Below are 122,326 nucleotides of genomic sequence, written 5' to 3'. Positions count from 1 at the left end.
AGGCGTTGAGGAAGATGAGGGGGATGTATAAGCACGGAAAATGGCGGGAAGGGGGTGGGGGTGGGGAATCAAGGAGCTAGGCGCACATAAGCCAACTTGTTTGCTTCTTTGACTCAGCCCAGCGCCTAATCCCCACAGTCCACCCTACCTTCTTTCTGAGAGCGCTCCCAAATCCTTTTCTGTGTGGCCTCACTCTGTACCCAGTGGGGGGGGTGGGGGTGGGTCCAGGGGCCTGGCTGCTAGCAATGGCAGAAGGGAACTCTGGTCACAGGGACCCAGCGGTTGGAGACACCAAGTGTCTAGGGCCAGCTACTGGTGGGAGCACTGGCTGCGCGGGCAAGTTGCTCTTGAGCTTGAAGCTGGACTAGTTCATGAGCAAGAGGAGATACAGAGCTGGAAAGGCCCAAGGTCTGTGCCAACCACTGGGTAAGTAGTTTGACATCCAGCCACGGATTTTAGTTGAACTTACTTCCCTTGCTAATATTTAAGGCACTGGGAGAAGGCTGGGATGTGCCACTGCTTTCTAGCAGCCTCCAGCTCGACATTCCTTGTGCCTAAGGCGTGCCAGGGCACTCGCACCCTCCCTAGGGCTGCTTTCCCCTTTCCATTATGAAGCAGGAGGCAGGGAACTGCTGGGCTGCTGCAGCACATGGCTCCGCTCCCTCTGACCCCTCTCTCCCTCTGCCTTCCCGGCACATCACCATGTGGCACGTGGTGATCGGGGCCACCCGGTTGCCTCAGCTGGGCCCTGAGGCCCAAGTGTGCAATATCAAGCAGCTACTGGTTCACGAGCACTACAGTAACATCACGCAGAGGAACGACATCGCCCTGCTGGAACCGGACCGGGCAATGCCCTCTAGCCTCCAGGGACCTAGCCCCGCTCAGCAAACGCAACGCACGGGACTGGCTCCTGCTTTCCTCCCGTGACTGCCCTGCACTCCAGCATGGGAGCAAGGCTCCACCATACAGCTCTAGAAGGTAGACTGAGGAGATGAGGCTGATACAGGATTTACCAAAGCCATGGATGTCGTGGTTTAACCCCAGCTGGCAACTAAGCACCACCCAGCCACTCGCTCACTCCCCCCGGGTGGGATGGGGGAGAGAATTGGAAGGGTAAAAGTGAGAAAACTCGCAGCTTGAGATAAAGACAGTTCAATAGGTGAAGCAAAAGCTGCGCAGGCAAGCAAAGCAAAACAAGGAATTCGTTCACTACTTCCCACCGGCAGGCAGGTGTTCAGCCATCTCCAGGAAAGCAGGGCTCCATCACGCGTAACGGCTACTTGGGAAGACAAATGCCATCACCCCGCACGTCCCCCCCTTCCTTCTTCTTCCCCCAGCTTTCTATGCTGAGCATGACGTCCTATGGTATGGAATATCCCTTTGGTCAGTTGGGGTCAGCTGTCCCAGCTGTGTCGCCTCCCAACTTTTTGTGCACCCCCAGCCTACTCGCTGGTGGGGCGGTGTGAGAAGCAGAAAAGCCCTTGACTCTGTGTAAGCACTGCTTAGCAGTACCTAAAACATCCCTGCTTTATCAACACTGTTTCCAGCACAAATCCAAAACACAGCCCCATACTAGCTACTAAGAAGAAAACTAACGCTACCCCAGCCAAAACCAGCACAATGGAGAATGGCGTGTGGTGCTGAGAGCGGGAGCATCCTTCTCTGGCTAGAGCCTAAAATTGCGTGTCCTTGGCCACGCGTACCAGGGGCCACAACTGCCCTTGTCGGTGTTGGCCCAGAACAGCAACGTAACTCATAGACAGCAAGGACAGGAAGCCTGCCAGAGGCTGTTGCTGTGGCTGACGTAGCCAGGATGGCCTGTGCTGCGTCTGCGTTTCACGGGGCTTTGTGCCGGAAGGCTGACACTGCTTGGGTACGCCTGCCTTAGTTGGCTTGCACATCACTGCTTGCCTGCCACGGCTATAACCAGATTGGCTCTTCAATGCCCAGACATGTGCCTACTGCCTGGAGCAGTTCTGTTCTCTGGCGTATGCTTTTTGGGAAGGAGCTGGTGGCAAACGGCTGCAGGGAGCAGGGTGGCAGTGAACTTCCCAAAGAGGCTATGATGCCCCACTTGGTTTTTTCCTGCCAGCTGTTAGCAGGCAGTGCTCGGAGGCAGGCGCTGCTGCCTGCCACGGGGCCTGCACGCCTTCATCCCACAAGCACAGCATTCAGTGCTGGGTGGGGGGGGAGCGACTGTCGGGGGCGTCCGATGCCAGCTTCTGCCTCCCCTCCTGCTTGGAACCCCCCCATGTTGCCCCCCCTGCCCCGAGAGGCCACCACGCCCAGCACCCGGAACCAGCGACTCTGTGACATCAGCCCCGGGACCAAGGGCACCGCGGGCAACGCGAGTACTGCGGGCACTACGTCGTTTGCCGCGCTGGTGGCGACGAGCTCTCCGTGCTTGCAGCTGCCACGTGTTGCTGGCAGCGATGAATTTGCTCCGCCTCCTCGTCCTGCTGGCCCTGTGCGGGCCTGCGCACGGCACGTGGGACACCTGTGGGTAAGTAAGTGGCCCAAGGCTCCGGCAGGGAGCTTGGGCAACCCTTATGGGCTTCGCTGGAGGGTGCCCGCTTGTCCCCCGTGGCCACGCCACAGCTTCCTGAACCCCACCTGGGAACTTCAGTTCCTTGCCAGCACCCACGCTGCTGGCACAACTGGCCTGCGGGGATAAAACAGAAACGGGGGCGGATGCACGCACACCCCACGGGCTTCCCTGGCCTTGCTGTCCACGCAACGCCTTGTGGAGAGGGAAGACAGCTGACTCGTAGCCTGAAGAGCAGCAAGCCCTCCAGCAGGACAGTAATGAGGAGTTTCTGTTTCCAGAGGGACCTGCGGGCTCCGGCCCATGGCTTCTCAGCACGGCGTGTCGCGCATCGTGGGTGGCACAGATGCCCAGCCAGGGGCCTGGCCCTGGATCGTCAGCATCCAGGATCCCTGGAAAACAGGCACGGGGCATACATGCGGAGGGTCCCTCATCAGCCCACAGTGGGTCCTCACAGCAGCCCACTGCTTCATTGAGGCCAGGTAAGGGGAGGACCAGGGAACGCGGATATCCCCACAACACTAGCAGGTGCCCTGTCCGCAGCACCGCGTGCTACTGCCATCCCGTCTCCTTGCAGTCCGCCCAGTGCCTGGGTACTGCAGAGCCCAGCTGAGAGACTGCTCAGGAGAAGGCTGGGCTTGTGCCACTGCTTCCTAGCAGCCTCCAGCTCAACACTCCTTGTGCCTAAGGCGTGCCAGGGCACTCGCCCCCTCCCTAGCGCTGCTTGCCTCTCTCCCTTGCGGAGCAGAAGGCAGGGAACTGCTGGGCTGCTGCAGCACATGGCTCCGCTCCCTCTGACCCCTCTCTCCCTCTGCCTTCCAGGCACATCACCATGTGGCGCGTGGTGGTCGGGGCCACCCGGTTGACTCAGCTGGGCCCTGAGGCCCAAGTGCGCCATATCAAGCGGCTACTGGTTCACGAGCACTACAGTAACATCACGCAGAGGAACGACATCGCCCTGCTGGAACTGGACCAGCCTGTGCAGTGCAGCTACTCCATCCAGCTTGCCTGTGTGCCCGACGCCTCGCTGAGAGTGTCAGAGCTGACAACCTGCTACGCCAGCGGCTGGGGTTCCACGACTGCAAGATGTGAGTTCCCAAAAAGTACTCGTGTCCTGAGCGCAAGCTTGGCACGCAGGGGAGACGGGTTGGGCTTCCTGAGAGCAGAGGCGAAAGCCAGAGTCAGGCTGCGGGGACGCATGCCTCTAGAGAGATGGGCCTGAGCCATTCCCCAAAGGGAGGCACAAGGGGACCACCGGTACAGTGCCTTCAAGGTGCAAAGCCAAGCCCTAGGGAAGGGCTTCACCCACACAGGGGAGGAGAAATGGCAACGAGCTGCCTGGTGTTAATTCCTCTCTGTGCTCGCAGCTGGAGGATCAACTGATGTCCTGCAGGAGGCCAAGGTCCGCCTCATTGATGTCAACCTCTGTAACAGCAGCGGGTGGTACAGAGGGGCCATCCACACCCACAACCTGTGTGCTGGCTACGCGCAGGGTGGCATCGACACCTGCCAGGTAGGAGCGTGCTACGAGTCAAGCCCCAGCAGCACAGGCAGCCCTCTCACAACCGTCCCACGCAGACCCCAGCGCGTGCTTTGCCTGGCAAGTCACCCTCCCACCGCTGGGTCCCCACCGCTGCTGGGGCTCACCTCCCCTTCCCCACCTGCAGCTCCTTGCCCAGTGCCCCCCTTGCCCCAGAGGCCTGCGACTCTGCCCACAAAGCCCATCCAGTGCTCTTGGCAGCACGCAGCTCCACATCCCAAGCCTGGAGCATGTGCGTTCCACACGTGAAGAAGGATCGCTGTGCAGAGAGGAGAGCGAGCCCTACCTTACAGGCCCACCACCCCCTCCCACACAAGCTCCTGTAGGCCCCGGCACCTGAGCGGGGCCTTTCTGTGCCGCAGAGCACAGCTCTGGCAGGTGCTGTGAGAGAGAAGGAGCCAGCCGTAGTGCTGACGGAGGCCACCCAACAACACCTTTGTCCTCTCTCCTCCGCTGCAGGGCGACAGCGGTGGTCCTCTCGTCTGCAAAGATAACAATGCAGACTACTTCTGGCTCGTTGGAGTCACCAGCTGGGGGAAAGGCTGCGCGAGAGCAAGACAGCCCGGAGTCTACACCTCCACGCAGCACTTTTACGACTGGATCCTGGCACAGATGGGACTGCGCCCAGCAGTATCGGCTACTCCAACGCCACAGCCAGGCTTCACCTCAAGCCCCTTTCAGAGGCCGAGACCCATACCAACTCAGTTGGGCACGTTTACACCCTGCCCATTTCCAGTCCAGAGGCTGGTGCAATTCTTTACTCGGGTGCAGGAGCTCCTGCAGTTCCTAAGGGGGACAAAGGCCTGAGCAGCAGGATGGACAGGATCCAGTGCAGCCGGCAGCGTACCACCGCCATTTCCTTGGCAGTGCTGAAGGGCTGAAGCTGACTCAGTTCTTCCAATAAAATTGCCAATTTTCACAGCTAACCGTGCTTCAGTCCGATTCAGTCTCCTGGGCAAGGCAAGGACTTCCACGCCCGGCGCCTGCAAAACGAGGCCGCAGGCAGTCAAGTAGGGCACAAAGGGAAAGAGCCACTCAAAAGGGCTGAAACCGGGCCTGGTCAGAGAGGAGGGTGCTCAGAGCCAGCGTGAGATGGAGAAGACTGGCACACTGTGGCTAGAACGAGGATAGGGAAAAAATGATGGGACATGCAGACAACTTTGGGGGTGTGCATTAAGGCACACAAGCTGCCGACTAGGGCCTGGCGTAAGCCTTAGCTCACTGAACGGCCTGTGCGAAACTCCTGAGCATGACAAGAGAAATTGCTGACCGTAGCGAACAGACTGAGCAGCTGACAGGAGTTACAGTGCCATGAGGAAGAGCCAGATTTCACGGGTAGTTGAGGGGGATTGATGGGAGAGGTGGCCCCACTTCACAGATAATTGAAGGGAGAGTTGGGCTCATTTTGGGGAGAGGAATCTGGCAGGGCCAGCAGTACCCAGGAAACCCCATCAGTAATGCCGTGGAAGTCCAAGGTGACCTAGCTAAGAGCACCTGCAACACCAAATCCGTTCACAGATGTAGCAAACCTGGGAGCAAGGGGGGAAAAAGAAGCAAGGGGCTAGGTCCCTTGTTTGGGAGGAGACAAGGGCAGAGAAAGAGGCGTTGAGGAAGATGAGGGGGATGTATAAGCACGGAAAATGGCGGGAAGGGGGTGGGGGTGGGGAATCAAGGAGCTAGGCGCACATAAGCCAACTTGTTTGCTTCTTTGACTCAGCCCAGCGCCTAATCCCCACAGTCCACCCTACCTTCTTTCTGAGAGCGCTCCCAAATCCTTTTCTGTGTGGCCTCACTCTGTACCCAGTGGGGGGGGTGGGGGTGGGTCCAGGGGCCTGGCTGCTAGCAATGGCAGAAGGGAACTCTGGTCACAGGGACCCAGCGGTTGGAGACACCAAGTGTCTAGGGCCAGCTACTGGTGGGAGCACTGGCTGCGCGGGCAAGTTGCTCTTGAGCTTGAAGCTGGACTAGTTCATGAGCAAGAGGAGATACAGAGCTGGAAAGGCCCAAGGTCTGTGCCAACCACTGGGTAAGTAGTTTGACATCCAGCCACGGATTTTAGTTGAACTTACTTCCCTTGCTAATATTTAAGGCACTGGGAGAAGGCTGGGATGTGCCACTGCTTTCTAGCAGCCTCCAGCTCGACATTCCTTGTGCCTAAGGCGTGCCAGGGCACTCGCACCCTCCCTAGGGCTGCTTTCCCCTTTCCATTATGAAGCAGGAGGCAGGGAACTGCTGGGCTGCTGCAGCACATGGCTCCGCTCCCTCTGACCCCTCTCTCCCTCTGCCTTCCCGGCACATCACCATGTGGCACGTGGTGATCGGGGCCACCCGGTTGCCTCAGCTGGGCCCTGAGGCCCAAGTGTGCAATATCAAGCAGCTACTGGTTCACAAGCACTACAGTAATATCACGCAGAGGAACGACATCGCCCTGCTGGAACCGGACCGGGCAATGCCCTCTAGCCTCCAGGGACCTAGCCCCGCTCAGCAAACGCAACGCACGGGACTGGCTCCTGCTTTCCTCCCGTGACTGCCCTGCACTCCAGCATGGGAGCAAGGCTCCACCATACAGCTCTAGAAGGTAGACTGAGGAGATGAGGCTGATACAGGATTTACCAAAGCCATGGATGTCGTGGTTTAACCCCAGCTGGCAACTAAGCACCACCCAGCCACTCGCTCACTCCCCCCGGGTGGGATGGGGGAGAGAATTGGAAGGGTAAAAGTGAGAAAACTCGCAGCTTGAGATAAAGACAGTTCAATAGGTGAAGCAAAAGCTGTGCAGGCAAGCAAAGCAAAACAAGGAATTCGTTCACTACTTCCCACCGGCAGGCAGGTGTTCAGCCATCTCCAGGAAAGCAGGGCTCCATCACGCGTAACGGCTACTTGGGAAGACAAATGCCATCACCCCGCACGTCCCCCCCTTCCTTCTTCTTCCCCCAGCTTTCTATGCTGAGCATGACGTCCTATGGTATGGAATATCCCTTTGGTCAGTTGGGGTCAGCTGTCCCAGCTGTGTCGCCTGCCAACTTTTTGTGCACCCCCAGCCTACTCGCTGGTGGGGCGGTGTGAGAAGCAGAAAAGCCCTTGACTCTGTGTAAGCACTGCTTAGCAGTACCTAAAACATCCCTGCTTTATCAACACTGTTTCCAGCACAAATCCAAAACACAGCCCCATACTAGCTACTAAGAAGAAAACTAACGCTACCCCAGCCAAAACCAGCACAATGGAGAATGGCGTGTGGTGCTGAGAGCGGGAGCATCCTTCTCTGGCTAGAGCCTAAAATTGCGTGTCCTTGGCCACGCGTACCAGGGGCCACAACTGCCCTTGTCGGTGTTGGCCCAGAACAGCAACGTAACTCATAGACAGCAAGGACAGGAAGCCTGCCAGAGGCTGTTGCTGTGGCTGACGTAGCCAGGATGGCCTGTGCTGCGTCTGCGTTTCACGGGGCTTTGTGCCGGAAGGCTGACACTGCTTGGGTACGCCTGCCTTAGTTGGCTTGCACATCACTGCTTGCCTGCCACGGCTATAACCAGATTGGCTCTTCAATGCCCAGACATGTGCCTACTGCCTGGAGCAGTTCTGTTCTCTGGCGTATGCTTTTTGGGAAGGAGCTGGTGGCAAACGGCTGCAGGGAGCAGGGTGGCAGTGAACTTCCCAAAGAGGCTATGATGCCCCACTTGGTTTTTTCCTGCCAGCTGTTAGCAGGCAGTGCTCGGAGGCAGGCGCTGCTGCCTGCCACGGGGCCTGCACGCCTTCATCCCACAAGCACAGCATTCAGTGCTGGGTGGGGGGGGAGCGACTGTCGGGGGCGTCCGATGCCAGCTTCTGCCTCCCCTCCTGCTTGGAACCCCCCCATGTTGCCCCCCCTGCCCCGAGAGGCCACCACGCCCAGCACCCGGAACCAGCGACTCTGTGACATCAGCCCCGGGACCAAGGGCACCGCGGGCAACGCGAGTACTGCGGGCACTACGTCGTTTGCCGCGCTGGTGGCGACGAGCTCTCCGTGCTTGCAGCTGCCACGTGTTGCTGGCAGCGATGAATTTGCTCCGCCTCCTCGTCCTGCTGGCCCTGTGCGGGCCTGCGCACGGCACGTGGGACACCTGTGGGTAAGTAAGTGGCCCAAGGCTCCGGCAGGGAGCTTGGGCAACCCTTATGGGCTTCACTGGAGGGTGCCCGCTTGTCCCCCGTGGCCACGCCACAGCTTCCTGAACCCCACCTGGGAACTTCAGTTCCTTGCCAGCACCCACGCTGCTGGCACAACTGGCCTGCGGGGATAAAACAGAAACGGGGGCGGATGCACGCACACCCCACGGGCTTCCCTGGCCTTGCTGTCCACGCAACGCCTTGTGGAGAGGGAAGACAGCTGACTCGTAGCCTGAAGAGCAGCAAGCCCTCCAGCAGGACAGTAATGAGGAGTTTCTGTTTCCAGAGGGACCTGCGGGCTCCGGCCCATGGCTTCTCAGCACGGCGTGTCGCGCATCGTGGGTGGCACAGATGCCCAGCCAGGGGCCTGGCCCTGGATCGTCAGCATCCAGGATCCCTGGAAAACAGGCACGGGGCATACATGCGGAGGGTCCCTCATCAGCCCACAGTGGGTCCTCACAGCAGCCCACTGCTTCATTGAGGCCAGGTAAGGGGAGGACCAGGGAACGCGGATATCCCCACAACACTAGCAGGTGCCCTGTCCGCAGCACCGCGTGCTACTGCCATCCCGTCTCCTTGCAGTCCGCCCAGTGCCTGGGTACTGCAGAGCCCAGCTGAGAGACTGCTCAGGAGAAGGCTGGGCTTGTGCCACTGCTTCCTAGCAGCCTCCAGCTCAACACTCCTTGTGCCTAAGGCGTGCCAGGGCACTCGCCCCCTCCCTAGCGCTGCTTGCCTCTCTCCCTTGCGGAGCAGAAGGCAGGGAACTGCTGGGCTGCTGCAGCACATGGCTCCGCTCCCTCTGACCCCTCTCTCCCTCTGCCTTCCAGGCACATCACCATGTGGCGCGTGGTGGTCGGGGCCACCCGGTTGACTCAGCTGGGCCCTGAGGCCCAAGTGCGCCATATCAAGCGGCTACTGGTTCACGAGCACTACAGTAACATCACGCAGAGGAACGACATCGCCCTGCTGGAACTGGACCAGCCTGTGCAGTGCAGCTACTCCATCCAGCTTGCCTGTGTGCCCGACGCCTCGCTGAGAGTGTCAGAGCTGACAACCTGCTACGCCAGCGGCTGGGGTTCCACGACTGCAAGATGTGAGTTCCCAAAAAGTACTCGTGTCCTGAGCGCAAGCTTGGCACGCAGGGGAGACGGGTTGGGCTTCCTGAGAGCAGAGGCGAAAGCCAGAGTCAGGCTGCGGGGACGCATGCCTCTAGAGAGATGGGCCTGAGCCATTCCCCAAAGGGAGGCACAAGGGGACCACCGGTACAGTGCCTTCAAGGTGCAAAGCCAAGCCCTAGGGAAGGGCTTCACCCACACAGGGGAGGAGAAATGGCAACGAGCTGCCTGGTGTTAATTCCTCTCTGTGCTCGCAGCTGGAGGATCAACTGATGTCCTGCAGGAGGCCAAGGTCCGCCTCATTGATGTCAACCTCTGTAACAGCAGCGGGTGGTACAGAGGGGCCATCCACACCCACAACCTGTGTGCTGGCTACGCGCAGGGTGGCATCGACACCTGCCAGGTAGGAGCGTGCTACGAGTCAAGCCCCAGCAGCACAGGCAGCCCTCTCACAACCGTCCCACGCAGACCCCAGCGCGTGCTTTGCCTGGCAAGTCACCCTCCCACCGCTGGGTCCCCACCGCTGCTGGGGCTCACCTCCCCTTCCCCACCTGCAGCTCCTTGCCCAGTGCCCCCCTTGCCCCAGAGGCCTGCGACTCTGCCCACAAAGCCCATCCAGTGCTCTTGGCAGCACGCAGCTCCACATCCCAAGCCTGGAGCATGTGCGTTCCACACGTGAAGAAGGATCGCTGTGCAGAGAGGAGAGAGAGCCCTACCTTACAGGCCCACGACCCCCTCCCACACAAGCTCCTGTAGGCTCCGGCACCTGAGCGGGGCCTTTCTGTGCCGCAGAGCACAGCTCTGGCAGGTGCTGTGAGAGAGAAGGAGCCAGCCGTAGTGCTGACGGAGGCCACCCAACAACACCTTTGTCCTCTCTCCTCCGCTGCAGGGCGACAGCGGTGGTCCTCTCGTCTGCAAAGATAACAATGCAGACTACTTCTGGCTCGTTGGAGTCACCAGCTGGGGGAAAGGCTGCGCGAGAGCAAGACGGCCCGGAGTCTACACCTCCACGCAGCACTTTTACGACTGGATCCTGGCACAGATGGGACTGCGCCCAGCAGTATCGGCTACTCCAACGCCACAGCCAGGCTTCACCTCAAGCCCCTTTCAGAGGCCGAGACCCATACCAACTCAGTTGGGCACGTTTACACCCTGCCCATTTCCAGTCCAGAGGCTGGTGCAATTCTTTACTCGGGTGCAGGAGCTCCTGCAGTTCCTAAGGGGGACAAAGGCCTGAGCAGCAGGATGGACAGGATCCAGTGCAGCCGGCAGCGTACCACTGGTAACTTTGCAACAACAGTTACGGTATATTGCCTGTAATTGCAGTAGTACCTCTTTCCATGCATGTACATCACTGGAAATGGGTTCAGTTCAACACAAAGCTGAAAAAGAGCTCAAATATAGCTGATGACTGTATTTTTGCACACGTGTAACAAACAGACTCTGGGAAAAACCTGTAACTGTGGCTCTGTGGTTGAAATGAAATTGGGCTGAACTTTTACATAAATAAGGAGACATAGTCTTGTTGCTACATTCTGTCTCTTCTTTTCAAAGACCTCGTCGACGTTCCTTAATTGCTGAATACCATCTTGCTAACCTGACTGAAAGTAGTGTAGCCGTTGGTGCTGATGAGCTTGGCCAGCTCTTCAGTCTGAATCCAGGACCCGTCGCAGGACTTTGGGAGGTAAGATAACATTTTGTTTCAATACTTTATTATGACTTGAAGAAACAGATTCTTTTGCCTTGTAGTTTGGGATTTTGAGAGTTTTTTAGGGTTTGGGGTTTGGTTTTTTTCATCTTCCTTTTTTTCTCTGAGTTTTGAAAGATCTTGTCTAAACTAACAACAAGGAAATACAGGTAGGGACAGCTAGTTGATGATTTATTGTATTCTAAAGAGCTGTCGCAGGAGTATCTGTACTTTTAAAAAAGAAAAATCCACCTCTAATTCAAAGAACCATTATGTGTCATAGTGTATTAGATACTGTACTCGTCTTACTTCTGTGTTCAACTGTATTTATTTTGCAGTTTTCACATGCCAGAGTTTGACATCCTAAAGATATTTTAAATTGAATGGTTTGAGGAGAGACGTGTTTCTTCCCCTGACTCATGCCTTGCCCTGTCCCCATCACTCAAAGTGATGAATTCCCACAAGGCAACTTTGCTAGTGGTTTCCTTTAATCTACATCACCGGGTAGTCGTATCCTGCTCCCGCAGTAGGAATGCTGTAAATTGAGCCCTTTTGGGGATACTCAATTCTTGGTATTCAGTGTCTAAGTTAAGGGGTTAGTCTCTGCAGGCTGTGCGTAGAGATGAATGTCTTCAGAGAGCAATGCAGAACATCTGAAGTAGACTTCTACTCTAAAGGAATCTGCGTCATTGCACTGGATACCCAGAGCCCTAGGTGTCTGCCTGAAGTCGCATACGGTTGGATGCTATGGAAGCCTGCCTCGGGTGCTCTGCTCTTGGACTGAATTCGGAGGTGGCAGCTCTTTCTTCCTCTCCCAGCCACGTTACTGACATAGACTTGTATTATTTGGCCCTGGCAAGGAACTACCCTCAGGGAACCTGTGAACAGTTGCTGTGAGCTGTGTCTCGTTTCCATCGGGAAACTCTTGCTACCTCAAATGTGCACAATCAGCAGAGGAGTTGTTTAAAACCACAGAAGGGATATTTGTTTCACTCTTCCTTAAAGGTGTCCATTTCCTAGAAAACTGGAGCCTGGCTGACCTGCGTGAGCCTATTATGGGTTGCCTCAATCTCTGAAAAGCTCTGATCAGTGAAGAGCCGTTTCTTTCGTATCTTCAAAAGTTTAGTAGAACGGTATCCCTGCGTTGGTGTCCCTATGGTCATGCTAGCGCGTTACCCCTTCCCGTGCTTGGAAAGAGAACTCTTTCAGCATCTGGAAATGGTTCCGCCATCATGAAGTTCCACAAAGTTGTTAAGCACTGAGTGCCTCACTCCAGTATATTTTTCCTGCTTACTTTTCTGAACAGCTGTTCTTATTCTCTCTGTGGGCAGAGTAACATTAGACAGTTAACTGTAGACGGGTGTAATAATGTTAAAAATTTTTGAATGTCCTTCTGAGGTAGAGCAGTCTCAGACTTCATTAGTCTGCTACCAGCTTTCCTTTTAGGTGTCATTTCTTTGATTCTCTTGATGTACAGTAGTTAAATACAGGTTGTCTAAATCACTTGAGAACAGTCTCACCGTAGCGAACCACTGGTAACGTTGCAACAACAGTTACGGTATATTGCCTGTAATTGCAGTAGTACCTCTTTCCATGCATGTACATCCCTGGAAATGTGTTCAGTTCACCACAAAGCTGAAAAAGAGCTCAAATACAGCTGATGACTGTATTTTTGCACACGTGTAACAAACAGACTGTGGGAAAAACCTGTAACTGTGGTTTCTAAAGACTTTGTTGGAAGATCTTGGCTTCAGCGTGTTCACCACTTTCCTGAGCTTTCTAGAAAGAAATCTGGCCTGTGTTGAGTTAAAACATTTTAGTATAAGATGGGCAGATGACTGGAGCCATGTGAATTTGGCACTTCTTTGGGCAGTCAAGCTTTTCAGTTGGGTGCCAAATGTTCTCCGCTTCAAATAAAGCGGACATTGCTGCAAGCTGGCATTGGGCTGCTTTTGGCTGCAGGATAATCTTTTGCCAATTGTGTGTCAGAAGTTTCTCTCAAAAATTGTACATACTGAAAATCGAAACCTTCACGATGGGCAGCTGTTCTGCATTCAGAGAATATCAGCTTCTGCTGGCCGGTGGCTTACTGTTTGCCAAAGCTGTTTCATACAGAAAGAATCCAGTTGGTGTTTTTTACAGGGTCTGATGATTTCTGTGACCGTAACCTTCCCCAAGCACAAACACTCGGTATGCTGTGGGGGTATCCTGTGAATGGCTCTTGAAGCAGGTCTCAGGAGCTACTAGCCTTTTCTTTGAAGCCCTTACACAGCTCTCTTCTGCCTTCTCTTCCTGACCTTAAACAACAAGTCCATTCACCCTGTGATTAATCCTTCTTCAGAGACCATGTTTTCCAAAAGCCTCATCCTTCTTAGTCGTATTCTCCAGGTGCCTCTGATAGGCATGTATCTCTTTGGAACGGTGATCCTCAGAAACGGACACTGTGTCAGCAGAGACCCCAGCCCAGGCATGACTCGGGGAGCAGTATTCCATCAGCCCTCAGTGATTTGATCGAGACTAACCTCCGTTAGCCTGCTTATGGGAACACCAGGTGCGAGGGTGTGGAGGCTTTCTGGAGTCCACATCCAGGTACCTGCCCTTGACAAGCTGTTCCGCTGTCAGAGAAGGAAACTGATTTGTTGCTCTTTTTGCACAGCCCCCTCTTTGTTGTCATTTTTTGTTGTGGTTGCCTGAATACACCCAAACTATTGGATCATTTCTTTTTTCAAGTATTTTTTTTGGGTGGGAATGGAAATTTAACTCACGAGTTGAAATAACATGATTTCATTTTCCAATGAAATTAATGACTTTTCAATTTGTTTTCATTTTTCTTTGCTCCTCCTCCCGCTTCTTATCAATTCTTCACCATCCTGCCGTGACAAACCGTGTTGCTCTGGGGACACGGTTGAACCCTGCGGGGCCAGTGGGGCTGGTGCACATTCTTGGACCACAGACGCACTTTCCTTTTCAGAAACCGGACGGAGTGCGTTCAGCACGAGCGTTTGTTTTCATGATTCCTGCAGCTTTTATTGTGCCTGTTCTCGTCTGTGTTTAGTGAGGGCCAGTTATCAAAGTGGGGTCCCTCTCCCTTTGTGGTGGTCAGGCAAGAAACAAATGCCTGACGTCAGAGACAGTCAGTCATAAGTCAGATGAGCTCAGAGTTGAGTGCCCAGCCTCACTGCTGTCTTCATAAGGCACCTCCAGCAGTCAGGAGGAGGGGAGAGAGGCGGGTGGTGCAGTTCGTGTCTTCCTGCTGCGATGCTGATGCCCTAAACCCCTCCGCCACGGAGCCAGACCTGCGTCTCTCTCTCTCAGGAGGCTGCAAGTTTGAACCAGCCCCACCCAGCTCTTCCAGGTCCAATAGGTTCCATTTTAGCAAGATGCAGCCCAAGTTATGGTTGCGCCCTCAAAAGAAGAGAATACCCATGATTTCCACTTTGTTGTTCAGGCTTTCCCAGTTTGGCAGAAGCCCTTCTGGTCACCCTTCCCTGCCAACCCGTGCCTGGAGTAACTACTGGACAAACTGCCATGAAGTCACCCTGTTAAATTGGGCCCTGAGGAAAGGCCCTGCTCTTTGCGGCAACCCCTTGGACAGCCGGGGTTTGCTCCCGGGTTTTCCTCAGGGCTGTTCTATGCTCGGCACTGCCAAAGGGCACGTCTGCACTGGGAAAGATCAAAACCGGGGAAATACCAGAATGTGAGAGCTTTCCAGAGCTGTTTCTGGAAGAACTGAATTATGCACGTTATGCACGAAGCTGAAGCAAACCCATCAGTGGGAATTTCGAGGAGTATTTTCCCTGTGTCAGTGCTCAAGGACTCAGAGTAGTTACTGAAACAGTGAAATGCTGAGCTTTGCTATTGGGCTTGTAATGGGCGGAACTCAAAGTCCTCAAAGGGACTCAGGCGAGGGGCCGTTAGGGCCGGGCAGGCCTTGCCTGCCCTACCCTGTCAGGCTTTGCCCCCGGGGCCAGTCCCTGGGGCAGGCTCTGCCTTGGGTGCCGCTTTCTGCCCCCTCTCCCTGCTGCCGCCATTGCTGCCGGCGGGCGCTGCCTGGCTGAGGGCGCTGGTGGGCTGCTCTCTCCTCTGGCCGGGGCTGTCGGCGCCCCCCTTCTTCCCGCGGAGCTCCCTCCCCTCCCCTCCCCTCTCCTCTCCCCAGCAGCGGGAGCACGCGCGGCTTCGGGCAGCTTCGGGCCGTGAGGGCCGGCGCAGGCGAGGGGGGGCGTTAAGGGCAATGGCCGCCGCCGCGGGGCGCTTGTGTGGAGCTGCCGGTGGGCCGGGGCGGCGGGAGCGGCACTGCCGTGAGGAGGAGGAAGGAGGCGTTTTCGGGGAGGACGGCCTGGGGAGCGGAGACCTTGTCCCGGGGTGTTGGCGAGGGGAGAAAGGCGCTTTCCTCCAGGGAGCAGGCGGTGGGCAGCCCGCCGAGAGGGGCGGAGCCTGTGCCCGGTCCTGCCGTGAGGGCCGGCGCTCCAACAGGCACCAAGTGTGCTCCAGGCTCTGGAACATGGGTGTGGGCAGCCTGAGGTCCCAGCAGTTGAGAGGCTGAGCACTGGAGTCGGAGGCTGGGGAGGGAGCTGGTGCTGCCTGTTTCCACCTCACCAGAGATGATTCCGGAGCCCCGTCCCCCCTTGGCATTTGGAAACGAACCGAGTTGGTTATGGCTTTAGTACTGACCCAAGGGGCAGGTTAAGACGCAAGCACCTTCAGAACCTTTCCTTCACCCGGAATTATTTGTGTGGAATAAATGAAGCCTTGGCCCATTGCACTGAGCTACAGCTGGGGGGCTGGGGAGGGCAGAAACCAGCCAAGGGCATTGTGCTCAGGGAGCTCCCGTCATCCTGTGCTGGATATGGGGAGGAGGGGTCTGGCTTGAGAAATACCCATGGCCATGTACATCACCGCCAAGCCAAGCAGGAGCTGCTGGAGCAGGCTTAATTCTAGCAGTGCCCAGCTTTGTGAAGCTTGACTGAAAAGGTGGTGTGGAGTCATCTCTTCAGAGCAGTGTCATGAGCGTGTCTTTGCTGGTGGTGTGGGTGCCAGTTGCCCTTCCATCCCTGCTGCTCACAACAGGGGGAGGAGGGGACTCGCTTTCAGAGAGGCCCCGCTGCCCTCACGCTTGAGAAAGTCTTGTAGGGTCTAGTTTCAAGTGCGCTGGCTTGCACATTGTTTTCCCTGCTAAGTGCAGAATTTGCTGCGTTCTGGTGTTTGGCAACCCAGAAGTGAGTCGCTCTGTGTTATTGTTCTTCTGTATCACAGTGTAGTAATGCTGCTCGTCTCTTGCAGGATCTTCTGACAAGCTTGAAACTAAGGTGAGGCGACTAGAGCAGACTGGTCACCAAGTCGGCTTCTCTGCCATACAGGGCAGGGATGCGCTCTTAGATGTCTTTGAAGCTTGATGGTAAGAAACACAAGTTGCAAAGAAAGAGTATTCTGGAGGTGAGAAGTTGAATGGAAGCAAAACCTGGTAGAAAGGAATGCCTTGTTTAGCTGACACCTAGTCCAGATTTCACGAGCTAGTGTAGCGGTAGCTCGTGTTCCCACTCGTGCTTAGTGATGGTGCGGGATGCTTTGACCCGACTGAAAGCCACGTGTAGCCTGTTCTGCCTTCTCCTAGCTTTTCCTGTATGCGTATCCTCCAAGTACCGGTACCTGACAGCTCTCCTCTGTCTGTCTGACAGGTCCGCTTGCACCCAGCCACACGAAATGGGGACGTTTAGCAGCAGCACCTCAGGTTATTCTAGAATAGCCTTTGCTTTGAAATGCATTACTTCTTGCTAGAAAGTGGGAAAAGGCCAAGGCCAAACCACCTTCCACTTGATGTATTTCATAAAAATTCATCTCTGTTCTTAGATCAGCCTGTTCTGTCCAAGGCTTATTGCATTCCTGAAGGGCAATCTCCTTGGTTCCTTCCTCTCTGCCTTCCCAAGGGGAATTCACTTAGTAGGGTGGAGGGATTCCCCTTTCTGCTTGGGAAAGACGGTGTCATAGCTGGCACTTGTGGTAGCATCTTGCATTTGGGAAAAGCAAGCAAGGAACACTTGTTCCCTGTGGGGAGGCCAGTAGCAAGGTTTCTAGTTGTTGTGGACCCTTGCAGAGTAATATCGCTCCTGAGCCATCCTGAGATAGCTGTCGTGGGTCAACATGCTTTCCCTTTGCTCTATGCGGTTCTCTGTGCTTGAAGCGTAGTCCTGCCCGCAGTTATATTTAAATGGGGATGTTTTTATGGATGCTATTTCTGTAAAAGTACTGATAGTTTATAAGTCTGTAAATACTGATACCTGTATGGAGATTTCTATTATCTAGCTATAAAGACTTTTCTATTTAGCCCGAAGGGGGATGTCTCTGTATCAGATACCGCCCAAGAGTCTGACCAGTTCATTGAGTTACTGGGTGCCCTCCACAACAGGGTGAAAGCAAGTTTAGCTGAATGTGGTTTCTTCTTCCTCCCCAGGGAGAGAAAGGTGGGGGGAGGAACTTGAGCTGAACATGGCCAGCTTTCCCCAGGAGGAACTCTGCTGTGTCTTCTCATGTGCCTGCCAGCCCTGTGCTTTCTAGAACTGTTTTACTTGCCCCCGTGTGGCCTCAGATGGCTTCAGATGGGAAGACCTAGCCTTTAAACTCTGCCTTCGTTTCTGTTGCCTGGCTGCAGTGGCTTTAGTGCGCCCTAGGCTTGCTGTGCTTTGGTTCTCTAGAAGCGATGGAAGGCAAGGGTTGCTGTCTTCAGCAGCTCCCCGGGTGTTCTAGGAGCAAGTATAGTGCTCTGCAAACGCTTTTGTAGAGCTCTTAACATGAGCAGTTGCTGGTGATGAATTTGGGGAATACTGGAGTGACATGAGAGATGGCTGGGGATTCGTAGACTGGGGTAGGTCGGGGGGGTCCTCCCGCTGCCATGTGGTCTGATTTCCTGCTCAGAGCAGGTCCAGTCAGATCATATTGCTCCGTGCTGCGTGCAGTCCTGTTTGGGGTATCTCCAAGGAGGGAGATTGAGCATCGTCTCTGGCAACTTGTTCCAGTGCTTGGGCACCCTCGTGGTGAGCACCTTTCCCTGTCTTGAGTCAGAATCCCACCCAGAAACACCCCCACACCCCCCCTGCCCACACATCCCTGCCCCAGGTAGCATCTTTTCTAGCTTTTCCCCTGTCCTTTGCCAGTTAAGTTGCCTTCCTGTTGAGCAGTGGCTTGTGTTTCCCTTAGGCTTCCTTCTGCTTCCAGAAGCCCTTCCTGTTGTCTTTCCTCTCTTCCTAGTTTGTCTCCAGCTAAGCTGTGGCTTTCCACAGTCCATCCCTGCATGCTTGCACAGTGTCTCTCTGTTCGTCCTGGGTATCCCATCTCTGCCTGCGCCTTGGGTGTTCTTCCTTTTTGGTGTTTGAGCTGGGTCAGGAGTTTCCTGTCTGTCAGTGCTGGCCTTCTGCTACTTGTGACCAACTCTGTGTCTTGGCATGGGCCCTTCTGGTGTCTGGGGAGGTGGGGGCTGTTGTCCTTGAAGTTCAACCCGTTGCCCTGCTCCCCTTTGCCCTCCAGGCCGGTCTCCTGTTGGCTCCTGCCTAGAAACTCTTCAGGAAGCAGCAGTCTGCTCTGCTGAAGTCCAGCATTGTGATTCTGCTGGTTTGCTCGCTTCTCTCTGGTTTTTAAATTCTACAACCGAATGGTGGCTGCAGCCCAGCGTGCCCTTGAACTTTGCATCCTTGATCAGTTTTTTCCATGTCTGTGGACAAGGAGTCCAGCGGAGGGTGGAGACGGGTGCCCCGTCATTCTGCTTTCACACACGGGGTGTGGGATGATGTTGCTCCATGCTGCTGTCCCCTGGACACCTCCTCACTGCCCCCGGCACCCTGCCTGCAGAGTCTGAGAAGCCTATGCTGGTGTATGTGGTTGCAGTTCCTCCCTGGGTTAGGCAGCCTGTTACAAATCTGTAATATAAAAACTCATCTACACAGTGTATGTAGGTGAGCAGGCACTTCTTTATTGCAGCACTGGATGCACAGGGGATCGCTCCACCTAGTGTGCGTGTTTAGTTTCTCTGCTACAGAAGTTGTATACAATCAAAGTAGACATAGTCATCATATTTCCCAGAAACAGTTAACATATTCATATAGTTTCCGAGAACTCATTAGTATATGCAAATGCTTGTGATGCATGCGCCTTCAGGTACACAGGTGGTCGTCTAAGGTCCTCTGGTGGTCGTCCATATTCTTCCTCATGGTGTCCTCTAGTTGAACCCCATCTTTGCGCATGCTCAGCTTGGTTGCAAAATTCCATTCTTGGAATCTTCTTAAGTTTTCCTCGGTTTACTGACCAGGCCTGCAACTTATAATTCTCTTGACAGGCAAATTCTACCTATTCGCAATGCTACATTATTCAACGGTTAGTTTATGATTGAATCACAGATAAATCATACCTGGTTGCCTTCATACAGAATATGTAACTTAATTTTTTAGTAATCGCTCTCTGGATTATACTATTCTATCAATATCCATACTTAAATTAATCAATGGTTATTTCTATTAATATTTATTGATTGGCATTCTTGATATTTGAATCAAGATGGGAAAGGTAAGGAATTTTCCAAGCAGCATCACTGGTGCATATCAGGTCACATTGTCACAGGACTCAAAGAAGACTTTTCTATTCGATTCTTCATCGTTCCATCTCGTTACTATTAGTTCCTTAGAACAGAATAGCAACTCCCTGGTGAGGTTCCTATGGTATCTTGTTTCTAACTTAAGAATCCTAACTTATGCATTTGTATTTTATTATTTTATTTATTAATCAAATTTAAACTTTCTATATGATCATATTGTGATTATTTTTTTAAAAATCAGAGTATTTACAACAATTGCCCCCTTTGAAAGTTTTGAAAATTATTTCAGTACTTTCATTTTAATCGGTTAAGTAGATTATGTGCATCAAGTATAGATGCCAAACGAGTTAATCGATTCATCATCCTCCAATTTATAATATATTCTTGATAAAACAAGACTGATTAAAAATCAATATCAGGAGAACAACGATAGGGTGGCATAACTTATTTAGGATGCCTGTAGCAGTAGGTGACCACCCGAAAAGAGTGTCCCACCATTTATGTTCTGCATCCTTTTCCACCCTCCCTAAAACACGGTGTATTTCTTCCACACTGTGATGAACAGTTATTAAAGTTCCTTGTCCGTTTTCCTTGACCTTTTTCAAAATTTTGATTAAATCCTGGTGGTGTAGCAATTGTTTCACTAAAGTGAGATTCAATCCAATGGGTGTAGGCAGCAGTTCCTGAATTAATGCATAATTAGATTGCAAGAGCTGGTGAGGTGTGACTGGAGTCAAATAAGAGAAAAAATCACGTCCCATGATTTCAGTGAAATTACAAACACAAAAATCTGAGTGATTCCTAGGATCTATAACTACATCATCTATGGATATAAAATCACAAGCTGTTCTCAAACATACACAGCCCTTACCAATATATATATAAGCACTGTTTCAGGGTTTTCGTCAGGGCGAGTCTCAAAATGACAAACATCTTGTTCAGTATCTAAACAGATATCCTGACCTCTGATTGCATTACCTTCACAGATGAAGCCTTGTTGTTCCCGTACAACAACCCTTGTTCAAAATCTACAGTTTGTCATTTCTGTCCTATTTTTTTGGCCCATACTTGATGCTCAAATGGAGAGAGTATGGTTCCATTGTGATTCAATCCTAATGCCATAACAGGGTAAGTCGAATATATTGAAGCGTTGTGTATAGTTCATACAAAAGTTGTGGCTGTACTTGTGACGGGATCGTAGGTAAAGTTTACCAAATTCCACCAGGACTGGAGTTTTTTCTCTAAATTAGTGGCACTATCCCAAATTATTTTCCGAACTTCAGTGGGGAGAGTGCCTTCTTCACCCTCTCTTATGATTGAAGCAGCTACTGATTGCGCCCACAGTTGAGCCTGGATAGAACTGGGAGCCAAAGATAGGTTATCTTGGACCACACCGAGTCCATCTACAATCATTTCCTGGTCGTCTCCATTCACCTTTTCCCATTTTGGTAATATGTTTGACAACAGCCACTGATTAGTTTCTAAAGCCAATAGGGAAGATTGCAAAGGCTGTTGCAATTTAGCCAGTTCACTAGTTGTAGTAGCCAGTTTGTCTCCCGATGTATTTTGCTAATTTGCCTTTTTAATGTCTGATTCATTCTTTTTGTTTTTCCACTTGATTAAGGCCTCCAGAGGGTACGTAAATTTCAGGTAATTCCCAGAATTTTACTAGTATTTTGTATTATTTCTGTAATAAAATGTGGGCCTCTATCAGAAGATATCCCAACAGGTACTCCAAATCTTGGAATTATTTTCTGTAACAACCATTTAATGATTTTCTTTGCTTGATTGGTCTGACAAGGAAAAGTTTTAGGCCATCCTGTAAAAGTATGAATCCCCACCAGAATGTATCGATACCCTTTTTGTCTGGGTAATTCTGAAAAATCAATTTGCCAATAATCTCCCAAGTTGTACTCCCGATTTCAAGGTTCCCACTGGAACTCTTCTCTTTACCACCGGATTGTTTGGCAAACAAATCTCACACTTGGCAGACATTATTTTAGCCATTTCTAACATTTTTGTAGATGCCACATATCTCTTTAAAAAGGTGACTAATGCTTCTGGACCCCAATGGCACTCTTTATGTTTTGTTTGTAATATTTCTCTCATCGGAAGTGGGGGAATTACTAGCTGTCCCTGAACTGTGACCCACCATCCTGCAAAATTCCTTTTTGCATCTAATAACTTCCCTAGTTTCTCATCTTCCGAATATTGAGGTTTCTCTTTTGGCAATGTAATGTTCTTTGCAGGAATTAATGCCATTTGTAAGGCATTCCTTTTTGCTATTCCTTTAGCTGTTCTATCAGCTAATTGTTCCCTATAGCTTCTTTCCTATTTCCTGATTGGTGTGCTTTACAGTGCATGATTGCCACTTTGATCGGTCTCTGGACTGCTTGTAACAATTCCAGTATTTCCTCTTTGTATTTGATGTTTGCCCCTTTGAGAGGATAATAGTCCTCTTTCTTTCCATAATATCCCATGGACACGTACTACACCAAAAGCATCCTTTGAGTCAGTCCAACTATTTACTCTCTTTCCTTCACTCAGTTCTAACGCCTTCGTCAAGGCTATCAGCTCTGCCTTTTGCACTGAGGTATTGCTGGGCAAAGCATATGCTAGCAGAGACTCTCTTGCCTGCTCAGTCAAGGAAGCCCTGTCCCTGGGCCAGCAGTCCTTATTCCTTGTGCTCCTCAAAGAAGGGTCCTGTGGTCATAGGAGCCAAAGTCCTGACTGTGCCACCAGCCCCATGGTGCTAAGCAGCAGGATGTGTTTGCTCCTCCTTGAGCCTTCCTGAGGACAGCCCTGCCAGGGTGACGGGCTCTTCCCCCTGGATGTTGTGGGGATGAGGGCCTGATGAGCTTCATCAGCCTCCCTGGAGCAGCATGGCCCTGAGCGCCCAGTGTGCTGCAGCCACTTGAGACTTCAGGTCAGGGTGGCAGAAGGATGCCTCTCCCTAGCTGCAGGAGGAGGGCTCTGATAACTGACAGCCCCCTTGCAGCCTTGCCTTGCCTCACCCTTCTGCCTGTGCTCTACAAAGAGGGCATCACCTGTGTAGGGGCAGGAGCCCCCCACCTTCCCCTGCCTCTCTGGGTCTGTTGTGCAGATGAGCAGTGCATGTTCTAAGTACAGAGACGTCTCTACTCCATAAACAGCCTCTATTCCCCATACAGGCAGAGCGCCCCGTACTTACTACCAGTGTACACCAAGTGTTTGCTCTGCAAAGAGAAAAGCCTCACCTCCCCTGTTTGTGTGCTTCTGTAGGCAGAGCGTGCCTGATGTACAGAGACGCTCCCCCTCCACCCCCAGCCTCCCCAGATTTCCTATGCGGGTGGGTGGGCAAGCCCTGCCTCACCTGGCCCGTCTGTGCTCCGTAACCGGCATACGGTCTGTGTCCTGACAGGGCAGTGGAGTGCGGTGCTCTCCATGTGTATTCTCCGTACAGCCATTTTTACAGTCTGTATGGTGAGAGAAAGCTATTGCCCCACCTCACCCTTCTGTTGGTTTCTGTCCTCTATACAGCCAGTGTACACTGTATAAGCAGACCAAAAAGCCCTGCCTTGGCAGTATCTAGTCTATGACTAGACATGCTTTGCCTGCATACAGTCTATCTACAGACAAAATGCAGTCTGTATGTGGAGAGAAAAGCCTCCCTGTCTCTTTTCTGATAGGCAGAGTATAGCCTGATAGACACTGCATACTGAGCAAGCAAGCCTGGCTTTGCCTGTCCATGCGTAGTGGTGAGGAAGACAGTATGTAGTCTGTATAGCAACAGAAAAGCTTCCCCTTGTTGCAGGTATGTTGCGTGTACGCAGATGGTTGGTATTCGATGTCGAGGTAGGTGAGGCACTGCTTTTCTATGTACGTGTATTACATTTAGCCCATATGGTCTCTGTGCGGACAGAAAAGCCTCTCATCACCTTGTGTGCGTATATTCCATGTATGCGTAAAGTATGTGTATCCATGTGTTCCAAGTCAGGACAGCATACGCTCCACACACAGAGAGAAATGCCCTTCCTCCGTTGGCCTTGAAAATGGCTGTGTTCCATGTAGAGACAGTATTGACTCCACATAAAGACATCAACATTCATACTGGACATAAAGCGTAGCTTCCCCTCACCTGTCTGTCTGCTTTGTGCAGTCCGTATGCAACTGACACACTGTACGTCTATTCCGCACGTTCTATGTGTGTGTTCTGTGCAGAGAGTGCATCTACGGAGAGAAAAACATGGTTGTGCTTCCTGTGTCTGTATACTTTTTTTATGTGTAGATACTCTGTCTTCTGAATAGAGAGAGGAAAAAAGTATAGTGAGATGAGGTCAGCTGAGGCTTCTCTTCCTGCAGATAGTGTATCATGTCTGTGGATGTTCTGTATAGACCGGGCGGGGGTGGGGGGGGGGTGTTATCTATGTTGACGAAAGACATGTATTTGGATGTATCTCCTCTCCGTATATATTCTGTTTATACTTGCTGCATGTTTTCTGTGTATATTCTATGCGTATGGAGGTACCTAGATGGTGTCCTAGCTGTGTGTATTTTACATGCAGGCAGAAGTTGCCTCGCTTGGGCAATGCAGGACTTGTTCCCTATGTAGAATATATGCAATGTACAGACAATGTAAACGAAATGAAGCAAGCTTCAGCTAAGCAAGGTGAGGCTATTTTGTTTCCCTGTAAAACACATACTGTCTTGTTTATGCCCCGTTCACAGATGCAAAACCCTCAGCCAGACTCTTCTGAGTGTAGGCAGGTAACATACTGTCAAGTTCTAGTCAAGCTATAGATGGCAAGCAGGGACATAGTCCAAACCCTTTTGTCCATCCGCCGAGGCTCTGCTGTCTGCATGTCTTCTAGCTTCAGCCTGGGGAGCTCGGCTGAGCCTTCTGCATTGCCACAGACGTGGACTTTGTGCTGCTTGGGTAGCAGGTGAACAGCGAGGGCGAGGTGAGAGTGACCAGAGGAGCAGAGAGGTGGCTCCCAGGTGAACTGGGAGCTCTGCAGGTGGTCATTTGAAGGGGCTGAGGGGAATGTTTTGGGGGCCACCTTGTATCTCAGCGAGAAAGGGCCGCCTGTGGGTTGCGGGTTTCCTCAAAGGCAGAGAAGTGGGTTGTGCCCCTGTGGAGGTGCCACCTGTGAAGGGTGAAAGCTCTCTAGGAAGCATGAAGAGCAGTTGGCCACAGAATGGGCTAATCCCTGTGCAATAAATAGCAGGGGTCTGGGAAGAGGTGTGGCATTTGTGTCCCCATCAGGTGCAGTCTGGCTCTGCGCAGGCAGCCTTTCCGTTGTGGAAATGTGTAGCGTGGCTCTCTGGCACAGCAAAAGGAGGGAGAAATGAGGAATTTCCCAGGAACCCCTAGGAGATGAAGAACTGGGATGCATTCAAGGACTTTGAGAGGACTTGCTAGGAATGACTGTCTTTAGGAGATTGGCAGGAACATTGTAGAGTTGTTGGCTAGGAGTTTCCGAAAGGGAATAAAAATACCTATTCCACTGCTGTTTTCTAGGATTGCCCCCAATCTAGGATTGCCCACACTAGTTTTGAAGCATGTGAGGAGCACATCACCATATGGCTCTGGAGGAGTGCTTTACTGCACCGTGGGGCTTTTCTCGCAGTCCTGCACTGTGTGGCTTTTTTGGAGCTTTCTGTCGGGGGCTTTTTGGGAGCGCTTCACCATGGGGCTTTTTGGGAGCGCTCCATCACTTGGGTGTTTTGGAGCTCTGCACCCCGGGGCTTTTTTGGAATGCTTCACCATTTTGGTTTTTTGGAAGCCCTTTATGGTTTCACTATTTTCTGGAATGCTACAGGACCCGGCATTTCTGGAGTGCATCACCGCGCCACCCCAGAGGAGTGCTTCACCATTTGGTTTTTCTGGGAGTCTGTCACTGTTTGGCTTTTTGGGAGCCCTCTTTGCGGGGCTTTTTTGGTTTGCTTCACCAGTTGGATATTTTGGAGCGCTTAACCCCGGTGCTTTTTAAGAGTGCTCCATCGCGGGCTTTTTCAGGGTCCTCCCTCGTAGTGGTGTTTGGAGCTCTCCACCCTGGGGCTTTTTGGGAGCAGTCCAACCCGGTGTTTTTTTGGAGCTCTGCACCCTGTGGCTTGTTTAGAGGGTTTCACCATTTTGTATTTTGGGAACCCTTTACAGTTTTGCTATTATATGGAATAGGACGAGACCTGGCATTTTTTGGAGTGCTTCACCGCGCTGTCCTGGAGGACTGCATCACCATTTGTTTTTTTGGGTGTCCTTCACAGTTTGGGGCTTTTTGGATTCCTAAACAATTTGGGTTTTTTTGGGGGGGAGCCCTGCACACTGGGGCTTTTTTCAAGGGCTTCAGCATTTTATTTTTTTCTGGGGGGGAGCCCTTTACAGTTTTGCTATTTTTTGAAATTTTCCCAAACCCGGGATTTTTGGAGTGCTTCACCTCCCTGTGCTGCCCCGGAGGAGTGCATCCCCATTTGGTGTTTTGGGAGCTGTTCAGCATTTGGTATTCTTTTGGGGAGTCCTGCACCCTCTGTGTGTCTGGGGGCTCTGCACCCTGGGGCTTGTTTGGAGTGCTTCACAGTTTTGTTTTTTGGCGGCCTTTTGCGGTTTTGGTATTTTTTGGAATATTGCAAAACCCAAGATTTCTGAAGGCCTTCACAACGCCGCCCTGGAGGAGTGCCTCACCATTTGGTTTTTCAGAGCCATTCCCAGTTAGTATTTTCTGGAGGAGTCTTGCAGCGTTTGGTGTTCTTTTGGAGGGAGTAGTGTACCATTTTAAGGTTATTTTGGGGGAAATTCTGCACAGTTTGGTGGGTTTTTTGGGAGTCCTGCAACCTGGGGCTTTTTTGGAGCTCTCCAAGCCGGTCCTTTTTGGAGCTCTGCCCCCTGAGGCTTGTTTGGAGGACTTGACCATTTTGGGTTTTGGAGCCTTCTATGGTTTTGCTATGTTTTGGAATATTACAAAACCCGGGATGTTTGGAGTGCCTCACCGCGCCACCCGGCAGGAGTGCCTGACGATTTGTTTTTTGGGAATCATTCACTTATCTTTCTGGGGGAGTCCTGCAGCGTTTGGTGTTTTTCTGGGGGACTCCTGCACCCTTTGGGGGCAGTTTCTGAACTGTTTGGTGTATTTTGTGGAGTCCTGCACCCTGGGTCTGTTTTGAAGCTCTCCAACCCGGTACTTTTTTGGGACTCTGCACCATGGGGCTTGTTTGAAGGGTTCACTGTTTTGTTTTCTGGAGCCCTTTAGGGCTTTGCTGGTTTTTGGAACATTACAAAAGCCGGGATTTCTGGAGTGCCTCAGCCTGCTGCCCCGCAGGAGTGCCTCACCATTTTGGGTTTTGGGAGCTGGTCACCGTTACCTTTTTGGGGGATTCCTGCATCTTTTTTTTGGTGGGACTCCTGCAGTGTTTGGTATTGTTTTGGGAGCACTCCACCCTGGTGGGTTTTCGGAGCTCTTCACCCTTGGGCATTGTGGAATTATTGCTGGAGGTGACTTAGAAATTAAATCTATATTTGCATTTTTAGGAAAGGTACAGCACTGAAGAAACTTTTGGGGTGGAGTGTGGTGGTCATGCAAGAGTTCCATCCCGCAGAAGTTCCCGAGGCAACCTTAGGTGTTGGCAATGCCAGGGGAGCTTGGTGTGCTGACTCTAAGAGAAACTGTACAGAGGGTGGAGCACAGTAGAGACAGCGCGGCCCGGCTCTGTGATAAGACAGGAACTGGAAGGTGCTATGGAACAACGAGATGGAGACTCCCCCTGCTAACTAGGATAGGTACCTGGTCAAAGACAATGCTGTTGTACAAAGATACAATAACCTATTTAGTGCGTGTAATGGTGTGTAGCGGAGTGCCTGGGAATGGGCCGACAGTCTCTCACCTTTTGACAAAATACTCATTATAATCTCATTGTAATACTAAAAACCACACCTCCATCCCAAAGCTACCCACCTCCAAGGTGCAACCACCCCTCACTGAGCCTGCGCTCTGAATTTTTCTTGGTCTCTACCTTTAAAAGCAAAGCGAGAAACTTTTACACCAATTGCAACAAAGACAAATAGGACTAGAGTCACTCAAGCTCCACCTGTAAAGTAAGAATAGTATAAAAGCTTAAGAGAGGAGGGATGTTAGGGAAGATACCATCGCAGACCTGCTCTAACATCTGGGATCAGTCGACGGGCTGAACCTCTCTTCCCCCCCAGAGGGATGCCTTTGAGTAAGATGTGGACACTTGGCTATACCAAGTGTCCCCCCCCCGGGAGATTTGGCAACCTCTGTAGAGTTGTTTTGTGATTTAATGCGCTTGTAGCCGGCTATAATTCTCATATTAACACTTGGCTATACCACGTGTTTCCCCGGGAGATTGATAGAGTTGTTTTGTGATCTAGCGCGCTTGTAGCCAGGCTGTATTACTCATATTCATACTATTTGTACCACCTTTGTGGGCAGTAGTTCTATCACCGGCAATCCAAAAGAACTTGTGTATCTGTCACTTTAATAAACTACACTATTTGTTAACCTAGCCGTAAGAGTTCTCATTGAACGCAGTTAAATTCCTTAAGGGTGGCCGTGCTAGTTCATGCAACGTGGCTAGACTGAAAGTGTATGGAGTTACAAGTGCATCCGTAATCGTTAAGCTTCTATCTATCTATCTATCTATGAGTGTGTGTGTGTGTATATATATATGTTTATATAGAACACGACCGGACTTGTAATACAGGAAATGGGTATCACTCAGAATCTAAGCCTAGCCGCCCCCAGCCCCTCTGATATCTGAGGACAAGCTGGAACGCACGGGGGTTTATTTTCTGCCAAATTGCTCAGTCCTTTTAACGTGACAGGCATGTTTTCAGTGGTTCACCATTTTGGTTTTTGGAGCCCTTTATGGCTTTGCTATTTTTGGGAATATTACAAAACGGGGGATTCTTGGAGTGCTTCACTGTTCCACCCCAGAGGAGGGCAAACCGTTTATTTTTTGTTTTCCTGGTAAGTCTTGCACCATGTAGGGTTTTTTTTGGGGGGGGACTCATGCACCGTTTGCGTGTTTTTCTGGGGAGTCATGCATCCTTTGGGTTTTTTGGGAGTCTCCAACCCGGCACTTTTTTTGAGCTCTGCACCCTGGGGCTTGTTTGGAGGGCTTCACCATTTTGTGTTTTGGAGGCCTTCATGGTTTTTCTATTCTTTGGAATATTACAAAACACGGGATTTTTTTGAGGCCTTCACACCACTGCTCCGGGGGAGTGCATCACCATTTGGATTTTTGGGAGCCGTTCACCACTAATTTTTTGGGGGGGAGTCCTGCACCTTTGGGTGTTTTTTTAGGGGGGAGTCCTGCACCGTTGGGTGTTTCTTTGGGGAATCGTGCAGTGTTTGGTGTAGTTTTGGAAGGAGTACTGCACTGTTTGGAGTTTTTTTTGGGAGAGATTCTGCAGTGTTTGTTGCTTTTTTTAGGAATACTGCACCCTGGGGCTTTTTAGAAGCTCTGCAGCCTGGTACTTACTTGGAACTCAGCACCCTGGGGCTTGTTGGAGGGCTTCACCATTCTGTTGTTTGGAGCCCTTTATGGCTTTGCTATTTTCTGGAATATTACAAAACCCGGGATCCTTGGAGTGCTTCACTGTGCTGCCCCAGAGGAGTGCAAACCGTTTAGGGCTTTTTTTTTCTGGCGACTCTTGCACCATTTGGATTTTTTGGGAGGGACTCCTGCAACATTTGGGGTTCTTTTCAGGGAGTCCTGCATCATTTGGGGTTACCCAAATTTACCCAATTTTGCACCGTTAGGTGTTTTTTTGCGGGAGTCCTGCACTGTTGGGTGTTTTTTGGGGGGAGTCCTGCACCGTTTGGTGGTGTTTTGGAAGGCGTCCCTGCACCACTTGGGGTTTTTTTGGGGGGAGGTTCTGCAGTGTGTGTTTGGTATTTTCGGGAGTCCGGCATCCTGGGCCTTGTTTGGAGCTCTGCAGCCTGGTACTTTTTTGGAAATTAGCACCCTGGGGCTTGCTGGAGGGCTTCACGATCTTGCTTTTTGGGAGCTCTTTATGGTTTTGCTAGGATTTCTGGAGTGCATCCCCGCAGGAGTGCCTCACCATTGTGGCTTTTGGGAGCTTGTCGCCATTACCTTTTGGGGGGAATCCTGTACCATTCTTTTTTTTGTGTGTGTGTGATTTCTGCAGTGTTTGGTATTATTTTGGGAGCGCTCCATGCTGGTGGGCTTTCGGAGCTCTTCACCCTGGGCTTGTTTGCAGTGGTTCACCATTTTTTTTATAGGAGCCCTTTATGGCAGTCACGCCCTCCGTAGCGCTGCTTTCCCCTTTCCATTATGAAGCAGGAGGGAGGGGACTGCTGGGCTGCTGCAGCACATGGCTCCGCTCCCTCTGACCCCTCTCTCCCTCTGCCTTCCAGGCACATCACCATGTGGCACGTGGTGGTCGGGGCCACCCGGTTGACTCAGCTGGGCCCTGAGGCCCAAGTGCACACTATCAAGCGGCTGCTGGTTCACGAGCACTACAGTAACATCACGCAGAGGAACGACATCGCCCTGCTGGAACTGGACCAGCCTGTGCAGTGCAGCTACTCCATCCAGCTTGCCTGTGTGCCCGACGCCTCGCTGAGAGTGTCAGAGCTGACAACCTGCTACGCCAGCGGCTGGGGTTCCACGACTGCAAGATGTGAGTTCCCAAAAAGTACTCGTGTCCTGAGCGCAAGCTTGGCACGCAGGGGAGACGGGTTGGGCTTCCTGAGAGCAGAGGCGAAAGCCAGAGTCAGGCTGCGGGGACGCATGCCTCTAGAGAGATGGGCCTGAGCCATTCCCCAAAGGGAGGCACAAGGGGACCACCGGTACAGTGCCTTCTAGGTGCAAAGCCAAGCCCTAGGGAAGGGCTTCACCCAGACAGGGGAGGAGAAATGGCAACGAGCTGCCTGGTGTTAATTCCTCTCTGTGCTCACAGCTGGAGGGTCAACTGATGTCCTGCAGGAGGCCAAGGTCCGCCTCATTGATGTCAACCTCTGTAACAGCAGCGGGTGGTACAGAGGGGCCATCCACACCCACAACCTGTGTGCTGGCTACGCGCAGGGTGGCATCGACACCTGCCAGGTAGGAGCGTGCTACGAGTCAAGCCCCAGCAGCACAGGCAGCCCTCTCACAACCGTCCCACGCAGACCCCAGCGCGTGCTTTGCCTGGCAAGTCACCCTCCCACCGCTGGGTCCCCACCGCTGCTGGGGCTCACCTCCCCTTCCCCACCTGCAGCTCCTTGCCCAGTGCCCCCCTTGCCCCAGAGGCCTGCGACTCTGCCCACAAAGCCCATCCAGTGCTCTTGGCAGCACGCAGCTCCACATCCCAAGCCTGGAGCATGTGCGTTCCACACGTGAAGAAGGATCGCTGTGCAGAGAGGAGAGAGAGCCCTACCTTACAGGCCCACCACCCCCTCCCACACAAGCTCCTGTAGGCCCCGGCACCTGAGCGGGGCCTTTCTGTGCCGCAGAGCACAGCTCTGGCAGGTGCTGTGAGAGAGAAGGAGCCAGCCGTAGTGCTGACGGAGGCCACCCAACAACACCTTTGTCCTCTCTCCTTTGCTGCAGGGCGACAGCGGTGGTCCTCTCGTCTGCAAAGATAACAAGACAGACTACCTCTGGCTCGTTAGAATCACCAGCTGGGAGAAAGGCTGTTCCAGAGAATGGCAGAGGGAAGCCCCCGCACCTATCATGAGCTTTGAAACTGTCATTCTTCAAGCCAATGCTCTCTAGCCTGCATGGACCTAGCCATGCTTAGCAAATGCAATGCACGGGACTGGCTCCTGCTTTCCTCCCATGACTGCCCTGCAGTCCAGCATGGGAGCAAGGCTCCACCATACAGCTCTAGAAGGTCGACTGATGAGATGAGGCTGACACAGGATTTACCAAAGCCATGGAGAATGGCATGTGGGGCTGAGAGCAGGAGCATCCTTCTCTGGCTAGAGCCAAAAATTGTGTGTCCTTGGCCACACGTACCAGGGGCCACAACTGCCCTTGTCGGTGTTGGCCCAGAACAGCAACGTAACTCATAGACAGCAAGTACAGGAAGCCTGCCAGAGGCTGTTGCTGTGGCTGACGTAGCCAGGATGGCCTGTGCTGCGTCTGCGTTTCACTGGGCTTTGTGCCGGAAGGCTGACACTGCTTGGGTACGCCTGCCTTAGTTGGCTTGCACATCACTGCTTGCCTGCCGCGGCTATAACCAGATTGGCTCTTCAATGCCCAGACATGTGCCTACTGCCTGGAGCAGTTCTGTTCTCTGGCGTATGCTTTTTGGGAAGGAGCTGCTGGCAAACGGCTGCAGGGAGCAGGGTGGCAGTGAACTTCCCAAAGAGGCTATGATGCCCCACTTGGTTTTTTCCTGCCAGCTGTTAGCAGGCAGTGCTCGGAGGCAGGCGCTGCTGCCTGCCACGGGGCCTGCATGCCTTCATCCCCCAAGCACAGCATGTGCCGTGGGGAGGGTCTGTCGGGGGCGTCCGATCCCAGCTTCTGCCTCCCCTCTTGCTTGGAGGCCACCACGCCCAGCACCCGGAACCAGTGACTCTGTGACATCAGCCCCGGAACCAAGGGCAACATGGGCAACGTGAGTACAGCGGGCACTACGTCGTTTGCCGCACTGGTGGCAACGAGCTCTCTGTGCTTGCAGCTGCCACGTGTTGCTGGCAGTGATGAATTTGCTCCCCCTCCTTGTCCTGCTGGCCCTGTGCGGGCCTGCGCACGGCACGTGGGACACCTGTGGGTAAGTGGCCTGAGGCTCTGACTGGGAACTTGGGCAACCCTTATGGGGTTCACTGGAGAGTGCCCGCTTGTCCCCCGTGGCCACGCCACAGCTTCCTGAACCCCATCTGGGAACCTCAGTTCCTTCCAACACCCATGCTGCTGGCACAACTGGCCTGCGGGGATAAAACAGAAATGGGGGGGCGGAGGCACGCACGCCCCACGAGGTTCCCTGGCCTTGCTGTCCACACAACGCCTTGTGGAGAGGGAAGACAGCTGACTCGTAGCCTGAAGAGCAGCAAGCCCTCGAGCAGGACAGTAATGAGGAGTTTCTGTTTCCAGAGGGACCTGTGTGCTCCGGCCCATGGCTTCTCAGCACGGCGTGTCGCGCGTCATGGGTGGCACAGATGCCCAGCCAGGGGCCTGGCCCTGGATCATCGGCATCCAGGATCCCTGAAAAACGGGCACGGGGCATACATGCGGAGGGTCCCTCATCAGCCCACAGTGGGTCCTCACGGCAGCCCACTGCTTCATTGAGGCCAGATGAGGACCAGGCAACGCGGATATCCCCGCAGCACTAGTAGGTGCCCTGTGCAAGGCACCATGTGCTATTCCCGTCACGTTCCCTTGCAGCACGGCCTGTGCCTGGGCACTCTAGGGCCCAGCTGACACATTGCTCAGGAGAAGGCTGGGCCTGTGCCACTGCTTCCTAGCAGCCTCCAAGTGCACGCAAGTGCTAAAACTGACAGTTCTTCCAATAAAACTGCCAATTTTCACAGCTAACCATGCTTCAGTCTGATTCAGTCTCCCGTGCGAGGCAAGGACTTCCACGCCCGGCGCCTGCAAAACGAGGCCGCAGGCAGTCAAGTAGGGCACAAAGGGAAAGAGCCACTCAAAAGGGCTGAAACCGGGCCTGGTCGGAAAGGAGGGTTCTCAGAGCCAGCGTGCGATGGAGAAGACTGGCACACTGTGGCTAGAACGAGGACAGGGAAAAAAATGATGGGACATGCAGACGACTTTGGGGGTGTGCATTAAGGCACACAAGCTGCCGACTAGGGCCTGGCGTAAGCCTTAGCTCACTGAACGGCCTGTGCGAAACTCCTGAGCGTGACAAGAGAAATTGCTGACCGTAGCGAACAGACTGAGCAGCTGACAGGAGTTACAGTGCCATGAGGAAGAGCCAGATTTCACGGGTAGTTGAGGGGGATTGATGGGAGAGGTGGCCCCACTTCACAGATAATTGAAGGGAGAGTTGGGCTCATTTTGGGGAGAGGAATCTGGCAGGGCCAGCAGTACCCAGGAAACCCCATTAGTAATGCCGTGGAAGTCCAAGGTGACCTAGCTAAGAGCACCTGCAACACCAAATCCGTTCACAGATGTAGCAAACCTGGGAGCAAGGGGGGAAAAAGAAGCAAGGGACTAGGTCCCTTGTTTGGGAGGAGACAAGGGCAGAGAAAGAGGCGTTGAGGAAGATGAGGGGGATGTATAAGCACGGAAAATGGCGGGAAGGGGGTGGGGGTGGGGAATCAAGGAGCTAGGTGCACATAAGCCAACTTGTTTGCTTCTTTGACTCAGCCCAGCGCCTAATCCCCACAGTCCGCCCTACCTTCTTTCTGAGAGCGCTCCCAAATCCTTTTCTGTGTGGCCTCACTCTGTACCCAGTGGGGGGGTGGGGGGTGGGTCCAGGGGCCTGGCTGCTAGCAATGGCAGAAGGGAACTCTGGTCACAGGGACCCAGCGGTCGGAGACACCAAGTGTCTAGGGCCAGCTACTGGTGGGAGCACTGGCTGCGCGGGCAAGTTGCTCTTGAGCTTGAAGCTGGACTAGTTCATGAGCAAGAGGAGATACAGAGCTGGAAAGACCCAAGGTCTGTGCCAACCACTAGGTAAGTAGTTTGACATCCAGCCACGGATTTTAGTGGAAGTTACTTCCCTTGCTAATATTTAAAGCACTGGGAGAAGGCTGGGCTTGTGCCACCGCTTCCTAGCAGCCTCCTGTGGAATTTGGATAATGAGGTGGGCTTCCTGGGCACAAAGAGCTGTTAAGACTGCCCTTGCTATCTCTTGTGCGACCCGGGGGAGTGGAGACTCACCCAGCTAACACAGGATGCAGATAAGGAGGGGGTCCTGTGGAGGCAGGACAGCCCTGCTTATGGTCAGCAAAGACAGTAAGATAACAAGAATGTGAGAGGTCCTTTGTTTCTTTGAAAAGGTTTCGTGTCCGATAACTGACCTTTGCCTCATTACCGATGAAATGCATATTACAACTCACACTCCTGCATATGCTAATGAAGATTATAGAGGTCATGCTAAACATATATGACTATAGCACTCGTCTCTCCACCCAAATCATGCTACACGTCACATATGGGGTGGGGGGGGGGGAACCTCGTTGTTTTGTGGATAAAAGACAGAGAAAATGATTGTTAAGGTGGGAGAGAAGAACCTCAATACCTGACGGACCAGTCCACGGGCTGTGTTCTCTTCCTCCACCCCAGGCAGGGACGCCTCTCTGGGTAAGCGCTGCGCCTCTCACCTCTGGGTGACAGTTATCCCCGGGTTCTTGTATTACTGTCAAGTCTGCTAGCAATATTACCCTTAATTAGTAGCACTGTTGTAGTTAGTGAATTTATCAACGGCAATCTCGAATCTGTTTCTGTCACTTTCAATAAAATAACTCATTTCAATTTTTGTGCATCTGCTCAGTGCAAGTCCTCTTGCTGGGGCTCTGATAAATGGGTCAGTGAAAGTCCTGGGACTCTGACAGACAAATTTCGAAACTGCATTCCTTTAACGTGACACCATAAGTCTCAATCTCCCTTTACTTAGGTTCCACCACTTAGACAGAAGGTGGTGGCATTTTTCACTTTTCTAACTGGGCCTTGTCACACATTCTCCAATTTATCCCATCTTCTTACAACCTGGTGTCGCATTAAAGGGCAAGGCGTTTTGGAAGAAAATAAACCCCCGTGCGTTCCAGCTTGTCCTCAGGTATCAGAGGGGCTGGGGGCAGCTAGGCTTAGATTCTGGGTGATGCCCTACTCTCTGTGTTACAAATCCTGTCACGTTCAATGTGTTGAACTCTCACGGTTACGGATACACTCGTAACACCATACACTTTCAATCTAGTCGCGTTCCATGAACTAGCACGGCCACACTTAAGGGATTTGGTGGCATTCAGTGAGAACTGTCACGGCTAGATTAACGAATAGTGCAGTTTATTGAAGCAACAGATACACAAGTTCTTTTGGGCTGCCGGTGATAAAATTACTGCCTGCAAAGCATGTGCAAATATCAAGAATATGAGCACTATAGCCTGGCGACAAACGTGTTAAGTTATAAAGCAACTCTATAGAGACTTCTAAGTTGCCCGGGGAAGCACTCGGTGTAACCAAGTGTTCGAACCTTACCCAAAGGCGTCCCTGTGGGGGGGAAGAGAGGCTCTGATCCCAGGTGTCAGAGACGGTCTGCGATGGTATCTTCCCTGGCATCCCTCCTCTCTTAAGCCATTTTTATATTATCTGTCCTTACAGGTGGAGCTTGAGTGACTCTAGTCATACATACCTCTCTTGCAATTGGTGTAAAAGTTTCTCGTTCTGCTTTTAAAGGTATAGACTGAGAAAAATCCAGAGCGCAAGCTCAGCGAGGGGTGGTCGCACCTTGGAGGTGGGTAGCTTTGGGATGGAGGTGTGGTGTTTTGGTATTATAATGAGATTATAATGAGCAAAGTTCACCCAAAGATAGTATTTTGACAAAAAATGACAGACTGTTGGCTCGGGGTGGTAAATATGCAGCTCAGGGTAGGAAATATGCGGCTTGTCAGTTCCATAGTACCTTCCAGTTCCCGTCTTATCCCAGAGCCTGGCGGCGGTGTCTCCACTCCACTCCACCCTCCGTGCAGTTTCTCTTAGAGTCAGCACACCAAACTCCCCTGGTGTTGCCAACATCCAAGGTTGCCTAGGGAGCTTCTGTGGGATGGATTCCTTGCACATTCGCCACACTCACCCTGAAGATGTCTTCAGTGCTGTACCTTCAATATAAATTTAATTTCTAAGTTACCTCCAGCAATTATTCCACATAATCCACCCCGTGACTATAGTCACTCAAGCTTCACAATATTTAGAAGGAAGTGGGAATGTCACATGTGTTCTTGTGGTGAGGATTATCAAGTATGTATGCATCTTGTGGGGATACTAGGTGAGCTAAGCGTTTCATCAGAATCCAGAGTTTAACATAGAGAATGAGCATCACAATAAAGCACAATATAGTGAGTATTAATAAAACAACAACAGGGTGAAGTATTTTGTGGAGGATTCCTGTGGCAGTTGGCGACCATCCAAAGAGAGTGTCCCACCATTCATGTTCTCCGTCTCTTTTAACTCTTTCCAACACTCGGTGCATCTCCTCTGCATCGTGATGGACAGTAATTAGAGTCTTTTGTCCATTTTCTTGAACCTGCTTCAACAGCTGCTTCAGATCCTCACGTTGTTGGAGTTTCTTCACTAATGTAAGATTCATTCTGATAGGAGCAGACAGTAGATCTTGAAATAAGGCATAGCTGGATTGGAGCAATTGATGAGTTGTGACAGGAGCTGAATAATTGAAGTCACATCCTCTGATGTTAGGAAAGTCACAAACACAAAGGTTAGAGCGATCGCTTGTCTCTATAGTCGTGTCATCTGCAAGTATAGAATTGCAAAGGGTTCTCATACAAACACATCCATTTCCAACATAGATACAGATAGTTTCCAGGGTTTCACCAGGATGTATCTCAAAATGACAAATGTTTGGTTCTGTGTCGAGACAAATGTCTTGGGCTTTGATGGTATTACTTTCACAAACGAACCCTTGTTGTGCTCGCACAGTACATGCATCATCATCAACAGTTTGCCATTTACTTCCATTCTGCTGGGCCCATACTCTGTGCTCTATAGGATAGAGTATAGGTCCATGTTGATGCACTCCCAGTGCAACGATTGGGTCTATGGTATATACCGAAGCATTGTACATGGATCAAACAAAAGCCGTGGCTTTACTGTCAGTGGGGTCATAAGTGAAATTAACCAAGTACCGCCAGGTTTGGAATTTCTTTTCGAATTCAATTGCATCATCCCAAATTATCTTCTGAATTTCAGTAGGTAAGGTGCTGTCCTCACCTTCCCGTATAATTGCAGCTGCCATTGATGGCATCCACAGCTGTGCTTGGATACAACTAGGGGCCAGAGAAACATTATTTTGGGCCACATCAAGTGCATCTGTAATTCACTGGTGGTCCTTCTCGTTTACCTCTCCCCACTGAGGCAATATATCCAATAAGAGCCATTGGTTAGTTCCCAGAGCTGAAAGAGAAGATCGTAAAGGGTGTTTCCATTTATTTAGATCACTGGTTACTGTGGCTGGTTTACTGGCAAGTACCTCAGCATCTATGCTGTTTAGGACTCCCAGTCCTGTTCCCAAGACACCAGTCACATCTCTCTTTGGTCGTTTTGGAGAGATGAGAGTCCATCCACATAACCATGCTGACCATCCTGCATGAGATGTACTCGGGAATGGTAGGTTTAATTGCAGGGACATTAGTCTGCATTGCTAATTCCACACGTTTGAGGGAATATGACAGATTAAGCAACGCTTGTTGTTGACCGGTATTTTTAATTATGTAAGGACCGGTGTTGAAGATGTAAGGAGTTAGACTAATAGGAGGCCAAGTTGGTACATTTTCAGAGGTTTCTGGGGACAGCGGTTTCTTATCCTTTGCAAGTGGCACAGATGTTGCTGCATCAATCATAAATTCAAATAATAATTCTGTGCCTCTGTAGCCCCAAATACAGCATACAATTATAGGTTTGGTGAAGGTGAAATTATACCAGCAAGCTGAATTTGGTTCGGTTATTTTGTAACACTCAGTATTAAGAGTTTTCCGGTCTGGAAGAGTCAGCATAAATGTTTTTAATTTTAATTCATTAATTAATTAATTTAGTTTTAGTTTTAATTTAAGTCATTAATTGTGTTTTAAGATTATCTTCAGTGGTCCTTTAATTCATCTGTTCACGCGCAGTTCATTCAGGATCCCTGTGAACACAGGAAAACAAAAGCGTGCTCGGTCGTATTCGACCGGCAGGGTTAAAAGAGGGCGAGATCCACCAGGTGTTAATCTGGTGTACCTTTCCTGATTTGTTATATGCCGTGCTGTCAGGTGGAACAGGAATCTCTGCTAGGACCTTAGCCAAAGCGTTGTGAGCAGTAGCGGGGGGAATGTCTGGAACAGTTAAAGGTGCAGTATCAGCATTTAACTGCTGATAATCTGCTGTAAAACGCCACTGCCCGCTTGGTTTCTTTACTGGCCACACCAGTGAATTGTAAGAGGAATGAGTCCTTTCAATGATGCCTCTTTTCTCCAATTCCGTCACCACCCCGTCAATCCCTGTAAGGGCTGTTGCTGGCAACGAATATTGCCGAACATTGGTGATTTTAGAGGGGGGTAAGGGTATAGATATTTCTGACAGGCTCGATTTTATTGTGCCTGATTCCTTATCAGGTTTGAACCTCCCATTGGATTTAGGGGTTTGGGTGTGTACTTGGCGAACTCGCCGAGCATCATGCGGGGGCTTTCCGCTGGACAAACTGAGCCAGTCCATTCGACGTCTGTACCTATCTATTTCTTGTACACATTTGCTCCAGGTGGGTATGGGGGTGTGCCAACCTTGACTATGACCGTGATCAGCATCTGTGCGAGCAGCTTGTAAGCCATCTTGAGAATTTGCTACACACATCTTGAGACAATCAGGGAGACCGTGAAGAAGAGGGGTTAATCGTGCCGGCTTGATAGGCACTAGCAATTGCAATTGGTGTAAAAGTTTCTCGTTCTGCTTTTGAAGATATAGACTGAGAAAAATCCAGAGCACAAGCTCAGCGAGGGGTGGTCGCACCTGGGAGGTGGGTAGCTTTGGGATGGAGGTGTGGTGTTTTGGTATTATAATGAGATTATAATGAGCAAAGTTCACCCAAAGATAGTATTTTGACAAAAAGTGATAGATTGTTGGCTCAATAGGCGGCTTAGGGTAGGAAATATGCGGCTTGTCAGTTCCATAGTACCTTCCAGTTCCCGTCTTATCCCAGAGCCTGGCGGCGGTGTCTCCACTCCACTCCACCCTCCGTGCAGTTTCTCTTAGAGTCAGCACACCAAACTCCCCTGGTGTTGCCAACATCCAAGGTTGCCTAGGGAGCTTCTGTGGGATGGATTCCTTGCATATTCGCCACACAGCACCCTTCAGTGCTGTACCTTCAATATAAATTTAATTTCTAAGTTACCTCCAGCAATTATTCCACAAGTGGTAGTGATGTTTTACAGGAATAATATATGGAAGTGGTAAGAAAATCTAACTACTTCAAAAGAGGGGATTGATACCAAAGATTTAAACAATTTAGCTGTAAGACAAACCCTTTTGGATAAACCTTATCAGAAAGGGAAGTTACCAAACCTTAAACTGTGATCATCTATGCCCTAACTACATTGCTGGATTGATATAATGATAACACCAGAACACAGACTGAACTCATGTCTCAACTACTGTAAAGGTCCTGGATCTACTATGCATGAGTTAACCAACTCCTCTGTCAGAGTTTGACAACAAGAAGAAGAGAACCATTTCAACAGGACTCTTAAGGCTGTGTTATTGTGTAATCGGGTTAAAATTGAAATATTATCTATTTCTGTTTCTTTTCTAGGCTGTAAGAAGATGGGATAGATTTGAGAATGTGTGAAAAGGCCTAATTAGAAAAGTGACAAATGCCACCACCTGCTGTCTAAGTTGTGGAACCTAAGTAAAGGGAGATTGAGGCTTATGGGAATTAAAAAGTATATCCAGAAGTCTCAAAGGGGGGAAATGTTAGAGAACATCTTGAAACACAAGGTCAAAAACAAGTGAATGGAAAGAATGGAAAGAATGGAAAGAAGATACTTCCTAACGAATACACCTGGTATTTAGACATATTATCCTTATCCTAGTAGGTTCTATTTTCCTATAGACACAAGTGTTCTTATGAAGACATTCTTGTGGATTTGCCTCTGATGTTAATTGTGGTAGCTACCTGGGTTTCGTTGTTTTTTTTTTTTTTTTTTTTTAGAAGGGGCTTGAGCCTAAAAGAGCATAACTACATAGGAGTCGAGGGGCCCCCTGGTTTTAGTGGTCTGCACTGCACAGTGGATCCATAGTTGTATTTAGAGCAGCAGTTGTTTGTAGTATTGAAAGAGAAAATGAAGTCAAAACAGTTGATGCCAAACATTTTAGGTCTCAGCCAAGGGGTTAGTAAGGTGTCTGGTCCGGATCAATAGGATGCTTTCCTGTTACTTTTACGGCTCTTGCTGGAGGTAGAGATTTGTGGCTTCACTGTCTCATTGCCCCATGTGCTTTATGATCCTTTCACAATCCCCCTGAGGAACCTGACTTCCAGTTATTGCACTCAAGTTTCATGTTGCTGAGTTCTTAGTCCCTACGCTTTCTATCTTTCCCTATCGTTGGGACGCTTAGTGCTGGTGTCCTTTGGCTTGCTAGTTCTTAGCAGGTCCCACGTACCGTGTCAGAGATTCTGCATGCTATGCTTGATCAAACAATGTAAGTCAAGACAATACAAAATTTGTACATATACTGCAAATAATTAATATAGTCCTGCAGCAGAAATAAGTTAGGCAAATCCAGATTTTTTTTTTTAAAAGGGTTACCGATTCTGCTGATTGCTGAACACAGATCTTGAGACTTCTCAATGGAAGCCTGATATCAGAAAGCACTATGAACAATGTTGGAGTTGGGAGGGAGAAACTGTGAGTCAGCCAGGATCTCCAGTGCAAAGAAAAAGGCACTAGAAAATCTTTGGTCTGTAAGTCGGGGAAGAAGAAATTGAGAGAATATGCCACTTCAATCCTGCATCTTGTTATGAAGTTTGTAAAACAGGAAGGGGAAGAAGGCACTTGCTGAGTGACCTGTAGCATCTGGCCAGAAATTAAACATCCCCGGGGGTTTGCTAAAATCGCCTCTCGGTAACTTCACCAAGCTCTTTCAAACTCTTCTAAAATATTTTGCCCTGTATCTCTCTCTCAGGTTTTCCATATGCTTTGTGCCCTACAAAATAACTATCCTGTAGTGCTGTCTCTGCCGTTCGGTATTTTTGCAGAAGGCGCTCGCTAGTCGGGCGCTGCCCGTAGCTACGGCGTGCCGGTGAGACCGGCGAGAGCGGGTTGTTTGTAACAGCCCGACACACTCGGACAGGCTTGGGCAGCTGCGCGCAGCTGAAGGGCGCTGCTTGTCTTCTCTCACTACCAAACCTGATTATTTGAAGTTCACGGGAGAAAGTTGTAAGTGTTTAACGACAAAAGCAGGGGTGAAATACTGTTGGGTTGTGTCTTGCAAACAAGTTGAGACAACAAGTGTTGATGTGTAGTCCAAACCGGAGTTTCTCTTCTGATGGAGAGAGCCGCTGCAAATCTCTGGATTTTAAGTCTTTAGCATTTCCCCTCCTTCTCACACCTGGTTTTGAGATTCTCTTTTATCTTTAATTGTATCCCTTTGGCCTAGTCTTCCCATGCCCTGGATTGTTCCCTTTTCACCCCTCCTGCCTTTGCTCTTACAGTGCTCAGGGTGAAAAAACACTTACTTTAAAAAAAGTGTGAAATGTATTTCTCCGTCTGGAATAGCTGTAATCGTAATTTAATCCAATTACGTTGGCTAAACATATTAGCTGGACGTTTTTGTTAACAGACGACCTTTTTAAAATCTGTGTCCTTGGATGGCGGAGCCGCTGCCGCGGGGAGCGGAGCAGAGGTGTTGTGCGCCGTGAGAAGCTGCCACCCATGGGCTGCCCGGAGCCCGGTGCCTGCGCTGGTTAGAAGGATGCAGTTAGTTCAGTTTTGCTCTGTCACCGAGGAATTAGTGCCTTGCCCCTTCGCACAAAATAAAGAGAAGAGTGGCTTGAGCACTCTGTACATGCTATTACACCGAGGGCTTGTACACGTTTCATGTGCTTTAACTTGCCTTTTAATAAGTTTGAGGTTTGCAAACGGAGTCCAGTACAAAGATGTTAGCGAGCTATCCATAAATAACGCATATAAATTAATTTATTTAGAGCCTTCTCTTGGTCACAGACCCTAAGTAAAACACACAAGCTAAATCCACAATATGGAAATATCTGTCTACAACTCCATGGCGGAATGTATTATTTTATCTTGGCTCACTGAGGAGCTGAATATGATCCAACCCTTTGGGGCAAGTCTAAAGAGCAAGCAAATAAAATACTCTGAATTATTCTACCTAATTGAATAAACAACATTCTTGGGAAACAGTTATTTGGCTAAACTTCATTAGACATAAAACTTCTTTTTCTTCTTTTTCCTGTGTCTTCCCAGGTAATGTCCTTCCTATTGTTAGGATAACAAGTATCCCCAGGTTTAGTTTCAGTAACCCGAGTAGCACGGCAGGGTATAGAATTGTTTCCAAAGATAGTAGATTGTGTTTCTGTCTAGGAACAAAATTCATATTGGTGGTGGTTTTGGTTGCAGTTTGTGTGTTGCACAGTTTAACAGTGTCATCCATGATTTTTATTATTCAAGGTGTACACAGCTTTCCATTGAGCTGAATGCAACATTTAGCTGATTTTCAGGCATCATCTTTCTGATACTACTTTTGCTCTGCCTTGCTTTTATGTAGGCAGCTTTAATGCAAACGTGCTAGTTAATATGAAATAAATGCAGTGGTTGTGCTTTCAATGAGGACAAGAATTCTTGACGAGCAGAGGAGAACAGTTGTCCAATGCTGCTCTTGATGTAACGTCTCGTATGTCGTTGATGGAAAGCTTACAGTAATGGAAGTTACTCGTCCTCTCAAAGCCATCCTTTCAAGTTACATTTGTCACAGAATCACAGAATCACAGAATCACTAAGGTTGGAAAAGACCTGTAAGATCATCAAGTCCAATCATAAAAAAAAAAAAAACACCAAACCACCCACAAACCACAAAATACACCACAACCCACACCAAAACAACCCACCCACACCACACAGCACCATGCCCATCAAGCCACATCCCACAATGCCACAATGCCATTTTCCTTCCCCTTGCACTTATACTACCTGTGCCCAAACTTCAATGGACGTAAGGAGTTTTTCAGAAGAAATGTAGGTTTCCGGGTGCATACCTGTGTGCTTGAGCGTTTGTCTTTGGTTTTCTTAACCGAAACGTTCTCAACTCAAGTGGAGGTAGACATTTTTCATATGTATTTGAAAAGGTCCAGACTGGACTGAAGCGGGTCATACAACTGTCACTCAGCTTTTCAAATTAAAAAAAAATGCTAAATTTTCCAAACAAAACCATCAACCTAGCCTCTGAGAGTGAAACATTGAAGCCTGCCTTTGGGTTCCCATAAATATTCAGATTCCCTTGTGATGAATATGGGGTATGAACCTGTACTGATACAGAACTGTGCTGCGAAAAGTTCACTGCTGTCCGCCTTTCCTGTAACCCCAATATTGTGTTTGGTGAAGCGAAATACACTTCTTAACAACCCATCAATTAAAAAAAAATTACTATTTGTTTGGGTTATTTTTTAACAGGCGAAACGAAGGCTGGAGCTAGGAGAAAGTGGCCACCAGTATCTGGCTGAAGGACTAAAGACTCCAAAGGGGAAAGGAAGAGCTGCGACAAGAAGTCCAGATAGTCCAACAAGTAAGGGAACTGGTAACACGCTGTATGGCACAGAGTTTTTGATTTTACTAGCTTGAGATCAGTGTGAACCAGCACGACAGGCTGCGTTACCTAGCTAAAGACGCGTGTTTATTACTGTCCTCGCCCGGATGTGTGTGCAACATCCTCGCCCCCGCAGCCAGCAGCACGCAACGGGTTTGCGGCGTGCGTCGATCGGTTGGTGCAGAGCCGCTGAGAGGCCGCAGAGGCTCCTGGCTGCCAGGTCTGTCCCTCCGCCCGCCGGGCAGCCTGCAGCCTCGCCATCCAGGGCCTCCTCTTCACCCAAGGACACGAAGCGGGGGATGCTTAGGAGAGGTAGATGCTGAGGAATCAAGATACTGCGACGGGCTCAAACGCACAGTTATTAGGCAGGGCTAATCGGGCCAGCCGCCTCCTTCGTCGCTGGAGTTACAGCAGCTGATGGGCAGGGCTTATTCCCCCCGGCAGGGATTTGCAAAGAGCGGTAGCTGTGCCCCAGCAGCATTGCACGCTGCCTGCTTTTTGTGAGCTGCCTTCTCTCCCTGCGGTACGACTAGATTATTACTGCCGCTGCTTAGTTGCTGCAAGTCTTCATTTTTGCACGCCTGCGTTGCCTCGGGCAGTAGGTTTCTTGCAACAGGCGCTGGGGGTGTAGCCTTGCCATCTTGTTTGGGGGATTTCAGCAGGAGAGTTAGGCTTGCAGAGGGAGGGGAATGGGGAAAGAGGAGGACTGGGGCAGCAGTGGTAGTGATGGGAGAGCAAGAGGTGTGGAGGGGTACTTGTCCCTCCTCACCAGTCTAAGTCTTGTTTCTGCTGAGGCAGATGGGAAAAGTGAAATTAGCTGAAGAGACGAACTTAATGCGGACAAGTTAAACAAGCACAGTTGTCTTCATTAAACTAAACTTCGTTAAGCTAAATGAAGTCCGTTTTAAATCGAAGTGCGTTCTCGCAGAAGTTCAGTACCATTCGGTGCATAGGATGCTGCTGCAGTGTTGCTAAGGCCGTACAGAGAACCCCCTTGCTGCATGACCAGGAGCACATCCCCGTTTAGCTGGGGGTCAAGTAGCGTCTTGCCCTTCTCACTCTGACCCTCTCATTCTTTTCCAAACCCCAAATTAAAACAAACAAACAAAAATCATGCTGGTCTAAATCCAGAATGTCGCCTAACTGATACGAATTTTCCTCCAGTTCCCCATGCAGACAAGCCCTGAAGCTACCAAAGAATGAGATACAGCAGGTTCTCTTTGCAAAGAGGCAATGAATTGGTTTTCACTGAAAAGCCATCATATCCTTCAAAATGTTTCAGGGTAGCCTAAAGGTTCACTTTCGGGTAGGATTTCAGTTTTGACTGACTTCTGCAATCAAGTGGGGGACCTGAACCTTAAAAACATGAAAATGACCACCAGATCAGCCTAAGATCCATCCTGCGTAATACTTGAAGCAAATGAAAGGTTTGAGATGTACCAGCCCAGCAGACTTCTAATAATGGCTGGCTCATTTCCCTTGACACAAAGTCCTCAAACATTTAGAATTAGAAATTATTCTCATCTCCATATTTAAACTCTTAAAAGCTCATCTATTGCTACATTTGTGCGTGAAAAGAGCGCGTTGTCTAGTAAGATCCAAGCCGTTTGCTGACTTCTAATTTAAAAGAAGTGGATACCCTTGCCCAGTTTGAGCATTGTTTGGTTATGGGGAAATGATGATTATAAATTGTGTCTTGCGTCAATCTCCTCTAATTCACTTGAGTTTTCTGTACGCCGTGCCGTGGAGTCTGGCGCTGATGGAATCTGTCGTTGTGTTCACCCACTGAAGTACACCCAAGTCCTGCTTAATTGCATGTGAAACACTTGTCTTACAAGAGGGGAAAATCAAACCCTGATGAAAGCTGGCTATCAGCCTGATGGAGGAGAGTCATAGGGGAATTTTTGGTATTGCTGCCAGAATAAATAGATACTAAAAATACTCTTAAGAATTCACATAGTGAAAACCTAAGTAGAATATTGCATATATGTATCCATCAGACTAATGGAAAGATTTGCATTTAAAAAAATGTATGTATTTGCTCATGTACCTGTGACTTTTGGAAAAGTGCAGCTTGAAATGCAAATAAATACCCAGTGGTAAGTTGTGTCTTAATGCAGAGGTTTGAGAGATTTCTGTGGTAAAAATGAAAGAAATATCTGTAATATGTATCCTTTCATTTCTGGATGCTGCTTTCGGAACCAAAATGAGAGAACTGATTTATCTGTTTTGGTTTTTTTTCTCTTTTCTTGCCAAGCTCCAAAATCTCCTTCAGAAAAGACTTGGTATGATACATCACTTGCCCTTCTAACAAAGAAGTTCATTCAGTTGCTGAGCCAATCTCCTGATGGGGTCTTAGATTTGAACAGAGCGGCAGAGGTCCTCAAGGTGCAAAAAAGGAGGATTTACGATATCACCAATGGACTGGAAGGCATCCATCTCATTAAGAAAAAATCCAAAACCAACATACAATGGATGTGAGTATTCATTATCCTTTTCCTTTCCTGCTGGCTGATTTCACTGTCACAGAGCAGCAGTATTTTTCTTCTCCCACCTTCCATTCTAACACTTTGCTCCAAGCAATCATCCAAAACGCCTTCTATCAGGATAAAGCTTTCTTTTTCTGTTAGACAGGTTTTCAGTGTATAAACAGCATTTGTCAGGGAAACTAGAAAGCAGCATTTTGTCTGAATACTGCATTAAGTCATTTGCTTTTGCAAGCGGCGTAAGTTCTAGGTACACATCTCTACCTACTGCCATCCTCAGTCTTTTTCAGGGTGTGGTTAGAGGAGAGGTGAGTTAGAAGCAAGATTTTGGAAGAGCTTAGAAATATTTGGCTTTTCCCTCTTGGTGGTAGTTCCAAAATGTGTTGGCATGATAAAAAGATGCTTTTTCTGGGAAGCGTAGTTGATGTTGACTCACTATGGGCAGGTTTAGGGAGAAGGAGATGAGGACTTGATCTGCACTGTAAAAGGCTGCCTCTTCCCTTTGCCATAGCACAGGGTCAAGTTTTACAAATGCTGAAAGGGCGTCTTCCCCCTCTGTATCCGTAGGGGCTGCCGTCTGTCGGAGGACGGTGGCATGCTGGCCCAGTGTCAAGGCCTCACGAAGGAGGTGACCGAACTGACTCAGGAAGAGAAGAAACTGGATGAGCTGATCCAAAGCTGCACCCTGGACCTCAAGCTGCTAACAGAGGACTCGGGGAATCAGAGATATCCTTTTTTTCGAAACCTCAGCGGTGGTCAGTCTTGCTGTGCTCTGTAACACAAAGAGAATTCCACTAAGTAATATGATATGAAACATCAGAAATTTCCAGAAGTTGGATAATGGGTTTTAATGTAGTTCTATATAAAAGTTACTTAAGCCACTTGCACCTGTAATGCTTCTGGAATGTCAAAAACAAAAAAATGGAGAAAAAGGTGGTGTATGAAGGAGCCCATTAACATCCATGGTCACATAGAGCAGAACCAAGAATTTAGCTGATTAATGAGTGACAACATCCAAAACCTGTGCTCTTTCGATTCTTTTGAGCCCAGAGCAAACCCCATTTTTATGTGTGCAGAAATTATAAAGGCATGCAGACAAAGTCTTTGCTAAGGTAACGAAGACTTGTGTGTGTGTGTACTCCTTACTTAATATTTTTTTTTATTTTTACATTAAACTGCTGCGTATATAAATTCCAGACACAGAGAGGAAAATAAAGTTGGGAGTCAGTTTAGTCTGAAACTTGCAACAAATTTTTAGATTCCTCTGGTTAGAGAAGCTATAGTGGAATATCATAGATAAAGGTTTTATGAGCTCTCAAAATGTCTATTTCAGACTTAATTATTTAATGGAATAGCAATGCTCAATTGCATAAGGTTCATAAGGTTTCTGGTATTTTGGCTGCTAATACCCCTTGTAAGTAACCAGTTCTCATTTTCACTAGATTTCCCACCTGCTGGCAACAGAAGAGAGCATTTTATTAAATGCTGAAAATGCTGAAAACTTTTATTACTTTTAATGGTCAGTAGTTTTTAAAGAGCATCTAATAAGGTGGACTTATTCTCTGTTTTGAAGGATAGGAAATAACTACAGGAGCATCAGTAAAAAGTAATGTGAACAATGTAAATACTGTCTTTTGGTTGTGCTTGCATCTCAAAATGTGTATGAAAGCAAGACCACCGAGTGGCATAGGGAGTAGGGTCAGCACTGCCTTCATCCACAAGAGATTTAGAGCAAAGCAAAACCGAGCATTATACTTCTCTGTTTTTCTAGCGCTGTTTGCGGTGGTAGAGATCCCTGCCCTGCAGTTGATGGCTCCCTTGGGGATGGGCGAGGAGGGATCAGCATTAGCAGCGTCTTGGCCTCGTGCTTTTGGATGTAGGAGAGCGTATTCCCCAAATCCTTCTGTGGCTCTAAGGTTACTGATAATACTAGTGGTTATTGAGGAAGGAATGTGGATGTGTGACACCTGGGGACGAATCTGAGCGCATCCCAGTATGGTCGTTCGCTCACCTCACTGAGGTCTGACGTGAGGTGACCTGCTGAAGACTCAGGGAGCTGGGAAGCCTCTTCCTTTGCTCCATCTCTGAAGGCGAAGTTTCTGCTTTTGAAAATGTTTTTCTTTTCCCTTGTGATTAGATAGTGCCAAAACAGCGTTTCTGCCCTGGCTGTGTGCTTCCTCCTCCTCCTTCTAAATAGAATCAGACAGTAACTGATCGCTACCTTGAATGTTTTGGGATATGCCCAGCTTTGAGCTACAGCAATGAAGATATTGTCGTTCTATTTGAAAACCATGCAACCCTTTCCGTTGTTCATACAGTGGCAGCCACTGTTGCTGTAATTTGTACTCTGCCTTTGCAAACCTTAGTAAACCTTACTAAAGGAGTGGTAGAAGCCTCAGTAAAAGCCATTTGCCTGAGAGCTGACCTGTTGTTTAGCCCCCTGACCTGTTGCTTTGCGTTTGGTCCAAGTCAGGTGTGAGAGGCTTGCCAATGTGACACCCATCTACAAGAAGGGCCGGAAGGAGGATCCGGGGAGCTACAGGCCTGTCAGCGTGACCTCGGTGCCGGGGAAGATTATGGAGACGTTCATCCTGAGGGCGCTCACAGGGCACGTGCAGGACAAGCAAGGGATCAGGCCCAGCCAGCACGGGTTCATGAGAGGCAGGTCCTGCTTGGCCAACCTGCTCTCCTTCTATGACCAGGTGACCCGCCTCGTGGATGAGGGAAAGGCTGTCGATGTTGTCTACCTGGACTTCAGTAAAGCCTTTGACACTGTCTCCCACAGTATTCTCCTGGAGAAGCAGGCAAGTCATGGCTCAGACAGGTGCACTCTTCGCTGGGTAAAAAACTGGCTGGATGGCCAAGCCCAGAATGTCGTGGTGAATGGAGCGAAATCCAGTTGGCAGCTGGTCACAAGCGGAGTGCCCCAGGGCTCAGTTTTGGGACCGGTCTTGTTTAATATCTTTATCGATGATCTGGACGAGGGGATTGAGTGCTCCCTCAGCAAGTTTGCAGACGACACCAAGTTGGGCGGGAGTGTTGATCTGCCTGAGGGTAGGAAGGCTTTGCAGAGGGATCTGGACAGGCTGGATTGATGGGCCGAGGCCAATTGTATGAAGTTCAACAAGGCCAAGTGACAGGTCCTGCACTTGGGTCACAACAACCCCATGCAATGCTCCAGGTTTGGGGACGAGTGGCTGGAAAGCTGCCCTGCAGAAAAGGACCTGGGGGTGTCGATCGACAGCCGGCTGAAGATGAGCCAGCAGTGTGCCCAGATGGCCACGAAGGCCAACACCATCCTGGCCTGTATCAGAAACAGTGGGGCCAGCAGGAGTAGGGAGGTGATCGTGCCCCTGGACTCGGCGCTGGTGAGGCCGCACCTCGAATGCTGTGTTCAGTTTTGGGCCCCTCACTACAAGAAGGATATTGAGGTGCTGGAGCATGTCCAGAGAATGGCGACGAAGCTGGTGAGCGGTCTGGAGCACAAGTCTTGTGAGGAGCGGCTGAGGGAGTTGAGGTTGTTCAGCCTGGAGAAGAGGAGGCTCAGGGGAGACCTTATCGCTCTTTAAAAACTACCTGAAAGGGAGTTGCAGTGAGGTGGGTGTTGGTCTCTTCGCCCAAGTGACTAGCGACAGGACAAGAGGAAATGGCCACAAGTTGCACCAGCGGAGGTTTAGATTGGATATTAGGAAAACTTTCTTTCCTGAGAGAGTGGGGAAGCACTGGAACAGGCTGCCCAGGGAGGTGGTGGAGTCACCATCACTGGAGGGGTTCAAGGAACGTGTGGACATGGCATTGCGGGACATGGTTTAGTGGGCATGGTGGTGTTGGGGTGATGGTTGGACTTGATGATCTTACAGGTCTTTTCCAACCTTAGTGATTCTGTGATTTTGTGATTCTGTGAGATGTATTGGCGTTTTGAGCTTGGGCAGTTTGTCTCACTGTATGGTAACAGCAGACATTTACCAAAATTGTTCACATTTACACCCCCCGAAGGTAGAATAATAAATTAGGCTCTTTATTTCTATGGCATAAATACTGTGCTAGATACCTCACGGATGACAAAACCAAAGACCTGGAAGCGCTTGCCTGTGATCGCGGCCGTTTCACAGTTTGCGACCAAAAGCTCTGTGACACCTCGGTTACGCAGGTCAGTAAGTGAGGCACCACCGTGCCAAAACCCACCAAAACGCTCACGTTGATTTGGACAAATTCATGTTGAACAGCAGAATGTTCAGATTCATTCCGTGCTTATGCAGAAACCAACTTTCTGCACTGTCAAGTTGTTCAAAGTAGTTGTTTAAGTAGTTTTTTGAAATAATTTCATATAATACAAATGAATAAATAAATATCTGAATATATAAATGTTTAACAAAAAAGCCTCAAATGAAAATGGACATTATCATTTTATCGATGACTTCAAAAATATATTGTGTATGCGCATCTGTAAATTCCTTTACATTTTTTCTGTGATTTCCAGTTCTCTGCCATTTCACAGCAAGCGTGTAAAAAAATTTTGCTTCGCACAGTCTGCGAGTAATTGCGGGTTGTTGAGCTTTAGCTTAAGTAGCTTTACGTGTGTAAAGGAGAAGAGAGAGGACTCGGCATGGAGAATCCCTTTTGTCACTCAGTAGTGGCCCCAGCTGTTAGATCAAAGGGAAATTCTCACACCGTTTCACTGCAATTGTGATTCCAGTGTAGAGAACAGAAAACTTTGGGCTGAAAGCAACGTAGCCATGAGAAAATGGAAGAATAATTGAAAGAATTATGCCTCTTCTAATAGTCTGAATATATTATCAACTGGGTTGGAAAATTCCTTAACCGTGATTACATTAGCTTATGTGACGTATCAAGATACTCGAAAAATTAGTGGCCTTAAAGACCAAACTGTTATAGTTGTGAAAGCTCCTCCAGAAACAAGACTTGAAGTGCCTGACCCAGTGGAGGTAAGGAGAACCTGGCTTTTCCTGCCAGGTTATAGATCATTTTTCTATAGATGGAGCAAGTGTGTTGAGTCTTACTGTGGTAACTGATGCCCAGGTTGGATTATAATTGGCATACAGTCCTATATTCATCCATCTTATGAACTTTGGAAGTGTTTTTTTTTTTAAAAGGAAGGGGAATCTTAAAAACCGTTTTATACAAAGCGATCATTATTCATTCCTTTTCCCTCAATTCCAGCGTTCCTTCAGAGGAATCCACACTATTTACAGGTTATTCTCTTTTGCCATACTTTATGTAAAGAGCAGCTCTTCCTTGACAGTTGAAATTTCCTGTTTGCAACCATGTAAAATCTCTCTCTTAAGAGACTCAGCTCTTCTTTTTTTTTTTTTTGCTTTGTGTAGTTTTAGTTATAAAATTCATGGCCAACTCAGTGCCTTAAGCGTCTTGATGACTCATATTATTGATATCCTAATTTATTGAGACATATGTTTTCATGTAGGATTTTCTTTTCTGAAGTGTTAGTTATTGTAGAAACGTGTGTTTTACTCCTAGAATCCATTCTTGCCCTTCCTTCTTCCATCATCATCTTTGCTTCATTGACACTGATTTTACACATCTGTGTAAAACATTGTACATTCTGCTAGTGCACTTTTTGTTTGCTAGCGTGAAGTCTGTAGGGGATGGGGATTTCCTTTCCCATTTTATGAAAAGTACTTCTGTTTCTGAAGCTGTCTGTGTTCATCCCAAGTGGCAAGCGATAGGACAAGAGGAAATGGCCACAAGTTGCACCAGGGGAGGTTTAGATTGGATATTAGGAAAACTTTCTTTCCTGAGAGAGTGGGGAAGCACTGGAACAGGCTGCCCAGGGAGGTGGTGGAGTCACCATCACTGGAGGGGTTCAAGGAACGTGTGGACGTGGCATTGCGGGACATGGTTTAGTGGGCATGGTGGTGTTGGGGTGATGGTTGGACTTGATGATCTTACAGGTCTTTTCCAACCTTAGTGATTCTGTGATCTGTGTCCCTTTTCTGTTGCCCCTTGCTACTCAAGCCACAGCCTCTCTCTCTCTGAGTGCCAGCTTTTGTATATGAGATGTCTGGCTCTCATTCTTTCATCCTCACTCTGTTTCTTTTCCTTACCTCAGGCAGATGTCTAGGGTAGCTCAGCTGCTTCTCCCTTCCCTTAGCTGATGTCACAGTCGCAGAAAAAAATGCTTCAGGTGGCTTTTCTTTGAAGATATCCTCAGGGAGTAGCTTTACTTTTCTTCATTCCTCTCATGGTTTATGAACCACATGGTTCAGCTGCTCCTGGGATTTTCTCTCTTGGGGGCAAAAGTGCGCTGCTTTACAATTCCCGGTTGTTATGACAGACCCGAGTCTGTTGTGCAAAGGCGAATAATTTGCACGAGCCACTGCTTTAGAGATTCAAAAATGTACCTGATTTCTTCTCTCAGGGAGCAATGAGACATAGGGCTAAACCCCAGAAAGCCCCGTGCTGCCTTCATACCTCTGTGTTACTCCTGCATCCCTACCGCTGGGCTGGTTCCACCGCACCCAGGGCCGGCTGCTGCCGGGCGGGCAGGACCAGACTCCGGATTCCCTGTCGCTTCTTTCCCTAAGATTATTCTCTACTTGCTTAGGCCCATTACGGTTTCCATCCTTTTTTTCCCCTGCCTTTGTCCTTCATTTCCCCTTTGAACCTAGGTGCAGGTTTCGGAAGAATAAATCATTTTGCTGCAGTGAGGAAGGGATGTCTTTTATCAGTATCCATAAATCTATACTGTTATCGTTGCTTGCTTTCCTGTTTCTTTCCTCTAGGCATTACGCTTTGATTTTTTAATTCAGTGAAAACAGGCGGGTAGAGGGAGATGCACACAATCATTAAAACTAGCGCCTAGACCTCCCTTATCCCCTATACCCAACTTCCTCATTTAATTTTCAGCTTCAGGCAGTACAAGTCCTATTTCTTTCTCTCATTTGCAGTTACATCTCAGTGTCTTTTTTTGCACACCTCAGTCACTCAACAGTACCTTCCCCAACTCCTGCTCTTCCCATCTCCTTTTTTCTAACTATCTATAGCGTTGCCCTGAGTACTCTTCACTCTTTTCTGTGCCCTGGGGTATCCCTGTTCGGTTGTTGCTCTCTGTATTTGTAAATGCTGTCTCCTACGCTGTGTAACTGTCAGAACGCAAATAACACGAGGAATTTTTTGTCAAAGGGCACAATAAAATGTGTTTGAAAGAAGTCTGCAAAGAGGTATATCATGCCCGTACTCCTGCTTTTTAAAACTATTAATGTAATACAGCTGGAGCAGGTTTATTTTTAACTGGAGTCGTTTATCATTTTCTTTCATAAGACCACGAGCAACTTTGCAGGTTTTCTGTCTATATATGTCATCTTCTTGTACTGCATCAGTGTGTGAAAGTTAAGAAAAAAATATTTCTTGAGATTAATTAGGAGTTCCTGTTATTCAGAAACACCATCAAAATTAGAGCTGCTGCCTTGAGGGGGCAGAAAGACTTACATCAACAAGTTTGGGTGAAGAAAATGGCATCTTTTTTCTTCTTTTGTTATTTGAAAAACTTCCCTGATAAACAGGGGGACTTACATACACCTACTTGAGATCAGTGGGAATTAGTGCTGAAGGTTTTCGGATGAGCGAGAAGGATGTTTTGGCATTGTTTAAAAGCAGAAACATTTACACAAATACATCCAATAATGTTGTTATGAATAGTAACAAAACCTGTGACTTGCATCCCATAGTCCCATGACATCAGAGCACTCCAGGTTATTATGGTTGTAGGAAAATGTTAGGAGTTCAATCCTTCATACCTCTCTGGTTATGATACAACACATAAAACGGTGGGCTTCTGCGGTGTCTGTCCTACAGACAGGGGGAAAAGCTTTTATGTTCTCTCCAGTCTACAAGAGACATCAGCCAAGCCTTTCACATCTTCAAAAAAATCCATGGGGGATTTCAGGTTCTTTTGATTTGTAAACGATGTATTCCACCACTCGCACCCCAACAAGAATTTACTCAGTGTCGTCAATGTTCTGTTGTGTTCATTGGTGTAACACCTTACTGAGGTTTCTTTTGTTAGCAGCATGCATTGATACGTTTCTCTAGTACTCAAGGACCTATTGAAGTTTACCTGTGCCCAGAGGAAAACGATGCCCTCAGTCCAATGAAAGCCTATAGTCCGGACCACAACGGAAATATTTCCAAAACCATTTCCAAAGGTAAAAATATTTCTTTGTGATACTAACGGCCTTCCTTCGTGCTCTCATTCAAGATTTCATTTTAAACTTCAGATATCCAGCTCTGATTTTTTGGCTTTATTTTTCTAGGAAGCGAAAAGCTAAGGTATCCGTTTTCCACTCTGCCTGTCTGGTTGAGAGAGGGGGAAATATGTTTAAACAACTGATGCAGAAGAAAAATAAGTTTCATATTTGCATATCCGATGGAACTATGGGAACTAAGTTTGTGCAAGACTGAAGAAACAAACAGTTTTGTTCCTTTTGCATTTTCAAGACGGGAGCGGCAACGATTCGCCTCAACGCCAGAGGCAGAAATCTCTGTGTAAGGGTACATGCAGCTACGCAGTGTCACTGATGACATCTGTTGCCCAGACAGTTTTCACTTTGACTATGAGTTGTACCGAAAAATGGGCATCTCTCACTACGCTTAATTTGGTTTTTTTCCCCCAGTAGTTGTTTGAACCTTGTAAAATAATTTTGTAGTAGAAAAGTCAGAGGGGATAGCAACACGCCTATTTTTGAGCAGCCCTTTGTAACATGTCAAAAACAAGCTAGAAATTATATGGAGGCCATTTTTTGTTGAAATGATCCTTTATGAAAGGCCCTTTACACAGTGGTTACTTTGTTTGATCAGTGTCTAGTATTTCTAATGAGATTAAACAGGTCTTCTTTATTTTTTTCTCTCCCTCCTCTTCCAGAAGCGGCTTCTGCTAACTCAGGACAAGGTGACTGCTCAGTAAATATGGCAACAATCTCTCCGTTGGCTTCTCCAGCCAACCTTCTCCAGCAGACCGAGGACCAAATTCCCCCAAACTTTGAAGGACCCTTTGTGAATTTGCTGCCTCCTCTGCTTCAGGAAGATTATTTGCTGAGCCTTGGGGATGAAGAAGGCATCAGTGACCTCTTTGATGCTTACGATTTAGAGAAGCTTCCTTCATTGGTGGATGAATTTCTAACAGCTGATTGTCTTAAATGCTGTCCGTATCTAAATCGTGGTTTTAACGGAATGAACAAACCTGCCATCATTCCGAGTTGTCCCCTACTTACTGTCAAATAGCATTATTAAATAAACTAGGCTCTCGAACAGTGCTGATCTTTTAATTAAGTACTCCCTGAAATACTATAAAGAACAAGGGAAGGCTTTTACAGCAAGGCCTTCTCCTTGCCCCTGAGCTCCAGTGCCTTGTGAGTCAGCAAGCGCAAGCAGGCGACCGTAAATGTTTTGTCTTCACACTCCCCCAGTCTCTGCTTCCCCTGACAAGGGGGCTTACGGAGGAGGGCTCAATGAACTGGTTTAGTCCTAAATAACAATTTTATAATAGTATTTCAGGCCGTGCCTTCTGCAGAGAATGCATGTCTTTTGAGTGTCACAGCATGGATTGTACCTGCAGTGAACGTAAAGATGAAGTAATGCAAAAGCGTGAAATGGGATTCTTCAGCTCCTTGTGGGAATGTTTAAATTGCTGTCATAATGCTCATTTTGAGCTCTGTATATGTCTCATTCTGAGGTCAAATACTTATGTCCTTAAAAGCTTTTAATGAAAAAATACACTGTAAATGTAGTGTATATTGCAGATATTGAAAAGTATAAAGTTCTGCCACTGCTCGTAGTAATCACAGATTTTTAAAAATGCTTGTGTGTGTGCGTGAAAGTAGATTTTGTTGGTTGTTTCTTTAAACTGGAACGAAGATGCACAGTTCAATTTTACTGCCCCCAGTGTGCATTAGAACTGGTACATAAATTTTTGTGGTACTAAGTGGGGCTTTGTGTTAAGTGCCTACTAGAGATGCACTGTGGGTTTTTCCCTCTATGGAAAACACGTATGCCAAGCTTTGTTTGTTCAATAGATCATATTTATCTCAGTGGGTTAGCTTCCTCTGCTTACAGCTTTTTCTAATTCTCTTCGCCAGCAAAATGGAACTAATTTTTTTCCAAAGTATCTAACTGCAAGTACCACATCAACTGAATTGCATTTATTTTTTGAAGATCTTTGGTACTATAGTATAGTACCAATATTTATTTTTTGAACGTGAGAGGAATTCTAAGAAGTCTTAAATAATTTGTTTTTTTGCGTGTAAAATACGTTGCCGTGTTCTGGGCTAAATTAATGTAATGTTGATTAGATGATGCCCATATAATGCTTTTGTTTCCATTACTGTTCTGCTTGTCTGACACACTCAGAAAATTAGTACTATTTGTACTGTAGTAGAATATTGTGTATGCAGGTTTTCTGGTACCGTTGAGTTGCTGCTATGAAAGCTCACACATGAAAAGGCAAGCAGTCCCAGTACTAATAAGAAAACTGTATGACTGTGTGAGTTTTGGAATGTAACAAATGTATGAAGGGCAACACATAAAGAACTGTAAAACAGTGTTAAGTGTGTGTTTGTATGTACAAATGTGGGCATAGATCATTCAGCAGTGGTATTTAAGTTGACGTATGTTCTCAACTCACACTTCAGTTACCTAGCAGTTTTGTACAATAGAATTAATTTGTAAACACTGCCAGAATATCTTCTAGCTGGTTTGTAATTTTTTAAGAGTTTTTTTAGATGTGGATGTGTAAATAAAATTGCAGTATTTAAAGTTTTTGTCTTGTGGAAGAGGAAAGTTAAAAGCTGTGTGAGCATGAAGATTTGCGAGACAAAGGGGCACTTCTGCGGGGGAAGAGAAAACAAAGACTTAACGCAGACCATCTTTTTTTTGTACAAATTAAACAGTTGCCCCAATGTGCGGGGGCAAAATACTAATCTAATTTAGCTTTGCTTTGTATGCTAGTTTAAAAAAAACCCTCTGTAAAATACTGTAAAAAAAAAAACAACAACCAAAAAAAGCTTTTATGGTGAGTTTTGTAAGTAGATTTATTAAAGTATGACCTGTTCCCTAGCTGTGATCTCACCACTTCAAATGGATGTAATTTGAATAAATTTTGTATGGTAATGAATCAATAAAAAGGATTTTTTAAAGAGTTTAGATTTGTATACAGCTCTTTCTTCTTACTCTTGGTGCCTATCATGCTGCTTCTTGGAACCCAGCTGGTACTATTTTCATTATCAGTGCTCACACTCCTTTGACACCAGGTATGTTTCAATCCCTTTTTTTTATTATGCTAACAAGAAGTTCAGCATTTTTTTTAAGCCAGAGTGAAACAAGAATAAAAGACACGTGGAAAGAGACATAGTAGGAGATCCAGAGGTTGGGATAACACAGGTTTATTTTTATTTATCCCCCCACATGAATTATGAACAGACTTCTTGCAAACTTCATAGAAATTGGGTTATTCTAGGATTAAATGACATGAAAGCGATCGTTGAGGAACTCGTTAACCTTCCTACTGATAATTCTCCAGAAGTCTCCTAATAGGAGCCTTGAAAAGAACGAGTTCTGGTTACCTGAGTCATCTCCAGCAGTCTCTTGCACCAGACATGCATTTACAAACTTGTACTCCCTTTCTGGTCTTGGTGCTGCCACCATTCTAGATGCATGGCCATCAACTAGTAAAAGAAAAAAAAAAACTATCAGGATAATAAAATCACAGTAATATGGTTGTTTGCTTAAATGTTACGCTTCTGAGCAAGTTGTATCTGTCTTGCACCTTCTACGCACACAAGGAGAAGGCTACTACTTCATCCCTTTATGCACTTGTCCCTACTCTGACTTCTGCACCCAGCAGTACCGAAAGGAAGGTTAGAGAAGATCCTCTGTTCTTCTACATTTCCAATAAAGAGTAACGGAGGGCTAGAGGACTGTGCTCTCCCTTTGAAGCAGAGACAGCAATAAATGTCCTCTTTCTCTCCTGGCTGTCATAGCTCCCTGGCCTGTTTGCAGTTTCTCTGTTCCACAGCTGCCATAAGCACTTTTTTATTCGCCCTTAGAATCTGCTACTGATTGCCACTTCTCCTGTCGTTTTCTCTCTGCTTTCTGTAGCTGCTTTGTAAACTTGGGATGTGCTGAGTTGCAGGAGGAAAAAACCAGCCCGTTCAACTACTTAGTTCTGCTCCCCTGAGCTAGCGCAGTGTACCTCAACATTATTCAGCGTACAAATATTACTTTCAGGGAGGCTTTATTGGGGCCCGTATGCGCTGCATTCCTTGGCTGCCAGCAGATGGAAAGGAATTCTGAGAAATCGGGCAAAACTGGCCTGAATGATAGGCAGCTACATGCTCCTTTACACACAGGAGAGGAGTTTAAAAAAAAAAAAAGGGGGGGGGGTGGTGGTGTTCCTGCCCTTGAACCTACAGTGAGAACTTGTCCACCTACAAATGACAGACACCATCACTTTCTATTCTTTTTTGACTTATACCTGAAAGAGTCAGTTACACCACTGTCTTGATGCAGACATGGACATTTTTGTTGCAGAAAGAAAGTACGAAAGATATGTAAGGTACTTTTTCTGGCATGAGACATCGCTACATGTTTAGAAGCACCAAATTTAGCAGTATACGCTGATTTTTTCCTGTGTGTAACACAGTTAATGCACCATGCCATTGGTGTTCCTGGAGCCAACAATTCTCAAGGTTAAGTGAACCAAGAGCAGCTATAGCAAAGTCATGGAGTGGTAGTAACTAAAGCATAAACAAATAGAATTCATCTCCCCATTTTCCTTTCCTTGCTGAGGCAAAAGCTGCCTGGATATTACTCTACAGCTGAGCAAAGATCAACAGAATGCTTTGCCTTTGTTACGTTCAGGAGCTTCTTTACCCACTTTTTTCTTTCTAAAACTTGACAGGGAGAAAGTGGCACAGCTAACAGAAAAAAACGGGTTGCTCTCAATTCTGAAGGGCGCTGAATGGTGCTGACAAACGACCAGCCAAATTCTCCTAAATTGCAGGAATAGAAGAAGGAATCCAGTTTCTTCTATCTTGGAATCAGGACTCTCCTAAGAGGAATCTTAGGATTCCCCATTTTTTTCCTGCATGCCTTCCCACTTACTTTTCCACCCAGAACTGCATGTTAGTCATCTGAGAAGAAGGTTGGCATGGAAAAATTGGGCCCTCACTTCCCTGGCTGTTTCCCTTCCCTAAGGACAGTGGTTGAGATGCTCTAAAACAACTAAGGATGTTCTCTTCTACTTACCATGAGCTAAAACTGAGGTTTGTATTTTATTTTCCTAGTAGTTTTTGTATTTTCCAACTCCTGCAAAAACCTGGAATGACTTAAAACGGTGTCTCCGAGCCTACCACCCCTCTTCAGCAGGAAGTACGGTATGCCGGCAACTTGGAAAGCATGTATTCTAAAGCTCTTCTTTGGACATTCAAGGAACTGGAGCATGTATATTGCCTGTCTATAGAAGGCCAGTACTGGAACTTGTATTGCCAGCTGCTGTCTCTTCAAGAGCAGTTTTCCCAGGTGGGTACAGAGAAGCTTTCTTCCTGCGGTCGAGAGATGGTAGGGAATCATCTGCTTCCCTTGCTACCTGCTGCACTACCAGCAGTCTGTGTGCAGCTTGATGTATTACGAATATGCTACAAAGCAATTCAGATTTGTGAGCTTCAAAAGCACTTAAAGGGTGTCTTCCATGTTGTGGCCACATCCTAGGACTGAATAGGACTGTGCTGGCACAAGGGCTGCTTGACATTATGAATTCTTGGCAGCGGGACAAAGTAAGGACTCCGCCGGATCATGCTGAAACTGATCAGCACGGCCTGTTTATGTCACTAGGTATGGGACTCACAGGTTATTCCTGCCTGGGAGCTGCTCTTGGAGCTCACTGCCTCCCCTTCACGAGTGGTGTTTTGTCAGTCTCGGCCATCGGGAGATTTTTGGATACGTCTAGCAGGCTATCTGTGCTTTGCTTTTTTGAGTCAACCATAAAACAGCACTGATGTCAGCCCAGTTTTGTTTAACCAGAGCGGTAACACTTGGCTAGTCGAGATAACTGTGGGGTAGTGCAGTGCCGTGCTCCCAGAACAGAGAAGTTGAATTCAAAGACTGCATATGAAATACCTAGAAAACTGAAAAGGAGAAGGAAGGGACTCGCTAACCTTATCAGGAAGCAGTTATAATACTGATTGTCGTTACTGACATACCAAGGACTACTTACCCCGTACTATGAAGGAGGCTGTCTAGAGCAGATCAATGCAGCTACTGATGTTAAGATGGTCTCCTCCATTTTCTTCTGGGCTAAAAATGCTGCAAAAATAATGAATTACACATCACTCGGTCTCACTGAGAGTACCTCTGGAAAGTACTTGTGTGCTTAAACAAAGACCAATCACAAAGGCAAATGTATCTTAAGCTGTAAGGACGACTCTATCATGAGGCCAGGGTGATATTAATAGTGCTCAGTCCTGCCTAGAACGATTTGTTCTTAAAGATTGATTTAAATTAAGTAGTTGTTACTTTCTGTCCCAGTTTTTCCTCTTCAAATCTCTGTTACTTTGTTCTCATTGTTATCCCTTTTTTGCCTGTGAACATTGTCAGGGAAGTGTGACATAAAGTGAGACCCAGTTTTGAAGAAAAAGGAGAGGGAGGGGAAGCGATATCACAGGTAGAAGTTGCCAAGTTTTACCTGCTGGCACACTGATAGGCCTAGCATGGAATACGCTCAGGGCGTTCATTCACTCTTCCTCCAGTTCGAGGGAGACCATCATCTGCTATCTGGAGAATAGAATCATGATTCCAAAGGCTCCTTCTAAAGAGAGAAACTTCATGTTTGAAACACAATTACAAGAAATGATGACTTTTACACCCCAAAGCAGGCTACCCCAAAATAAAATAACTATGTTAAATGTGAAATGTGTTCATCTAATTCGTGTCAATATGGAACAATGCTAGGGCCGCATGATGAAATGTGACTTTCTGTCCTACATACCCTTGTTAACCATAAGCCTAAGAAACACAGAGTGGTTAATGTATATAGTTCTTGTATCTTGCAAGGGTTGCCTGACAAATATTCCAAAACTGGTTTTGTTGCTAACCGCATAGTATTAAGCAAAAGAAGTCTATAGGGCGTGTGGAATTTGGATAATGAGGTGGGACTCCTGTGCTCAAATAGCTGTTAAGACTGCCCTTGCTATCTCTTGTGCGACCCGGGGGAGTGGAGACTCACCCAGCTAACACAGGGTGCAGATAAAGAGGGGGTCCTGTGGAGGCAGGACAGCCCTGCTTATGGTCAGCAAAGACAGTAAAACAACAGGAATGTGAGAGGTCCTTTGTTTCTTTGAAAAGGTTTCGTGTCCGATAACTGACCTTTGCCTCATTACCTGTGAAATGCATATTACAACTCACACCCTGCATATGCTAATGAAGATTATAGAGGTCATGCTAAACATATATGACTATAGCACTCGTCTCTCCACCCAAATCATGCTACACATCACATGGAGGGGGGGGGGGGGGGGGGGAACCTAATTCATTTACAAAGACCAACCTTTCCTATGAATATGTAGCAGCAGGAGAAATACAAACCGAAAACAAGAACTGTACGGTGTGCGTCTTGGTGGAGCAGAGACTCCCGGCGCACCCAGCGCTGTTTGATTGCCTCTATTCGTTTAATAAATTCTAAACTTTAATTGCAATCCTATTTGGGGTTGAGTCATTTATCACATTAAAGATGCAGTATCAATAATCTTTTTAGGTTAACTGTGTATATAAAAAAAAAGCAATAGCATTATGCTTGCCCTCTAGAACACGCTGATCAAGAAGGAAGCAGTACCTTTAACAATCTGTCTGCTCAGAGCCCTGGCTTTACCCATCCACAGCCAGACTCATGGCTTCCAAAACATTAATCAGAGAAGTTGCTACTAGCCCTATATTGGCGGGAAACAATGCCAGAAACTTTAGCCATCTAATATTAAATCCTTGGACCAACATCTTCCAGACTGACTGAACAGAAAAGCTGCTACCAGCATTGTATTTTGAGGAAATGAGCGATTAAAAAGAAAAGGGCTGTGGGCATGGCAGGCATCAATAGCTCGTCATTACGCGGAAACTTCCGAATCCAAGTGCTTTAACTGGCTTTTACTGCCGGACCTAGTTTTCACTCAAAACGGAGGTGAGTCTCCAAGGATGCGGAGAAACGAAGCGCGGAGGACGCGTGGCCTTGGCGCTCGGCAGATGCCCCGGCGCCGGTGATCTGCGCTGCAAACCCAGCCACGGCGCAGCGCCGGAGGACACCCCATGGCAGCGCCGGAGGACACCCCCTCTCCAGCTCCACGACTTCCCCTTCCCCCTCGCCACAGCTGACGCTCCCAGCACGGCGGCCCGGCGCCGCGGCCACGGGAGCAGCCGTGAGGGCTCCTACGGCCCTAGCGCCCGCCGCGCCCTCCCCCGCCCCGCTCCGGCCAGGCCTCAGCTCTGCTCTTCCCCCACGTACGGCACTCCACCGGCGAAAGGAGCGGGAGCGCCGGCCCGGCGGACAAACCCCTCGGCGGTCGCGCAGCGGGACGGGCAGGCCCGCGCTGCCGCGCCGCTGCCGCTGCCCACCCCGCCGGGCGGCGCAGCCGCGCTCTCTCTCGCGAGGCTGCGTCCCAGAGCGCGTGCACCGGTTTGGCCGCTGCCGACCGCCGTCGCGGCGCTGCTGCGCGCGCGCGGGGGCTTGAGGCGGGGCGCGGCGGCCGCGATGGCGGAGCCCTGCTGAGGGCGTGCGGGGCCCGGCGGGGTGAGAGCCGGGGCTCCCCGTTGAGGCCTTCTACCCCCTTTTCTACCCCCTTTTCTCCCCCCCCGCTTCTCCCTCCCCCCTCCCCCCTCCTCCTCTCCTCCCTTCTCCCCCCCCTCCTCCCCCCCCTCCCCTTTACTCCCTCCCCCTCCCCCTCCCCCCTCTTCCTCCCCCTTCCCCTCCCCCCTCCACCTCGTGGGTCTCTGTCCACCAGTTCTGCTCGTTCCTGCCATGTCTTTTTGTTCTTTTTTTTCCCCAGGATTATTCTCCAAGAGGATTTAGACCTTGCTTCAAAAGGTATGACTTTTCTTTTGGCTGTATTCGTTCTTTTGGGGGCCACGGAAATAAACTAAGCTTCTTTGTTTTGCAGCTGCTCCATTATAGCAGGTATTTTTCTGGAAGAGAGAAAAAACAACAAATCAAAACTTTTTCCTTCCCTGTATTGAGTTGATAACTTTACCTATTTGTACACACTGTTCGTGGTATAAAGTATATAATCATATTTTGATGTAAAAAATCAGAACATTTGCAACAGTATAAAGTAGTGTAAGAGATGTCGCCTCCCCCCCACCCCCCCCAATATTCTTTATTGCTAGACTTTCCACAGCTTTTTATTTTGGTTCATCCTTTGTGGCCTTTTTAGAGATCCTGGGATTTTTCATCTAGAAGAATGCTAAACGCTTCTATGTCTTTGTCAGATGCATCCTCTTTGTGACATCATCATATTCCTTTTTAAGTTAAATGTTATAAAAGTTATATGAAGTTTTATTTTGAAGTGTACTTTGCAAGATTGACTGAAGGACTCCCACTGGGGAAAATGCACAGGTGTTTAACTTCTTATGTCCTTGAGTAATTCAGTTTGTACAAAATACTTTGAGGTGTTGCCAGTAGCCTGAGATTTCTGTTCCTGAAATCTGGTTTTAAAGAAATTAAAGCCTTGTTTCTTTTGTTCTTCACTGCCAGTTAGGAAAGTGTTGTGTTTTCCCTGTAAACTCTGTGAAATGCCCCTGTGTGATTTCCTTAGTAAACTGTTGAGACATGTACAAAACCAAGTGTCCAATGCTAAATCAGACATTATTCTGATGAAGAACTACACACAGCCCAGTGTGAGGCGTGTAATTAATGCATAGCTTTTTTTTTTTACAGGCTCCTTTAGTAAATAACTTTTTTTTCCTTTCCTGAAAACTGATCTGGATCTTGAGATCTGCTGGGAGCTATAGATGCATGTATATTTACTTTCTTGTGGAAAATATAAATAGATTTTAATGATTTTCTCGTGTATTATATGAGCCAGAGGATAATTAGCTATTTGATGTTAGCTAGGTGTAGTTGTTTAACACCTTGTACCTGAGGACAGGAGTTTTTCTTTTGCTGTCCTAATGAATGAAGTAATTCAGATGAAAGTCCTGTGGGATCAGGAATTCTAGGAATAGTTTGGTTTCTTTTCAAAAGGACTATGAAGACATTGAAATACTGTGCACCTGTTTTCAGCACACAAATAAAAGAGCCAGAAGAACCTCTGAAGGAGGCGCTTGAATGCTGTGTCTTTCATTCTTCTGTGATGTGAGTGGAAGCGTATCTATCGCATAACATGAACTCATTATTCCACTGTGCTGCCTGACATGGTTAAGAATACTTGTATCTTGGATATGTCACGTCAGAGGAGCTGCAGGGTTTTTGAATTAGAAGGTGGCAAGGTACAGATTATTAAAAAAAAAACAAACAACCCTCTCTATGGTTTGTGGCTTTCTCCCTGCCTGTGTTTGAGATCTCGGGGGAAGAGGGCCTGAGGAAATATCTCTGGATAGTTGATTGTTTTTTATGTGCTCACCTTCCCTCATCTATATGATCTATCGCAGGTATGTGTAGAAATACATCGGACTTTTCTTTATGAGAACATATGCAGTAGATACTAGGCCTTGGCTTTGTATTCAAATGCTTGCTAATATCAGTCTTCTCTAATGCTTCTTGAAGATGCCTGCTGCCTGTGAACCAGTGCTTGAAGCTATTGAAGATACTGTGTCAGCAGAAGATTTGAAGCCACGTGATCGGCAGTTTGTAAGAAAGAACGTTTTTCCAAAAGTGCGACAACGCAATTCACAAAAAAATACTCAGGCAGACGATGATCCCCCAAGTGACAGGTAAATTCTTCCATCAACCCTATCTTGTTGCTTTGCTCATATCTTGTGTGCACTGTCAGCTTCTAAAAATAAGGTGGAAGTTCTCATTATCTCATAGTGTAAAATTTGAATACAAGATAAAAATGAGTAAAATAGTGTTTATAAAATGTAGTGATAATGAACAATAAATCCTGAGCAGATTTCTTGTCCTAGACAAACTTTCTCTAGAAATCAGTTATGACTGAGATATTGATTAATGGAGTAATCAGACTGGAAAAATGGTTCCTGTTACTTCAGCTTGTATGTGTAAAACATTCCTGAAAAATTGTCTGCTTCACCTTAATTACCTAAATAGAAGCTGAGCTCTTCAAAATGCAGTCCTGGAGTAGCCTTGTGCCATCTGGAATGAGAAATAAGAATAAAATCCTGAGACTCACGAAAGGCTTGAGGCTGGAAGGGACCTCTGGAGGTCATCTTCTGCAAAGCCCCTGCTGAAGCAGGGCCACCTACAGCCAGGTGGCCAGGACTGTGCCTAGCTAGTTTTTGAATATCTCTAAAGAGGGAGATTCCACCACCTCCTTGGGCAACCTGTGCCAGCGCTCAGTCAGCCTCACAGTCAAAAAGTGTTTCGTGATGTTCAGAGGGACCCTGTGTTTCAGTTTGTGCCCGTTGCCTCCTGGCCTGTCACTGGGCACCGCTGAAAAGAGCCTGTGTCTGTCCTCTTTGGACCCTCCCTTCAGGTATTTAATATCCATTGATGAGCTTCCCCCGAGCCTTTCTCTTGCAGGCTGAACAGTGCCAGCTCTCTCAGCCTCTCCTCTTAGGAGAGATGCTCCAGTCCCTTAACCATCTTCATGGCCCTTTGTTGGACTGTCTCTCTTGTGGGTGCATCCCATCAGGGCCCAGGGACATACCTATGTCCAGTTTGCTGAAGTATTCCCTGACCTGACCCTCTTCCACCAAGGGTACATCTTCCTTGCTTCAGTCTTTCCACCTGGCTTCTGGAACCTGGGATTTCCAAAGGCTGTACTTGTTGTTTGTACATCCTCCTGCAAGTGACATAGTGAGACTTCTTTTGAACTTACTGTTTTATTTCAGTGGAAATCGTATGCAGTAACTATGGAACGTATCTTTTGTGTTTTTCCTTCTTGTGATTCCCCTAAGAGCAGAATCAACTTTCTGCTGCAGTGGAATTGATCAAAGTATAAATGAACTCAGTTATCGATTCTAGTTTCTACTGCATTTCAGAGATCTGGATTTTGGTTGGTGCCACCCCCTGCTCCCCCTCCCCCCCGCCCTTAATTTTGAGCTGGTGGATGAAATTCCCCTGCATTACAAAGGTGGAAATAAAGTATGTCTGGAATGTGCAGGAAATTCGATTTTGGTTTCTCATTAGTGTTCAGAAGAGATTTTTATAAGCATAACAGTCCACCTTTATGTGAAGCCCCATTCTGCCAGGAGTGTGTGTATAGCCGAACCGGTGGCTTATAGATACTTGACACTAGCACTCCATTCTCCGAAGTATTCAGGAGAATACTGTATGTTATTTAACAGGCTGTATTTTAGTGTTTTTGACTCAAGAATGCACATTGAATGTACGTTGTTTAGACAGTAGGAATGCTAAATACATTGTACATGTGCAACACGTGTTGCACATGTCTAATGATCATTAATGTGCCATTAACAATTTTTTGTTTCTAGCTAGGGGAAGTAGCTTTAAAAAAAGAAGCGTGGGGGAGGATAAAAAAAAAAGATGTGGGCAGGGCAAAGGATGGTGTTGCAGGATGTCTGTTGTTCTTGTACTGGCATCTTTAGCTCATTGGCACAGTTATCCCAGGATTGTCAGTGAGAGCTTCTTGCAGAATTTTTTGTTGGTTCTTAAACCATTGTGTGTGCCAGCTCCATGGTGCACATCTGCCATGCTGCTTCTGTAGCCCAGAAAGGTTGGGATATGAGCTTTCAGATGTTAGTGTGGCTGGTGGCAGGCTTAAGTTAAGAATTTATAAAGGTGCCTTGTATGGAGGGAACTCCGGTCAATGAGTGCCATAATATCAAAAGGCTGCAGTTTAGCTCTACCTGTTTGCTGGTGGCCTCATTTCAGTGCAGTCACTTGAAGATCCCTTGTTAAATGATCATTTTCAGAAAGTGAGTTGTTTGGTTTGTTTTTTTTCAATACAACTGCCGCGTACTGAATCTCTTCTTATCCTACAGCTCTTGTACATTCTCCATTCTAAAACTCTTTTCTTGCCACTTGTGGTGGCTTGACCCTGGCCAACAACTGAGCAGCCACCCAGCCACTTGCTCAGCCCTCCTCTCAGTAGGCTGAGGGAGCTAACTGGAAGAGCAAAAGCGAGAAAACTTGTGGGTTGGGGTAAAGACAGTTTAAGTGAAGGCAAGAGTAAGGATAAACTTCAAGGGATGCAAAAGCAATTGCTCACCACCTCCCACAAGCAGACTGATGCCCAATCAGTCTCAGAACAATGGTTAGTTTGGGAGGACCAAACCGCCAGTTTTTATTGCTGAGCATGATGTCATCTGGTATGGATTATCCTTTTGGTCAGTTTGGGTCAGCTATTCTGTCCATGTTCCCTCCCAGCCTCTTGTCCATCTCCAGCCTGCTTGTGGCAGGGTGGAGCACGGTGGGCAACAGGAGGTTTTGATGCTGTGCAAGCACTGTTCCACAATAGCTAAACCACAGCTGCGTTATCAACACTGTTTTAGTCATAAATACAAAACACAGCATCATACAGGTAGCTGTGGAGAAAGTTAACTCTATCCCAGCCAGATCTATTACCCGCTCCACTAAACTCACATAATTATAATGTTTTTCCCTGCCTGTTTTGGAGTCGTTACTGTTTGTGTTGCTTATTTTATAGTTGAAGAATTACAATTAATTGAGTCTGTTCAGTGGCCCTGACGGGGAAGCGTGTTCCTCTTTTAACTTCTTCGTTAATTTTTACTTATCAGCGTTATTCCTGGTGCTCAGAAAGTCTGGATTCGTACATGGGGATGTTCTCACAGTCATTCAGATGGTGCATATATGGCTGGACAGCTGGCTGCATATGGATACGAAATGACAGGGAACAATATGGGACAAGTCGCATAATTCAGTTTTTTGGGGTGAATGTTCAGAGCTGTCAAGCTGTTGTTGAATGTTTTCAGTCTTAATTACACTTTTTTAAAATGCCCCTTTGATCTCTTTCTGATTTGAAGGTGAGGAGGTAAAGTGTTTTCTTGGCATTAAGGAGAATGATTACAAGATGAGTGCTTTCAGAATGGTTAGGTTTTCCTGACAGGGCAGCCATCTGATAGATGTCATGCAGTGCCTTTTGTGGGCATTTTGCTTGCTAAACTGAATTGAAAAGTTTTCGTAGGAGTGGAAGGGAAAGATCTTACTTCTTGGCAGAATCTAGCTGGTTGTCTGATTGTAGCTGGTGGAACCCAAGTGCGAGAGAGAGAGAGGAAGGAGAAGTGTTGTCACTTAGTGATGAGTGTGTTTGCTGCTGGAGCAGAGGTGAACTACTCCATGTGAATGATCCTTTGTTTTGGGAGGGATGATCAGTATGATGGAGGCGGGATGATCTAGGATTGTATCTTGTACATTTGAAAGGGCTGAAGATGCTGTTTTTCCTTTCCTTCCAAATACTTTAAAACACTGCCTGTCATCTTGTTCCACCTCCCCAACCCTAAAAAAACCCCCAAGCTTGTGGTTGTGCTGGCCACGTTTCATCTGCTTAATGAAAAATGTGTTGAAAGGAAAGCTTGTAGAAAGCTGAAAACACAGATTGATGTTGTGTTTCAGTGGAGAATTATTGTCTGAATGCTTTTGTGTAACTTACAGAAAAAGATTTTGGGATTCAGGTAGACAAGAATTGAACACGAGTCAGCAATGTATTCTTGTAGCAAAAAAAGGCAAACTGCATCCTGGGCTGTGCCAGCAAGAGTGTAGCCAGCAGGTCTGGGAGAGTGATCCTTCAGTTCTAGTGGTACCTGTGAGACAGCGTTTGGAGTGCTGTGTCCAGTGAGCCAGCTTGCGCCGGGTTTTGGGCTCCCCAAAACGAGAGAGGTTGATGTAGTGGGGCGAGTCCAACGGAGGGCCACCAAGATGGTTTGGGAGCACACGATGTATGAGGAGAGACTGGGAAGACTGGGTTTCTTCAGCCTTAGGAAGAGAAAGCTCATGGAAGATCCTAGTTGCAGATAGGAATAGCCAGTAGGAAGGTACAGAGAAAATGGAGTCAATCGCCTGTCAAAGGTGTGCAGTGAAACAAAGGACAGCAGAGTCTTGCTGTTGACAAAGTGGCAGTTAAGATTTTTCGCATCCAGTGCGTAACTTATTGCTCATGCTGTCCACCTTTCTATAGAGGAAATGCCAATATAGAAAGTTTTCCAACATTTCTCGAGTATCTCTCGTCAGTCCCTTTTTAAGAAAGCTTGTTATTTTTTTTACAGTGAGTCATCTGGGAAGTTCAGCTAGAATGTCAAGAAGGGATTTAATCTTTTTTGTACTATACAGTGAAGTAGTTACTCAGTAGGTATTGCTGACATAATCCAAATTTCAAACATTTCTTGAAATTAACATTGTTTGCGCTATGCAAAAAATAACAAAAAAAAAAAGTTTTGCAAGAGCTATTTTCTAAATCGATGCCTCTGTCTGTTGCTAGAATTCGTTAGTTTAATGTCAGACTGTTCTAAACTTGAGGAAAAGATAGAAATATTCACTAAGGTGAAAGATTGTCTGTTGTCACAGCATCTTGGACAGCTATTACCTAAATAAGTGTTTTGATTAGCCTGTTTCCTGTATGTTCCTAAGCTTTAGAGTCACCAACACTTATTGAAGAGATGCTGGAATGAAGTTCTGGTTCTTGTAAATTAAATGTGACCTTTACTTGCAGTTACTGCTTCATTATAAGGGAAATGGTCAAGCACTGTTTCTAGTGTCTTCTATCTAATTGCAAGATTGAAGAAAAAAAGAGGGTAGAAAAGACGCATCGGATAGACTTTTATTGCTAACTAGGAGTTGTAACAATGCAACCTGCCTTGTAAGTTGGCTTAGCTGAAACTGGGCATAGGTATAATGATGTGTTCTAATGATAGAAGTAAGTTTTTATGACTTGTTGCAAAAATCTTATTCTAATATTATTCCTTATCCCTGTTTATTGGGCGGATTTTCTACCCTGTTCTTGATTTGAACTCTGTTCAAGAGATGCGGAAGTCTTTTTTCTTTTCTTTTTTTCCTTGCCTTTCTTTCACCTGTTTCAAAAATGTTCTTTCTGTACAAGAACCCTTTGTTGCTTTCAAGAGTGGCTCTATCCAAAGGTGAAAACTGAGGGCTGTGCTACAGTTTTTCACAGCAAAGCCTACCTCTGTCTGGGGGGAGAGCGCAGCGTGAATCTGCAATATACAGATGTTTGTTTGGGAAGGGAATTCAGTATGTGTGCCACTTAACAGTGCTTTCTCTCCAAAAAATGGAACCGAACGTGTATAGTCAGACATAGAAGGAATTGACTTGTGAAGCGGGTAGTCATATCAGCATTTGTTGGCATCTATAGGTTTCTGGTTCTGTGGAGTGGATGGGTTTTGGCCCAAGCTTCTTGAATGTATTTTGATGGATGAAGCAGTTAAATATGCTTGGTTTTTTGTGATAACTGTTACAAATCTGTAATATAAAAACTCATCTACACAGTGTATGTAGGTGAGCAGGCACTTCTTTATTGCAGCACTGGACGCACAGGGGATCACTCCACCTAGTGTGCGTGTTTAGTTTCTCTGCTACAGAAGTTGTATACAATCAAAGTATACATAGTCATCATATTTCCAAGAAACAGTTAACATATTCATACAATTTCCGAGAACTCATTAGTATGTGTAAATGCTCGTGACGCATGCGCCTTCAGGTACACAGGTGGTTGTCTAAGGTGCTCTGGTGGTCGTCCATAGTCTTCCTCACTGCTTCAGTGAATGTCCATGAAGGAAGTAGCAGTACAAGGGGAAGGAAGGCTTTTTAAAAACCACGTACTGTAGTGTGCTATTGAGAGGCATAAAAGAGCGGGAAGTTCCCAATATCCGCTGATCCTACTTTCTAGAGCACTAATCAAACATTTTCTGTGTATGTGGTTGAGATGTTTATCAACCTTCCTGGCATATTGTAAGAATGAACTGAATAACTTTTTTTTAAATTATTTTTCTGCTAACATTATGCTCAGTGGTAGCTGAGACATGCATGTAAGAATAATTAAGTAACTCTTCTTGACATGAATGTGGTTTTCCTCTTCATTCTCTTTTTCTTTTCAGTGGAATCTGGCTGAAAATCTATTCCGGTTGTTTTCAGCCAAAAAGGACAATTTGGAAAATGAAGTCTGAACCACCAGAAACTGTTTCCTTGGGCTGTGCTGCTCTACGTGATAGAAAGCCTGGGTACTGGAAGAAAGAATACCTCTTCAAACAAATAGCTGCTGTCAAAATGAGAGTAAGGCGACTTGTTAAACCTGTAGATCCTTCTACAGGTCTTCCATGTAAAAACAAAGAAGCTATGAAGTAAGCAATGCCTTGTCACAGAAGATGTTGACTTGAGAACAATGTACAGACTATTAATGACTTGGAAAATGCTGGGGGGATAGGGAAGTAGAGCTATAAACTATGTATCATAATGGGAAGATACGATGATAGCCTATAAATGACCTAGCCTGAGAAACACAAGTAGCAGTTAGTAGAAATTTTAAATTTCTGTTGGAAGCATAGTTTAAGTTTTGTCACTTTGAGAATCTTTTTTTTTAAACACCCCTCTCCCTTCTCGATTCCTAAATAACAGAGCCTCTGGCTTGAGGTGGAGAATTGTTCTAAAGGACAAAAATGGAAAGGAACACGTAATGGAGAAGGCAAACCTGTCGATTAAGGACACATCTGTTACTGTACTTTGGTATAGTACAAATTGGCCATGCTTAGACATCCTGTCAAGCCTGAGACTGTTTGGAGTTATGCCATTGCTTCCTGACCAAAGCAGAGCTCCCAGCAAGAATGGGTGAGTGTTAATAGAGGATTTTTGAGGGGGTTTTTGTGTAACTGGTTGATAATGTGTCTGTAGGAGCTATCTGGCCTTGGTTTGACTTAACAAGTTAACTCTTTCTTAGAAAGCCTCTCTGTAATATTTCTTCCAAAGCGTGTGTCCTTTTCTTCATTGCTCGGGCTTTTTAGCAAGAGATAGGTATAATCCAGCAAGCTCTGACATGAATTTATAGGTTAATGTAGCTACTGGCATGCAAGATACAGACTGATAGGTCCTGCCTTGGCAAGCTGAATCTAAGGCATAGCTCGAAATGCGCATGAAACAAACATGTAAATCTAGGAGAATTTAATGTGAGACATTTAGAGTGGAACTGCTGATGGCTACAATGGGGTGATCTCTGTAACTAAGGTTTATTTTTTTCTGTTGGATAGGTGTGTATGTGAATAGAGGGAACTTGGTGTTTGGCTGCGTGTACAATATAAGTATATGCATATAAAAACAATAGCCCACAGCACAATGTGGGATAGCTGTTGTTTTGTAACTTAAGTGTGTACTATATTCTTCTGGCATTATATTCTGAGCAAAGATGTTTAAATTAAAAGTGTGTATTTGAGGTATGTACGTATTTGGTTGCTGTCAAGGAGTTTTCCACATGTCTCTGTCTTACGTGTCATTTTAATACATACAGTATCGGCTACATGCTGCTTACACAAACCCCGTAGCAGTAGAGCTCTGAAAAGAGAGAATTGTTGTTCACCTTTGTGAAATGTTGTTCACCTTTGTGAATTTCAGTTGTTAGGTGTTGAGATCCTGCTCGTATGCTGTAGTTGTTTAAAAGTGATTTTATGGCTGTGCATGCTGAATGCTTTCCAAACTGTTTCCATCATGTGCTGTTGGTCAGACTTCAGAGTGAAAAATGAATTGGGCTGAACTTTTACATAAATAAGGAGACATAGTCTTGTTGCTACATTCTGTCTCTTCTTTTCAAAGACCTCGTCGACGTTCCTTAATTGCTGAATACCATCTTGCTAACCTGACTGAAAGTAGTGTAGCCGTTGGTGCTGATGAGCTTGGCCAGCTCTTCAGTCTGAATCCAGCACTCTTAGTAGGACTTTGGGAGGTAAGATAACATTTTGTTTCAATACTTTATTATGACTTGAAGAAACAGATTCTTTTGCCTTGTAGTTTGGGATTTTGAGAGTTTTTTAGGGTTTGGGGTTTGGTTTTTTTCATCTTCCTTTTTTTCTCTGAGTTTTGAAAGATCTTGTCTAAACTAACAACAAGGAAATACAGGTAGGGACAGCTAGTTGATGATTTATTGTATTCTAAAGAGCTGTCGCAGGAGTATCTGTACTTTTAAAAAAGAAAAATCCACCTCTAATTCAAAGAACCATTATGTGTCATAGTGTATTAGATACTGTACTCGTCTTACTTCTGTGTTCAACTGTATTTATTTTGCAGTCTTCACATGCCAGAGTTTGACATCCTAAAGATATTTTAAATTGAATGGTTTGAGGAGAGACGTGTCTCTTCCCCTGACTCATGCCTTGCCCTGTCCCCATCACTCAAAGTGATGAATTCCCACAAGGCAACTTTGCTAGTGGTTTCCTTTAATCTACATCACCGGGTAGTCGTATCCTGCTCCCGCAGTAGGAATGCTGTAAATTGAGCCCTTTTGGGGATACTCAATTCTTGGTATTCAGTGTCTAAGTTAAGGGGTTAGTCTCTGCAGGCTGTGTGTAGAGATGAATGTCTTCAGAGAGCAATGCAGAACATCTGAAGTAGACTTCTACTCTAAAGGAATCTGCGTCATTGCACTGGATACCCAGAGCCCTAGGTGTCTGCCTGAAGTCGCATACGGTTGGATGCTATGGAAGCCTGCCTCAGGTGCTCTGCTCTTGGACTGAATTCGGAGGTGGCAGCTCTTTCTTCCTCCCCCAGCCATGTTACTGACATAGACTTGTATTATTTGGCCCTGGCAAGGAACTACCCTCAGGGAACCTGTGAACAGTTGCTGTGAGCTGTGTCTCGTTTCCATCGGGAAACTCTTGCTACCTCAAATGTGCACAATCAGCAGAGGAGTTGTTTAAAACCACAGAAGGGATATTTGTTTCACTCTTCCTTAAAGGTGTCCATTTCCTAGAAAACTGGAGCCTGGCTGACCTGCGTGAGCCTATTATGGGTTGCCTCAATCTCTGAAAAGCTCTGATCAGTGAAGAGCCGTTTCTTTCGTATCTTCAAAAGTTTAGTAGAATGGTGTCCCTGCGTTGGTGTCCCTATGGTCATGCTAGCGCGTTACCCCTTCCCGTGCTTGGAAAGAGAACTCTTTCAGCATCTGGAAATGGTTCCGCCATCATGAAGTTCCACAAAGTTGTTAAGCACTGAGTGCCTCACTCCAGTATATTTTTCCTGCTTACTTTTCTGAACAGCTGTTCTTATTCTCTCTGTGGGCAGAGTAACATTAGACAGTTAACTGTAGACGGGTGTAATAATGTTAAAAATTTTTGAATGTCCTTCTGAGTTAGAGCAGTCTCAGACTTCATTAGTCTGCTACCAGCTTTCCTTTTAGGTGTCATTTCTTTGATTCTCTTGATGTACAGTAGTTAAATACGGGTTGTCTAAATCACTTGAGAACAGTCTCACCGTAGCGAACCACTGGTAACGTTGCAACAACAGTTACGGTATATTGGCTGTAATTGCAGTAGTACCTCTTTCCATGCATGTACATCCCTGGAAATGTGTTCAGTTCACCACAAAGTTGAAAAAGAGCTCAAATACAGCTGATGACTGTATGTTTGCACACGTGTAACAAACAGACCGTGGGAAAAACCTGTAACTGTGGCTCTGTGGTTTCTAAAGACTTTGTTGGAAGATCTTGGCTTCAGCGTGTTCACCACTTCCCTGAGCTTTCTAGAAAGAAATCTGGCCTGTGTTGAGTTAAAACGTTTTAGTATAAGATGGGCAGATGACTGGAGCCATGTGAATTTGGCACTTCTTTGGGCAGTCAAGCTTTTCAGTTGGGTGCCAAATGTTCTCCGCTTCAAATAAAGTGGACATTGCTGCAAGCTGGCATTGGGCTGCTTTTGGCTGCAGGATAATCTTTTGCCAATTGTGTGTCAGAAGTTTCTCTCAAAAATTGTACATATTGAAAATCGAAACCTTCACGATGGGCAGCTGTTCTGCATTCAGAGAATATCAGCTTCTGCTGGCCGGTGGCTTACTGTTTGCCAAAGCTGTTTCATACAGAAAGAATCCAGTTGGTGTTTTTTACAGGGTTTGATGATTTCTGTGACCGTAACCTTCCCCAAGCACAAACACTCGGTATGCTGTGGGGGTATCCTGTGAATGGCTCTTGAAGCAGGTCTCAGGAGCTACTAGCCTTTTCTTTGAAAGTAGCAAGACCTTTTTATCACTGCGGGCTCCCAGTCAGATATGTAATCGCAAAAGCAAATTTACCTGCTCTTGGCACCTACAACATCTGCAGTCCGTTCTACAGCTCCACTGCCTGAGGTGTGAAGAACCACATCCCTTTGTTTCCTTTCAATCTGCCAAGTGTGAATTTCATTTCAAGTTCTCTGTTTCTTGCATGATGAGGCGCAAACCGTAATTCCTTCTTCTCTCCTTCTCTTCCCTCATGATGCCATAGATCTTTTTCCACCTGCCTCTGAATTGTCCTTCCATAACACCTCAACTGCATTTCCTTTGCTTCATTTTAAGCCCATTCCTCCTTGTCCTCAACACGGTGCATGGGGAGAAGTCAATTCCTTGTTTCTTTGCAGCATCCTTTGAGACATTTAGAGGCCCTTACACAGCTCTCTTCTGCCTTCTCTTCCTGACCTTAAACAACAAGTCCATTAAGTCCATTCACCCTGTGATTAATCCTTCTTCAGAGACCATGTTTTCCAAAAGCCTCATCCTTCTTAGTCGTATTCTCCAGGTGCCTCTGATAGGCATGTATCTCTTTGGAACGGTGATCCTCAGATACGGACACTGTGTCAGCAGAGACCCCAGCCCAGGCATGACTCTGGGAGCAGTATTCCATCAGCCCTCAGTGATTTGATCGAGACTAACCTCCGTTAGCCTGCTTATGGGAACACCAGGTGCGAGGGTGTGGAGGCTTTCTGGAGTCCACATCCAGGTACCTGCCCTTGACAAGCTGTTCCGCTGTCAGAGAAGGAAACTGATTTGTTGCTCTTTTTGCACAGCCCCCTCTTTGTTGTCATTTTTTGTTGTGGTTGCCTGAATACACCCAAACTATCATACAGAATATGTAACTTAATTTTTTAGTAATGGCTCTCTGGATTATACTATTCTATCAATATCCATACTTAAATTTATCAATGGTTATTTCTATTAATATTTATTGATTGGCATTCTTGATATTTGAATCAAGATGGGAAAGGTAAGGAATTTTCCAAGCAGCATCACTGGTGCATATCAGGTCACATTGTCACAGGACTCAAACAAGACTTTTCTATTCGATTCTTCATCGTTCCATCTCGTTACTATTAGTTCCTTAGAACAGAATAGCGACTCCCTGGTGAGGTTCCTATGGTATCTTGTTTCTAACTTAAGAATCCTAACTTATGCCTTTGTATTTTATTATTTTATTTATTAATCAAATTTAAACTTTCTATATGATCATATTGTGATTATTTTTTAAAAAATCAGAGTATTTACAACAATTCCCCCCTTTGAAAGTTTTGAAAATTATTTCAATACTTTCATTTTAATCGGTTAAGTAGATTATGTGCATCAAGTATAGATGCCAAACGAGTTAATCGATTCATCATCCTCCAGTTTATAATATATTCTTGATAAAACAAGACTGATTAAAAATCAATATCAGGAGAACAACGATAGGGTGGCATAACTTATTTAGGATGCCTGTAGCAGTAGGTGACCACCCGAAAAGAGTGTCCCACCATTTATGTTCCGCATCCTTTTCCACCCTCCCTAAAACACGGTGTATTGCTTCCGCATTGTGATGAACAGTTATTAAAGTTCTTTGTCCATTTTCCTTGACCTTTTTCAAAATTTTGATTAAATCCTGGTGTTGTAGCAATTGTTTCACTAAAGTGAGATTCAATCTAATGGGTGTAGGCAGCAGTTCCTGAATTAATGTGTAATTAGATTGCAAGAGCTGGTGAGGTGTGACTGGAGTCAAATAAGAAAAAAAATCACGTCCCATGATTTCAGTGAAATTACAAACACAAAAATCTGAGTGATTCCTAGGATCTATAACTACATCATCTACGGATATAAAATCACAAGCTGTTCTCAAACATACACAGCCCTTACCAATATATATATAAGCACTGTTTCAGGGTTTTCGTCAGGGCGAGTCTCAAAATGACAAACATTTTGTTCAGTATCTAAACAGATATCCTGACCTCTGATTGCATTACCTTCACAGATGAAGCCTTGTTGTTCTCGTACAACAACCCTTGTTGTTCAAAATCTACAGTTTGTCATTTCTGTCCTATTTTCTGGGCCCATACTTGATGCTCAAATGGATAGAGTATGGTTCCATTGTGATTCAATCCTAATGCCATAACAGGGTAAGTCGAATATATTGAAGCATTGTGTATAGTTCATACAAAAGTTGTGGCTGTACTTGTGACGGGATCGTAGGTAAAGTTTACCAAATTCCACCAGGACTGGAGTTTTTTCTCTAAATCCGTGGCACTATCCCAAATTATTTTCCGAACTTCAGTGGGGAGAGTGCCTTCTTCACCCTCTCTTATGATTGAAGCAGCTACTGATTGTGCCCACAGTTGAGCCTGGATAGAACTGGGAGCCAAAGATAGGTTATCTTGGACCACACCGAGTCCATCTTCAATCATTTCCTGGTCGTCTACATTCACCTTTTCCCACTTCGGTAATATGTTTGAAAACAGCCACTGATTAGTTTCTAAAGCCAATAGGGAAGATTGCAAAGGCTGTTGCAATTTAGCCAGTTCACTAGTTGTAGTAGCCAGTTTGTCTCCCGATGTATTTTGCTAATTTGCCTTTTTAATGTCTGATTCATTCTTTCTACTTTTCCACTTGATTGAGGCCTCCAGAGGGTATGTAAATTTCAGGTAATTCCCAGAATTTTACTAATATTTTGTATTATTTCTGTAATAAAATGTGGGCCTCTATCAGAAGATATTCCAATAGGTACTCCAAATCTTGGAATTATTTTCTGTAACAACCATTTAATGATTTTCTTTGCTTGATTGGTCTGACAAGGAAAAGCTTGAGGCCATCCTGTAAAAGTATCAATCCCCACCAGAATGTATCGATACCCTTTTTGTCTGGGTAATTCTGAAAAATCAATTTGCCAATAATCTCCAAGTTGTACTCCCAATTTCAAGGTTCCCATTGGAACTCTTCTCTTTACCACCGGATTGTTTGGCAAACAAATCTCACACTTGGCAGAAATCATTTTAGCCTTTTCTAACATTCTTGTAGACGCCACATATCTCTTTAAAAAGGTGACTAATGCTTCTGGACCCCAATGGCACTCTTTATGTTTTGTTTGTAATATTCCTCTCATTGGAAGTGGGGGAATTACTACCTGTCCCTGAACTGTGACCCACCATCCTGCAAAATTCCTTTTTGCATCTAATAACTTCCCTAGTTTCTCATCTTCCGAATATTGAGGTTTCTCTTTTGGTAATGTAATGTTCTTTGCAGGAATCAATGCCATTTGTAAGGCATTCCTTTTTGCTATTCCTTTAGCTGTTCTATCAGCTAATTGTTCCCTATAGCTTCTTTCATATTGCCTGATTGATGTGCTTTACAGTGCATGACTGCCACTTTGATCGGTCTCTGGACTGCTTGTAACAATTCCAGTATTTCCTCTTTGTATTTGATGTTTGCCCCTTTGAGAGGATAATAGTCCTCTTTCTTTCCATAATATCCCATGGACACATACTACACCAAAAGCATCCTTTGAGTCAGTCCAACTATTTACTCTCTTTCCTTCGCTCAGTTCTAACGCCTTCGTCAAGGCTATCAGCTCTGCCTTTTGCGCTGAGGTATTGCTGGGCAAAGCATATGCTAGCAGAGACTCTCTTGCCTGCTCAGTCAAGGAAGCCCTGTCCCTGGGCCAGCAGTCCTTATTCCTTGTGCTCCTCAAAGAAGGGTCCTGTGGTCATAGGAGCCAAAGTCCTGACTGTGCCACCAGCCCCATGGTGCTAAGCAGCAGGATGTGTTTGCTCCTCCTTGAGCCTTCCTGAGGACAGCCCTGCCAGGGTGACGGGCTCTTCCCCCTGGATGTTGTGGGGATGAGGGCCTGATGAGCTTCATCAGCCTCCCTGGAGCAGCATGGCCCTGAGCGCCCAGTGTGCTGCAGCCACTTGAGACTTCAGGTCAGGGTGGCAGAAGGATGCCTCTCCCTAGCTGCAGGAGGAGGGCTCTGATGACTGACAGCCCCCTTGCAGCCTTGCCTTGCCTCACCCTTCTGCCTGTGCTCTACAAAGAGGGCATCACCTGTGTAGGGGCAGGAGCCCCCCCCCTTCCCCTGCCTCTCTGGGTCTGTTGTGCAGATGAGCAGTGCATGTTCTAAGTACAGAGACGTCTCTACTCCATAAACAGCCTCTATTCCCCATACAGGCAGAGCGCCCTGTACTTACTACCAGTGTGCACCAAGTGTTTGCTCTGCAAAGAGAAAAGCCTCACCTCCCCTGTTTGTGTGCTTCTGTAGGCAGAGCGTGCCTGATGTACAGAGACGCTCCCCCTCCACCCCCAGCCTCCCCAGATTTCCTATGCGGGTGGGTGGGCAAGCCCTGCCTCACCTGGCCCGTCTCTGCTCCGTAACCGGCATACGGTCTGTGTCCTGACAGGGCAGTGGAGTGCGGTGCTCTCCATGTGTATTCTCCGTACAGCCATTTTTACAGTCTGTCTGGTGAGAGAAAGCTATTGCCCCACCTCACCCTTCTGTTGGTTTCTGTCCTCTATACAGCCAGCGTACACTGTATAAGCAGACCAAAAAGCCCTGCCTTGGCAGTACCTAGTCTATGACTAGACATGCTTTGCCTGCATACAGTCTATCTACAGACAAAATGCAGTCTGTATCTGGAGAGAAAAGCCTCCCTGTCTCTTTTCTGATAGGCAGAGTATAGCCTGATAGACACTGCATACTGAGCAAGCAAGCCTGGCTTTGCCTGTCCATGCGTAGTGGTGAGGAAGACAGTATGTAGTCTGTATAGCAACAGAAAAGCTTCCCCTTGTTGCAGGTATGTTGCGTGTACGCAGATGGTTGGTATTCGATGTCGAGGTAGGTGAGGCACTGCTTTTCTATGTACGTGTATTACATTTAGCCCATATAGTCTCTGTGCGGACAGAAAAGCCTCTCATCACCTTGTGTGCATATATTCCATGTATGCGTAAAGTATGTGTATCCATGTGCATGTCATGGATGCAGGACATGCATGGAAGTCAGGACAGCATACGCTCCACGCACAGAGAGAAATGCCCTTCCTCCGTTGCCCTTGAAAATGGCTGTGTTCCATGTAGAGACAGTATTGACTCCACATAAAGACATCAACATTCATACTGGACATAAAGCGTAGCTTCCCCTCACCTGTCTGTCTGCTTTGTGCAGTCCGTATGCAACTGACACACTGTACGTCTATTCCGCACGTTCTATGTGTGTGTTCTGTGCAGAGAGTGCATCTACGGAGAGAAAAACATGGTTGTGCTTCCTGTGTCTGTATACTTTTTTTTCTGTGTAGATACTCTGTCTTCTGAATAGAGAGAGGAAAAAAGCCTCAGTGAGATGAGGTCAGCTGAGGCTTCTCTTCCTGCAGATACTGTATCATGTCTGTGGATGTTCTGTATAGACCGGGCGGGGGTGGGGGGGTGTGTGGGTATCTATGTTGACGAAAGACATGTATTTGGATGCATCTCCTCTCCGTATATATTCTGTTTATACTTGCTGCATGTTTTCTGTGTATATTCTATGCGTATGAAGGTACCTAGATGGTGTCCTAGCTGTGTGTATTTTACATGCAGGCAGAAGTTGCCTCACTTGGGCAATGCAGGACTTGTTCCGTACGTAGAATATATGCAATGTACAGACAATGTAAGTGAAATGAAGCAAGCTTCAGCTAAGCAAGGTGAGGCTATTTTGTTTCCGTGTAAAACACATCCTGTCTTGTTTATGCCCCGTTCACAGATGCAAAACCCTCAGCCAGACTCTTCTGAGTGTAGGCAGGTAACATACTGTCAAGTTCTAGTCAAGCTATAGATGGCAAGCAGGGACATAGTCCAAACCCTTTTGTCCATCCGCGGAGGCTCTGCTGTCTGCATGTCTTCTAGCTTCAGCCTGGGGAGCTCGGCTGAGCCTTCTGCATTGCCACGGACGTGGACTTTGTGCTGCTTGGGTAGCAGGTGAACAGCGAGGGCGAGGTGAGAGTGACCAGAGGAGCAGAGAGGTGTCTCCCAGGTGAACTGGGAGCTCTGCAGGTGGTCATTTGAAGGGGCTGAGGGGAATGTTTTGGGGGCCACCTTGTATCTCAGCGAGAAAGGGCCGCCTGTGGGTTGCGGGTTTCCTCAAAGGCAGAGAAGTGGGTTGTGCCCCTGTGGAGGTGCCACCTGTGAAGGGTGAAAGCTCTCTAGGAAGCATGAAGAGCAGTTGGCCACAGAATGGGCTAATCCCTGTGCAATAAATAGCAGGGGTCTGGGAAGAGGTGTGGCATTTGTGTCCCCATCAGGTGCAGTCTGGCTCTGCGCAGGCAGCCTTTCCGTTGTGGAAATGTGTAGCGTGGCTCTCTGGCACAGCAAAAGGAGGGAGAAATGAGGAATTTCCCAGGAACCCCTAGGAGATGAAGAACTGGGATGCATTCAAGGACTTTGAGAGGACTTGCTAGGAATGACTGTCTTTAGGAGATTGGCAGGAACATTGTAGAGTTGTTGGCTAGGAATTTCCGAAAGGGAATAAAAATAGCTATTCCACTGCTGTTTTCTAGGATTGCCCACACTAGTTTTGAATCGTGTGAGGAGCACATCACCATATGGCTCTGGAGGAGTGCTTTACTGCACCGTGGGGCTTTTCTCGCAGTCCTGCACTGTGTGGCTTTTTTGGAGCTTTCTGTCGGGGGCTTTTTGGGAGCGCTTCACCATGGGGCTTTTTGGGAGCGCTCCATCACTTGGGTGTTTTGGAGCTCTGCACCCCGGGGCTTTTTTGGAATGCTTCACCATTTTGTTTTTTTGGAAGCCCTTTATGGTTTCACTATTTTCTGGAATGCTACAGGACCCGGCATTTCTGGAGTGCATCACCGCGCCACCCCAGAGGAGTGCTTCACCATTTGTTTTTTCTGGGAGTCTGTCACTGTTTGGCTTTTTGGGAGCCCTCTTTGCGGGGCTTTTTTGGTTCGCTTCAGCAGTTGGATATTTTGGAGCGCTTAACCCTGGTGCTTTTTAAGAGTGCTCCATCGCGGGCTTTTTCAGGGTCCTCCCTCGTAGTGGTGTTTGGAGCTCTCCACCCTGGGGCTTTTTGGGAGCAGTCCAACCCGGTGGTTTTTTGGAGCTCTGCACCCTGTGGCTTGTTTAGAGGGCTTCACCATTTTGTATTTTGGGAACCCTTTACAGTTTTGCTATTATATGCAATAGGACGAGACCTGGCATTTTTTGGAGTGCTTCACCGCGCTGTCCTGGAGGACTGCATCACCATTTGTTTTTTTGGGTGTCCTTCACAGTTTGGGGCTTTTTGGAGTCCTTCACAATTTGGGGTTTTTTTGGGGGGAGCCCTGCACACTGGGGCTTTTTTCAAGGGCTTCAGTATTTTATTTTTTTCTGGGGGGGAGCCCTTCACAGTTCTGCTATTTTTTGAAATTTTACCAAACCCGGGATTTTTGGAGTGCTTCACCTCCCTGCGCTGCCCCGGAGGAGTGCATCCCCATTTGGTGTTTTGGGAGCTGTTCACCATTTGGTATTCTTTTGGGGAGTCCTGCACCCTCTGTGTGTCTGGGGGCTCTGCACCCTGGGGCTTGTTTGGAGTGCTTCACAGTTTTGTTTTTTGGCAGCCTTTTGCGGTTTTGGTATTTTTTGGAATATTGCAAAACCCAAGATTTCTGAAGGCCTTCACAACACGGCCCTGGAGGAGTGCCTCACCATTTGGTTTTTCAGAGCCATTCCCAGTTAGTATTTTCTGGAGGAGTCTTGCAGCGTTTGGTGTTCTTTTGGAGGGAGTAGTGTACCATTTTAAGGTTATTTTGGGGGAAATTCTGCACAGTTTGGTGGGTTTTTTGGGAGTCCTGCAACCTGGGGCTTTTTTGGAGCTCTCCAAGCCGGTCCTTTTTGGAGCTCTGCCCCCTGAGGCTTGTTTGGAGGACTTGACCATTTTGGGTTTTGGAGCCTTCTATGGTTTTGCTATGTTTTGGAATATTACAAAACCCGGGATGTTTGGAGTGCCTCACCGCGCCACCCGGCAGGAGTGCCTGACGATTTGTTTTTTGGGAATCATTCACTTATCTTTCTGGGGGAGTCCTGCAGCGTTTGGTGTTTTTCTGGGGGACTCCTGCACCCTTTGGGGGCAGTTTCTGAACTGTTTGGTGTATTTTGTGGAGTCCTGCACCCTGGGTCTGTTTTGAAGCTCTCCAACCCGGTACTTTTTTGGGACTCTGCACCATGGGGCTTGTTTGAAGGGTTCACTGTTTTGTTTTCTGGAGCCCTTTAGGGCTTTGCTGGTTTTTGGAACATTACAAAAGCCGGGATTTCTGGAGTGCCTCAGCCTGCTGCCCCGCAGGAGTGCCTCACCATTTTGGGTTTTGGGAGCTGGTCACCGTTACCTTTTTGGGGGATTCCTGCATCTTTTTTTTGGTGGGACTCCTGCAGTGTTTGGTATTGTTTTGGGAGCACTCCACCCGGGTGGGTTTTCGGAGCTCTTCACCCTTGGGCATTGTGGAATTATTGCTGGAGGTGACTTAGAAATTAAATCTATATTTGCATTTTTAGGAAAGGTACAGCACTGAAGAAACTTTTGGGGTGGAGTGTGGTGGTCATGCAAGAGTTCCATCCCGCAGAAGTTCCCTAGGCAACCTTAGGTGTTGGCAATGCCAGGGGAGCTTGGTGTGCTGACTCTAAGAGAAACTGTACAGAGGGTGGAGCAGAGTAGAGACACCGCGGGCCGGCTCTGTGATAAGACAGGAACTGGAAGGTGCTATGGAACAATGAGATGGAGACTCCCCCTGCTAACTAGGATAGGTACCTGGTCAAAGACAATGCTATTGTACAAAGATACAATAACCTATTTAGTGCGTGTAATGGTGTGTAGCGGAGTGCCTGGGAATGGGCCGACAGTCTCTCACCTTTTGACAAAATACTCATTATAATCTCATTGTAATACTAAAAAACACACCTCCATCCCAAAGCTACCCACCTCCAAGGTGCGACCACCCCTCACTGAGCCTGCGCTCTGAATTTTTCTTAGTCTCTACTTTTAAAAGCAAAGCGAGAAACTTTTACACCAATTACAACAAAGACAAATATGACTAGAGTCACTCAAGCTCCACCTGTAAAGTAAGAATAGTATAAAAGCTTAAGAGAGGAGGGATGTTAGGGAAGATACCATCGCAGACCTGCTCTAACATCTGGGATCAGTCGACGGGCTGAACCTCTCTTCCCCCCCAGAGGGATGCCTTTGAGTAAGATTTGGACACTTGGCTATACCAAGTGTCCGTCCCCCCCGGGAGATTTGGCAACCTCTGTAGAGTTGTTTTGTGATTTAATGCACTTGTAGCCGGCTATAATTCTCATATTAACACTTGACTATCCCACGTGTTTCCCCGGGAGATTGATAGAGTTGTTTTGTGATCTAGCGCGCTTGTAGCCAGGCTGTATTACTCATATTCATACTATTTGTACCACCTTTGTGGGCAGTAGTTCTATCACCGGCAATCCAAAAGAACTTGTGTATCTGTCACTTTAATAAACTACACTATTTGTTAACCTAGCCGTAAGAGTTCTCATTGAACACAGTTAAATTCCTTAAGGGTGGCCGTGCTAGTTCATGCAACGTGGCTAGACTGAAAGTGTATGGAGTTACAAGTGCATCCATAATCGTTAAGATTCTATCTATCTATCTGTATATGAGTGTGTGTGTATATATATATGTTTATATAGAACACGACCGGACTTGTAATACAGGAAATGGGCACCACCCAGAATCTAAGCCTAGCCGCCCCCAGCCCCTCTGATATCTGAGGACAAGCTGGAACGCACGGGGGTTTATTTTCTGCCAAATTGCTCAGTCCTTTTAACGTGACAGGCATGTTTTCAGTGGTTCACCATTTTGTTTTTTGGAGCCCTTTATGGCTTTGCTATTTTGGGGAATATTACAAAACGGGGGATTCTTGGAGTGCTTCACTGTTCCACCCGAGAGGAGGGCAAACCGTTTATTTTTTGTTTTCCTGGTAAGTCTTGCACCATGTAGGGTTTTTTTTGGGGGGGGACTCCTGCACCATTTGTGTGTTTTTCTGGGGAGTCCTGCATCATTTGGGTTTTTTGGGAGTCTCCAACCCGGCACTTTTTTTGAGCTCTGCACCCTGGGGCTTGTTTGGAGGGCTTCACCATTTTGTGTTTTGGAGGCCTTTATGGTTTTGCTATGTTTTGGAATATTACAAAACGCGGGATTTTTTGAGGCCTTCCTGTCACTGCTTGGGGGCAGTACAGCACCATTTGGATTTTTGGGAGCCGTTCACCATTAATTTTTTGGAGGGAGTCCTGCACCGTTGGGTGTTTTTTTGCGGGAGTCCTGCACTGTTGGGTGTTTTTTTGGGGGGAGTCCTGCATCGTTTGGTGGTGTTTTGGAAGGCGTCCCTGCACCATTTGGGTTTTTTGAGGGGGAGGTTCTGCAGTGTGTGTTTGGTATTTTCGGGAGTCCGGCATCCTGGGCCTTGTTTGGAGCTCTGCAGCCTGGTACTTTTTTGGAAATTAGCACCCTGGGGCTTGCTGGAGGGCTTCACGATCTTTAATATGACTAAGTACCAGGTGCATTTGTTATGAAGTATCATTTTATTAGTAGTAGTATTATTTATCATTTTATACATCTCTTTCCAATAACACAAGCCCAGCAACGCCTTTTAGATGTCCTGTTTTCAGAGGTTAAAGCCATCACTAAATGACCTCGACTTACCAATTTACACTCCTCCTGCCAGTCAGTTCACTGTCTCAAGGAAAAGAACAAATCCACATAAGGTACCTCATTCCGTTGGCCTTCCCTCCTACAGGACAACATCAATTGCAAAATAGTATTATACTTTGAAGTCCCATTAGTTGGCCATTTCTCTTGATCTTCTAAAACATACAAAGGCCACCAATTATTACAATACTCAATCCTTTGACTTTTACGCAAATCATCATGCAACTCATTCCAATGTGTCAATAAACCTCCCAAGGGTGACGTCTTTGGTATCTTCCCATCAATGGCTAAATTCCCCGCACTCTTACTCTTAAACAATTTTGTTAATGCCATTATGTTTATTATTCTTATATCATTATATTATCAAAGACCAAATTAGCAAATGCAAATGCCAATTGTCTCAAATACACAAATGTCCAACCCAGCAATAGCTTTCGCTTATGACTTGCGGGCAGATGCCTAGGCTTCCAATGCAAACGGGTACTCTCAAAGCCCCAACCCTGCGAAGCTTTCGCTGCGCCTTACAGGCAGGCTATCCAAAGAAATTCCAAAGAAGTAGTGCCTTACCCTTTTCCAGGGTGTTGTGAGGAGCTCGTATGGGTCAAGAGCGATGGTCCTTGCCGAGAATCCCTCGGTGCCGGCTGGAGTCTGATCGGCACTCGATCCCTTCCAGTCTCACTCGCAAGGTCCCATCTGGGTCGCCAAAACTCTTCCCCTAAGTCGGCAAAACCAAGAACTTTCTAAGACTGAATTTGAAGTTTAGAAAGCAGGCACTTCTTTATTGCAGCGCTGGACGCACAGGGAATCACTCCGCTTAGTGTGCGTGCCGAGTTACTCCGCTACAAAAGTTATATACAATCAAAGTATATTTGATTCATCGTATTTCCAAGAAACAATTAGCATATCCGTAGGATTTCCAAGAAATCATTAACATATGTAAATGTCCGTAACGCATGTGCCTTCAGGTACACTGGTGGTCGCCCAAAGCCCTCTGGTGGTCATCCATAGACTCCCTCATTGTGTCCGCTAGTTGAACCCAATCTTTGCGCATGCTCAGCTCAGTTGCAAAATTCCGTTCCCCTTTAATCTTGGAACCTCCAGAAGAATTTCTTGGTTTACTAACCAGGCCTACAACTTACCCTTCTCTTGACAGGAATATCCTCCTTATCGACAAAGCTACATTGTTTAATCATTAGTTCATAATCAAATCATAGATAAAGCATACCTAGTTACCATTACACAAATTATTTCTCACAAAATATATCACGGTTTTTAACTTTTGTGGATTAGTCTCTTGATTATACAATTCGATCAATATCCATACCCAAGATAATCAATGGTTATTTCTCTTAATATCCATTGATTGGCATTCTTGATATTCCAATCAAGATGGGAAGGGTAAAGGGATTTCCAAGCAGCACCACTGGGTGCGTACCAGATCCCCATAGTTACGGGACTCAAACAAAACTTCTCTATTCGATTCTTCATTGTTCCATCTCGTTGTGATTAGTTTCTTAATACAAAGCAGTGACTCCCTGGTGAGGGTTCCTATGGTTACGAGTCTCAAGACACACCAATATTCTAACATTCTATTTCTACTTGCAACTAAATGCAGTGATTTTACAACAGCCCACCTGAAACTGAAGTCCAGTTCTGGACCCGTTCTGTGCAGAGTTATAGGATGAGTCATTTTCTTGTAGGTGAAGTGGATCCAGATGTGTATCTTGTGTCACCTAACTGTTCAGGGCACAGATTTCTTGTAAATCTCAGCTACTCAGGTCACCTTCTCTGTCAGTGCTGGAATAAGAATTTTAAGTAAGATGGATTGATACCTGCGTGCTGGTGGATTCTTCTTTGGGAGATCGCAAATGGCCTTCGGCTTTAGGGTCCAATTTAACCATGACTCCAAATGAGAAATAGAAATACCTTTTTTATTTCCCCCCCCTTGACCAGCTGCAAGGTTTTGAAGTGAATTGGCCCCTGTATTCCTTGTAATCAGAGTAATGCCTGGGGCTCTGCTGGTGGGGTATGTGGGTGTTGAGAGCTCAGCTGTGCCTGTGATTGCTGCTGCTGCTGTGGTTCCTGGATTCACACATGGATGAAATCTGAACACAATCTCTGTTAACAGCTGTTCTCAATCTGTAGGGAAATCAAATGCTGAGACTGAACTACTTAACCTGAACCCGCTTTTTCTTGCAGGGAAGATGCTGCATGAGATGAAAAGCCTTGTCCTCGAGGAGCCAAAGTGTTGGCTGGATGTTATCTCTGTTTGGAGAAAGCTTCATGGGTGTGAGGGGCAAAAAGACAATGTCTCTCAAGAAAACCCATCGCTTCTCAAGAGCAAATCAGAAGAAGAGACAAATATTGCAAGCGACAGGCAGAAACCCAAACAAATGAGAGAGACCGTGTCTGAGCAACGTCAGACGGAAGCTGGAGAGAGGTGTGTGGTACTAGAGAGGCAGAGATCACGTTCCTGCCACCCTCTTCCTCGCGTGCAGACTCTCACCGGACTTTCCCTTTATTTTCTTCAGACTAGGCAGCCCCCAGCGCTTCAGGCCCGGGGGTGGCTGTGGGGCCACCGGCCCTGCAGCAGAGATGCTCGCCTGTGGGGGGGAGCTGCTGGCTCCCAGTGTTGTCCCAGCAGTTGGGTTCTTTACCCGGTGTGCAAGAGGCCGATACACACACAGAGTCGAGTTTATTTCATGTTTGCGCAGAGATGGGTGCTAGGTGGTAACTCCACAAGGCTAGCACCCCTCGGTAAACACACGGTTCAGCATTTCTACGTTCCGAGCAACAGTTACCAGTATTTTTTACAGTTGAGCTTAGTTGCCCTCGTTCCCATTGCCTCTTAGGTGCCTCGTCTTCACTTGAAGTCACAGGATCCTCTCTTTTTCCTGCGCATATCCTGTGAGGAAGGGGCTTTTTTCTTTCCTGAGTTGTGGTTATCATTAGCGGTGAGGATCGTGACATTACAGCCCGAACGATTATACTCTCGATACATCCCAAAACGATCCAAACTACTACAATCAGTATTAGAAACACAATCAGAGTTTGAACTAAGCTCTGTAACCAACCTATTAAGGAGAACCCCATCCCGTGAAGTATTTTATTTAACCATCTCACTTTCCCTACTGTTCCTCATTAAAGCAATTGGTAAAGCATCCACCCATGGAAGTCGAGTTTCTCGGCATAATTTTGAGATGTGCCTTTTAAGAGTCTGGCTCATTTTATTCTTTCCTTTCCCACTAGGCTGTGGCCTCCATGGGGTATGTAAATCCCATTAAAATTGGAGAAATTTTGACACTCCCTGGACCACCTCTGAAACAAAATGAGGCCCATTGTAAGAAGATAGCGCTTCAGGAATCCCAAATCTAGGGATTATTTCCTTTAATAGAATGCTTTAACAAGCTCTCTAGCCCGATTGGTGTGGCAAGGGAAAGCATTGGGCCATTCTGAAAATGTATCTACTAACACTAGTAGCTATTTCTATTGTCTATATTTTGGTAACTCAGAGAAATCTAGTGCTGACAGAGGCCACCCAAGAAGAACTTAATCCTCTCTCCTCCACTGCAGGGTGACAGCGGTGGTCCTCTCGTCTGCAAAGATAACAACGCAGACTACTTCTGGCTCGTTGGAGTCACCAGCTGGAGGAAAGGCTGTGCGAGAGCAAGACGGCCCGGAGTCTACACCTCCGCTCAGCACTTTTACGACTGGATCCTGCTACAGATGGGACTGCGCCCAGCAGGAAGGGGCATTCCAACATCACGGCCAAGCCCAATACCAACGCAGTCGGGCAGGTTTAGCTCCTGCCCATTTCCACTCCAGAGGCTGGTGGGTGCAGGAGCTCCTGCAGGTCCTGAGAGGAAAAAAGGCTTGAGCAGCAGGCTGAGAAGGATCCAGTGCAGGCTGCAGCATAGCAGCACTGGATCCTTCTCCGGCAATGGCTGCTCATCCAAAGGCAGCCTCAGTGTCAAAGGCCTGCTCTGTCCTGTCCATGCTCGTCCGAGGGCACACAAACGCTGAAGGTGACTTAGCGCTTGAAATAAAGTTGCCAATTTTCACAGCAAACCATGCTTCAGTCCCTTTCAGTCTCCCGTGCGAGGCAAGGACTTCCATGCCCGGCACCTGCAAAACGAGGCTGCAGGCGGTCAAGTAGGTCACAAAGGGAAAGAGCCACTCAAAAGGGCTGAAAGCGTGCCTGGTCAGAGAGGAGGGTGCTCAGAGCCACCATGGGGTGGAGAAGACTGGCACGTTGAAGTTAGAACAGGGAGAGGAAAAAATGATGGGACATGCAGCCAACTTTGGGGGTAGGCATTAAGGCACACAGGCTGATGCCTAGGGCCTGGCGTAAGCCTTAGCTCCCTGAACAGCCTGTGGGAAACGCCTGAGCATGGCAAGAGAAATTGCTGAGCAGAGCAAACAGACTGAGAAGCTGACAGCAGTTACAGTGCCATGAGGAAGAGCCAGATTTCACGGGTAGTTGAGGGGGCTTGATGGGAGAGATGCTACACTTCACAGGTAGTTGAACAAAGAGTTGGCGTCATCCTGGGGAGAGGGATCTGCCAGGGACAGCAGTGCCCAGGAAACCAACCGCATCAGTAATGCCATGGAAGTCCAGGGTGACCTAGCTAAGAGCACCTGCAACACCAAATCTGTTTACAGACGTAGCAAACCTGGGAGCAAGGGGGGAAAAATAACGGGGGGTAGGTCCATTGCTTGGGAGCAGCCAAGGGCAGAGAAAAGAGGAGTTGAGGAAGATGAGGGGGATGTATAAGCATGGAAAATGGAGAGAAGATGGGGATGAAGGAGCTAGTCACACATAAGCCAACCGCTGGTTGATTTGCTTGTTTGCCTGAGCCCTGCACCTAATCCCTGCTGTCTGTCCTACCTTCTTTCTGAGAGCGCTCCCAAATCCTTTTCTGTGTGGCCCCACTCTGTACCGGGTGGGGAGGTGGGTCCAGGGGCCTGCCTGCTAGCAATGGCAGAAGGGAACTCTGGTCACAGGGACCCAGCGGTTGGAGACACCGAGTGTCTAGGGCCAGCTACTGGTGGGAGCGCTGTGTGCGTGTGCAATTCACTTGGGAACTTGAAGCTGCACTAGTTCACGAGCAAGAGGAGATACAGCTCTGGAAAGACCCAAGGTCTGTGCCAATTACGGGGTAAGCAGTGTGACAGCCAGCCACGGATTTTAATTGAACTTAATTCCCGTGCTAATATTTAAGGGATCCATGAACATGCTGTGCTTGCGAATCTGGGCAGTGATGTGTGTGTATGTTTGTCACGTTAAAGCTTCCAGCTTGTCCTCAGATATCAGAGGGGCTGGGGGCAGCTAGGCTTAGATTCTGAGTGATGCCCTACTCTCTGTGTTACAAGTCCGGTCGCATTCAATGTGTTGAACTCTCACGATTACGGATACACTCGTAACGCCATACACTTTCAGTCTAGTCGCGTTCCATGAACTAGCACGGCCACACTTAAGGGATTTGGTGGCATTCAGTGAGAACTGTCACGGCTAGATTAACGAATAGTGCAGTTTATTGAAGCAACAGATACACAAGTTCTTTTGGGCTGCCGGTGATAAAATTACTGCCTGCAAAGCATGTGAAAATACCAAGAATATGAGCACTATAGCCTGGCGACAAACGCGTTAAGTTATAAAGCAACTCTATAGAGACTTCTAAGTTGCCCGGGGAAGCACTCGGTGTAACCAAGTGTTCGAACCTTACCCAAAGGCGTCCCTGTGGGGGGGAAGAGAAGCTCTGATCCCAGGTGTCAGAGGCGGTCTGCGATGGTATCTTCCCTGGCATCCCTCCTCTCTTAAGCCATTTTTATATTATCTGTCCTTACAGGTGGAGCTTGAGTGACTCTAGTCATACATACCTCTCTTGCAATTGGTGTAAAAGTTTCTCGTTCTGCTTTTGAAGATATAGACTAAGAAAAATCCAGAGCGCAAGCTCAGCGAGGGGTGGTCGCATCTGGGAGGTGGGTAGCTTTGGGATGGAGGTGTGGTGTTTTGGTATTATAATGAGATTATAATGAGCAAAGTTCACCCAAAGATAGTATTTTGACAAAAAATGACAGACTGTTGGCTCGGGGTGGTAAATATGCAGCTCAGGGTAGGAAATATGCGGCTTGTCAGTTCCATAGTACCTTCCAGTTCCCGTCTTATCCCAGAGCCTGGCGGCGGTGTCTCCACTCCACTCCACCCTCCGTGCAGTTTCTCTTAGAGTCAGCACACCAAACTCCCCTGGTGTTGCCAACATCCAAGGTTGCCTAGGGAGCTTCTGTGGGATGGATTCCTTGCACATTCGCCACACTCACCCTGAAGATGTCTTCAGTGCTGTACCTTCAATATAAATTTAATTTCTAAGTTACCTCCAGCAATTATTCCACAAGTGGCAGTGATGTTTTACAGGAATAATATATGGAAGTGGTAAGAAAATCTAACTACTTCAAAAGAGGGGATTGATACCAAAGATTTAAACAATTTAGCTGTAAGACAAACCCTTTTGGATAAACCTTATCAGAAAGGGAAGTTACCAAACCTTAAACTGTGATCATCTATGCCCTAACTACATTGCTGAATTGATATAATGATAACACCAGAACACAGACTGAACTCATGTCTCAACTACTGTAAAGGTCCTGGATCTACTATGCCTGAGTTAACCAACTCCTCTGTCAGAGTTTGACAACACCAAGAAGAGAACCATTTCAACAGGACTCTTAAAGGCTGTATTATTGCATAATCAATTTAAAATTGAAATATTATCTATTTCTGTTTCTTTTCCAGGTTGTAAGAAGATGGGATAGATTTGAGAATGTGTGAAAAGGCCTAATTAGAAAAGTGACAAATGCCACCACCTTCTGTCTAAGTGGTGGAACCTAAGTAAAGGGAGATTGAGACTTATGGTGTCACGTTAAAGGAATGCAGTTTCGAAATTTGTCTGTCAGAGTCCCAGGACTTTCACTGACCCATTTATCAGAGCCCCAGCAAGAGGACTTGCACTGAGCAGATGCACAAAAATTGAAATGAGTTATTTTATTGAAAGCGACAGAAACAGATTCGAGATTGCCGTTGATAAATTCACTAACTACAACAGTGCTACTAATTAAGGGTAATATTGCTAGCAGACTTGACAGTAATACAAGAACCCGGGGATAACCGTCACCCAGAGGTGAGAGGCGCAGCGCTTACCCAGAGAGGCGTCCCTGCCTGGGGTGGAGGAAGAGAACACAGCCCCTCGACTGGTCCGTCAGGTATTGAGGTTCTTCTCTCCCACCTTAACAATCATTTTCTCTGACTTTTATCCCCATAACTACGAGGTGTCCCCCCCATATGTGACGTGTAGCATGATTTGGGTGGAGAGACGAGTGCTATAGTCATATATGTTTAGCATGACCTCTATAATCTTCATTAGCATATGCAGGGTGTGAGTTGTAATATGCATTTCATCGGTAATGAGGCAAAGGTCAGTTATCGGACACGAAGCCTTTTCAAAGAACAAAGGACCTCTCACATTCCTGTTATTTTACTGTCTTTGCTGACCATAAGCAGGGCTGTCCTGCCTCCACAGGACCCCCTCCTTATCTGCATCCTGTGTTAGCTGGGTGAGTCTCCACTCCCCCGGGTCGCACAAGAGATAGCAAGGGCAGTCTTAACAGCTCTTTGTGCACAGGAAGCCCACCTCGTTATCCAAATTCCACATATGGGAATTATAAAATATATCCAGAAGTCTCCAGGGGGGAAATGTTAGAGAACATCTTGAAACACAAGGTCAAAAACAAGTGAAAAAGAATGGAAAGAGTGGAAAGAAGATACTTCCTAACGAATACACCTGGTATTTAGACATATTAAAGATAAAAACTGTCTCCACTAACTTTCCACTAACTAGCAGTAACGATTAACACAAGGACCAATTTTAGAAAAATAGAACAGAGTGCCCAAATAGTGCCCTGAAGTTAACTTGCCTCATTATAATCTCACGCTCATGTGAAAACCACACCTCCTAGCTAGAAAAAGCCCCCAACCCAAAGAAGGCCGCTACTCTCTGAGCATGCGTAGAGAATTCAAAGAGAACTGTAGCTTTAAGATGAAGTAAGAAAAGTATTAACCGATAGTTAATTAAGGGGTAGCACCAGGAAGCGTGACTAACGTTGTTAACTGTTTTAAATACCTGTTACGATTTTAAGCCAGTGTGCATGTTAGGAGAAATCCCTCATGCACCCAGCGCTGCTATGAACCAATGTCAGCTTTCTAAACTATCATTTGGTCTGGAGAGTTTTCTTTGTTACAGTTTTGGGTAACAGTTGGCTTATGTGTGACTAGCTCCTCGATCCCCTTGATCCAGTGTTTCCCCGGGAGATTTAGGAACCTTTGTGATCTAACGCATTTGTATCCAGGCTATTATTACTCATATTCTTGCTATTTGTACCACCTTTGTGGGCAGTAGTTCTATCACCAGCAATCCAAAAGAGCTTCTGCATCTGTTCCTTTAATACACTACACTATTCATTAATCTAGCCATAAGAGTTCTCATTACACACAACCAAATTCCTTAAGGGTAGCCATGATAGTTCAGGCAACGTGGTTAGACTGAAAGTGTATGGAGTTACAAGTGCATCTGTAATTGTTGGCATTATATATATATGTGTGTCTGTGTATATATATATATTTTGAACACGATCGGTCTTGTAATAGAGGAAATTGGGCATCACTCAGAATCTAAGCCTAGCTGCCCCCAGCCCCTCTGATATCTGAGGACAAGCTGGAAGCTTTAACGTGACAAACATACACACACATCACTGCCCAGATTCGCAAGCACAGCATGTTCATGGATCCCTTAAATATTAGCACGGGAATTAAGTTCAATTAAAATCCGTGGCTGGCTGTCACACTGCTTACCCCGTAATTGGCACAGACCTTGGGTCTTTCCAGAGCTGTATCTCCTCTTGCTCGTGAACTAGTGCAGCTTCAAGTTTCCAAGTGAATTGCAGTCGCACACAGCGCTCCCACCAGTAGCTGGCCCTCGACACTCGGTGTCTCCAGCTGCTGGGTCCCTAGGACCTGTGTTCCCTTCTGCCATTGCTAGCAGGCAGGCCCCTGGACCCACCTCCCCACCCGGTACAGAGTGGGGCCACACAGAAAAGGATTTGGGAGCGCTCTCAGAAAGAAGGTAGGACAGACGGCAGGGATTAGGTGCAGGGCTCAGGCAAACAAGCAAATCAACCAGCGGTTGGCTTATGTGTGACTAGCTCCTTCATCCCCATCTTCTCTCCATTTTCCATGCTTATACATCCCCCTCATCTTCCTCAACTCCTCTTTTCTCTGCCCTTGGCTGCTCCCAAGCAATGGACCTACCCCCCGTTATTTTTCCCCCCTTGCTCCCAGGTTTGCTACGTCTGTAAACAGATTTGGTGTTGCAGGTGCTCTTAGCTAGGTCACCCTGGACTTCCATGGCATTACTGATGCGGTTGGTTTCCTGGGCACTGCTGTCCCTGGCAGATCCCTCTCCCCAGGATGACGCCAACTCTTTGTTCAACTACCTGTGAAGTGTAGCATCTCTCCCATCAAGCCCCCTCAACTACCCGTGAAATCTGGCTCTTCCTCATGGCACTGTAACTGCTGTCAGCTTCTCAGTCTGTTTGCTCTGCTCAGCAATTTCTCTTGCCATGCTCAGGCGTTTCCCACAGGCTGTTCAGGGAGCTAAGGCTTACGCCAGGCCCTAGGCATCAGCCTGTGTGCCTTAATGCCTACCCCCAAAGTTGGCTGCATGTCCCATCATTTTTTCCTCTCCCTGTTCTAACTTCAACGTGCCAGTCTTCTCCACCCCATGGTGGCTCTGAGCACCCTCCTCTCTGACCAGGCACGCTTTCAGCCCTTTTGAGTGGCTCTTTCCCTTTGTGACCTACTTGACCGCCTGCAGCCTCGTTTTGCAGGTGCCGGGCATGGAAGTCCTTGCCTCGCACGGGAGACTGAAAGGGACTGAAGCATGGTTTGCTGTGAAAATTGGCAACTTTATTTCAAGCGCTAAGTCACCTTCAGCGTTTGTGTGCCCTCGGACGAGCATGGACAGGACAGAGCAGGCCTTTGACACTGAGGCTGCCTTTGGATGAGCAGCCATTGCCGGAGAAGGATCCAGTGCTGCTATGCTGCAGCCTGCACTGGATCCTTCTCAGCCTGCTGCTCAAGCCTTTTTTCCTCTCAGGACCTGCAGGAGCTCCTGCACCCAAGTGAAGAACTCCACCAGCCTCTGGAGTGGAAATGGGCAGGAGCTAAACCTGCCCGACTGCGTTGGTAATGGGCTTGGCCTCTGAAAGGGAGTTGAGGCGGTGAGAAAATGACTCCATGCCCGTGATGTTGGACTGCCCCTTCCTGCTGGGGGCAGTCCCATCTGTAGCAGGATCCAGTCGTAAAAGTGCTGAGCAGAGGAGTAGACTCTGGGCTGTTTTGCTCTTGCACAGCCTTTCCTCCAGCTGGTCACTCCAACAAGCCAGAAGTAGTCAGCGTTGTTATCTTTGCAGGTGAGAGGACCACCGCTGTCACCCTGCAGTGGAGGAGAGAGGATTAAGTTCTTCTTGGGTGGCCTCTGTCAGCACTAGATTTCTCTGTTACCAAAATATAGACAATAGAAATATCTACTAGTGTTAGCAGATACATTTTTAGAATGGTCCAATGCTTTCCCTTGCCACACCAATCGGGCTAGACAGCTTGTTAAAGCATTCTATTAAAGGAAATAATCCCCTCCAAGTTTAATGGGATTTACATACCCCATGGAGGCCACAGCCTAGTGGGAAAGGAAAGAATAAAATGAACCAGACTCTTAAAAGGCACATCTCAAAATTACGCCGAGAAACTCGACTTCCATGGGTGGATGTTTTACCAATTGCTTTAATGAGGAACAGTACGGAAAGCGAGATGGTTAAATAAAATACCTCACGGGATGGGGTTCTCCTTAATAGGTTGGTTACAGAGCTTAGTTCAAACTCTGATTGTGTTTCTAATACTGATTGTAGTAGTTTGGATCGTTTTGGGATGTATCGAGAGTATAATCGTTCGGGCTGTAATGTCACGATCCTCACCCCTAATGATAACCACAACTCAGGAAAGAAAAAAGCCCCTTCCTCACAGGATATGCGCAGGAAAAAGAGAGGATCCTGTGACTTCAAGTGAAGACGAGGCACCTAAGAGGCAATGGGAACGAGGGCAACTAAGCTCAACTGTAAAAAATACTGGTAACTGTTGCTCGGAACGTAGAAATGCTGAACCGTGTGTTTACCGAGGGGTGCTAGCCTTGTGGAGTTACCACCTAGCACCCATCTCTGCGCAAACATGAAATAAACTCGACTCTGTGTGTGTATCGGCCTCTTGCACACCGGGTAAAGAACCCAACTGCTGGGACAACACTGGGAGCCAGCAGCTCCCCCCCACAGGCGAGCATCTCTGCTGCAGGGCCGGTGGCCCCACAGCCACCCCCGGGCCTGAAGCGCTGGGGGCTGCCTAGTCTGAAGAAAATAAAGGCAAAGTCCAGTGAGAGTCTGCACGCGAGGAAGAGGGTGGCAGGAACATGATCTCTGCCTCTCTAGTACCACACACCTCTCTCCAGCTTCCGCCTGACGTTGCTCAGACACGGTCTCTCTCACTTGTTTGGGTTTCTGCCTGTCGCTTGCAATATTTGTCTCTTCTTCTGATTTGCTCTTGAGAAGCGATGGGTTTTCTTGAGAGACATTGTCTTTTTGCCCCTCAGGCCCATGAAGCTTTCTCCAAACAGAGATAACATCCAGCCAACACTTTGGCTCCTCGAGGACAAGGCTTTTCATCTCATGCAGCATCTTCCCTGCAAGAAAAAGCGGGTTCAGGTTAAGTAGTTCAGTCTCAGCATTTGATTTCCCTACAGATTGAGAACAGCTGTTAACAGAGACTGTGTTCAGATTTCATCCATGTGTGAATCCAGGAACCACAGCAGCAGCAGCAATCACAGGCACAGCTGAGCTCTCAACACCCACATACCCCACCAGCAGAGCCCCAGGCATTACTCTGATTACAAGGAATACAGGGGCCAATTCACTTCAAAACCTTGCAGCTGGTCAAGGGGGGGGAAATAAAAAAGGTATTTCTATTTCTCATTTGGAGTCATGGTTAAATTGGACCCTAAAGCTGAAGGCCATTTGCGATCTCCCAAAGAAGAATCCACCAGCACGCAGATATCAATCCATCTCACTTAAAATTCTTATTCCAGCACTGACAGAGAAGGTGACCTGAGTAGCTGAGATTTACAAGAAATCTGTGCCCTGAACAGTTAGGTGACACAAGATACACATCTGGATCCACTTCACCTACAAGAAAATGACTCATCCTATAACCCTGCACAGAACGGGTCCAGAACTGGACTTCAGTTTCAGGTGGGCTGTTGTAAAATCACTGCATTTAGTTGCAAGTAGAAATAGAATGTTAGAATATTGGTGTGTCTTGAGACTCGTAACCATAGGAACCTCACCAGGGAGTCACTGCTTTGTATTAAGAAACTAATCACAACGAGATGGAACAATGAAGAATCGAATAGAGAAGTTTCGTTTGAGTCCCGTAACTATGGGGACCTGGTACGCACCCAGTGCTGCTGCTTGGAAATCCCTTTACCCTTCCCATCTTGATTGGAATATCAAGAATGCCAATCAATGGATATTAAGAGAAATAACCATTGATTATCTTGGGTATGGATATTGATCGAATTGTATAATCAAGAGACTAATCCACGAAAGTTAAAAACCGTGATATATTTTGTGAGAAATAATTTGTGTAATGGTAACTAGGTATGCTTTATCTATGATTTGATTATGAACTAATGATTAAACAATGTAGCTTTGTCGATAAGGAGGATATTCCTGTCAAGAGAAGGGTAAGTTGTAGGCCTGGTTAGTAAACCAAGAAATTCTTCTGGAGGTTCCAAGATTAAAGGGGAACGGAATTTTGCAACTGAGCTGAGCATGCGCAAAGATTGGGTTCAACTAGCGGACACAATGAGGGAGTCTATGGATGACCACCAGAGGGCTTTGGGCGACCACCAGTGTACCTGAAGGCACATGCGTTATGGACATTTACATATGTTAATGAGTTCTCGGAAATCCTATGGATATGCTAATTGTTTCTTGGAAATACGATGAATCAAATATACTTTGATTGTATATAACTTTTGTAGCGGAGTAACTCGGCACGCACACTAAGCGGAGTGATTCCCTGTGCGTCCAGCGCTGCAATAAAGAAGTGCCTGCTTTCTAAACTTCAAATTCAGTCTTAGAAAGTTCTTGGTTTTGCCGACTTAGGGGAAGAGTTTTGGCGACCCAGATGGGACCTTGCGAGTGAGACTGGAAGGGATCGAGTGCCGATCAGACTCCAGCCGGCACCGAGGGATTCTCGGCAAGGACCATCGCTCTTGACCCATACGAGCTCCTCACAACACCCTGGAAAAGGGTAAGGCACTTCTTCTTTGGAATGTCTTTGGATAGCCTGCCCATAAGGCGCAGCGAAAGCTTCGCAAGGTTGGGGCTTTGAGGGTACCCGTTTGCATTGGAAGCCTAGGCATCTGCCCGCAAGTCATAAGCGAAAGCTATTGCTGGGTTGGACATTTGTGTATTTGAGACAACTGGCATTTGCATTTGGTAATTTGGTCTTTGATAATATAATGATATAAGAATAATAAACATAATGGCATTAACAAAATTGTTTAAGAGTAAGAGTGCGGGGAATTTAGCCATTGATGGGAAGATACCAAAGACGTCACCCTTGGGAGGTTTATTGACACATTGGAATGAGTTGCATGATGATTTGCGTAAAAGTCAAAGGATTGAGTATTGTAATAATTGGTGGCCTTTGTATGTTTTAGATGATCAAGAGCAATGGCCAACTAATGGGACTTTAAATTATAATACTATTTTGCAATTGATGTTGTCCTGTAGGAAGGAAGGCCAACGGAATGAGGTACCTTATGTGGATTTGTTCTTCTCCTTGAGACAGTGAACTGACTGGCAGGAGGAGTGTAAATTGGTAAGTCGAGGTCATTTAGTGATGGCTTTAATCTCTGAAAACAGGACATCTAAAAGGCGTTGCTGGGCTTGTGTTATTGGAAAGAGATGTATAAAATGATAAATACTACTACTACTAATAAAATGATACTTCATAACAAATGCACCTGGTACTTAGTCATATGAAAGATAAAGACTGTCTCCACTAACTCTCTACTAACTAGCAATAATGATTAACACAAGGACGAATCGTAGAAAAATAGAATGGAATAGAATGGAATGCCAAAATAGTGCCCTAGAGTTAACCTGTCTCATTATAATCTCATTATAATGTTAAAGAACACACCTCCTAGCTAGAAAACGCCCCCAACCCAAATAAGCCCCCCACTCTCTGGGCATGCGTAGTGAATTCAAAGAGAACTGTATCTTTAAGATGAAGTACGAAAAGTATTAACCAATAATTAAGGGGTAGAACCAGTAGGCATAACTAACTTTGTTAATTTTTTTAAATACCTGTCATGATTTTAACCCGGTGCGCACGTTAGGTGGAGAAATCCCCCATGCACCCGGCACTGCCATAAACCAATGTCGGCTTTCTAAACCATCATTTGGTTTGGAGAGTTTTCTTGGTTACAGTTTTCGGTAACAGAATTTGGCACCCCAGATGGGACCTGCTCTCCGGAATCTCAACGGACCAGAGGAATCGTGAGGACTCCAGCGCGCACCGGAGTATTTTTGGGGAGGCCCTCCGATTCCTTGGTCAGGTGAGTTTCTGCGACAGCTCTCTGGGAGACTAATGACATTGGCATTTGATACTAATATTGGTATTGGTATTGGTTGTTTGCAAATAAGTCGTATCTGAATTTAGTATGCATTGTTAAGTTGCTGGTATTGATATCGGGAGTGCACTACTGTATAATTTTGTGTAATCCGTATGCTATTACGGGGACGCCCGGAGTCTGGATTTTGGTTTGGCTTGGGCACACATACGTGGTAATTTTACAGAATGGGAGTTGGACAATCTACTGAAGGGAGAATTCTTAAGTGCTCTCCTCTGGGCTGTATACTAAGTGACTGGAGCATGTTTGGGGGTGATCCCCTTACTCGGAAAACGCTGGTAGAATATTGGATTCATTGGTGGCCCTTGTATACTCTGGATGATCAGGAGAAATGGCCTAAGAATGGAAGTATAAGCTACAACACTGTGTTGCAATTAACGCTGTTCTGTAGACACGAAGGAAAATGGAATGAGATACCATACGTGAATTTGTTCTTTGCATTGTGGGATAATTATAACATCCGTAAGGAGTGTGGCTTGATGGAAGGTGAAGGTGGCGCATTGGCTCTAGGAGCAGAAAATAAGAAAACACCTAAGCATTGTTGTTCAGCATGGAGCATCGGCAGGTGATGCAACAAATATAAAGAGAAATGGGAAGAAGAGCAACAGGAGGAGGAATTTGAGATAAGGATAGTAATTGGGAGAGGTAACGGGCAAAACATGGACTGGACAATGTTAGAGAGCAGAATGAATGTGGATTTCTGTTGCCATTGCGGTTTTGATTTTGGTGTGGGGAATTGGTTTTGTTGCTGTGAGTGAAGTTTGTAAAGATTGTGTGATGACTGTGGATTTTAATGATAATTCTTAAATATGTGATAACAGATTTAAGAAGGGGAGAAGATTTCCCTGTAAAGCACAAAGGGCCAGAATATCCTTGAAGAAAGATCAGTGTGCTTTCTGTAAGCAGAAAGGACCCTGGAAAAGGGAGTGTGCACAGTTAAGAGGAAAAGGCCTGGAGAAAATGCCGAGGCAGGCTGTTAACATGATGACATTAGATTCAGACTGAGGGAGACCGGGAGAAGATTCAGAAACCCTCCTCAACAGAATCCCTGGTTATAGTAAAGTTGGGGAATGAAAAAGTAAAATTTTTAGTAGATACGGGAGCCACTTGTTCAGTATTGAATACATGCAAAGTTAATTTTAGTAACCAAAGCACATCAATTATTGGTGCCACAGGATGGAAAGAAAATCAGCCGTTTCTCCAGCCTTTGAAGTTTGAAATTGGGAAAAGGGTGTTACCCCATCAATTTCTTTATATCCCAGATTGCCCTGTGCCGCTATTAGGACGAGATTTATTAAGTAAATTGAATGCACAAATTACTTTTTCAAAAGGAAAAATCCAAATCCATATTCCTGAAAATAAAGCTTTGGATGCTCAAGTCTTTATGTTACAGAAGGAAGCCGAGTCACAGGAAATACCAGAAGACGTTGAAAATGCTGTAACACCTCTAGTATGGGCTTCAGGAACACCAGGACAATCCCGAGCTGCAGAACTGGTAATCACCAAGTTGAAACCAGACACCAGACCGGTAAGACAGAAACAGTATCCAATTAAATTAGAAGCAAGAAAAGGATTGGAACCATTAACAGAACAATTTGTAAATTTTGGATTATTGAAAGTATGTCAATCAGAATACAACACCCCGATCTTACCAATTAAAAGGCCGCATTCAGAAGAGTATAGATTGGTCCAGGACTTAAGGGCTATAAATCAACTTGTACAGGATGTTCACCCGGTAGTGGCAAACCCGTATACTCTCTTGACCACCCTGAAGGAAACGCGCAAATGGTTTACTGTATCAGACTTGAAAGATGCGTTCTTTTGCCTCCCATTAGCAGCGGAGAGTCAGGAACTGTTTGCTTTTGAGTGGGAAAGCCCTAAGACCGGTAGAAAAACTCAGTTGTGCTGGACAGTATTAGCACAAGGATTTAAGAATAGCCCTACGATCTTTGGAAATCAACTAGCCAAAGAATTAGAAGACTGGCAAAAGATGCATAAAAATATCACCTTGCCACAGTACGTCGACGACATACTGCTAGCAACAAGTGACAAGAAAGATTCCATACAAATGGCAATAGACCTCCTAAACTTTTTGGGGTTGGCAGGGTACAATGTATCCTGGAAAAAGGCACAGATCGCCCAGCGGGAAGTAACATATTTGGGGTACACAATTTCCCAGGGCCAGCGTAGTCTTGGCACTGAGAGAAAAGAGGCCATGTGCCAGATTCCCGACCCTAAATCTCAAAGCATTTCCCGGAATGGCTGGATGGTGTCGCCTGTGGATAATGAATTTTAGACTCACTGTCAAACCCCTGTATAAAGCTGTACAAGGGGAGGGAAACCTCCTTGTTTGGACTCAGGAGGGCAGAGATGCATTTATGAAATTGAAACAAGCTTTAATCAATGCTCCAGCCCTAGGCCTTCCGAATTTGGAAAAACCATTTGAATTATTTGTGCATGAAAGAATGCATATTGCCCTAGGGCTATTGGCCCACAGACTGGAATCATGGAGAAGACCAGTGGGGTATTTTTCAAAACGGCTAGACAATGTTAGCAAAGGATGGCCAGCGTGTCTCTGAGCAGTGGCAGCTACAGTAGTACTGATCCAAGAGGCTCAGGCAAAAACTAACTGTATTTGTGCCTCATGCAGTTACAGCAGTGCTGGAACAAAAAGGAGGACGCTGGTTGTCACCAAGCCGGATGCTGCAATATCAAGCTGTTCTTCTGGAGCAAGACGATGTGGAGCTGAAAGTAACTACGATCCTGAATCCAGCGACCTTTCTAACTACTGATCCTGGTGGAGAAGAATTAACTGTTTGCAAACTGTAGAACAGATGTACTCCAGCAGAGCAGACCTGAAAGACGTGCCAATAGAAAATGCGGACTGGGACCTGTTCGTAGATGGTAGCAGCTTTATGCGAAACAGAACACGAAAAACAGGTTACAGAGTGGTAACTGGTAAGGAAGTAATTGAGGCCAAAGCTCTGCCATCCAACATTTTGGCCCAGAAAGCAGAGCTTATAGTCCTGCTGAGAGCACTAGAACTTTCAAAAGGTAAAATTGTTAATATATGGACAGATTCAAAATTTGCCTTTGGAGTGGTTCGTGCTCACGGAGCCATTTGGAAAGAAAGGGGACTCTTAACGTCTCAAGGATCCCCTATCAAATACGGGCCAACAATCCAACAATTACTACAGGCAATTTATCTACCCTGATTAGTGGCAATTATGCATTGCAAGGCACATCAAACTGGAAATAGCCCAATGCATATAGGGAATCGCATGGCAGATAGAGCTGCGAGAGAAGCAGCTGAAGGGCAAATATTGCTAGTTTTGCCAGAAAAAGTTCAGAGGCTGGGACCCAAGAGTCTGCAATATACACCAGAAGACAATCAATTGGCTAACCTAGTGAAAGCAAACAAAAATCAAGAAGGATGGTGGGTGACTCATTCGCACCAAGTAATAGTTACACAGGAAATCATGCGTGAATTGGCTAATAAGAATCAGAATCACAGAATCACTAAGGTTGGAAAAGACCTGTAAGATCATCAAGTCCAACCATTACAAAACAAAACAAAACAAAAACAAAAACACCCCACCACCACAAAAACCACACCACACAAAAAAACCCCACCCACACCACACAACACCATGGCCATCAAGCCACGTCCCACAATGCCATGTCCACACGCTCCTTGAATACCTCCAGGGAGGGTGACTCCACTACCTCCCTGGGCAGTCTATTCCATTGTGATACCACTCTCTCAGTAAAGAAATTTTTCCTAATATCCAGTCTGTATCTCCCCTGGCGCAACTTGAGGCCATGTCCTCTTGTCCTGAAAGAAACACCAAGAAACTCATTGGGGAATTGAAACAACGGTTGAAGCATTAAAAAGACAAGTGCTAAGTGTACAAATGACTGGAATAGTCAAAAGCATGGTGAAGAAATGTGAATTATGCCTCAAGAACAATCCTCACTTACCCCAAAGACCTTTACCAGGGGTGACCAAGAGAGGAAACAGTCCAGGAGACTATTGGCAAACAGACTTTTCCGAATTACCACAGCAAAATGGATACCGGTATCTTTTAGTAATGTTAGAAACTTTTTCAGGCTGGCCAGAAGCTTTCCCTTGTCGCACCAACAAGGCAAAAGAAGTAGCAAAAGTGTTACTTAAGGAAATAATGCCAAGATTTGGGGTACCCCTAGGACTATCTTCGGATAGGGGCCCACACTTGATAGCAGAAGCTGTTCAAAGTTTAGCTAAAGCGTTAGGGATAAAATGGGATCTCCATAGCCCATGGAGACCTCAATCAAGTGGAAAAGTAGAAAGAATGAATCAAAGCCTAAAGAGACAGATAAGTAAAATTTGCCAGGAGGCTCAGATGAAGTGGCTGGATGCTTTTCCCTTAGCTTTGCTATGGATACACATCCAGCCTAGAACCAAAGAAAAGGTTAGTCCTTTTGAGATCATATACAGTAAACCTTGTCAGGTGACAGAAACAGGAGTCAATCCTGAAATCGTAGGAAAACATTACCTGAGAGAATATGTTATCTCTCTGGGAAGGGTTCTGTTCTCTCTCCACAGGTATGTCACTGTGAGCGCACCACTATCCCTGGACGTGCCTGTGCATCAATACCAACCCGGAGACTGGGTGTATCTGAGGACATGGTCAGACAAGCCGTTGAAAGAGAAGTGGAAAGGTCCTCTCCAGATTTTACTCACCACCTATACTACTGTCAAGCTTGAAGGAGTCATTCCATGGATACATCACAGCAGGATGTACCATGCACGTCACCACAATGGACTGTCAAACAAGAGGGACCTTTACATTTAAAATTAACTCGGGAATCATGAAGTTGTGGGTTATATCTCTTGCAGCGATGTCGGGAAATGCAGAGGTCGCTCTAGATGAAGAGGTCAATACAGATTTGGATGAAAAACCTCATTCTAACTTTGATACAAGGGTTTGGCAAAATGCATAATCTTACTAGTGTTACAGCATGTATCCCGATCCTTCACTCGGCCAGTCAGCCCATCCCATGGGGCACTATACCGGTAAATTTATCTTTACTAGAGGAATATGACAACATCACAGGAGCCTTTAAGCAGGCCAATGTCTCTTATTATTTAGACAAAGACAATAAATGTAGACAGAAAAGGACCCCGATATTTGGACAGAGCTTTCCACAGCAGTACAATTTGAGTGGGGACTCCAAAGTTTCCTATTACCAGGGCTAAAGGCTTTAGAAATCGAATAGGAATAGAAAATCTAACTTGGCAGGTGGAAGCCTTATCGAGAGCCACTCAGAAAGGATTCCAGATTAGCCACAAACAAATCCAAGCTAACACTAAAATGACATTACAAAATAGACTGGCCTTAGACTTGCTATTAGTCAAAGAACAAGGAGTGTGTGGCTATCTTACGTTAGACAAAGAACACTGCTGTATCCACATCCCAAATATCACTGAAAACCTGCAATAACAATTAGACAAAATGAGAAAAGTAGCAGAAGACAGTAGAGCGATAAAAGAGGCAGCTGAAAATAATTGGTTTAACAAAATTCTCCAAGAATTAGGCAGGTGGTCTCTAAGAGGATGGTTAGCTACATTGTTAGAGAAAGTAATATATGTGATTGTGATTCTTATAGGAATCTGCATAAGCTGTACTAAGAGAACCATTGAAAGAAACCTATGGAAGTAGTAAAAATCTAACTACTTCAAAAGGGGGGCTTGATACCAAAGAATTAAGAAAAGAAACCCAAGTTGCCAAACCTAAACCGTGATCATATACGAGCAATACTGACCCTAACTGCATCACTGAACTGATATAATGATAAGACCAGAACTTCAGACTGAACTAATATCTAAACCACTGAGAAGATTTGGTATCGACTATGCATAAGATGACTGATTTTTCCATAGAATTGCTTCAATAAGGCTCTTAGAAATTATTATTATTAATACTATTGATAGTATTACAGGATTAATAGTATTATTGCGTGCATAATCAGGTTAGAATTGAAATATTTTATATTCTATTTCTTTTTCCAGGTTGTAAGAGGACGGGATAGATTTGAGAATGTGTGACAAGGTTAATCACCTTCTGTTTAGTTGGTGAAATACACGCAAGAAAGATTGAGACTTATGGAAATTATAAAATATATATATTGTATATATCCATAAGTCTCAAAGGGGGGAATGTTACAGAACATCTTGAAAAACAAGTGTTAAAAACAAGTAAGAAGAATGTAAAGAAGATAGTTCATAACAAATGCACTTGGCACTTAGACATATTAAAGATAAAGACTCTCTTCACTAACTCTCTACTAACTATCAGTAAGGATTAACACAAGGACAAATCTTAGAAAAATAGAATGGACTGCCAAAATAGTGCCCTAGAGTTAACCTGTCTCATTATAATCTCATTATAATGCTAAGGAACACACCTCCTGGCTAGAAAAGCCCCCAACCCAATTAAGCCCCCTACTCTCTGAGCATGCGTGGTGAATTAAAAGAGAACTATAACTTTAAGATGAAGTACCAAAAGTATTAACCAATAGTTAATTAAGGGGTCGAACCAGTAGGCGTAACTAACTCTGTTAATTGTTTTAAATACCTGTCATGATTTTAACCCGGTGTGCATGTTAGGAGGAGAAATCCCATGCACCCGGCACCGCAATAAACCAATGGCGGCTTTCTAAACTATTGTTTGGTTTGGAGAGTTTTCTTCGTTACAATTTTCCGTAACAGTTGTACTAAAATTTCCTTCCTGGTGCCTTGTCCTTTGGTAGTGGGCCAGCCCGCTCTGGGTGTATGAGGTTGTACGTGATCTTGCTCTTCCTCAGCAACTGGCTGCACAGGTAGCCTGCAGTTCCTAGTGCTTGTTCGAGACAGAGGAGGAGAGCTTACCAAATCCCATGTAGGACTTGGGCAATTGTTGCAGTTATGTTATTTAGACCTTGACATAACTGCCTAACAGCACCATTTAGGAGCCCTGCTTAGACAAGTGTTTATTAAATATGGTAATGAAGTCAGTGTTTTACCATAAACTTACCAGTTAACTCAAAATTATTTTTGAACTGATTCCAAGGTGTCCTGGCTTTGCTTCCCTGTTGCATTGTCTCGATTCTAAAGAAAATACGATTGGTAGAATCGTATAGTACAAATGATAATGCTTTGCTCCTTCAGAATTTTATTTATTTATACAGACACAGAATCGTAATTGCAAAAATGTGATAATGGAGAAGCTGAAGTTTTAAAAATCCTTTTTCCATTTCTTTCTTGCTGTATCAGTTACTGACTATCCAAACCAGTCAGTGGACAACTTCATGGGGCAGAGACGTGATTTCATTGCGCCTTAGGAACCTGAGTTGCTGAACTGGGGAGAGAGATTTTCTGCAGGGACTAAAGCACAGCTTTTGAGAGCACTTGTTTGGCAGGTGGTGTTGGAAGGGAGGGAATAAAGCCTTTTTCCTACCTTGTGCGTTAGCAATCGGGACCTTTGCACTTGGGAATGTCAGAAGCCCTTGCTGCTCCCAGAAGGGGCTTGAACGATCCAGATGAATTCTGCTGATAAGGAAATCTCTTAGTATTGTCTAGTCCTGCTGGAGTTTGCGCATTTGAAACCTGTCCAAAGAACTTGCCTCATCTCCCTGTCTGTAAGGAAGATCCATGATTGCTTGTTTGGGTCTTTCTGAAGAGGGAAATGAACTGGCCCACTGCTCCTATCAGAATGGAGCATGCAGTCCTGATCTGTCCTTTCCCGATAAAACAGAACTATGATTTTGAAAATGACGATGTTGGGTCTAGAGACCAAAGCAAAACTATTCTTTGTCATTGGATATAGAACCAATGGACAACTCGAAGTGGCATGTCAAATGCAAACTAGAGACCTATTCAAAGACCAGATGCTCTAGCGAAGAGCCTTAACACAAAGCAGGCTGAGGGAGAAGTTTGTAACAACCTACACCCTCTGGGAAAGGAAGTCTTTCAAATGCAAGCGGGAGTAAGAGATGCCTGTCTCTTTGTCCAGCAATAACAGTGTGGATCCCTTTTCATTAAAGCAGTTCTTCTGACCTTTTTGCTTCTGTCTCACTAAAGCATGCTTGAATTTTATGTTTATAAGCCAAGGGACTGGACCACTGCAGCATGAGGAGTTATTGGTGGTGGTGCACTGAGATGTGGAACTGGTACATACTTGCCTCTTACTGAGGCAGTTTGTCACTCATTACCAGAGCTCAGGTGATGAACAGTAATTCATTATTTTGGTGTGATTCGGTAGTGTTTGGTAATGTGACCGTACCCTCAGCTGTGTTTTACCTCCATCCCCAGAACTGGCTTAACATGGTTTGAGTTTCAACTACCAACTCTTTTTTTAGCAAGAAACTTTCCCTTTATCTCTACCTGGTTTTCAGTCACAATGTAAATAACTTGAGTTTCCTGATGTCTATCTAATGAACAGCCCGATAGTAGCAATTTTTTGGACGATTCAGAAGAAATATACTACACTGCAAGATCTTATGTCAGTGTTAGTTTTGTCTTTTCCTTTTTCAAAGCTCATGCTTTGTCCTGTTGGTGTACTGGTGATTTCATCTGTGTAAAAGCTATTCAACATAAGGATTAGTTTATAGGTGTATTTCTGTAATGTAGGAAGGAATTCTTAGTATGTGCAATATTGAAAGTATTTAACCCATATTAGTGTTTCGTTGAATCATTTTTACAGAAGGGTCTCAGTATTATGCACTCGTTCTGATTGCTTTGTTTAACTGCCTTACAATGCGTAACTTGTTAATTTTTAGGAGGGTGATAAAAAATGGAAGATAGAGTCTCTTTGTATTTTTGTCTGCTGGTTCCTTTAAATACTTTAAATACATTTTCTAAATTTTCTCTTACGGCACTGCTAAAAAATTTGGTTCTCAGCATTGCAGTGTAGAAATTACTCTAGAAAGTGAGTTTTCTAATTACTCTGCTCTTTAGGCACTGTGTAGTTATAAAACTATTGCTTTTAAATCCTGGACATCTTCATATACTGTTAAAAAAATTAAAGAAACGTTCTGTACTAGATGAAGAGCATTATTTTGCTAACTTTCTTTGATTCGTGAGATGTTTACTATAAGTGCACTGAGGAGAAAATGGAAAACTGGGGTGTTTGGGATGTCTTTTGCTTTTCATGTGGTGGTTTAGTTTTTTGATTTTTTTTGTTTGTTTCTTTTTGATATCACTTGGCTTGGTGTGATTTGACTCTGCCAATACCATAGCAACAGAGAGCTTAGACTGTCTTCCCCATTCTTGGAAGGAACTTCCTGTATTGCCCGATTATAAGAATATTTCATACATTGTTCTGAGACGAGTCTTAGATTTCTCTGTATGCAGGGGGAACACCTCCATCCTGTGCCATTGCTGTGGTTTGGGGAGTGTGGCTTTGGTTTTTCGGTTTGGTTTTCTGTTGGGTTCATCTTTTCAGTTCAACACTTTTTAAAATCTGTATTTTTCAGATTTTACTTTAACTGTTTGTCATATACCCTGCTAGCCTAGCATCTGTGTCTGGGTCTAAGAGAGGAATAAGAACGTGTCACCTAACCGGACTATACTTTGCCATCCTTCTTTTCATAGAATCATAGAATGGTTTAGGTTGGAAAAGACCTTCAAGATCATCAAGTCCAACCGTAAACCTAACCCTGCTAAGTCCATCACTAAACCATGTCCCTAAGTGCCTCATCCACGTGTCTTTCTTTCAAGTACCTCCAGGGATGGTGATCCAACCACCTCCCTGGGCAGCCTGTTCCAATGTCTGAGAACCCTTTCAGAGAAGGAGTTTTTCCAATATCTGATCTAAAACTCCCCTGGTGCAACTTGCAGCCATTTCCTCTTGTCCTATCACTTGTCAGCTGGGAGAAGAGACTGGCAGCCACCTCTCTACACCCTCCTTTCAGTTAGTTGTAGAGAGCGATAAGGTCTCCCCTGAGCCTCCTCTTCTCCAGGTTGAACAACCCCAGCTCTCTCAGTCGCTCCTCACAAGACTTGTGCTCCAGACCCCTCACCAGCTTCCTTGCCCTTCTCTGGGCACGCTCCTGCACCTCCATGTCTTTCTTGTAGTGAGGGGCCCAAAACTGAACACAGCATTCGTGGTGCGGCCTCACCAGTGCCGAGTACAACGGTACAATCACTTCCCTAGTCCTGCTGGCCCCACTGTTTCTGCTACAAGCCAGGGTGCCATTGGCCTTCTTGGCCACCTGGGCACACTGCTGGCTCCTATTCAGCTGGCCGTCCATCAACACCTCCAGGTCATTCTCCGACGGGCTGCTTTCCAGCCACTCATTCCCAAGCCTGTAGCATTGCATGGGGTTGTTGTGACCCAAGTGTAGGACTCGGCACTTGGCCTTGTTGAACCTCATACAACTGACCTCAGCCCATCCACCCTGTCCAGCCTGTCCAGATCCCTCTGAAGAGCCTTCCTACCCTCAAGCAGATCAACACAGCCGCCCAACTTGGTGTCGTCTGCAAACTTGCTGAGGGTGTACTCGATCCTCTCGTCTAGGTCCTTGATAAAGATATTAAACAAGACCGGCCCAAGTACCGAGACCTGGGGAACGCCACTTGTGACCGGCCGCCAATTCACCACAACCCTTTGGGCCTGGCCATCCAGCCAGTTTTTCACCCAGCAAAGAGGAAGCCCGTCCGAGCCGTGAGCAGTCAGTTTCTCCAGAAGAATGCTGTGGGAAACGGTGTCAAAGGCTTTACTAAAGTCTAGGTAGACTATATCCACAGGCTTTCCCTCGTCCGCTAAGCGGGTCACTTTGTCACAGAAGGAGATCAGGTTAGTCAGGCAGGACCTGCCTTTCATAAAGCCACGCTGACTGGGCCTGATGGGCTGGTTGTCCTGTACATGCTGTGCGATGGCACTCAAGATGATCTGCTCCATAATCTTCCCCGACACCGAGGTCAGGCTGAGAGGCATGCAGTTCCCCGGATCGTCTGGCCGGCCCTTCTTGAAGACGGGCATCACATTTGCTAACCTGCAGTCCACTGGGACCTCCCCTCCCCGGTTAGCCCGGACTGCTGGTAGATGACGGAAAGTGGCTTGGTGAGCGCTTCCGCCAGCTCCCTCACTGCCCGTGGGTGGATCCCATCGTGTCGCATAAACTTGTGGGTGTCTATAGCGGTGTAGCAGGTTGCCAACCATTTCTCCCTGGATTGTGGGGGCTTCATTCTGCTCCCCGCCCCTATCTTCCGGCTCAGGGGGCTGGGTAGCCGGAGAACAACTGCTCTTACTGTTAAAGACTGAGGCAAAGGTGGCATGAAGTACCTCAGCCTTTTCCTCATCCTTTGTCACTATGTTTCCCCCCGCGTCCGGTTAAGCGTGAAGAGTCTCCTTAGCCCTCCTTTTGTTGCTAATGTATTTAGAGAAACATTGTTGGTTGTCTTTTATGGCAGTCGCCAGGTTAAGGTCTAGTTGGGCTTTGGCCCTTCTAATTTTCTCCCTGCAAAACCTCACGACATCCTTGTAGTCCTCCTGAGTTGCCTGCCCCTTTTTCCAAAGATCATAAACTCTCTTTTTTCCCCCCGAGTTCCATCCAAAGCTCTCTGTTGAGTTCAGGCTGGTCTTCTTGCCTGCCGGCTCGTCTTCCAGCACATGGGGCCGGCCTGCTCCTGCACCTTTAAGACTTCCTGCTTGAAGAGTGTCCAGCCTTCCTGGACTACTTTGCCTCTCAGGACTGCCTCCCAAGGGACTCTGTCCATCAGGTTCCTAAAGAGGCGAAAGCCAGCCTGCTGGCAGTCCAAGGTAGCAGTTGCGCTCACCCCCCTCCTTCCTTCTCGTGAATCTAAAACTCTCTCATTTCATCATTGCTATGCCCAAGGCAGCACGCGCATGCATGCACGCGCACACACAACCCCCCATCCACCCCCCTCCCTAGATTCGCAAGCACAGCATGTTCATGGGTGCCTCAAAGATTAGCACGGGAAGCAAGTTCAACTAAAATCTGTGGCTGGATGTCGAACTACTTACCCAGTGGTTGGCACAGACCTTGGGTCTTTCCAGCTCTGTATCTCCTCTTGCTCATGAACTAGTCCAGCTTCAAGCTCAAGAGCAACTTGCCCGCGCAGCCAGTGCTCCCACCAGTAGCTGGCCCTAGACACTTGGTGTCTCCAACCGCTGGGTCCCTGTGACCAGAGTTCCCTTCTGCCATTGCTAGCAGCCAGGCCCCTGGACCCACCCCCCACCCCCCCACTGGGTACAGAGTGAGGCCACACAGAAAAGGATTTGGGAGCGCTCTCAGAAAGAAGGTAGGGCGGACTGTGGGGATTAGGCGCTGGGCTGAGTCAAAGAAGCAAACAAGTTGGCTTATGTGCGCCTAGCTCCTTGATTCCCCACCCCCACCCCCTTCCCGCCATTTTCCGTGCTTATACATCCCCCTCATCTTCCTCAACGCCTCTTTCTCTGCCCTTGTCTCCTCCCAAACAAGGGACCTAGCCCCTTGCTTCTTTTTCCCCCCTTGCTCCCAGGTTTGCTACATCTGTGAACGGATTTGGTGTTGCAGGTGCTCTTAGCTAGGTCACCTTGGACTTCCACGGCATTACTGATGGGGTTTCCTGGGTACTGCTGGCCCTGCCAGATTGCTCTCCCCAAAATGAGCCCAACTCTCCCTTCAATTATCTGTGAAGTGGGGCCACCTCTCCCATCAATCCCCCTCAACTACCCGTGAAATCTGGCTCTTCCTCATGGCACTGTAACTCCTGTCAGCTGCTCAGTCTGTTCGCTACGGTCAGCAATTTCTCTTGTCATGCTCAGGAGTTTCGCACAGGCCGTTCAGTGAGCTAAGGCTTACGCCAGGCCCTAGTCGGCAGCTTGTGTGCCTTAATGCACACCCCCAAAGTTGTCTGCATGTCCCATCATTTTTTCCCTATCCTCGTTCTAGCCACAGTGTGCCAGTCTTCTCCATCTCACGCTGGCTCTGAGCACCCTCCTCTCTGACCAGGCCCGGTTTCAGCCCTTTTGAGTGGCTCTTTCCCTTTGTGCCCTACTTGACTGCCTGCGGCCTCGTTTTGCAGGCGCCGGGCGTGGAAGTCCTTGCCTTGCCCGGGAGACTGAATCGGACTGAAGCACGGTTAGCTGTGAAAATTGGCAATTTTATTGGAAGAACTGAGTCAGCTTCAGCCCTTCAGCACTGCCAAGGAAATGGCGGTGGTACGCTGCTGGCTGCACTGGATCCTGTCCATCCTGCTGCTCAGGCCTTTGTCCCCCTTAGGAACTGCAGGAGCTCCTGCACCCGAGTAAAGAATTGCACCAGCCTCTGGACTGGAAATGGGCAGGGTGTAAACGTGCCCAACTGAGTTGGTATGGGTCTCGGCCTCTGAAAGGGGCTTGAGGTGAAGCCTGGCTGTGGCGTTGGAGTAGCCGATACTGCTGGGCGCAGTCCCATCTGTGCCAGGATCCAGTCGTAAAAGTGCTGCGTGGAGGTGTAGACTCCGGGCCGTCTTGCTCTCGCGCAGCCTTTCCCCCAGCTGGTGACTCCAACGAGCCAGAAGTAGTCTGCATTGTTATCTTTGCAGACGAGAGGACCACCGCTGTCGCCCTGCAGCGGAGGAGAGAGGACAAAGGTGTTGTTGGGTGGCCTCCGTCAGCACTACGGCTGGCTCCTTCTCTCTCACAGCACCTGCCAGAGCTGTGCTCTGCGGCACAGAAAGGCCCCGCTCAGGTGCCGGGGCCTACAGGAGCTTGTGTGGGAGGGGGTGGTGGGCCTGTAAGGTAGGGCTCGCTCTCATCTCTGCACAGCGATCCTTCATGTGTGGAACGCACATGCTCCAGGCTTGGGATGTGGAGCTGCGTGCTGCCAAGAGCACTGGATGGGCTTTGTGGGCAGAGTCGCAGGCCTCTGGGGCAAGGGGGGCACTGGGCAAGGAGCTGCAGGTGGGGAAGGGGAGGTGAGCCCCAGCAGCGGTGGGGACCCAGCGGTGGGAGGGTGACTCACCAGGCAAAGCACGTGCTGCCTTTGGATGAGCAGCCATTGCCGGAGAAGGATCCAGTGCTGCTATGCTGCAGCCTGCACTGGATCCTTCTCAGCATGCTGCTCAAGCCTTTCTTCCTCTCAGGACCTGCAGGAGCTCCTGCACCCAAGTGAAGAACTCCACCAGCCTCTGGAGTGGAAATGGGCAGGAGCTAAACCTGCCCGACTGCGTTGGTATTGGGCTTGGCCGTGATGTTGGAGTGCCCCTTCCTGCTGGGCGCAGTCCCATCTGTAGCAGGATCCAGTCGTAAAAGTGCTGAGCGGAGGTGTAGACTCCGGGCCGTCTTGCTCTCGCACAGCCTTTCCTCCAGCTGGTGACTCCAACGAGCCAGAAGTAGTCTGCGTTGTTATCTTTGCAGACGAGAGGACCACCGCTGTCACCCTGCAGTGGAGGAGAGAGGATTAAGTTCTTCTTGGGTGGCCTCTGTCAGCACTAGATTTCTCTGAGTTACCAAAATATAGACAATAGAAATAGCTACTAGTGTTAGTAGATACATTTTCAGAATGGCCCAATGCTTTCCCTTGCCACACCAATCGGGCTAGAGAGCTTGTTAAAGCATTCTATTAAAGGAAATAATCCCTAGATTTGGGATTCCTGAAGCGCTATCTTCTTACAATGGGCCTCATTTTGTTTCAGAGGTGGTCCAGGGAGTGTCAAAATTTCTCCAATTTTAATGGGATTTACATACCCCATGGAGGCCACAGCCTAGTGGGAAAGGAAAGAATAAAATGAGCCAGACTCTTAAAAGGCACATCTCAAAATTATGCCGAGAAACTCGACTTCCATGGGTGGATGCTTTACCAATTGCTTTAATGAGGAACAGTAGGGAAAGTGAGATGGTTAAATAAAATACTTCACGGGATGGGGTTCTCCTTAATAGGTTGGTTACAGAGCTTAGTTCAAACTCTGATTGTGTTTCTAATACTGATTGTAGTAGTTTGGATCGTTTTGGGATGTATCGAGAGTATAATCGTTCGGGCTGTAATGTCACGATCCTCACCGCTAATGATAACCACAACTCAGGAAAGAAAAAAGCCCCTTCCTCACAGGATATGCGCAGGAAAAAGAGAGGATCCTGTGACTTCAAGTGAAGACGAGGCACCTAAGAGGCAATGGGAACGAGGGCAACTAAGCTCAACTGTAAAAAATACTGGTAACTGTTGCTCGGAACGTAGAAATGCTGAACCGTGTGTTTACCGAGGGGTGCTAGCCTTGTGGAGTTACCACCTAGCACCCATCTCTGCGCAAACATGAAATAAACTCGACTCTGTGTGTGTATCGGCCTCTTGCACACCGGGTAAAGAACCCAACTGCTGGGACAACACTGGGAGCCAGCAGCTCCCCCCCACAGGCGAGCATCTCTGCTGCAGGGCCGGTGGCCCCACAGCCACCCCCGGGCCTGAAGCGCTGGGGGCTGCCTAGTCTGAAGAAAATAAAGGGAAAGTCCGGTGAGAGTCTGCACGCGAGGAAGAGGGTGGCAGGAACGTGATCTCTGCCTCTCTAGTACCACACACCTCTCTCCAGCTTCCGTCTGACGTTGCTCAGACACGGTCTCTCTCATTTGTTTGGGTTTCTGCCTGTCGCTTGCAATATTTGTCTCTTCTTCTGATTTGCTCTTGAGAAGCGATGGGTTTTCTTGAGAGACATTGTCTTTTTGCCCCTCACACCCATGAAGCTTTCTCCAAACAGAGATAACATCCAGCCAACACTTTGGCTCCTCGAGGACAAGGCTTTTCATCTCATGCAGCATCTTCCCTGCAAGAAAAAGCGGGTTCAGGTTAAGTAGTTCAGTCTCAGCATTTGATTTCCCTACAGATTGAGAACAGCTGTTAACAGAGATTGTGTTCAGATTTCATCCATGTGTGAATCCAGGAACCACAGCAGCAGCAGCAATCACAGGCACAGCTGAGCTCTCAACACCCACATACCCCACCAGCAGAGCCCCAGGCATTACTCTGATTACAAGGAATACAGGGGCCAATTCACTTCAAAACCTTGCAGCTGGTCAAGGGGGGGGAAATAAAAAAGGTATTTCTATTTCTCATTTGGAGTCATGGTTAAATTGGACCCTAAAGCCGAAGGCCATTTGCGATCTCCCAAAGAAGAATCCACCAGCACGCAGGTATCAATCCATCTTACTTAAAATTCTTATTCCAGCACTGACAGAGAAGGTGACCTGAGTAGCTGAGATTTACAAGAAATCTGTGCCCTGAACAGTTAGGTGACACAAGATACACATCTGGATCCACTTCACCTACAAGAAAATGACTCATCCTATAACTCTGCACAGAACGGGTCCAGAACTGGACTTCAGTTTCAGGTGGGCTGTTGTAAAATCACTGCATTTAGTTGCAAGTAGAAATAGAATGTTAGAATATTGGTGTGTCTTGAGACTCGTAACCATAGGAACCCTCACCAGGGAGTCACTGTTTTGTATTAAGAAACTAATCACAACGAGATGGAACAATGAAGAATCAAATAGAGAAGTTTTGTTTGAGTCCCGTAACTATGGGGATCTGGTACGCACCCAGTGGTGCTGCTTGGAAATCCCTTTACCCTTCCCATCTTGATTGGAATATCAAGAATGCCAATCAATGGATATTAAGAGAAATAACCATTGATTATCTTGGGTATGGATATTGATCGAATTGTATAATCAAGAGACTAATCCACAAAAGTTAAAAACCGTGCTATATTTTGTGAGAAATAATTTGTGTAATGGTAACTAGGTATGCTTTATCTATGATTTGATTATGAACTAATGATTAAACAATGTAGCTTTGTCGATAAGGAGGATATTCCTGTCAAGAGAAGGGTAAGTTGTAGGCCTGGTTAGTAAACCGAGAAATTCTTCTGGAGGTTCCAAGATTAAAGGGGAATGGAATTTTGCAACTGAGCTGAGCATGCGCAAAGATTGGGTTCAACTAGCGGACACAATGAGGGAGTCTATGGATGACCACCAGAGGGCTTTGGGCGACCACCAGTGTACCTGAAGGCACATGCGTTACGGACATTTACATATGTTAATGATTTCTTGGAAATCCTACGGATATGCTAATTGTTTCTTGGAAATACGATGAATCAAATATACTTTGATTGTATATAACTTTTGTAGCGGAGTAACTCGGCACGCACACTAAGCGGAGTGATTCCCTGTGCGTCCAGCGCTGCAATAAAGAAGTGCCTGCTTTCTAAACTTCAAATTCAGTCTTAGAAAGTTCTTGGTTTTGCCGACTTAGGGGAAGAGTTTTGGCGACCCAGATGGGACCTTGCGAGTGAGACTGGAAGGGATCGAGTGCCGATCAGACTCCAGCCGGCACCGAGGGATTCTCGGCAAGGACCATCGCTCTTGACCCATACGAGCTCCTCACAACACCCTGGAAAAGGGTAAGGCACTACTTCTTTGGAATTTCTTTGGATAGCCTGCCTGTAAGGCGCAGCGAAAGCTTCGCAGGGTTGGGGCTTTGAGAGTACCCGTTTGCATTGGAAGCCTAGGCATCTGCCCGCAAGTCATAAGCGAAAGCTATTGCTGGGTTGGACATTTGTGTATTTGAGACAATTGGCATTTGCATTTGCTAATTTGGTCTTTGATAATATAATGATATAAGAATAATAAACATAATGGCATTAACAAAATTGTTTAAGAGTAAGAGTGCGGGGAATTTAGCCATTGATGGGAAGATACCAAAGACGTCACCCTTGGGAGGTTTATTGACACATTGGAATGAGTTGCATGATGATTTGCGTAAAAGTCAAAGGATTGAGTATTGTAATAATTGGTGGCCTTTGTATGTTTTAGAAGATCAAGAGAAATGGCCAACTAATGGGACTTCAAATTATAATACTATTTTGCAATTGATGTTGTCCTGTAGGAGGGAAGGCCAACGGAATGAGGTACCTTATGTGGATTTGTTCTTTTCCTTGAGACAGTGAACTGACTGGCAGGAGGAGTGTAAATTGGTAAGTCGAGGTCATTTAGTGATGGCTTTAACCTCTGAAAACAGGACATCTAAAAGGCGTTGCTGGGCTTGTGTTATTGGAAAGAGATGTATAAAATGATAAATAATACTACTACTAATAAAATGATACTTCATAACAAATGCACCTGGTACTTAGTCATATTAAAGATCGTGAAGCCCTCCAGCAAGCCCCAGGGTGCTAATTTCCAAAAAAGTACCAGGCTGCAGAGCTCCAAACAAGGCCCAGGATGCCGGACTCCCGAAAATACCAAACACACACTGCAGAACCTCCCCCTCAAAAAACCCAAATGGTGCAGGGACGCCTTCCAAAACACCACCAAACGATGCAGGACTCCCCCCAAAAAAACACCCAACAGTGCAGGACTCCCGCAAAAAAACACCCAACGGTGCAGGACTCCCTCCAAAAAATTAATGGTGAACGGCTCCCAAAAATCCAAATGGTGCTGTACTGCCCCCAAGCAGTGACAGGAAGGCCTCAAAAAATCCCGCGTTTTGTAATATTCCAAAACATAGCAAAACCATAAAGGCCTCCAAAACACAAAATGGTGAAGCCCTCCAAACAAGCCCCAGGGTGCAGAGCTCAAAAAAAGTGCCGGGTTGGAGACTCCCAAAAAACCCAAATGATGCAGGACTCCCCAGAAAAACACACAAATGGTGCAGGAGTCCCCCCCCAAAAAAAACCCTACATGGTGCAAGACTTACCAGGAAAACAAAAAATAAACGGTTTGCCCTCCTCTGGGGTGGAACAGTGAAGCACTCCAAGAATCCCCCGTTTTGTAATATTCCCCAAAATAGCAAAGCCATAAAGGGCTCCAAAAAACAAAATGGTGAACCACTGAAAACATGCCTGTCACGTTAAAAGGACTGAGCAATTTGGCAGAAAATAAACCCCCGTGCGTTCCAGCTTGTCCTCAGATATCAGAGGGGCTGGGGGCGGCTAGGCTTAGATTCTGGGTGGTGCCCATTTCCTGTATTACAAGTCCGGTCGTGTTCTATATAAACATATATATATACACACACACTCATATACAGATAGATAGATAGAATCTTAACGATTATGGATGCACTTGTAACTCCATACACTTTCAGTCTAGCCACGTTGCATGAACTAGCACGGCCACCCTTAAGGAATTTAACTGTGTTCAATGAGAACTCTTACGGCTAGGTTAACAAATAGTGTAGTTTATTAAAGTGACAGATACACAAGTTCTTTTGGATTGCCGGTGATAGAACTACTGCCCACAAAGGTGGTACAAATAGTATGAATATGAGTAATACAGCCTGGCTACAAGCGCGCTAGATCACAAAACAACTCTATCAATCTCCCGGGGAAACACGTGAGATAGCCAAGTGTTAATATGAGAATTATAGCCGGCTACAAGTGCATTAAATCACAAAACAACTCTACAGAGGTTGCCAAATCTCCCGGGGGGGACGGACACTTGGTATAGCCAAGTGTCCAAATCTTACTCAAAGGCATCCCTCTGGGGGGGAAGAGAGGTTCAGCCCGTCGACTGATCCCAGATGTTAGAGCAGGTCTGCGATGGTATCTTCCCTAACATCCCTCCTCTCTTAAGCTTTTATACTATTCTTACTTTACAGGTGGAGCTTGAGTGACTCTAGTCATATTTGTCTTTGTTGTAATTGGTGTAAAAGTTTCTCGCTTTGCTTTTAAAAGTAGAGACTAAGAAAAATTCAGAGCGCAGGCTCAGTGAGGGGTGGTCGCACCTTGGAGGTGGGTAGCTTTGGGATGGAGGTGTGTTTTTTAGTATTACAATGAGATTATAATGAGTATTTTGTCAAAAGGTGAGAGACTGTCGGCCCATTCCCAGGCACTCCGCTACACACCATTACACGCACTAAATAGGTTATTGTATCTTTGTACAATAGCATTGTCTTTGACCAGGTACCTATCCTAGTTAGCAGGGGGAGTCTCCATCTCATTGTTCCATAGCACCTTCCAGTTCCTGTCTTATCACAGAGCCGGCCCGCGGTGTCTCTACTCTGCTCCACCCTCTGTACAGTTTCTCTTAGAGTCAGCACACCAAGCTCCCCTGGCATTGCCAACACCTAAGGTTGCCTAGGGAACTTCTGCGGGATGGAACTCTTGCATGACCACCACACTCCACCCCAAAAGTTTCTTCAGTGCTGTACCTTTCCTAAAAATGCAAATATAGATTTAATTTCTAAGTCACCTCCAGCAATAATTCCACAATGCCCAAGGGTGAAGAGCTCCGAAAACCCACCCGGGTGGAGTGCTCCCAAAACAATACCAAACACTGCAGGAGTCCCACCAAAAAAAAGATGCAGGAATCCCCCAAAAAGGTAACGGTGACCAGCTCCCAAAACCCAAAATGGTGAGGCACTCCTGCGGGGCAGCAGGCTGAGGCACTCCAGAAATCCCGGCTTTTGTAATGTTCCAAAAACCAGCAAAGCCCTAAAGGGCTCCAGAAAACAAAACAGTGAACCCTTCAAACAAGCCCCATGGTGCAGAGTCCCAAAAAAGTACCGGGTTGGAGAGCTTCAAAACAGACCCAGGGTGCAGGACTCCACAAAATACACCAAACAGTTCAGAAACTGCCCCCAAAGGGTGCAGGAGTCCCCCAGAAAAACACCAAACGCTGCAGGACTCCCCCAGAAAGATAAGTGAATGATTCCCAAAAAACAAATCGTCAGGCACTCCTGCCGGGTGGCGCGGTGAGGCACTCCAAACATCCCGGGTTTTGTAATATTCCAAAACATAGCAAAACCATAGAAGGCTCCAAAACCCAAAATGGTCAAGTCCTCCAAACAAGCCTCAGGGGGCAGAGCTCCAAAAAGGACCGGCTTGGAGAGCTCCAAAAAAGCCCCAGGTTGCAGGACTCCCAAAAAACCCACCAAACTGTGCAGAATTTCCCCCAAA

The 122,326-nt window shown here is 46.9% G+C and overlaps 3 protein-coding genes and 1 long non-coding RNA gene across 6 annotated transcripts; 3 read left to right on the top strand and 1 right to left on the bottom strand.

The window, feature by feature from the left end:
• The first annotated feature begins 2,364 nt into the window (after positions 1-2,364).
• Positions 2,365-10,998, top strand: LOC132321707 (acrosin-like). Its single transcript, XM_059835152.1, has 9 exons — positions 2,365-2,503; positions 2,827-3,027; positions 3,368-3,633; positions 3,913-4,058; positions 4,545-4,829; positions 8,546-8,712; positions 9,053-9,318; positions 9,598-9,743; positions 10,230-10,998. Exons 1-9 carry the CDS (start codon positions 2,433-2,435, stop codon positions 10,575-10,577), a joined length of 1,896 nt encoding a protein of 631 aa, XP_059691135.1. The 5' UTR covers positions 2,365-2,432; the 3' UTR covers positions 10,578-10,998.
• A 21,163-nt stretch (positions 10,999-32,161) lies between these two features.
• On the top strand, positions 32,162-55,778 carry LOC132321706 (transcription factor E2F3-like). Its single transcript, XM_059835151.1, has 8 exons — positions 32,162-32,170; positions 35,132-35,152; positions 43,902-44,013; positions 46,310-46,511; positions 47,088-47,246; positions 51,352-51,466; positions 54,568-54,703; positions 55,420-55,778. Exons 1-8 carry the CDS (start codon positions 32,162-32,164, stop codon positions 55,776-55,778), a joined length of 1,113 nt encoding a protein of 370 aa, XP_059691134.1.
• Positions 55,779-57,837: 2,059 nt separating this feature from the next.
• LOC132321754 (uncharacterized) lies at positions 57,838-63,118 on the bottom strand. Of its 2 annotated transcripts, XR_009484879.1 has the most exons (4): positions 63,040-63,118; positions 61,234-61,356; positions 60,766-60,854; positions 57,838-58,216 (listed from the first exon to the last, which is right to left on the bottom strand). It is a non-coding gene; the product is annotated as an uncharacterized LOC132321754 (long non-coding RNA). The 2 variants fall into 2 exon arrangements; XR_009484878.1 differs by lacking the exon at positions 61,234-61,356 and having other exon boundaries at positions 57,909-58,216.
• A 168-nt stretch (positions 63,119-63,286) lies between these two features.
• Positions 63,287-89,059, top strand: LOC132321750 (F-box only protein 15-like). 2 transcript variants are annotated; one of them, XM_059835189.1, is made up of 7 exons: positions 63,287-63,324; positions 63,581-63,618; positions 65,296-65,462; positions 71,736-71,978; positions 72,253-72,462; positions 73,438-73,567; positions 88,778-89,059. In XM_059835189.1, the coding sequence occupies exons 3-7, from the start codon at positions 65,296-65,298 to the stop codon at positions 88,796-88,798; spliced, it is 771 nt and encodes a 256-aa protein (XP_059691172.1). In that variant the 5' UTR covers positions 63,287-63,324; positions 63,581-63,618; the 3' UTR covers positions 88,799-89,059. The 2 variants fall into 2 exon arrangements, with proteins under 2 accessions (XP_059691172.1, XP_059691173.1); XM_059835190.1 differs by lacking the exon at positions 73,438-73,567.
• Positions 89,060-122,326: the final 33,267 nt, after the last annotated feature.

The sequence above is a fragment of the Gavia stellata genome, unplaced genomic scaffold (genome assembly GCF_030936135.1).
Source record: "Gavia stellata isolate bGavSte3 unplaced genomic scaffold, bGavSte3.hap2 HAP2_SCAFFOLD_44, whole genome shotgun sequence".
NCBI classification, from domain to species: Eukaryota; Metazoa; Chordata; class Aves; order Gaviiformes; family Gaviidae; genus Gavia; species Gavia stellata.
Note: the sequence above shows the minus strand (reverse complement) of the source record. Positions and strands in the feature narration are given on the sequence as shown.

Bases quoted from the DNA above. Each gene is read 5' to 3' on its own strand.
- LOC132321750 (XM_059835189.1), top strand. From the start codon at position 65,296: ATGCCTGCTGCCTGTGAACCAGTGCTTGAAGCTATTGAAGATACTGTG. The intron at 65,463-71,735 runs GTAAATTCTTCC...TTTTCTTTTCAG, and splicing joins GATGATCCCCCAAGTGACAG to TGGAATCTGGCTGAAAATCT. The intron at 71,979-72,252 runs GTAAGCAATGCC...CCTAAATAACAG, and splicing joins AAAAACAAAGAAGCTATGAA to AGCCTCTGGCTTGAGGTGGA.
- LOC132321707 (XM_059835152.1), top strand. From the start codon at position 2,433: ATGAATTTGCTCCGCCTCCTCGTCCTGCTGGCCCTGTGCGGGCCTGCG. The intron at 3,634-3,912 runs GTGAGTTCCCAA...CTGTGCTCGCAG, and splicing joins GGGTTCCACGACTGCAAGAT to CTGGAGGATCAACTGATGTC. The intron at 9,744-10,229 runs GTAGGAGCGTGC...CCTCCGCTGCAG, and splicing joins GTGGCATCGACACCTGCCAG to GGCGACAGCGGTGGTCCTCT.
- LOC132321706 (XM_059835151.1), top strand. The intron at 44,014-46,309 runs GTAAGGGAACTG...AATCTCCTTCAG, and splicing joins AAGTCCAGATAGTCCAACAA to AAAAGACTTGGTATGATACA. The intron at 46,512-47,087 runs GTGAGTATTCAT...CTGTATCCGTAG, and splicing joins AAAACCAACATACAATGGAT to GGGCTGCCGTCTGTCGGAGG.